Source organism: Saccoglossus kowalevskii, chromosome 7 (assembly GCF_978046115.1).
Source record: "Saccoglossus kowalevskii chromosome 7, keSacKowa6.1, whole genome shotgun sequence".
NCBI lineage: Eukaryota > Metazoa > Hemichordata > Enteropneusta > Harrimaniidae > Saccoglossus > Saccoglossus kowalevskii.
Genome location: NC_140647.1, coordinates 27,727,554 through 27,846,650, shown reverse-complemented (window position 1 = coordinate 27,846,650; position 119,097 = coordinate 27,727,554). Strand labels below are relative to the sequence as shown.

General features: G+C 34.7%; 7 protein-coding genes and 2 long non-coding RNA genes across 12 annotated transcripts; 4 read left to right on the top strand and 5 right to left on the bottom strand.

Annotated features, from left to right (window-relative positions):
- Window positions 1-6,128: 6,128 nt before the first annotated feature.
- LOC146740895 (uncharacterized) lies at window positions 6,129-8,186 on the top strand. Its single transcript, XR_014929920.1, has 2 exons — window positions 6,129-6,168; window positions 7,942-8,186. It is a non-coding gene; the product is annotated as an uncharacterized LOC146740895 (long non-coding RNA).
- On the bottom strand, window positions 6,767-7,808 carry LOC146740896 (uncharacterized). Its single transcript, XR_014929921.1, has 2 exons — window positions 7,409-7,808; window positions 6,767-6,861 (listed from the first exon to the last, which is right to left on the bottom strand). It is a non-coding gene; the product is annotated as an uncharacterized LOC146740896 (long non-coding RNA).
- Window positions 8,187-12,307: 4,121 nt separating the features above from the next.
- On the bottom strand, window positions 12,308-17,189 carry LOC102804670 (uncharacterized). The gene is made up of 4 exons (XM_006820370.3): window positions 17,046-17,189; window positions 14,771-14,999; window positions 13,834-13,983; window positions 12,308-13,136 (listed from the first exon to the last, which is right to left on the bottom strand). The coding sequence occupies exons 2-4, from the start codon at window positions 14,987-14,989 to the stop codon at window positions 12,672-12,674; spliced, it is 834 nt and encodes a 277-aa protein (XP_006820433.1). The 5' UTR covers window positions 14,990-14,999; window positions 17,046-17,189; the 3' UTR covers window positions 12,308-12,671.
- Window positions 17,190-17,268: 79 nt separating this feature from the next.
- Window positions 17,269-26,198, top strand: LOC146740894 (uncharacterized). Its single transcript, XM_085501420.1, has 4 exons — window positions 17,269-17,357; window positions 23,527-23,569; window positions 24,762-24,899; window positions 25,376-26,198. Exons 2-4 carry the CDS (start codon window positions 23,555-23,557, stop codon window positions 25,826-25,828), a joined length of 606 nt encoding a protein of 201 aa, XP_085357546.1. The 5' UTR covers window positions 17,269-17,357; window positions 23,527-23,554; the 3' UTR covers window positions 25,829-26,198.
- Window positions 26,199-26,340: 142 nt separating this feature from the next.
- On the bottom strand, window positions 26,341-36,785 carry LOC102809489 (uncharacterized). The gene is made up of 9 exons (XM_085501887.1): window positions 36,692-36,785; window positions 35,998-36,202; window positions 34,420-35,417; window positions 34,140-34,219; window positions 33,446-33,510; window positions 31,939-33,261; window positions 30,577-31,424; window positions 30,040-30,248; window positions 26,341-26,965 (listed from the first exon to the last, which is right to left on the bottom strand). Exons 2-9 carry the CDS (start codon window positions 36,185-36,187, stop codon window positions 26,896-26,898), a joined length of 3,783 nt encoding a protein of 1,260 aa, XP_085358013.1. The 5' UTR covers window positions 36,188-36,202; window positions 36,692-36,785; the 3' UTR covers window positions 26,341-26,895.
- A 3,350-nt stretch (window positions 36,786-40,135) lies between these two features.
- Window positions 40,136-56,424, bottom strand: LOC100372881 (MOB kinase activator 3B-like). 2 transcript variants are annotated; one of them, XR_014929919.1, is made up of 7 exons: window positions 56,364-56,424; window positions 46,307-46,457; window positions 45,639-45,866; window positions 44,856-44,971; window positions 44,582-44,668; window positions 43,859-44,034; window positions 40,136-43,826 (listed from the first exon to the last, which is right to left on the bottom strand). XR_014929919.1 is itself a non-coding variant. In XM_002736392.4 (6 exons), exons 1-6 carry the CDS (start codon window positions 56,397-56,399, stop codon window positions 44,005-44,007), a joined length of 648 nt encoding a protein of 215 aa, XP_002736438.3. In that variant the 5' UTR covers window positions 56,400-56,424; the 3' UTR covers window positions 40,136-44,004. The 2 variants fall into 2 exon arrangements, 1 of the variants encoding a protein (XP_002736438.3); XM_002736392.4 differs by having other exon boundaries at window positions 40,136-44,034.
- A 2,164-nt stretch (window positions 56,425-58,588) lies between these two features.
- Window positions 58,589-66,158, top strand: LOC102809268 (uncharacterized). Its single transcript, XM_006818561.3, has 6 exons — window positions 58,589-58,763; window positions 62,399-62,698; window positions 62,853-63,080; window positions 64,085-64,222; window positions 64,379-64,552; window positions 65,013-66,158. Exons 2-6 carry the CDS (start codon window positions 62,485-62,487, stop codon window positions 65,507-65,509), a joined length of 1,251 nt encoding a protein of 416 aa, XP_006818624.1. The 5' UTR covers window positions 58,589-58,763; window positions 62,399-62,484; the 3' UTR covers window positions 65,510-66,158.
- Window positions 66,159-70,050: 3,892 nt separating this feature from the next.
- On the top strand, window positions 70,051-90,649 carry LOC100372731 (uncharacterized). Of its 2 annotated transcripts, none has more exons than XM_002736391.3 (6): window positions 70,051-70,158; window positions 72,029-72,528; window positions 83,775-84,002; window positions 84,350-84,487; window positions 85,118-85,291; window positions 86,321-90,649. In XM_002736391.3, the coding sequence occupies exons 2-6, from the start codon at window positions 72,189-72,191 to the stop codon at window positions 86,821-86,823; spliced, it is 1,383 nt and encodes a 460-aa protein (XP_002736437.3). In that variant the 5' UTR covers window positions 70,051-70,158; window positions 72,029-72,188; the 3' UTR covers window positions 86,824-90,649. The 2 variants fall into 2 exon arrangements, with proteins under 2 accessions (XP_002736437.3, XP_085357545.1); XM_085501419.1 differs by lacking the exon at window positions 70,051-70,158 and adding an exon at window positions 71,253-71,386.
- A 4,508-nt stretch (window positions 90,650-95,157) lies between these two features.
- Window positions 95,158-108,053, bottom strand: LOC144355617 (uncharacterized). 2 transcript variants are annotated; one of them, XM_085501726.1, is made up of 3 exons: window positions 107,819-108,053; window positions 98,887-99,106; window positions 95,158-95,780 (listed from the first exon to the last, which is right to left on the bottom strand). In XM_085501726.1, the coding sequence occupies exons 2-3, from the start codon at window positions 99,076-99,078 to the stop codon at window positions 95,652-95,654; spliced, it is 321 nt and encodes a 106-aa protein (XP_085357852.1). In that variant the 5' UTR covers window positions 99,079-99,106; window positions 107,819-108,053; the 3' UTR covers window positions 95,158-95,651. The 2 variants fall into 2 exon arrangements, with proteins under 2 accessions (XP_085357852.1, XP_077866805.1); XM_078010679.2 differs by having other exon boundaries at window positions 95,158-95,783; window positions 107,819-108,051.
- Window positions 108,054-119,097: the final 11,044 nt, after the last annotated feature.

Sequence of the window (119,097 nt, the reverse complement as noted above, 5' to 3'; positions counted from 1 at the left end):
ATGATTTACGGGAGTTCGGACCAATTTCCCGTGTATTAATTTTACGATCTGTCACAGCGGCTTACAGTGATATATTTTGAGTTAGTTCTTTGTTTGATACATACCAATCAATGTGAACATTATACTAGTGTTTGGCAAAAGAAATAGAAAAAGAAAAACGTCTACATCTAAATGCTTGGTTCATGTTGAATCCGTAGGACTCGTACAGTTACGATCACACGGTAATCGCGGAACTTTCACACAGGCAATAGCACAAGAATGCATTTAATAAACCCGTAACGAAACGTAACTTAAATCAATTTACATACAAAACATATGTTTGGCGCTATTAACAATTATCAGTATCGGTCATCGGTACCATATATTCGGACACATTCAATGACCTAATACGTGAATGCAATTTTGACCCTTTATCATATTCGATGCGTAATATCACAAGATTCTTTCGTTTAAATTATATTTCTAACGAAGCAGTACCAGTTGCTGAATGCAAACCCTGTTCGGCATTTGTTTGAGCTGCTTTCGTTGTCATTATCTAATATAGAAAGACAAATTCACGGTTGACGAAAATTCAGGGCGATGTGTTCGTGTAAAATATAGCGCCCTCACTCAGTGGGGGGAAATAACGCACACATACAAGTTTAATTATGATTACATCGCGTTCTACCTTATCTTCATTTTGGGTCTCGTGGAGACCACAGTCTAATGATCAGAGCAAACATGACGGGCAGTGCCAGCAAGACGATCCACTCACGCAACTCTTACGGCTATTTTTCTGGATTCGGCTTTCTAGTACAAGATGGAAAGGGTTAAAACACGCCCGAGTATGGCACAGGTGTGACACTTCTAAAGACGGATTTAGCATTCCACCATGCACAACGAAACTAATTTGATGGACAGTACGAACTGCTCCATTCGGAGTTATCCTACAAGTCCCGTACCCTCTGCTTGTGGAACCACTCCAAACCCAACACCCATACTTGCCACAAACTATTCGTTTTTCCAAAATTTTGAGTTTTAGAGCAGATTTTTCGTTGGCTGAGAGATCGCTGATTGAGGTTGCCATATCTATTGCGCTCATACGCGAGTGCCCTACAAGAGTTTCAGTCTTGTAGTAGTAGCGGTGACAGTATTATGCAAATGCATGGGATTGACGTCTCAAATACTAGTGAAATTGTAGCAATAAGAGAGAAAGTCAATTATTCGATTTACGGAGATCATATTACAAAAACATCGAGTTACGAAAAATGACCACGCCCAAATATTCCATCACCACAGCAATAAGATAGCATTGCATTATCAGGGAGGGGGCAATTTGAAATTAAAACTGGGCGATTTGCACGAAACACCTTGTATATTGTTTGTTTATGAAAGCTTCCCTATTGTTATGTATATTAGTAAACACCACGGTTACATTGTTATACAAACAGGTTAACCAGTGTAACTGCAAATGTTTATTAGTTTGCATATGAGAAATGAACGATGAGAACTATAGTGCACCTGATATTGAGTGGTATAATCGAATGGAAAATGTTACCCGAGATAGAATGTTTCCGTTGGACAATTATGACCATAGGTGAAACCCGTATTTTTAGCATCAAAATAAGTTTGAAGGTTGCCCTCGTGTTTTATAACATTTTTCGTTTGAAAATTGTGGCATAGGTCTGCTTTCCAAATAAGAATTGCGTGCAAAATTGTTTACAAGACTCATTGAGGATTTCAAATGTATAAGAAATGGAATAAGTTTCTAAACCAAACACTATTACCCGACCCTCCTGCGTTTCCCAATTTGATTGCATATGCCCTCCCAAGTATATCTACCGTTATATCTAGAGTGGACGTTCACAAATTAATTGAGGGGTGAAAGTTAGTGTTAGGATTAGAGGTGGGTGCAAAAGGTACTCTTTCCTGAGAAATTCCTTAAAATATATCACATATCTATATGTTTTCTCAAGAATCGTGATCAGTCATCATGACCATCGTATAATGACCCACAATAATCTATATTACATACCACATAACACACCCTTTATTGCTTTAAGTATTGTTGGTTTTATCAATGTAACGCGATTCCATCTGTTCCCTTTGATATTTAATGAATAACGTTAAAAACATGTCGTTGCATGGACGTATTTAGCCAAGCAAATAGAAAACAGCGTCATATCAACCATATGTTGACGTGACCAATTATTTTGATAACAAATACACGGTCATGATCGGTCAACCGTAGGACACTTTCGTGGACATCAATGTTAGGAGATGGACTTCATTTTCGTATAAAAGTGATGACTTGCAAATTTCTACAGGATGAGTGAACGAGTGTGTATTGATATTTGTTTTACTGATTTTCAAAATGATCGTAAGTGCGTTATGCAATATTTGATCTTAATTTTTCCCGATCCATATACGACGGCAACGATTGGTCACGGAGTTTTAAGTCCTAGTCGAACTCTTCTGATATGAAGCCCTCGCCGATTTATATTACAGAAAATCTCTCGTAGTCTTACTTTATCCTATGCACGGAGTAGCTGGTGTTCAATTTGATCAAGTCTAAAAGTAGCCCAGGTCTAGTTGACTCACTGTTAGACTGATAACTTCGTCTGGGTAATATTATAATGGAAGCTAACTTTAGCAAATCGGAATTGTCACCACACACTCGACTCGACAAATTATAGTGATTCTTTTTTCATAAATTTGTTTTTTGGAGAAATTAAATAATGCATTTTTTTATCATTGCGTACCAAGGAATTGTTCTAAAAGAAGTGATTTTTATGACAAGTTTCTCATAATACATTACTGTAACACACACAAGAATGTTATTTCAAGGTACCATCTTTAAAATTATGTGTAGGCTCTACTATAACGCTTCGAGTTCGAGCCGAATTCAAAGTTCCACTACCAGCGGCGGCACGGGGAAGTGGGCGGCAGTCGCGCCCCCCAAAAATGCGCGACCACTTGCGCCTACTGACTACCGAGCATGTTGCAGCACATATACATATATTTATATAATCTTTAATTCGGTTCGGACCTCGTTACTATCATAACGGGTTATTACTCATTTTATAAAAGCTAATTGTCTGCGCACTGTTGTGTGTGTGTTTGCAAATATGTTGATTTGAAAAAATAATATTTGATCATTTACTAGTAAACTAACGGTCCTGTGGAGTGGCTAAATTGAAAGTAATTACGTGCTGGTGCACGGACGCGACAACTTTTGTCTCTTGTCGTACACACGTGTAGATGTTGTGCTAAAAATAGATCATCATCTAAGTGACGCAGACCAAAATAGAAATTTGCAACAGTGTTTAAATCGCGTTGAGAACGAACGCGAATGTATTAGACCATTTCAGAAATTATATGCCGTGGTTTCTGAAACCCAAGGTCATTCAATTATGTGTGCCATTCTGAATATAATCACGTGTGAAAGGTATACAACCATTATCCTTTCTAGAGCGGGTGACAAATTGAAGGCAAAATTATGTTTTAAATTGAATTTGCATTTATATATTTATTATGCGAAGAAAATAAAATGAACATATATACACATGAATAGTAGTAACATTACATTTTATTTTATTTATTTATTGAATACTCGTGTATATTTATCACCCACATTCTGATTTTTACGCAAATCGTTCCACCCAGTCAAATTCATGACAAGTGAGTCTTATTATTTCAAGATGGCTAGCAAAGGCAACGTACGCAAACTCATCAACGGAGTAAAAATAGGAATCAAGTGCCCATTTCTGAGCTTATTTGTAGAGGAGTATTTGTGCTTCACACGAGAACCTGGTGACATCATTACATCAAAGGAGCTGTGTTTTCATTATGAAAATTTTATATCATTAATGACAAAAAATGATCGCCAGACACAGTCAATGATTAGTGAGACTCGTTTTCATAAGGTATGTGCTTTTGTGTGGCCGGGTGAACGATGATTGAATTTGTCATATCACCACAATTTAAGGAAATACAGACGAGAAATATTTCACAATGACAAGTTTCTTTCTTTTGTCATTGTGTTTGGATTTGTTACATAAATATTGTAAACGTTATACAAATTCAGAAAACTATACATTGCTTACATCGGTTATACATGTGCAGGGAATATTGTGAAACGCTAGTGTAATCCGAGATCAGTCTTATATATTATTTGTGTTTTGTAAAGACACTACACACCAGATCAAAAGTAGACAATTGATTAAAACTAGTCAGCTATATAGAAATAAAATACATGCGTTGACATAACTACTAATGGAAAGATTACACAATAAAAAAATAGGCAAGGGGTCACCCTTCAAAACTTCCACTGGTATTTAAATGTTATAATTATATCATAAATTGTATCTCATTTGACATGTGGTATTTTACAGCAAATCAAGGTTACACTTGTCCATAATGGCATATCGCCAGTCGCCTCGGGTGGTAAGCGAGGTTATCGCGGGTTGAATATGCGGCAACATCGGCTAAGAACGGAACACTCCTCGATGTCTATTAAAGAAAAAACAGAACACTTTTTGAAACGAAAAAAATGGGATGAATATATACAGGTACAATGCGGAACGTAATTACAAAAAATAAGCAGAGTTATTAAGCAAAATATATTAAACATCCACATCTGTGGAAAGTTCACACCTTTATATTTAAATTTGACGAGTTCTCTCCTGATAATGAGGGAATATCTCAATCTAGAATAAAAGTCTTAGTATTTGTAATGGTTTAATGTTTTGTACATCCATAGTATAATGATTTAACATCTCACTATAATGAGATTATATATATCGTTATGGGGTACATGTTGCTATACTGAAATATAATTACTATGTCACATGTAGCTCATTTTAATCAATGCATAATCATTTGCAATTTCAAAATATGTTTGCATAGCATAATTGACGAATCCTTCCTTGCTCTGTATATTCCTGTACGAGTTTGTCCCGAAATTATTTAGCATTTCTTTTCACCCATGTTTTCATTAAAATGAGTTACACTTTCATAACAAAATACTCTGTTTATTATAGGAGTTTCTATCTCGAAATAGGAAATAAATGAGTAAATTAAACATGTTTTACGAATCAAATGCTATTATACATAGAGTGTTATCTCGTGGAAAACTGACAACGAGTTAATAATAATACATTATTTGTGTTAGAATATAGAGAGCTGCTAAGTTGTTCGAGTTACGGACATCGAAGTACGAGTATCGAATTACAAAAAAAGTTACATTTTGGAAACCACACCCACTTTTGTGAGACCTCGTCCAAACTGTAACTCGATTAACTAGTCAACAGAATTCCGAGTTAAAATACATTTTTAGTTGTTGAAGGTCCACATTTAGTAACTTGAACTTTAAGTAACAGTTAACCAAACATCGAGTTACAGGCAGCATGATTTTTTTTAACGTTTAACTATTAAGTATGTTGCCCGTAACGCGAAGTTTTGTTAACTGTTGATTGGCCATAGTTACAATTTGGGTGTGGTTTGGCAAAAAGGGGCGTGATTTATAAAATATGGGCGTGGTAATATTTGTAACTCAATGTTTTCGTAACTCGATGCTCGTAACTCTAACAATTCAGTATATAAAATAGATATTTTGTTGTTTAATGTATTATGACGATAAGATTTGGTACATGATCTTCCCAGGGGATCACTGGTAAAACTCACGAAAAAGCGAGGCACCCAAGTGTTCTAGAAATTATGCTTCATAACAGGGTCCCTTTTCGACATTCTCAGAAATCAAAAGGAATGATATCTTTGCTAGCTTTATATATTGTGTAATATGCGGCAATGATAGTTTAATTTAACAATTATTTGTAACTAGTATAGTGTACATGTAATAAAAGAGTGTTTGTATCTCGAAAATATATTTCGAGGGCCGATTTTTGAATTTGATTTTTACTAAAAGACCCCCAGAATAGTCTAGTGAAATCAAAACAAAAAACAATATTTCTTTACATTGAAATTAAGGTTGAAGTCGTTAACAGAGATTTTAGAGAAGCGGGAAAGTGCGCCTTTGCAAAACAAGATATAAAAGCAAATGAGATAATTGGGGTGTACGACGGAAAAATAATTGACAGAGCAGAGGCTGCACAACTAGAACGAGAGTATGCGGTAACAGGTGAACGTTGAACGTTGTGGCATGTATCACCTGGAATATTCGGGCATGGTGTGAGTATATAATCAGCCACAATATTTGCCATAATATTTTCTTAGTGTTAGTAGTTATATGTAACACTACTTTCATACAATTTAATGTAAAACTAATGAAATGAATTATGCACTTGCTGTCACACACTCGCTCTTATCAACTAGCTCACTCACACACACACACGCACAAACCTTACCACTAGCTCACTGATTTGTCAACCCAAAGATAGCTTCATTCGCTCACTTAATCAACACTAAATCTCTAGTTAATTCACTCAGTCATATGTACATTATATCAACTTACTCATTACACACTGGCATACTCAAGCACCCATTCGCTCACCAACAGATTGACTCACTGTTGTATATATAAACACATCCATCCAACCAACCAACCAACCACCCACCAATCCATTCACTGTCATACTCAAATGACACATCAATTAACCCTTTCACTCACCTTCACTCACTCACATTCACTCACTCACTCACCCTCACCCACTCCGCTTTACTCCCTCAGCCTCACCTTCACTCACTTACTCACCTTCACTCATCTTCATTCACTCACTCACTCATTCACACACCTTCACTCATCTTCACTCACTCACCCTCACCTTCATTCACTCACTCTCACCCACTCACCTTCACGCTCACCTTCATTCACCCATCCTCACCTTCATTCACCCATCCTCAGCCTCACCTTCACTCACTCACCTCACCCACTCACTCCATCTTCACTCACTCACCCTAACCATCACTCACCCTTACCTTCACTAACTTACCCTTACCTTCACTCACTCACTCCTTCACCCACTCACCCTCATCTTCATTCACTCACTCACTCACCTTCTCTAACTCACTCTCACCTTCACTCACTCACTCGCTCACCCTCACTCAATCACTCACTCTCACCTTCATTCACTCACCCTTACCTTCACTCCCCTTATCTTCACTCACTCTCATCCACACCTCCATTCACTCACCCTCGTCTTCACTCACTCACTCACCCTCAGTCTCACCTTCACTCACTCACCTTCACTAACCCTCATTCACTCACTCACCTTCACTCACCCTCATTCACTCACTCACCTTCACTCACTCACCTTCAGTCACACACTTTCACTCACTCACTCACTCACTCACTCACTCACTCACTCACTCACTCACTCACTCACTCACCCACCCTCACTCACTCACCCTTACCTTCACTCACACACTCACCCTCAGCTTCACTTCCATCAGCCTCACTTCACTCACTCACCCACTCCCACCTTCACTCACACACCTTCACTCACTCGCTCACCTTCACTCACCCTCTCCTTCACTCACACACCTTCACTCACTCACTCACTCACTCACCTTCACTCACTCACTCTCACTCACTCACTCACTCACTCACTCACCCTTACCTTCACTCACTCGCCTTCTCTAACTCACTCTCACCTTCAATCACCCACCCTCATCTTCACTCACTCGTCTTCTCTAACTCACTCTCACCTTCAATCACTCACCCTCGCCTTCAATCACTCACCCTCACCCACACACTTTCACTCACTCACCCTCACCTTTTCTCACTCGCCCTCTTCACTCCCTCACTCACCCACCCTCACCTTCATTCACTCACACTCACTCACTCACCCTCACCCTCACCTTCACTCACCCTCACCCACCCTCACTTTCATTCACTTACCCTCACTCGCCCTCATCTTCACTCACTCACCCACCCACCCTCACCTTCATTCACTCACTTACTCACTCACTCATGTTAATATCATCATGGCCATATATTTTCAGAATAAATCCACACAGTGAAAAGAAGATGTGGGAAACAAGTGGAATTACCTTTTTCCTGAACCATTCCAAAAAGCATTCCAACATTGTCACAAAACAACTGAAGATTAATGACAGGCTGTGTGTGGTTATTATTTCCAAATATTACATACCAGAAGGGGCAGAATTGTTATATAATTATGGTGATGAGAAAGCACCATTTTTTGCAAATTCACAAACTTTTCCAAATTAAAGTAATTTATGATCTATGTTCGAGTTGTGTTGTGTTGTGTTGTGTTGTGTTGTGAACATGTAAAATAACAATAAAATTCAATATTTCCTTGACAAGAAATTAAAACACAGTGAACATGCTAAAAACATCAAAACATTAAAATTAAATGTCAGTTAAATTAAATAGTTTTACAGCATTCAAAAGTCAGGAAATACACAATTGAGTATATGAAGTTTCACACGCAAGTGCCACATGACAGACTAATTGCTGAACATTTTCAAAATCGCTAAATTAATGAAATTTATTGTATATGCAAAATAAGGTTTATGTAAACGTAATGAAACTAATTTTCTTTTAAATTTACAACTATTCCCCATCCCAGTAATGAACTACTCGTAAATACCTTAAACTAAAAATGAATGGTGCATAGTACTACTGTAGATCATATTATTCAAGCTGTTAATTGAATAAATTAACACAAAAAGGTGCAAATTGGGCAAAAACAATGTACATATCACCAGTGGTATGTTGGTATCCATTGTCAGGTATATTTACTAATCTATTAACAATCAATTGACAAGTTTCAAACAAAACTATTTTTTTTAATTAACAATGTTGATTCATTTTAGTTTCAATAAACATTTTCAAATTATTGAAAAAACACTTCCCAAGATAGAATTTAAACACAGCTTCACATTTCAACTTATAATAAACATAGTCATGCACAGAGCATACAATTTCTAAGCACATGTCCTTGTAAGTGTATATGATCCACTGTGGACGCAATTCTTGTATTTTATTCATCAGCCAATGACGTCCTGGTTTGTGTCCTGATTCATTATAGAGTAATAATACATCATATTGGATACTGGCACTATACAAATGTACACCCTAAAGTACATTCCAGGGTTTTTGCGTTCCTGCGTTTTGCAAAAGAAAAACAATATATCAAGTACAGTTAGATTCATTTAGCTTTAGCCAGATATGAATTTTAAATATAAAACAAAAGTCAATGAAAATATAACATTGTTGCAAACACAATTAAAGTAAGAATTTCGAAGGTAAGTCATGCAATGATCAAATAAGATTGAGACATATTTTAATGTGCAGTTGGGGATTTCCAAATTACAAGGCCCCCATGAATTCAGACCCATTTTAACACGTAGCCAGGGTAGTGAAATTAAACGGTACGCACCGAAAAATACACAGGGTCAGAACCCTGACCAACATATTGAAATAAAGACCAAGATTGGTCGGTTATGTACGTACTTATCAAGAGTGAATTCAGACCCATTTTAAAACGTAGCCAGGGTAATGAAATTAAACGGTACCCACCGAAAAATACACAGGGTCAGAACCCTGACCAACATATTGAAATAAAGTCCAAGATTGGTCGGTTATGTACGTACTTATCCAGAGTGAATTCAGACCCATTTTAACACATAGCCAGGGTAATGAAATTAAACGGTACCCACCGAAAAATACACAGGGTCAGAACCCTGACCAACACATTGAATTAAAGTCCAAGATTGGTCGGTTATGTACGTACTTATCCAGAGTGAATTCAGACCCATTGTAACACGTAGCCAGGGTAGTGAAATTAAACGGTACCCACCGAAAAATACACAGGGTCAGAATCCTGACCAACATATTGAAATAAAGTCCAAGATTGGTCTGTTATGTTCATCCTTATCCAAAATGAATTCAGACCCATTTTAACACGTAGCCAGGGTAATGAACCAATGCATTGCCTGATATTAAATGTTAACTAACGTCTTAGAACATAATTATAAGCATTCAGTAATTTTAATGAAAAAAAAGGACATTTTTCTTAGTAATAGTGACACCTGTTGTTTAGTGTGATGGACCCCCACGGTTGGGTACAGGAGCATAGAAGTTTATAATTAAAATTGTTTACCATAAGAAACATGGAACCATCATACATGACCTTATAAACAGCCTTTTACTTCGTAGTGGGGTGGGTGGAGTAAAGCTGTGATTATTTTTATTACTTTCTGACCATCTAGCTTGCCATTTACCATGTCCATATAAACTAAAGCTCCAGCCAATATCAGATTTGACTACTTGTTTCAAGCTATGGCACTTGGAAATGAGTGTTGTGACATGTGGCAAATGTCCAACTGTCTTGGTTAATAAGATTGGCTAAATTTCAACTAGAAACAGGTAAACCAGTATACCTGTATGTACGAAGCCAGTTATTCAAGCCAAAGAAACTGCATCTAATTATATAAATACACATGGACAGAGAATATTTTCTTGGAGCACTAAATGTGACAATTGCCCTACTGTCTGTGATAAATATACCACACCAGCTACATAGTGCCCGACGAGGAGTTGGGTAGGTAGTGAAGAAAAACATTGACTGAAGCCTGGCAGAGGACTGAATTGTTGTCAACAGCAACAAACATACTGGGAAAGTCAAAGACAGTGAAAAAACAAACAAAAAAACACACAGGCATATAAATGCATTTGACAGGAAAATAGAAAAACTCTACCACAACAGCAATTAGAACAGCTTGCTGCATTATAAGTATCACTTCCCTGTCAAATTCGTGGTTCATGCTTATTTGAATCTGAACATAACAGGCCAATTCTATCACACCTTGCTAGGCTTGAACTTCCATCCAATCAGAGCATTCCAAATGAACATGATTCTTCACAATACTAAAGGGCGCTCTGACCAAAAAATTGCCATTATCTAAATAAAAAGAACTGAATGTCCACAGTTATGTCTGTAGGTGTACCTTACCTGCATGCAAAATGAAAGTCTAAGATTGGTCGGTTATGTACGTTCTTATCCAGAGTGAATTCAGACCCATTTTAACACGTAGCCAGGGTAGTGAAATTAAACGGTACCCACCGAAAAATACACAGGGTCAGAACCCTGACCAACACATTGAATTAAAGTCCAAGATTGGTCGGTATTTAAATATATACAAAAATACATAGACTTACAAGACTAATTTTTAATGCGTGGTTTTCGTGGTGAACTATATAGACAAAAAAGACAGATGCTGCGCATCCAGCAATCAAGTGGAAGTTGCGACAATGGAGACTCACCACAGACTTCAAAATGTTGTGTCGCTCCCCAGACATCGATGTTCGATCTTTCGACGGCGGCCAATGTTTATTAAAGGGTATTTGCTTGTTATGATGTGTTTTGGAGCCAATTTATTATTTCCCTCTCACGCACGTAACAAAACCATAAACTGTTATAAACTGATTCTTTTTTGAGTTTATAATGACAAAATAACCAGTATGCGCCGGAATATTTATTAAAGTTTGCTATGTTGCAACTAAAAATTTCACTAAGGCAACCCCAATCCAGATAGTCGGCAAAAAGCACACATTTAACACATACAAATAACAGGGGGAAACAGATTAATAAGATAAATACAGACATCGAAAAATTCCAACAAGTATGTCGCATACGACTTATTTACCACTTCCGTGTCACTGAGAATGTTCTAAAACCGTACTGTGTCTGGGTGGAATATTCTAGATTTTTTTAGAAACTGGTAATAGGTAATAGAAATCTATAGTAAATTCCTGACTCATGATGTATGCTGATGTAATGGTCTATTTATAGACAGTGTGGGTATATATAGGGGAGTTGTTCAACACTGAGATCAGATCGGAGATCTCGTTGAATTGTATTGGAGTTTAAGTACTAGTATCTAGTTATTGGAGTAGTAGAGTTTTACCAAGTTATTGTACTTGATGTTTGCAGAGTATAATAATATAATGTTGGCTCCGTGTTCGCATGTTATCATCGCCGCCAGGGAAGTCTTTCTGTTGCTGTTGCCATTTTGGTATTTGAACCATCACACCTGTACTATACAAATAACGGTAATATTACGTTGCAGTAATTTGCGCGTCGTTGGGCCACAGAAGGGCGCCCTAATAGAAATATAATTTCATTAAATAGATTCACTAAAAATCTGTTTGTTACAACTTCATGGTGTCTTTATGTAAACCATATTTGTTATACCAGTAAAGACACACATTTGGGAATATCAAAACGACATTTGACATACCAATTTCCGTTGTTGTTTCAAATTCCTAGTGGGGAATGTATATATGATGTATAATTTATCATAATATAATTTGATGCTAAGAAAGTTAAACAACAACATATGATATTCGAATTCCATGTATATTTTTTATATAATACAATATAAAATCAGAGTAAATAATTTACATGTAAGTTTCCCAGACACTAAACCATAGATACTTAGGAAAAGTTGAATATGGCTGATTATTATGCAAAATATGTCATTGGGAAAGCTAACCGCTAACTAATCAGGTTTGTGCATTGTGCTATATTAGATTCAAGCGGAACCGACATGCATACAGACAGGTTAACAATAATATGCGAGACCCAATCAGCCAGTGCGTTGTGTTTTAAAAAAGTTTGATTTCAAATCTGTAACATTTTGTTTCACAATTACTTTTTCTTTTCAGTCTGTTATATTAATGTCTTTTTAGATTTGTTATTGTATTACTCATCTTTAATCATTTTCCACTCTACATTTGTAATGAAACTCGCTGCAATTCCAGCTCCACCACCAATAACACACCCTGCTGCTGCTCCTGCTACTGCTCCTGCAGCTGCCCCCGCTACCACTCCTTCAATAACAACAACTGCCCCACCTCCAATAGCAACAGCTGTAAGGCTTCCGCTACCAGCAGCACAAGCAACAACAGCACCACTTGCCTTTATGGCAATTGCATAACCAAGAGGTCCAGCAGCTAGGCCACCTAGTATAGCACCTAAAGCAATTCCAACCCCAATGCCCCATTTTAATCCTGAGGACATGTTAGGACTATTTGCCATTCCCCTCACAACAGCAAATTTATTTTTTCCATCATTCCGTACCACTAGGTACATGTTTTCTTTCGTTCCACATCTGAAGACAATTTGCATGGTTTCACTTGCACAGACAATTTCTGCATCTGTTAATGCCTGAAAACAAATTAATAATGTATTACATATTAATATGCACTTGATAACAAGTCAATGTCAACATATTCCCTGTTGTTATTGAGGTGAATTAACATTTGAGGACCTTACGACTTTGAAATAATTCGGCAAAGACAAATCCGAGGAATAGTTAAAGACATTGTGTGTTTGCATATGGCAATAAATACAATTAACATACACAAGAACCTGTTCATGGCCTTAATTGTTTTGTGATTTGATTTTGACAACATTCATTGAATCCCCTGAATAAGAAAGACGAGAACTCGTAATATTTTTGAATGATATCACGGAACCAATTGATCTTCACTTGCAATCTACCATGAGTTGTATCAACATGTTATTAATGAAATGTTTAAAGTTTTTCAGGACAAACATGACCGACAGTCAATCAATCAAAGGTTGATATAACAAAAATAGCACCACGTGCTATTATGACCTGTCTCTGTGTTATGCCCGAGAAAAAAAGGAGAATACAAATTCTTACCACTTCACCACTGCAATGTCCAAAATACAATTTACTGTCGCATGATTGGTGAGAGTAAGTTGCACGAATTTGTATTTTATTCTAATAAAGCGGCATTCATAATAAAATACAACGATCAACTTTTATTGGTTTGAAAGGGAACGTAATGTACTTTTACTGTCATTATATTGTTTCGCCGTTTGAGAATATACTTACTTTTGATGGAATTTCCTTGGCTACACAAGTTACAGCTGCCTGCAACAATTTTCTATCTTCGGGATGTATATAACTTTGATAACATTGTATTATTCGCTGAATATCACTGACACTAATTGATTTATCGCAGTCTTTTTTCATATAAGATAACTGTAACAGTGGAACAAGATCATATAGAAATATTGTAACCACTTCGAAAATTAAAAAGACTGTCGGGTGGACTGTGTGCATCTGTATTATGAAGATGGTGTCTTGGGGGGGGGGTGCAAAGTGTCAGCACACAGATCACACATTAGAAACATTTGTATCGAGTTTCACAAAAGTTACTAAAGTATATAGACCACGATAAGCAAATTATCAACATGATGCTTATGAGTAACATGAACAAAATCAGTAACAGTAACTGTTTTTTGTAAAATAATTTTTCGTTTGGGGTAAGAGGTGTGCTCACAAGCCAAGATTTATTTTAACTGCAAAATAGATTCTTTTTTTTAGGAACATGACTAATAGTGACACCAACGCCTAATTACACAACGTTTGTACAAAATAATTTGTACAAAATAATTTCTATGTAAGCAATTTTTATACATATTATGTACACTCATCTATGGGACACGTGATTATATAATAAACCAAACAAGAATGACCAAAAGTACGATTTGAATCATGTTTAGATCGAACGACTGTGATTAGCATTAAATAATAATTGACCTTAATTGATATTTATTCGTATTAACTGTCATGAACCAATGAACAAATACATATTTTGGAACAGAAACCTTTATGAATCTGTACATGATAATATGTAATGTGTAATTTTAAATTTATTCAAAATGTTGTTTACATGAGTATCATATATTTAAAATGCCAATCATTATTCATAAAGGCGAACAGATGAGAATTACATTAACTTTGTTATATCAATGTATTAAGTTACCTCGACACGTCCTATTATATGTTTCAGTACAAGGGCATTACTGATGATTTTCCGTAAGGCTGCCATCATAACATCATTCCCTTTTGTCTCAATAACATTACGTAATTCAGTAACTGTGTAGCCATTGTCGAGTAGGTCATTCACAATCTCGTCGATGTTATATAAATTAAGTCCTTCCAGTAAACGTTTCCAGTCATTAATATAATTGGTACGATCCATTTAGGAAACTCTGATAAAAAAGGAAAGATTACGCTCAATTTTGGAATAGGCAAAATAATTTTAATGGAGCTAGATGCCCGGCGAGTGTTATTTCTCTGCAAAAGCAACAGTTGAATTGTCACAATAGATAATCAGTCAGACAATATCACAGTGCGACATTATCAAAAAGGAATCTCATGGACCATTAAGTCCTCATACCAATCAGACGAAACAAATGAAAATTGATGATGATTATATTGACTTCAATATTGATATTTTCATATAAACACATGCAAGTATTCAAGCATATTTAATACATCATGAGAAAACGTTTAGCTATACAAGACACGGATATTTGAGATTCACGTGAATTATTTGTATATACTATATTCACACTGTGTTTCATAAATGTCCATCCCCGTGCTTGAATCATTATTTTAAGTTATTTTGTATTAGGATCGAGCAAAAATCTCTGAATTTGTTAGGACAACATAGGTGGCGCCATAATTATTCTGATAGTGTTAACTATTTTATGTTTTATTCTAAAATATATAAGGGTTCTTTTTTTAAATTATGTCAATACATTTAAATTTACAGGTGGCTTTAACTATTAAAATTGACCCCTCCAAATACTGAGTAAATTACTGATTTGAGCTGACCGGGATTTTTTTGTTTTAAATACACACAAGAGCTTTCTAAAGATGGTACTTGTAAGTTTGTACTGGCTTTGGTACCATATGCAGTCCCAGTGTCCGTGTTACGTTCGTCGTCGACATATTGTTTGTATGCTAAAAAATTGTTGTTATTTTGTTTGCAGGTGACCTCATGTTACTTGCTGATTGGATAGATTATGGCATTGGCTCAGGTTGGAAGTGCAATTATATAAAACATATATTAATGTTATATGGCGTGATTTGGCTCGTTAGAGAAACCCTCATGTTTAGATTATTATTTCGACCCTTATTTCAACCGTGATGTAAGCACCTTGTATAAATTGTCCATAGAGGCCCCCTATTGTACACGTGTAATGGAAATTTCCACCACAATAAGTTATGTCCCGTGTGGCAGCATCAAAAAGCAGGTCAGAGTACAGGTCTTCAATTGTTTGATTACAAAACGCTTAAATCATGGTCTGAAAGATATTTCACGACCCATCGTACCTCACGTTTGTCATTGGTGACGTTACTTTCCCCGCAAGGCAGGTAATACCACCAATTTGAAATGAAGCTGAACGGAAATGATTTTAACACAAGCTTTAAAAAATGCAAGCCAGAAATAGCTGAGACCCATTCACCATTACTTTTACAAGCTTACATTATATACTTATTATATAAGGGAACCAATTTGACAAACACACATAAGAAGGCCAATCAAACCACTAGATAGTATTAGTAAACATAGTTTCACTGTAATTATTTAAATTGTATTATGAGATGATTTATTTGGCCTAACCCGAGCCGAAATGAATCACACCATAGTCCCTGTGAGATAACTATCAAAGCGAGCTCCTAACCAATCTCATTTAGATCAATTAAATTCTGTAAAATAATGTACTGTAAAATAAACAACGAATATTCATCACAAACTATGAAACAAACGTTGAATATTAACGCACAATGTAAAATACCATGTAAAAGTTTGACTGAATTCAGACAAAGCATGTAAACAAACTATTTGGTCCATGCAATATGATTTATGAAACCATGGTCTAATTTTTGTATCCATAAACAATACATATTTGGATCTAGATGTGATAAAATTCTACCCATAGCAACTTACCATCTAAGTTGTTGATTCCTAAATATGAATAGAATCAGCTAGTTCATTGCTGAGTAATTTTTATAAAAGTGCACGAAGACACAGCAATTCTTGCCTTTTCTGGAGCGACACATGCATAAGTGTTCAAAATAGAAATAACCTTACATAGTCCTGGTTTTACGCTTGATGTTTTCAGTATTCACATTGTATATTTTAAAATCAGCGTATGTTTACTAAAGCAGTAACCATTGGCTGGATGTCATAGAAGACATAAATGAACTGAAAAGTTGAACAAATTACTATTCACATTTTTACTCACCTAAATAACCAGACAACGTTTTTGATTGCTGCTTCGTGATCGCTCTGCAAGGTGGTCAGCGTGAATAGTATGCGCTCAGAACAACGCCTTATGTGAAACTCGGCATGAAAGTGAAAGAGCCAACTACCTATTAGTCTTCACTTCATAGTCATCACTTCGTAGAAATCTGCAGGACGTCACACTTCAGGAATTTAACCTTTCGCTTGTGACGTGCCCTATGTGACTCGAGAGAGAAATTAAATACAGTGGACATAGAAATCTTTACCTGTAAAGTAGAGCAAGTGCAAGTCTGACATTTAGTCAACTATATAGGTGAGTTCAGGTGTAATTACTTTAGTGGCTACTTTACACATTATAATGAAATATCGAGGGACGGACATGTTAAAGATATTGTTATGTACACCTTCTGTACTAGTGTAATATGCCGCGTAACGCGTTTGAAAATAAGGACTATATCAGCTAGAAACCGATTACGAATATACATATAAACCCATAAATCAGATGGTCAATGTCTGTGTTTCTTGTATTTTCGTACTAAAATTATAATCTTATTTATTGCTGGTAACCGTTCGTTTGCCTCACTATCTACGATATGGGCTCAGCTGCTCTAAACTCAATGTTATTGTCGTCATCAGCGGTCGCCCACCCGAGAAAATGTTGAAAGCGACGCCCCCTTCCCAATCAAGCTGAAACCCTTTGTGTCAGATTTCAGATCTCACCCCTTCATGCAAAAAAATTCGCGTCGCCGTCTATGGTCATAGTATCATTCATCTTTAAATAATCCGTGTATGTCCTCTTGCATTATACTGATAAATAGCTCACAACTGTGTTTTTTTAGCAATCAAATGTTTACAATACATGTTCGTACACATATTACTCCTCCCGTCATGAACACTAACAATACAAATAACAAATTGTGACGTAATAATATCTTTAATACCTGACATAAATCATGATACGAGCAAAAGTATGACCTCTAAGTCTGTGTTAACATTGGAAAGGTCTGTGTGTGTATTTTTCAGAAATGTGTATGTTAAAAGAATCAACATTCATACGTTTTTGAATTTTAGTGAGTTAATATGTATTCTTCTTATAGATTTAATACACATTTTTTAATAAACTGTGGGAGTTGACAGCTTCTTCAGGTGAAGTACAGAGCCACTAAATTTTGACTTATTCTGAGGATGTCTACCCGTTTGATTTAAATTATAGTTTAAAAACATTAAATTGATTGAGGGGAGATCTGTGTTGTCACAGATATATTTTGTAAAGACACTTAGCTCACTGCTAGGAGGATTTGCGTATTACCCCTTAGTTAGTCTTTGCAACCCTGTTTAATTAAGTGCTTAATTCAGTTCTCACTTGCACATGACACTTAGCGTCACATAAATTTCTTTTGTCTCCAGTGTTAGTTCTCATTCATTCAGTTTTTTTGTTACACTACAGTGCACAGTACATTATCGTAAATTACGCTCATTTCATTCTTTGTTCGAGAACACTACTTAATTAATTTACAATATCAGCTGGGCGTGGACGTGCAAAAAAATCTACTCAGCCCCGTGTCCAGCCTTACACTAGACCAATGACTAGAGCAGCAACTCGTAATTATGTGGATCAACTCGCTGCCGAAACAAGGAATGTGGGCATTTCAGAAACTACGATATCGCTACGGGACGCGTTGATTCCACAGCAAGTTGAGGACGTCCAAGTACCAACTACAAGCATTTCACGTGCGATGAATTCGCCAACCCAGGGTCAAGACTGATTTGTTACAAAGGCTATGTTTAAGGAGTTACAATCATCGATCGCCAACCTGACCTACATGGTTCAACTGCAAAACGCCCAGAGGTCAGAGGTCAACAATCAAGCCATGACGTCACACCATGACGTCAACTCCGTTGAACACATTCACGATGGCGGCTCCCAGGCTATCAACGCTTGTGCTACTTTTGAGAACAACTTGCTGCAATCGCGTGGGACTCCTTCTAAAAATTTGCCACACATTATCACAGGTAAGGACATAAATCTAGTATATCTCTTAGTACCAGGCTGCAGTCATACCGACGGTCAACGCCACATAGTCGTTGGCGATGAGGCATTTACTTTAAAACTCTTGCAAGATAATAGGATATCTCGTTTGCTTACCATTCAGGAATTCATTCTGGCATTTTCGGTATACAAAAATGTTATGTCCGATGTCTACCCAGAGCGACGATGGGAATTAGATGCATATGAACGTGACATAGTGGACATGTCAAAACGTTACAACGGACTGGCTTTTTACGGGTATCATCGTGTTTTTTTCTGCCAGAGCTGCAGCATTACTTCTTAATCACAACATTAAAGTCTCGTCGGGATACAACGCTATACTGTTCTATATTCTCTGGGCTCTATGCAAATACTTGCAGTAGTGTCGCTCATGCAACCTAAGTGTGATCTCAGCTTGCCTCAACCACCAGGAAGCCTAATTTATATACCCCTGGTAATACATCAGCCTCAGCATCCCATGACAGATCTCGCCGAAAACGTGTTTTCTACCAAGGAAAGGACATTTGCTTTAACTTTAATGCATCTTTCGGCTGCAAAAATAGCAATTGTGCCTTTTCTCATTTGTTCCATAATTGCTATTCTTCTGACCATAATTTGAGTCAAGGGAAATGCACTTAAGGGACTGCAAAGCAAAGCCTTCATACGAAAGCCCCCACTACAATTAACATTGATATTCTTAGTCAGCAGTTATCTATCCATACAGACTCAGCATTTGTGAACTACCTTATTTCAGGCTTACATGAAGGCTTCGAAACCTGGGATTAAAAACCCACCTTTATCTACCTTAATTTGCCGTAATTTGCTATCTGCTCGCAAACAACCAGAAGTTGCTACAGAAAAAAAAATTGCATCAGAAGTCAAAAAAGGATATTTGATTGGCTTCTTTTCTTCACCACCTTTTGCCAATTATCGTTGTAGCCCAATTGGTTTGGCAGAAACGTCGTGGACTTATCATCACCCCATGATAGCACAGATACTCCAGTATAAATGAACTAACAACAAGGAACAGTTTTCACTTTCATACGTGAACATTGATGATGCAATTTTAGCCATTCAGACCATTGGTAAGGGCGCATGGTTGTGCAAAACCGACATCACTGATGCCTTTAAGCTAATCCCAATCCATCCTTCTTTATGGCATTTGTATGGTATCCAGTGGGATAGTCAATTTTACTTCTTTTTTCGCCTGGTATTCGGGTCACACTCTAGTCCGATGATCTTTGAATCTTTGCTGATTGAACAATGGCTCTACTGTTCCGTCGCTTAAATATCCCTATCGCACCACATAAAACAGTGGGTCCAACCATGTGTTTGGAATATCTGGGAATTTAACTTGATACTCTTGCTATGGAGGCACGCCTACCAGAGGATAAACTTAATAGGATGCTTAATTTGGTTGCTTCATTCCTTGCCCGTAAATCTTGCACAAAGCAAAAATTACTAAGCTTCCTGGGACACCTGAATTTCGCATGCAGGGAGGTCATTCTAGGCCGGACATTTAATTCTTGCTTAATTGAAATTTCCAAGGGAGTGAAGAGTTTAAACTGCCATGTGACATAATCGCCAGAAAGTAAACAAGACCTGCTGATGTGGCACCAACTCCTGTATAATTGGAATGGTGTGTCAATGTTTCTTGAGGCTAAAATAACCCTAGCATCAGATATGCAGCTATTCACAGATGCCAGCGGCATAGAGCATGACGGCTATTTCTGCAGTCATTGGTTTAACGAACGCTTGCAGCACGGACTTACCCTTGGCTCTGATCCAGCACTGTCCATCGCATTTCAAGAACTTTACCCAACCGTAGTAGCATCAGTGTTATGGGGTCATTTATGGGGGCGCAAGCACAGTATGTTCAATTGCGACAACATGGCGACCGTTCACATTATCAATAAAGGCTGCTCTAAGTCACCTGTCATTATGAAGCTAATGTGACGACTAGTAATCATGGCAGCATCCCACAGTTTCATGTTTCAAGCTTAACATATCCCTGTAAAGCTTAACACATTTGCCGATTCTCTGACTCGTTTCTAGATACAACGTTTCCGGGAAGAGACTCCACTTACGTGCCTGATTCCCTCCGTAGTAATGTTCAGCTAAACCAAGCCCTGGTCAGCTTCCAAAGAGCGGCTCTCAGTGCACGTACAATTGGATCATATTCAACAGGAGTACGTACATGGTTACGTTTCACAGCGTTGTCAGAAATCCCAGGGCAGTCTCAGAAGACATCCTAATATACTTTGTGACGCACTGCGCTATGAACTTGCATCTTAAATACACCACTATTAAGGTATATCTATCAGGCATACGGAATTACAACATATTCGGTGGCTACCCTAATCCACTGCTTACACTACAAGGTCAGTCACTTCTTCGCCTTAATTACGTACTCTGGGGAATTCTACGTATCCAAGGAACTGAAACCCAACCTCGTTTGCCCATAAGTGTAGATATACAATTTATGCCTGGCTGATATCAGTATACCACATCATGCAGCCCACATAACTATTCATATCAAGGCGTCTAAAACAGATCAGTTCAGGAAAGGTTTTGACTTGCGTCTTTTTCCAACAGGCACCTTTTTTGTCCAGTTACAATGCTGCAGCATTTTTTATCTGTGCGACGTAAGATGTTCCCCCTTGCAACCGAACCACTGCTTCTGCTTCCGGAATGAACACCCCTTAATCGTCGTATCTTTACAGAGTTTCTTTCTACATTGCTCGTGAGGATTGGACTACAACCACATTTGTTTGCAGGACACTCTTCACAGGACAGTATTCAGAACTTTTCTATTGCATCATTTACAGCATCCGACATTTACAGCATTCTAGCCTTACTCATCGCCACCTGGTTCGCACTTGTTCATTCAACCTCAAAGCCTACTTCCCAAGCCGTGCATATTTCATATGTCCATTGAGCAGAAGTAACCTACCATATCCACCTGGCATGCACATGCACACATGTCTTCCAGGATCCTGCTCCCTAAGCTGCGTATATTTCATATGCCTCTTAGGCTGAACCATGCCATCATATACTTATTTCCATCTGAGTGCCCCCATTCAGTTTCTCAGTAGCCACTTTCCAGGCTACCTACTTGCTCGGTCACCTTCACGGTCAGACACACAACCTTGGTGGCAGAGTGACCTTCATCCTCTGGGCAGCATAGTGACTTTCAGCTACAAGGTAACTCCATGGCCTTGATGTTGGCCTCACTTGTGCCCTTGGCCCTGGTAAGCTAGACTGAAGGGAGCCCTTGCCCAATGTTTAGTTCTATTAGAAATAATAAATTTTTAGTTATTGTAGAGATAATTGTTTTTTGTTTATTATTGCATAATTAGTGCATAATTAGTAATGTGCTTTGCTATCAAATATAATTCAATGTATATCTTCAGTGTGCGGTATGTCGTGATACGAAGATGTTTGAAAATATAAGTTGATTGAGAGAAATGATGTGCTCAATAATTTCTAACATGGTAGACTCTCTACATTATGTCACCTGTGTGTAACACGCTGCTATTCAATATCACGGAAATTTGTTTTAAACGTTCCCCTGTATCATAAGAAGCATTATTATACATTAGTGGCCGTAACGCGATAACTTACATCGTGTCGTATTTTGCGGTATTTTATGGCATATTTTCATCCTATCATATATATATTTCCACATTCCCATAATGTATCCTTGGGAGGAAAAGATGTAGAATAATAAGGTTATTACGAGAATAATTCAAAGTATGCAATCAGACAGTACGCCGTCGCATCGACCTCTGCCTCTGAACAACCTCATAGTATAACACGTGGTAAACAGAAAACCACGAAAGCCCACTTTATGTATCAGATATAAGGGTGTTTACAATGCCCTTCAGAAGACCATTGAAATGAAACGTATATCAGCATTACATGTTGAAAAAAAACAGTTGTTCTGTTTGTGCTTGTAATTTGCCTGCATCAATACTATATTCACACTGTGTTTGATAATCGTTCATCTCCGTGCTTGAATCATAATTTTAAGTTATTTTGTATTAGAATAGAGAAAAAAGCTCTGAATTTATAGCAAAAACAAACTTTGTTTGCATATTAGGACAACATAGGTGGCGCCATAATTATTCTGATGGTGTTAATTATTTTATGTTTTATTCTAAAATATGTACGGGTTCTGTTTAGATAATTCTGTGAATACATTTAATTGGCCACGTGGCTTTAACTATTGAAATTGACCCCTCCAAATAATGGGTAAATTACTGATTTTAGCTGACAGGGAAAATACACACCAAGAGCTTTCTAAATATGATTAGTGCCCCGCAATGGTACTTTTAAGTTTGTACTGGCTTTGGAACCATATGCAATCCCAGTGTCCGTGTTTCTGGCTTTCGTCTTCGACATATTATTTGTATGTTAAAATGTTTTAAATTTACTATTATTTTGTTTTCAGGGGACCACATATTGTTGATTGAATAAATATGGCATTTGTTCAGGTTGGTAGTGCAGTTATTATAAAATATATTAAGTTAATGTTATTTGGCGTGATTTAGATGTTTAGATTACCATTTCCTCCCTATTTTGACCAAAATAAGTGTTGACGTATTGAGATATAATGCAACCTGTGATGTAAGCACCTGGTACAAATTGTGTTTGGAGGGGGTGTCCTATTGTACACGTGTAATGGAATATCCATCACGACAGGTTATTTCTCGTGTGACAGCATTAAAAGGATGGTTACTGGTTTCAAGTCAGGGTACAGTTTACAAGTCACAGGTCATCAATTCTTTGATTACAAAACACTTAAATTACTTTTACAAGCTTACATTATATACCTCACCATTAATATTTTATGATGATTCATATGTGCGTGAGATTAAAATTACGTTATAATTGCTTTTTCATTACTAAGTCTTTGGTCATATTGTTTCTTTTATTTCATTATTACTACGACATTGTATTATTATAATTAGGTGATTCTGTTGTTGTTATATCGTTTGACCATGTTTACATATTTTGTTTATATTATATCATAATTCAGATTATTCAACATTAATCTATCAATCTTTGGTGATTATTGTGACAAGTTTACTTTATTTGTCAATTGACAAGTGACAATTGTATATTCGTTTCATTTCAAATGCCGATGTCATTATTTATCAATTATTTGGTGATTATTTCATCGTTTTTTATTTACATTTACGTTTATTGTTACATTTATTTTATTGCTGCATCATTATTTCTCCGTTTGATATTATTTACATATTATCATGTTATTATTTCACCTTCTTTCAACATGTCAAACTTCATTTGTGTTTTTGGCACCTTTTACATCAACAAACCATTATCCATCAAAATACAAGATGTCATAAGATGCATATCATTCAGCCACGTGATACAGTGTTAATCTGAACAAAGATCGTGTCACGCTCTACCAGTGTAAATTTGATGACTTTTAAATCGTTTGATACCTAGTTAAAACAAACTAAATTATCAGGCATGAAATTCCCAGCAGTATTCTCTGAATTTAATTCGGTTAAAATAGTTAATTAACATGTTTAATAATATCACTGCTACTGGGTTTATTTGTATACAGTAAATTGTCAGTATTCATTATTAGGTTTTAAGTGTGTGTCTCTCATGATGTATGAACAATTAAAACTTAACTACTTTAATTATTTAAATTAGATTTATGAAGAAATACGGTGTGAACGTACTATTTCATATGGTGACGTCGACCGTGTTCGTCGTAGATATGAGCTGACCGTAGACCATGGCAAAATTTTAGACGAAGCTTTGAAAGTGGTGAAATATTCAAACATAAAGGTAACCGAGCACCTATTATCGCCATGGTAATCAAGTGTATATTCTAATTTCAATGTATAGCCAATGGATAAGTTTAACTGATTATTGATGCTACGCATTCAACTACACGCATGTTGTTTTTCAGTAAAGTATTTCCCTCCAGACAAATATTGAAATGCACCATGATGGAACACGAATTGAAAAACTGACTTATTTTTGCGAGATTTAAAATCGATTTAAGTTGCATTGGTACAGTTCGAAACCTCAACTCACCCTCCTTGTGTGGTTCATATATACAAATTATTACTAATCTATGTGAGATATAAAGGTTAATAAACAACATATCGCAGTATTTCAAAAACTCAAGAATACTCAAATGATGGATTTATTGTTTAACAAAGAGACAAATAAATGTTCTCCATTTAAAATTATTATTAAAAAAAGTTCACCACAAGTGTGTCCCTTAACTATTTTTTGTCTGTTTTGTGCTCATTTAGGTGTTGAAGAATGCCGAAATCCAATGTGTTGCTAAGAATATGCTGATCATGTTCTATTCTGGTAACAGACGTAACAAGTTTATCGCTTGGGTGGATTCCAGTGGGAAGCCAGTCCACAAATGTATCGCCTGTTCAGTATTTGATAGGATGAATGCTCGTCACGTTGTAATAGGAATGATCTTAGGCGCTCTGGTCGGCTTGTCTCTTGGAGTGTTTCAGAATACTCTACCAACTTACGTCCGTTACGATGATCTGCGGGATGCGTGCACCACTGTACAAAATCAGAATATGGGTTCCCAAGATGTCGAAGCTGCTATACGACACCTCCTTTCCATTATTGATCACCGAATAGCAAAACAAACGGTTGCACTGTTTGCTCGCTGTGCTTTCAATGCAGTCGGTGCCAGCGTTGTGGGTGGAATCGTGGGTGTTTTTATTTTCAAGTTTTTCTAGAATCAAGTCAGTGTTTGCGACATGATGATTTGATTTAATGTGATATATACAGTATGTATCGTCATACTGATTGATATAGGTACTTTAAACCATTAAACCAGATTTCTGCCCATGGAAGTTACTAATGTGTTTTATGTGTATCCAACATTAAATATGAATTCACATATATGAATGATGTAATTGTTACGTGTCTTTCAAAGAAAAACACTTTTCTGAACATTTCCTTATATCATGCATAATATTTTTTATTCCAAAAGTAAAATATGTTATGTTGTGATAATGTTGCTTGTAAGAATTGAGGTCGAACGATTTTTTCTGTGAATATAAGTATTATGTGATCTTCACTCAACAATACAATTTCCGATTGTAAGTTGTGAAGTTGTGATTCTTAATTATTATTTTCTGACACCACCGGATTTCTGTTCCCACAATCTTGAAAATTAGAACTTTGGCTCGAAGGGTATTTTTTTGTACATGTCGCCAATTTGGACTCACGATAAAATATCCATGAATTCCTTGAGGCTAGCTTTTAATATTCAAATGTATTCCCATATGCAAAGCAGGCAAAGTGATAGACATGTGGCAATTACAAACAATAAATACTACCAGCAGATTTGCTAAATATAAGTCAAATATTACGTATTGAATTGTAATGTGATTATTGTTAACAACCGTAATCCAAGAGTTGTCAGTCATATATTTTGTGTAGTATGTCAAAACCATTAAAATTGTATATTAGCGTCCTTCATATAGCTTCGATTGTAGAGTTATGACAAATATATGGTACGATTTGCGAGAAATAATTAATTCGTATGAATTCGTCCTTATACCGAATGACTACGCCCCACAGTAATTCCGAACATACGTAATTCTATTTGTATCTCCGAATGCAGGAAATTGAATCAGAACTGTGAACAGTAAACGACTAGGATTACTTAATGACCAGACATTTAAATCGAAATGTCAATACATCAACTGATTCGGTTAACGTTGTAACGATAAATATCTAAATTATGAGTAGTTTTAAATAAGTAGTTCATGATCTCCAATAAGTAGTCGGCTTTATCTCATTTAATTCCCTTTGAGGCGAGTTGTTGTCGTAAACGTTTTAAATAATCCGGGTCTGGATAACCATTTCTGAAAAATATAAATAGTATGCCATGAAATGAACGAGTCAATAAATTCTCATTTAAAAAATAAATATTTGATAAAATTGTAATTGTACAGGAAAATGTCCACCTCTACTAATAATATCAAGAGACAATATTTGAGACATACAGTGATAAGTATGGGCAACAATTGTGAATTGTAACGTTCTTCAACATGGGGATTCGTGTAACACACTCATATCTGAAATAATGTCTATTTATTGTTTTTACAATTTCCTCACTGAATATAAATTTAAATTTGTATTTAGGGAGGACCATTTGATATCCTGGGGGTCAGGAAGATTTTGTGAAAAAAAAACATGTCAATGCTTGAAAGAAAATCCTACATTATATGCATGTGAAAAAATCTGAAACTTTCAGACCCCATGATTCAGACCCCATGATTCTTTCCCTCAACAATTCCATCCACTATGTTGTTTAACAGTTTATTCACAATGAGTTTCTGCTGTATTTCTGTATAAGCATTCTCTAACAATGCATTTATTATCGATGGGGGTGGCGGATTGACGAATGTCTCACTGACTGAGGGCGGTATTGCATTAGCTAACTAAATACATAATAGATGTTTTATTCCGTGTTAAAATATTTCAGGTGCGATCCCGATAGAGATAAACACGGAAACAATATTGGAATACAAAACTGAATACAAAGAAAGCCTATGTCGATACAGCACTCAAATTTATCCGTAATTGAATTATTCACTTGTGTGATGGTGCTGTTTTGGGTTTTTTGATGAACCCTTCATCAGTCGGAATAGTACTTGACCGAATCGTTCGATTTATTTTGCTTTCAGAATGTTCGACGTTATTACTTTCATCATACAATTTAGTTAAAATGGAAAGTAGTTCTTCGTCGTGTGGTGTGTAGTTTTTCACGAGTTTGTCAGTATGTAGAGTAGAACTTGTAAGTTTATCTTTCACGTCAGTATTTCTACGAAATGTAATAAGGGGTAGATTTGGAAAAATGTTACTAAGTAACCGATCATTCCGAATTAAGTCCCAATTTTTTAATAGGGCTCTTTTGAGATTAGACCCTTGTATATAAGGGTTGAATCTAGTTGTGAATATATTTCTGATATCATTATCACATAATTTTTCAATAAATAGATTACGTTTATGTAAGAAATCGCTCACATTATTACATGTTCTAGGATACCGAATGGTTTCGCCTTTAATAAATCCTTTGAATACTGATGTAGGGTGACAAGAATTACGTTTCAAATATTGAAAGTTTCCGTTGTCTTGATGTGCGTTTTCACGTCTAATATATTCAGATCATGGAAGCGTTGTCCTTTATATAGGTTAAGGTACGTGACTTGTGTCATGGAGTATTCAAATGCGAGCCGGTATTTGTTATGAAGCATATTAGCTTCCTGAACAAATTTGTGTAATTCAGGTATGGTACCTTTGAATACCATGAAGATGTCATCTTGAAAACGATACCAAGTTTTAATATATCGAGCACCAAGTAGTAAAATTCGATTTTCCAGTAGGTGAAATGTAATGTCAGCAATCTCAGATGAAAATGGTGATCCCATGCTAACTCCACATGTTTGGGTATAATATTCATTATTAAACTCGAATGTGTTTCTTTTCAGAATTAGTTCAAGGAGTTTAATTATATATTTCAATCATTGTGATTGTAATTCGATTGCATTGCATTAGCGGTTACTCGGATCGCTTCTTCCTGAACAGTATTAGTATACATTGATGCGACATCCATGGTTACTAGAACGTTATTTTCAGATACTTGTATTTTGTCGATTTTGTTATTACATCTTTGATGTGTGTATGTTGTCGTTTAACGATTGGAATTAAAAAGTGGTCAATCAGTTCTGATTATTGGTCTACCGACGAATATATTGCCCTCTGGTTTGTGTACTTTAGGCAGTAAATACCACCGGGGCGTTCTAACTTTGTGTTCAATGGGTCTGTATATTTATACGTGTCGTAATCGATTAATTCCAGATTGTACATTTCTGTAACGAGCTCATGGACCAAATTAGTTGTAACTATGGTATCGTTACCACTAATTTTAGTATAGTATTGCTCGTTGTTTAGTTGACGAAGGCTTTCATATATATAGTCTGTTGTATTCATGATTGCAATGCCACGACCTTTGTCGATTTTTTCTTTACAATTGTGTTATCATGATGTAGTCTATTTATTGCTGCTCTTTCGGCAAAATTCATGTTTTGTTTGTGTTTATTGGTAGTAATTTTGGATATCTCAACTTTGATTGCCTCAATGTAATTTTCGAGGCTACTGTCTGGTGGGTTCCATGTTGATTTCATTTTGAAAAGATGTTGTTGAGATTGGTTATTTATCTAAATTTGGGACCAACTGAGCTTGTTCAGCCAACCGTTTTTTTTTTAGCCAGTTTCGCATTGTAATTTTATATTCGTTTGCATCTTGCAATGTGTTTCTTACGTAAGAAGTGTATATTGCAATTTCTGTTATTGATTGTATGGACAGAGTTCATAGTAATAATGGTAGTATACTTTTGGGAGGATGTGGTGGCCCTGAAAAGGGCCATTTGGTTTTTGTGCCAAAGCACTTGTTTATGTAGGGCTAGAAGTGCGTTTCCTGCCCTCTACAAGCCTGGTTTGGAAGATCGTGGTTTGGAAGAGAGAAGACATCCAGGAGGTGGACTGATAGCAAAACCGATTTATGATTAAAGCGGGCTATTATACAAGTCATCTACTTTACTAAAGCGGGGGAGTCGTCACCTACACATGCGTCAGATGACCATAGTGTGTCATTTACAAACAAGCATGAGCCTTTGCGTTTTTATCGTCGCTTGGAACTCAAATCCCGCTCGTGCGCAGGTGACGACCCTGCCGCTTTAAAATACTGAAAAATAAATAAAAACAACTGTTGAGTGCAAAAAAAATCAGAGACAATATCTGCTGAAAAAAAATCCATCTCAGATAGGGGAAAAAGTAGGCTTCATTTCAATCCTCGTTCTCCCCCCCCCCCTCTCCCCAGGATATCAAATGGGCCGCCCCTTATTACATTCATTAATTGCCATATTGATACCTACATTTCTGGACCACCGGTAACACTTGTTTTGTGATCAATATCTTTCCAATCAATAGTATCCAGTATCTCCCGTGGAGCGATTCCAAATAACAAACCTTTATCGAATGCTTTCTTCAGTAATTTTAATAATTGTGATCCTTCTTTATTGTTCGGCAGATAGGCTGTGAATAACTCGCCTTTATATTTCATTCCGGGATGGGGATGACCTTCCTAATAATAATAAAAATAAACTTGTGGCAAAATTAATATGCACCTGTACACACAGATGAAAGCCATATGCGTTGTAACAAGATGCCCAATATTTCAACCATGAGCAGATAAACGTGGCCATTTCTTAACATTAGAAAGCGCTGCCATCGAAATATAGACATAACGATTAATAGCAAAACACGAAGACGAGTATTGATAACATGTGTATTACATAATGCGGTGACACTCGATATACACGTTTACTCTGCCTCGGTTGTAACAACGAACCCTCCCAATCCCTAGCAAATCATACATTCAATGCTTAATTCAAGATGAATGGTCAACTTACCGCCTGTACGCCTTCGTTAAATGTATATTTGATAACAGTTGTTGTAAATTTATCATATTCTGGAATGTGAATAGTCTTATCTATGGATGACGTCATTTTCCCCTTGGGTTGTTTACCTTGAGTAGGTTTGTACTCCTTCTCACAAATCAGGCATTTCAGCTCACCGCGAACTTTTACCATGCATTCACGGCATAATTTATGTTTGCACGTTGGTAACTCAATAGGATCTTGAAATGGTTTTTTGCATCCTTTACATGTCTTACCGTCATCCTTTTCCTTTTCTTTTGATTTATCAACATCCTCGGTTTTCTTCCACGAGTGTCCCTTTGGCCGCCCACTTTTGTCTCGGTCGCTCTTACTTTCCTTATCACCACCATCCGCTTCCCCTGGAGCCTTTGAGCCTTTGTTTTCACCTTTGTCTTTTTCTTTCTCATCATCATCAGCAGCAGCATTTGCAGATTTATCTCCTTTTGTACTTTTATCAGAAGATGGTAGTTTACTTCCACCTGCTCGGTAGTTGTCCAGCATGTCCTTTCTCTCCTGTGAATCAATGTCAATGTTCTTAGATTGCAGTCGAATCCTCTTCCGGTCTCCATCTGTAGACCTCCTTGACAGTTGCTCTATTTGCTTGTCTATTTCCGCTCGCATGACTGGGTGGACACCTTTGTAAGAATGTACGCCAAGAGCAAATTGTTTGTTGAAAATATTCGTGAACTTATTTGCAAGTTCGGCATCATCTGACACAAGACGAATGTCTCTAACTGATGTTTTAGGGTTACGCTTCAAAAAGCTAACGACTGCAGTACATGCGATTTCTCCACCAAGTTGGCGTGGGAATCCTAACAGTCCTGTGGGAGACAATACATTGGAAAAAAATAGGAAAAACATACAAATAGACAAATAAATGAGTGAGCTGAGTTGAGTAAGCAGGTAACTAAGTGTAACTAAGTGTAAATAAATAAATAAATAAATAAATAAATAAATAAATAAATAAATAAGAGTAATTATGTAATCTTTTTGGAATCCACCATTAACCGTTATCTTTGTAGCTCTATCATTACCTAATATCATATTGTATTCATCACATTACAATGGCGGCGGCACAGAAGGCGGGAGCGGGCAGTTGCCCCTCAAATAAAATTTGGGGGGCGTCGCTCCTCCAATATCTTTGTATCAGCAAAATTTGCCCCTCAAAATGCATAAAATAGAGTTTTCGAGGCTCTAGATTTCAAAATGTTTAAGGAGAAATATGCCCCGGACCCCCTAGTAAGGTCACGCCCTAGTAAGATATCGCCCCTCCATGCAAAATGTTATGCTGCCACCTCTGCATTATGTTGATTTACATTTGATTAAATACCTTACCTGTACCAAGTGGAGGAATTGCTATGGAAATAGCAGCGTATTTGTGTGTAGTTTCCAGTATATTTCTATAGGTATCAGACAGGAAATTACTACTCCATTCAGGGTTAGCCTCAGACCAACGTGGGCAAACTGCGTGCAAGATCAGAGTCGTGGGTAATTTTCCTGCTGACGTGGCAGTAACATGTGATGTCCTCAATTGACCATGTCTCTTAGAATATGCGTCAATTTCCTTTCGTACATCGGGTCCAGCTTCTTTGACGATAGCCACAGCTATATCACAACTTGGTTTCATTTGTTCATTTACAGGACAAACTATAGCGTCCACTGTCTCATCTAGGATATTCCCGTCGTATATTCGAATTTGGATTTCCCGGCTGCCAAGAATATAGGATCGCCTGAAATTATCATCACCAGAATGCATTATCTTCCCTCTTAGTGTTTCCTCTCGTAACTCATGTATTGGGTCTTCCAGCTCAGGTGGAGGGGGTGATGTGTGTTCTGTTGCTACTTTGGCAACTGGTGCTTTCCTCGGGACTGGTTTGTTATGCTCATCGAAGGCTTTGATATGTGTTCCCCATCTGGCTGCAAAGAATTGTCTCGCATCGCGAGTTTCGTTTTTGCTAATTCCATGAAACGTGGCATAGCCTGGTTTACCCTTGTTCACCATGACACTTGGATATTTTTTCTCACAGTCCTGCTTTGAAAAAACAAATCCTCTGTCTGTCATATCCTCTGGTAGCTTAAGAACATCAATACTGTGTTTTGCTTTGATATCTCTGTATAGTTTCTTAAACGACGCAATAGCTCTCATCACGTTTTGTGTATCCCAAGTGTTTTGTTCATCAAGGAAACTGACGTGCGTGTTGCCTTTGAATACCACCTGCACGTCGTATTTAGCTTCTATCTCTTCCACACTGTCTTTCATACAACGATCGATGTAGTCTCGCAAAGTTTCATCCATTTTCAATGTGTTGCCGTGTGAAGACTGCTGGTATATGACATTATGAAGAGCATAGCTCTGTAACAGTAGATTACCATATCCAGGAGTTGGGGGTGTCGGTGGTATTGTTGGCCCAGAAGATATGGTTGAGCCGGAAATGGTGTCATCATCCAGAGTGTCACCATCAGAGGTTCTTTTCCCAACCAGAGATCGTTTAACTAGTTCCTCAGCACGACGAAGTTGACTCATTGTTCCACTGACTCTTAAGACACCATCATTCGACTTCTGAACCTTAATGCCTGATTTATAGAGAATTTCGTCTTCTTTGTTGTCCAAAACGCTGCTCAACCTTGGACTGAGGGTACCTTCCACATCCACAAAAACTTGCTAAATAAGGTGATTAATATTTAATTAATTATTAATATTGGTTACATCTGGGGTATTTAAAAATCTGAATCAGCTTCCAGACTGTTGACACAAATTTCACACACCTGTTAAGATGCCGTTGATATTATAGATTATTATGTATAATGATACATTTTTATTTCTATAATATTATCTTTTTACATGTGATGAGCTGATCGTCGTCAATAACATCTATTTCGGTTCTATCCGTGTTGTTCAATAACATGCTGAGTAATTGTTGTTGGGGAAAACTAAATTAATACTAGTTTAACTTAAATGTATAATTGTTTGAATGAGATACTGAGTCTTTTTCCGTAATTAATTAATGAATAAATAATAATAACATGAATTGTGGTAATAAGACCTTTTTAACTATAAGCTGATTGTCGGGTACCTTTATATGATTATATATATATATATATATATTGCAACCCAAGTTGCAGTTATGAACGCAATTTGAAAAGCTATTTGGTTATATGCAGTAGTATTATCATACATTAAGATTTATTTTAAAATTACTATTACTAAATGCAATTATATATTCGTTGAGTGTCACAACTAACAAACTGGACTGAAAGCACTAGTAAGCTATGTTGGCAGGTCAGTTTCTTCTGTTGGATCTTTAATTACTTTTGCAATTAAGTCTCTACCACATTGCATTATTATATATTTGCATTATTATAGGTTCTGTGCATGCAGGTATATACAGTTTTTTTTTCTGTTTTGGGGCACCCCTCTAAATACACCTATAAGTGTGCACACCATCGTAATAAATCCCATGTGCAACCATAACGTTGTGAGGAATACACCCATGCCAATAAAAATCTGGTAGTAATGAATGTGACATGGCCAGTGCTAGTAAAATCTTACCTGTGATGCTGTGGTAGTTGGTCGACTATCGAGGAATATGCTGGAATGGCGGCTCGATCTGCCAGACTTCCATTGTAATAAACATGAAAACAAAAAATATACACGAAGTATCATCATTACATTTATTCATAATGCATTTTACTTTAGTTGAAATATATAGTAAATTCATCCAACATAGTGGCGCTTTACATCAATATGATACAACAAAAAACTACCATTTTATATATAAATTCATGAAATAAATTATGAGACAGTTGGGAACTTACCTTGGCTGACGTGGTCTCGTCTTTAACAGAATGTATCGATTGTTTGGATACACTTCTGGGAGTACTTTTTTGAGATGCATGTTCTTGCTTGGTATCTGGTGTAGTAGTTTTTTGAGAATGTGGTGATTGAGATCGTGTAGGTGATGGTATTGGTTTCGATTCAAGCAAAGTAGTATGTGATGTATTTTTTTGAGAGTGTGGAGTTTGGGGATGTATTGGAGATGGCACGGGGTTTGATGCATGTAGCGTGGCTTTTGATGCATTTTCTTGAGGTTGTGGCTGTGTTGTCACAGTGGGTGGCCTAGATGCAGCTGATTTAGGTAAACTGGCATATGATGCTCTCTGTGCTTGAAGTGACTGAACTGATTTACTTGGTTGATTGTTCATAGATATCACATCTGGTTGAACATTGTATGGAATGGGTTGTTCTTGTAACAATGGTGTCCTTGGTAACAGTACTGATGATGTTGTACTTTTGGGTGGTGTTACAATTCTGCTAGGTGCTGGTGTATGAGCTGGTGTCCGTTCAATTTCTCTTGATCGGTGAATAGACTCTTGCTGTGGCGTTCTAGGATGGGATGTCCTTGGTGTTGATGGTAGCGTGTTGTCCCCCTGTCTTGACAAGGATGGTTGTGAATCGTACCCTTGTCTTGACGGTGACTGTTGAGGGGATGTTCTATTTTGTTGAAGTGAAAGCTTTGACTGCCGAATAGCTTGATCTATAAGCATCTGTGACTGATCTGTATAGGTAGGCGTCAAAGGTTTTTCCTCCTTGAAATTCTCAGGTGTTCTGGTTGGTGACATGGGTTGTTGTGTCTCATCTTGGCCATACTGAGAATGTCCTTCTATTTGTTCTTCTTCATGAGGAGGAGGGGGCGGCGGCGGGGAATAATCTTCGTATTGTTCTTCGGGTGGAGGAGGTGGTGGGGGATCATCCACTTCTTCATTTAGGTATGGTTGAACGTAATGAGCTTCAGTTTTACAAATTCTTTGCGCAACTAAAGAAAAAAACATATAACCGTCATGTCACAAGACTAATAAACATAGTAATATCCGGATTGTGGGTTTCAGTATCAGTACTTCATAATCTCTGCCGTCTCTTTTGTAATCGTAACGTTGCATTCCTCTGTCTCATCTTTTTGTGGGCGTTATACGATGACCATGTACGTCATGAACCAGCTTCGAACGAGGCTATAAAATGGTGACGTAATCGGACACAATATCACGTGTGCTAAAACCCGCAAATTTTGTTTGTCATTTCAGCTATAAGTTTATGGTAAACCATTGTTTCTTATATAGGCCTATATTTAAGTACGTGCATGGTAGTAACTATCAGCCCAAAATGATATTTGAATGTTGAGTGTTGTAAACACACGAACCATTATTTTTTACGAGTATCATTTTGGAAATGTGAAATAACTTACATCATCGTATTGCCTAAATAATGCAAGTAATGAAATAACTGGACAGAAAATACATAAGAAAAAGAAAGAAATAGATAAGTACAATAGAAACAGTTATTATTATAAATAACAAAATATTCATTCATTGAACTCCGGTAATCATGAAAATATTCACCTTCTAAATCCACAAATGTAACCTTGGCAGCTGAATGGTCTTCAGAGAAATGAACTGCTTCAACCTCTCCGCCACCTATCTCAGGGTTTTGAAAATGTTCTCGTAAACCCAGTTCCGTCATATCGTCTGTCAGATTCGGCACAACGATGGACCTTTCCCCAACTTCATCGTGTTCTACATCGCCTTCCATTGTTCGGTTTAAAAACTAGTGGATATCAAATACGTATAGATCTATAATATTGTGTTTTAGAGTACATGCTTTACGTATGGAAGTTACCTTCCAGTGTGTATGTGACACTGGGTACATGATTGCGAACGCATATCAATGCATTACGTCAATGCCAAGGTGTGCGTGCTCTTCGCGTGAAAAACAGATACCAAAACGCCTGGTCACTTTAATGTAGTTTTGTACGATGCACGAGCATTCTGTGCCGTCGATATAAATGTATCCACTCCGCCGACATATAATATATATTAAACTGGCAGTAAAATAAAATATTGACATTGTCTATTAAAAAATGACGTCGAAGCTAGTACGAGATATATCAAAACACTGCAATAATACACATAGCCTGTGAATACAGGGGTTAATGAAGCACGAAATGACGAGCCAGTTATACCGTTTCACTTGTGTATGGGTGTAGTTAGTTTTACACATTGGTACATGTGCGGCAAATTATTGAAATCAACTCACCAGCTACAGCGAACTTATCAAGACGGGCAAGGGAAAAAAAAGTAAAAAATGGTGTCTACTGCTTAGTTACTAGTAAACATACTCGAAATATGTACATTGCTATAGATGACACATGGTAGTAAAAGGTTTTACGCTACCTTTTAAACTGTTGTCATGACGACGTTACGCTATTGTTGCAAAGGCCGTTGGAGTGACACCAGAACAATAAGAAGATCACCATCAAACATGAATAGAATAGATTATGTTTTCCACACAATGCCGCATTATATCGCTGAGCAGTAAATCCAGTTTGTATGTATGTATGAAGACAATGCGGCCGACTCTTTGTGACAGAGGAGACTTTTGAATAGCGATATGCACGTAGAGATGATCCAATTAAAAATGGTGCGTCTGAAAGGGGCATGCGAAGAGGTACGATCATGTCACCGTTGTTTCTTACCAAACACACAAAACGTACATCAGTAAATATCTGACCTTTGACCGCTATTTAAACTGTCATTCCCTTAGCAATGTAACTTACGTCAAGTATTTGGAGATGTTTTCATGTATACAAGATGGTCATTTCTTTCACTCTTCCAACAATGGTAAGGAATATGTCCATTTCAACATTTTATGATTACTAAATCATATACAAATTAACAAAATTATGAAATACGCAATGCGCTGTAGTGTTGCATACCTGGCTATCGACAGTACATGTTTAGGTGAATGGGTGCAAACCAGAAAGCAACTCGATGCAGGTTTCAATTCTATATCATTTTATTGGACATATGCGCATGTATACTAGTACGCAGTCTCAATCGCTTCATATTTTAATTCAAATATTTTAGATTTCGCCATATAATCAAATTATATATAACCTTCTGTTTATTGGAAAACTAAAAGAGAGATTTATATAGGTAATTTATCTAATAATTTTACAATTTAAAATCCGGTAAGTGATTTTCGAGGTAATTGTTTTTCACCTTTTAGAAATAAAAAAAAAGAAAGAACAATATATTTTTAACTTAGTGCGAAATGTTTTTGAACTTAATGAAGTCACTCAGAATTAATTTATTGTTTCGCTTGAGGTCAAATCTACAATCAACTGCATCATAAGGCAAACAAAAATTATGTTTCAGTTCCAAAGCCCACGCTCACCAAGTGAAAAAATCACATGTCGTTGGTTGCGCCCTCTATTTCTTTAGGATCTTTTGTTTTCATTATTGTGATAATCATATTATTTGTATTCACCAATTTCCCGCAAACATGGCATAAAGATGGCATACAGCATATATATATATATATATATATATATATATATATATATATATATATATATATATATGCTTTCAATTTTCCCCCAAAAATGTGCATATTAGTATGTTCATTATTATAGTAAAAATTTGTTTTTTTTCCCCATTCTCATACATTATTACATGCACCAATTTCATTCTACTTCAACACATGGGTAACACAAAAATAATTACATAATATACAAATTATACCTTTTTTTTAAATCTGTGATTTTTTTTATAATTAGATCATTAAACCAACTTTAGGTCTAATTAACATTTTTGTTTAATTTTCACTAATTTCATTGTCACTTGTGTAATACGCACTGGAATACAATAAGTGGGTCTTTTAAAGGTGGAATTATTGAGTTTCATATAATGTGTACAAAAGTGTTATTCATTTTTAGGCTGAGATTTCGAGGGCAAACATTAGAATTGTGTGTATGTAGAGTTCATATTTGTTGATGAATGAGAAAGTTGATCATAAATCGCATGACAGTGTGCATTAGTCTATTATGTAAAATCATGAAGCTATTGTCCCATGGCACGATTCTTTTGTATTGCAGTGACGTATTTTGTCCTAATATTTTTCAAAAGTTGCTATTTTTAGAACAATTCCTTAGAAAACAATGTTAAAAGAATAATTTGATTTTTGATACAATTTGGGACAAGTACCCTATCATTAACAACATATTCTTTTCAGCATGTTACCAGGCTACATTTTCAGATATGGCATAGCATCTCTGTTATAGAAAGCCTTTGGTAAAAGCATTATAATGCTGTCAAAGTGTCCACCATCAATTAAAATGCAACTATAATGTTTTCAAAAATTAAGCTGGTGACCCCTACCTTTTTTTAGTTCAATACCCTTATATTGCCCGGAAGCACTATTTATTGAACAAGCCATGCATGGCACAGTCCCTGTTAGTTGTCAAATTTAAGATATATAGTTTTGTTAATCAGTTAAAGCATTTAAGAGATATGGCTTGAGAAGCCCAATCATTAAAACAAAATGGCCACCAGACAGCCATTTTGAATCCGATCTGAAAAATAAATGATGTGCATTAGAAACCTGTAATGTCTAATATATGTACCAAGTTTGAACGAAATCTATCCATAAATGCCAGAAATGCTTGATATTTGATGATTTTTTAGCACAAAAATGGCCACCATTCGGCCATTTTGAATAGGATAGTCAAACCAATATATCTGCCTATCTATGACATGATGTATAATGAATATTTAAAATTTGAACATAATCAGTGAAAACAAGTCAGACATATGGCACAAGAACCACATTCATTAAAACAAAATGGCCGCCAGTCGGCCATTTTAAATCTAAACTGAAAAACAAAATTATTTGCATCAAGGTCCCATAATGTCTAGTGTATATACCAAGTTTGAACAAAATCCATGTGTAAACAGCCGAGAAATGCTCGATTTTAATGATTTTTTAGCACAAAAATGGCCGCCATTCGGCCACCTTGAATCAGATCGTAAAACAAAATAATATGCATCAAGGTCCTATAATGTCTAAGTATATACAAGGTTTGAACAAATTCCATCTGTAAACAGTCGGGGAAATGCTTGATTTTAATGATTTTTTACCACAAAAATGGCCACCATTCGGCCATCTTGAACCAGATCGTGAAACAAATTGACATGCATATGTATAATATCATGTATGATGTATGTGTGAAGTTTGATTGTGATTGGTCCAGGCATTTCTAAGATACAGGCACAGATGCACGCACGGACACACAGAGGTCAAAACATAAGTCCCCGTTTTTGGACTGTGTCCGAAGGGGGACTAAAAATGAATAAACATTCGTAGTATTTGCATTCACGAACACATTAATCCAGATTCAGATTGTCATATTTTAAGTTCATTCAGGGTCAGACCAGCCTATTCTAACTTAATCCAAGGTATAAAACCATCATATTCTAACTAGGACATGCCATCTATTATTACTTCATCCAAATAAATGGCACTAGATTTAGGTAGGCAATGGCACAGTCAGCTGGAGCACACATGATAATAAAATAAATGCGATATTTACTATAAGGGGGCCACCCTCTTGAATGCGGCATAAAACTAAATAATCACGTGTGCACCAGCTGACTGTTGACAACGGTTTCCACTCTCAAACACATAAAAATACTGAACACAACTGATAAATAATATTTATTTGGATATATATATATACAGTGTTGACATACATATTGAGTTGATGGTACAAAAGTTCATGGATTTAATTTAAAAGAAAACCTCAATGAATGTAGTGGTATATTATCAATTTTTGTTATCGCACATTGAAATACTCAACCACATTTGACACATATCACGGCGTCTGTAAATGAGCTCACTTGTGTTGACTTCTGATACAGACAAAAAATGACACCTTTATTTCATGAATATTTGTTTGTTTAAGAACTAAATAAAAAAAACGAATAGTCACTGCCTGTTGTGAGACATTATTTCGGAAAATAGTAGAAATTGTCAGACAACCCATGATATACCAAGGTGTTGCTTTTAGCCAATCGCAATATAATTGACATATACTACTTTCATAATATAAAGTACAAATCAAATGCTTTTTTTAGCCAATCATTATGTCACATTTGGAAGTATAAAATAATACTGACCTTTTTTACCTGAAAAATTACATTGTTCTTTAAATTTCAAAAAATTCTTATCACAAAGACCTACTACATATACCTTGTGTGACAATGTCATTCAGTTCTGCTGCAATCCACGTACTCTTGCACAAAAAACTCATCAATATTGGCACAACGAAAAATACAAATGTGAAAAAAAGTGTTAATGAGTTCTATATTGAAATCTGATTTCATGGGTATATAACGAGTAAATACTTTGTGAGTAAAGCTATATAAGTATATGAAATAAACAAATCTGCATCAATACCATACATTTCATGGGAAAGGGTTTGTTGCTAAAAGTGATCATTAGATATTTTAATTAATATCAAGTAAATCACTAAGTCTCTTTTTAAATGTAAAAACAAATACCTGTCATCATGTAGTATTTGTTTGAATTTTCTGTAAGCAATGCATTTAATATGTTGGGGATTGTATTGAACATGACAGGCTTCAACGACTGTATCACTTGAAGCAGTCTCTCCCCTATGAAACTGTTTCTCGTCTTCTAACGTAAAATATTATGGATTTAATATTCCGTTCTACCTGGTTTTGAAGCGGCAGAAATGTGCAGGTGGTCTACGGGAACACAATCATTTGTCATATTCCTATCAGTAAGTGATAACAGAAATAACAGCCACCAACAGGTGTAGTGAAAAACGTCAATGCTTTTCAACGCATGCGGCCATGATGACAGCTACCCTTTAATACGTCGAGACACTGAGCAATAAGCTGCCAATGATTTGTGTGGTGTACAATGTGTTACAGATCAAAGTCCATTAAATAACACAGTCATACCTACACATGGAAATTGTTGAGTATATAGTAAACTCCTAACCCATGTAAAACATACAAAAAACTGCTACAAACCGATTACATATAGTTTGTGAACATGTTATCCAAATAAAAATGTACAGTAAAAAATATTCACTCAGGTTATGTGCTCTAAATGGCATTACTAAATGTTCCACTTAAAGAGCGCCATTCAACTCACGAGGTTACATACTCATTCATGTACAATGATGCTTTGTAATGAGGGAGTAGTGTACACAGTGCATAATGCACTATGACCTTAATCTTGATGTCAGTGATAGATTTCCTCAGCAATTGTCAATCTATCCCCCAAAAATGATCAAGGTCATATTATTGAGTAGTCATGAATGGTATAGTAATCTATACCATATTACTGTTACATTACACACAATAATACTATAACCATATACACTAAATAAAACTAAACAAATGGTCAACTCTAATCGTTTCTAACAACAACAAAAATTAAATGGTACTCCATAAAGATTAAAAACCAAACAGTATTTAAGTAGATATATAAATAGCCACTGCTGGAGGTAACCCTCATGTACCAATATATAATTATCACTAAACATCAGTAAAACAATCCAATAAGACAGAAAATCCTGAAAACATAAGTTAATTGTACACACAAAATTTACATATTCAAGATGGTATAAGAATATCTATTTAAAATATCTTTAAGATGATTAAGAATGCAGGCGTGTGAAAGCATAACATTAAGATTACTACAGCTAGAGTAGGAGAGCTTATTTGCTGCTACTGATCTGTAAAAATATAAGTGCTTAAAAATATCTTAAAAAAAGAACCAACTGGTAATATGAATTATGAATGAGTAAATGGTACCGTAAAATCTGTATTAGAAGCCGCATCCCTAATAGAAGTCGCACCCATTCTTTTTGAATAATTGAGAACCAAAAAATCATCATTTCTCATATGTGTAGATGCCGCGGCTTCTAATACAGATTTTACAGTAGTAGTACTTGTATACACTACTACTACTACTACTACTACTACAGTGATGGTTGTTTTTATATTTTGAGAATGCACAATATAAAAGCAATAAAATAGCTTAGCAGGAGCGACTGTAATATTCACATGAACGTAGACGAGTCTTAAATAAATGGTGTAGTGGACGTTGTCATGAACTGTGTTATCTGTAGATACATAAAGTTAAACAGCTGTAAACACTGTTAAAATTCTTTATAGGCACAATAATTGATTATGGTCAATTAACTAATCAATTTTCCTAGCAAACCAAACAAAAAGATTGTCTCACCATGCATTTTATATAACTATTATTGCAGTACAACAATTTTCCCATTTATTGATCCTATATTAGAAATAGTTTTGTTATCAGCATCAACTTCAGGATGATTGTGGCTAACATACTTTTGAAACTGGAATTTCCGGAAACTTTGTTTAATTTATAATCTTTTATAAAAACTTGAATAAGTATTGGAATTTTAATCAATCGTATTATGCCTGTCTTACAATTCAAAAATGGCTGCCAAATATCAAAGTCATTGTTTCCAATGAATCAAATTGTTATTTTTATATACTTTTTTGTCATTTATTTGATGAAACATTTACCTCTGGAAAATATCAGGAATTCATAGTACATTTAAAATTTCCACTTTTCTACTTCTTAGCTACATTTATCCTTAGAATGCAGTACACATGAACCAATCAGAACCACAGAGAGTAATCACAAGATTTAAATGGTCTTAGGGAAAAAAATGTAGATAAAGTACTGTAAATGCAATAATTATGCACAGAGGTTTAATTTTCTAATTGATAAGTAAAATCCGCTGAATCGAATCCTGTGAATATACAAACTTTAAAGATGAACGAATACATTATTTTTAAATATTGATACTGTATGTTGAAGACAAAAATGAATTATGATTTATAATAAACTAAAAATGCTTCTTTTGCATCACACAAAAGTATTCCTTCAATGAAAATGAAAAACATCAATATGCATACATGTATGCAATGATTGTAATAAAACAATTAATGTGCATGCGTACTAAAAAAAATTACATTGTTCCGCTGAATAAGGTTGTATGCTGCAAGAAGTGTTTTTGTTTTTAAATGTAATCATCAACATACAGTATCAAATAATTATACGCAAAATGTTCTTCTCTATATTGAATGTGATAAATTGCAAAGAATACTATTTTGAATTACAATTTGGCAATTTTTATCCCAAATAAAGTGGACAATTTAATAATATGTAATAGAAAATGAATAATTTTGCAAAAATCATAGATAACTCTTGCAAGTAAAGCTAAGAAAACTGGTTTCAGGGGTGAACAAAAACAAACAATATTTGACACTGTTTAAGTAGATGACCTAATCTAATTTGCATATTACAAATAGATGACCTAATCTAATCTGCATATTACAAATAGATGACCTAATCTAATTTGCATACTATGAGTAGCTAACATAAATGGGTTGCTGCATATAATATGGAAGGCATTTGCGATTTGCTACCGAGCTAGAACCAATAGCGAATTCTTGTTAAGGTGGTTTATACTTGCAACCAAAGTCAGCATTTTACTACTTACAAATTCTGCCTGTCATTTCTCTCTGTGAATTAAACAAAAAGGAAGATATTAGAATGATTCTTGTACAGGCGAAGACAGTGCTTTTATGTATGTTACAAAGCATCTTGAGAATTTGGCTGATTTGATAATTGATCTAACCACTGGGTTTTAAATTTACAAACATTCCAGTGAAACAATGAATTCCATTGTTATTCTACATGTTCACACGGATTTAATTGGGAACACACACAGGCTAGATTCTAAAGTAAACTCCATTTGAGGTTGGAGTTTTGTATCAATAGCTTCTCACAAGACAAACACAAATAATGAGAGTTTTCATAAAAAGCCTTGGAAGGGATTCTACTATTCATGAGAATGATGAAGTACATGTCCAACAACAATGCAAATAGCTTTTGTATTCACCCTATTCACAGTAGTACCACAGTACTCATGTGAATATCATGTGAATATAGTTATAATAAGTATACCAGTACCATATAAAACATTTGGTTTATGTGTACTTCTATCAGTGATAAATTGCTATTAAAGCAAGTGTGTTAGTTCTTCTTTTTACTGTCAATGTCACTTACCAGAGGTTCAAGTTCCCTCGGATCTACAAGTTTATACGCAGTTACAAAGTAATAAAAATGTTTATAACATGTGTTCACATGTGCTTCCTGTAAATAAAACAAATATTCAATCTTGTAAATTTAAGGTGAATATCCGGTGTAAAGGAGTATTTGTAAATTTATCATCAATATTTTTCAGTTTGAGAATCATTGCACATAACACACCAAGTCTTAGGGTATTTATACTGAATAGCAGTAAATGTATAAACTATAGAATGTGGAGAAAAATACTCACAGCTCCGATATCAACTACTTTATCAAAATGATGTATATAGACATGGACAAATACTCTGAATAGTCTTGTCAAAATCTTCTTGCAGACTGGAACAAAGTTTTTAGGGAATGGAACATCTGAAACAAGATAAATAAGGTTCAGTTACAATTCTTTTGTAGGTGATTTCAAAATATTGGAAAGCCACTTTCTTTCACATGCATTTAAATTTTATGTTTTTCAATTCATAAAAACGTCAAGATGAAAGTTATACTGCATCGTGATTTACACATGGACTGTAAAATTCATTCTGTGGTAAAGGTAATAAATTCAGTACACACAAACAGCTTTCCAATACCCTATTGTCTGACACTAAAAATAATTTTGATTTGAGAACAACAAATTATGTCACTTTTCACCCCAATGAATAAGAGTAATTTCAACTAATGAATTCTGAAAAAAATGAAAATCATTTAAAAACGAAGTGAAATTAAACATCAGTAAAACATATTGCTTATCATACAAAAAATATAGTATACATGTATGGATACGTTATAGTAACATATTCAATTGGGCAAAACAATATGATCAATTTTGTCATTTTTTATAATATTCCATGTTTGCCAAGGCAGTATTAGCCGAAACTATTTTAAACAACCATGCCGAAAGTTGGACAAGTTGCTCTTTGTTTTCAGTGTAAGGTATACCTTTAAAGATATGCAGTATTACTGCATGAATAATGTCTACATAACATGTAAGCCTAGGGTATTTAAATAAACACTGGATGTAGATGTATATGCCACTTACCAACATTGATGGGGAAAATATCTTCATTGTTGATATATTCTTCTACCCATTCCATGAGTAAGGAAATATATTTATTTGCTGGTACTTGTGTTGGCCTCTTGTATTTCACACCGTCACACCACATGTACTCATATTTGGGACCTCCCGACATAGTGGGACATGTGGTCGCATCACAGAATTCACATACTGTTCCATATATGAGATTTATGCGGTTAAAAAAATCAACAACTGAAAAAGAATTTTAAAATGAATTATTCTGAGAAATAGTCTTCATTCGCACATGAAAAATTAAACTTAAGTACTGGTAAATCATATTAAGTGTATACATTGCACTAGCATAATTCAATAATATTGTTATCGAATCATCACGATATAATCGGATGAAAAAGCATTATACATTTTGTACATGATACGTAGAAGTTTAATTATGAGTGAAATTGTTCATGTCGCTAGGAAACTATGGCCTCATGACTGCAAATACCAAACAAATAAACATCATAGTCAGCTTCTACATGTTCCTAAGAAACAAATGTATTCCCCAAACTAGAAACCTAAAATCCAATGTGTCCATGCAGCTACCATGTATCATTTTATTCATGCCTCAACATGGTCACTTTGCAAACTCAACTAATTTTGTCATGGGCAATAATGATATGCAAATAATTTACCATGTACGGCTATCCAATCATTATAGTCTTCTTCTGCTGGTAACTGGACAACGGATTTCAAATCTAACCCTGCGTTTAATGAAGCCTGTGCTTTTTTATGTAATTGATATCGCATAGTTCCAGGTTCAAATTTCTTCTTCGGACGAAATGTCTGAAACATAAAAAAAAAAAAATTCAAGAGACACATTGTTACATGTAACATACATTTTTTGTTTGTATCTGTACAATCAGGGGTCAATAGTGGTGATTGTGAGTTTGTCATAAAACAACCAAATATAAAAACTGAGAATATATACAGAAATCAAACTGTTATAGTCCATTGTTAAAGGTCAATTATTCAGATTTATTTTGTTGCAGGTGGAAAAAGTTGGCAGGATTTACAGGATTAAAAATAACATCAGTCATGTAGGCACCCCATTGGCTAGATACGTGTACTCCCTTCCATTGAATGTCTTGATGCAAGTCCTTAGACATGCTAAATGTGAAACAGGCTAGAGAGTGCAGACTAAATAAACAAACAAAATAAACACTGTTAATATATAATACATGTATGTGTTAAACAGCTCTACTAGTTATAATACATTGTACAATAATACATGTTCTACTGGTACATCAAAGGTTTTTATTTTTATTCACCCGATATATCATATTGCTGTTGATGGTTTCCTCTGATTTAAAACCAAAATACAAGTAGTGTTACATTGTACAATGTGCAGTACTAAATAATTATACAAACTTTTTTCAAGTTAAAATACACAAGTCATGGTGTATCGGATACATCAGTGATTTCAGATAAACCAGTTCAACATAATATACATGTACATGTATATTTTGCAGCATAAAAAGGGGCTGCCGGATTGAAATGTCAGTCTTGAATGTATATTGCTGACACATTTATTCAACAAATTTTTAGTTTAAGCTATAGTTTATAACTTATAAATTGAAACCAGGCAAAATACTTTCATGTGAAATTCTATGTAAACAGTAATTATTTTCCAAATATGAAAACAAAGTCATTGATGGATTAAATCAGGGTTTATTCAAGGTTCTGTGGTCAGAGAGACAGCAGTGACTGATGGCATGAGTTGAATTAATATTACCATAGTAACTGGAGCGTTAAGCCCACAGATGATGTATCTGTGTCAATCCATGTAAACAAACAGTACATGTAAGGTAGCCGGCTATCATTAAAATGTATCCCTGAATTTCCTGGACTTTTACCATATGGTTTTATATCATAATGTTGCTCACAAAATTCAGAAAAAATGTATGGTCATCAATTACTTTTCCTACAAAAAATTAGTCATCTGTGAAAATGTTTAAGCCATTGGGCCATCAGTTCCTATGGCAAAGGTGTATGCCAAAAGTGAAATTTCATATAGTGAAAAAAATAATATGTCGTTATAATGTCGTCCTGAATTATTGTGAATTTTGAATACTATTTATTTTTTATGAAATGTTTATGTTTTAACTTGAATTCTTATAGCAATTATAGTTCAACAATTTTGCATGTTTTCATACTGGGTTTCTATAACACTTTTAAAAACATGATAATATTTTGACCTTATTTAATAGGTTGAATACCCATGAACGAGCTTTAGTTGGTGCTTGACACAGTTTAATCCCAAACAGCTGAATTTAATCATGATTATTCTTTAACCTTGATACAGGTCATAGCTATGAGAACCTATCATCACTTTTCAACATATGTGTTTGAGTGTTAACATTAATTCTTTGGTTTGAGATGTAAACATAGCACAGACCACGTTAATAATTAATTCCCAGGTTGGTTAACCGCTGTCTACAGCATGTCACCATTTCAATTTTATGCATGCTGTCTCTGTAAACATATGGCGTGCATGCACGTAACAGCATCACAGGTGGAATGCATTCTGGGTAATTGTATGTCATCACGCAAGAAGACTTCTTAGCATACGTGCATTGACAAAAAATGACAGAAAGGAACTAAAAATTATTTAGATGCACAACAGGACATCAGCAATTTGCTGGTATTTTTTACAAAATGTCCTAATTTTGTTTAACCATTTAAGACAAAGGGCCTGAGTGTTCTTGAAAAATGTACTGCTTCACTCCAAAAATATGAAAAATAATTAGAATTGTCCCTAACGCTACATTGTAATTGAGATTTCGAAAACAAATTGTATGGTTCCTTATAACCAAATCTACCCTATTTTGACTGCCCAATCTTAAAAACAAAATACAATGGGCTTTGAGTGAGATTTTACAGAAATTCTAAACTTTGCAAAACTGGGTAATGTAAACAACTTTAAACATGATTTATGACACTCGTATCTGCAAAACAGTTTTTATACTTGTACATGTATGCACACAGTTATAACAAAGGAAAAGTCTTAACAAAATCTCTGCTTAACTACCGGTACATGTACCTGTACTCAATTTTTGATAAACATGTTACATTAATTTATATATTAACAGAAACCAAATAATATTTGAAACAAGATTATTAGACATGAATTTTCAATAATTAATAATTAATTAAACTACAGCATTATCAATACCAGCAAATTTGATGATGTCATTGCTTTAGTTCATTCGCAATAATGTATTCCTTTAATAGGATTTACAGAGGAAAATGCGATAAATGAATGGGAATATGTCTACAGAACACGGGTACAGAGAGGTGAATTTGTTCAGCTGTTTGTAGTGAGTAGTACATGTACATGCAAAACAAGATCAACGAAAGATAAACATGACTTCAGCGATGACTCCACAGTGAATGTCACATTCCAGGAAAACAGTTTGATTAAAAAAATTAAAGTATAGATGTTCTTGTGTGTATTTTATTCATACAGTCACATTAAAAAATGTTGACAGTTTTGTAATGTTGCTGCTTGTTTGGACTGTTGTATGTCTTCTGTTAGCATCACATGTGCTGACAGAGGTGTGTCTATGGTCAAAATAACTTGTACATTTTATGGTATTCAGCCAATGTGTCAATATGTAGATTTACTCAATGTTTGCAAATAAAGATCGTTATCAATCAAAATGCAGATATACATGTAGTTAGTATTTTTAACTCACAACTTCCTCTGGTAATATTATATAATAATAATGTCAGGTAATATACATGTACCTAGTGTAATCAATGGCACTGGAGAATACACAAATGTGTGGCAAACTTCAAGAAGAGAATGATCTTCCCAACATGTGCATAATTTGGTAAGACTTCATATACATAAGTGCATGCTCTACTATACGAGGAAATACGATACTCATACATGCAGTATTCCCCCCAGGTTTATTTTTAACAATTATGATAATTTACATAACAATTGAATTAGCATATTAAAGAATATGCAAAATTAAGTGTTAATTACCATATCTATTGTTATGATAACCAGAGACTAGGGTATGAATTCACATATACATCATATTTATGCCAATTGTAGTGAAGTTTCAGGTTAATTTTTATTATTAAATCATGGTTATCTTCATCATAATTATAAATTAACAAAATAAAATTACGTTTACAAATTCATTAAATCAACAGCTTTTTCGACAGTCGATAATTTAACACTGTGTCCATACGCCCAAATTATTGCGTGATTGAATATGGTTAATGTAATGCTTTAATTATTCACTGGGTTTTTATTTCACTAATTTCCCTGACAAGTAAAATCTGCTACCGGTAAATTAAATCTACGTGAACATGTAAAATAACAATTAAACAGATTGTTTCCTTGACAAATTCATGAAAATAAAAGAGTGAATATGCTCAAAATAGCGAAATTAATTTCGTACAACTACAAAGTCTGAACAACAAACTAGTAGCCAGAAAAAGGAAATAAAAACATTGCGGTTTAATGTTCAGTACAGACTTTGAGCCCATACACAAGGCAACGATTGAGATTTATTGAGAGCTATCAAATTATCGTTCGAAAAAAATACCTCCTTTGTGAGACGTGCTTTTGATACAAACCAAATATCGTGATCAACCCGGCAGGAAACTACCGCCATTTAGTCTTCCTTATCATCATTCGGTAAAAACAAAAAAAATTAGCATATTTACTGATTATATAATGAGTGCATAATTTGTTTAAAAATATCAAATGAGAATAAACATTGACTAAAATAGAAATCAACTGCTTTGTTTTATTTGAGAAAGATGGAAACCATTCAAAAGCGAATGTGAAACATTCCTGTCTGCTCGAGAAGACACTTGGAATAGTGTGCAAATACATTGTTTACAAATATTAGATCACATGCATAAAACAGAAAATTTATATCTTGACTAAAACTGACAAACTTCCTTGCTATTGCTGTCGAGTGTTTGCTTATTAGTAGGCCATAGATTAAGTGTAATCACTTAGAATCAAAACCGCTAGACGTGGGGGATTCAGCCTTCCGTTTCACTGCTCGTGGTGTCGCAACATCGGTAAAGATCAGTACTGGGTTGAACGGATGACCACCATATTTTGAATGATCATAAATAATTTTTGAACCCAATAGTAGTGAATCACTGTGATTATTACATATATCTCTTGCAATGTCTGGAACGCTACCGAAAAAGTCATTGGATTCACAGACCGACCAGTGAATACTAAATAATTGTCTAGGATCGATCGTTTCACAGGTATTGTTCTGTTTAGCCACCTCGCAGCCACGCCAATAAGTTTATCAGTACCGCTAAAACAGGCAATGTCTGGCGCTAATTACTTATTCATCCTTGCAAAACAATGGCCCACATAAGACAAAACCTTCATTGAAATGAATCAGAAACGACCCATCTTGAGGGAAACAGTATCAGGAAAAAAAAGCAGTATTGGACCTGATAGTGATACTCTTAAAAGACCTGGGGAGAGAACACTGCATACGTGTATGGTAACACTTTACTACATGGACTAATGAATTAATAGCATTACTATAATTGAGTATGTGATTGTTATCAGACATTTTTAATTAGTCTAGACCAGTCAGTACCTTAGAAATTGGCTGACCAACAAATACTGTGGAGTACTTTATTTTCGCTGGAATTAATTTTCGCTGAAAAGGCTTTTTGGGTGTTTTGTATGGAATTTATTTTCACTGATTTTGTATGCGATTAATGTGAAATGTAGAAAAAAAGTATATTCGCTGGATTTTATTTTCACGGAATCATCCCTTCAACGAAAATAGCGAAAATAAATTCCAAGCGAAAATAAAGTATTCTACAGTACTGCATTTCATAAACCACAACTATAAAATTACATGCATTTCAACAATATCATACTCATCCGATTTAGCACCGATTCCTCCACAGTGTTCTCCCTAGAAATTTTCCATAGAGTCACGGCTAATTTGCATAATAATTAGCCTATAATTTGCACAAATTAACATATTGTTTGTCATAAAAAAAAGAGAAATAAAACAAAACCAGTTTTCTCCTTTTTTTTCTATTTATTTTATGTACAATCTATCACTCTTTTGTATACAATAAAAGTGCACTGCATGTTTAGTATTGCAAATGTCTCACAGAAATACTGAGTTTTCTGTTTCTTTGCTTGGCCCATAAATCAGCAACTTCATAAAACCCTGCTCGATCCCGGTAAATTAAACATTGGGTTGATGATTCTCCGTGCTTGTCTTCCGTTTCTGTTTATTTACGGTTAGGTTCAACAACTATTACGAGTCACGATACTTGAGCTACTATGTTCAAGCATGGATGTACATCCATGGTTCGAGCAATAATAGTTTCTGGCTGAAATTATCCATCTTTATGGCATTTTTTATTAATCGATGTTGTCTGTTCAACACAATTGTGAACAAGTCAAGACAACGAAATTACGAATCATTGCCATTGTTATACCACGTAAAAATTGAGGCTTTTCCTCCAAGAAATAACACAAGTGATACGTTTTTTTATTAGAATTCTTACGTGGGTGAGCCATTTTGGATTACGATCACGAGGTCAAAATTATTTACATTAAAAAATATATATTTTTCACATTTTGATCTCAAAAAACAAATACAATATCAAAAATAGTATCCTGACAAAAAACAAAACCTAGAATAATAGTAAAATTACATTTCTAAAAATATAATGGAAATACGTTTCGTACACACTGGAAACATGTGGCTTTTGACCCCAAGTGTGACTATATCATTTGCATATGAATATACGTTTGGCAAAGAGCGTTTGACACCGGGGCTTACGGCTTTGTCTTTATAGAACTGCTTTGTTTTTTAAAATGATATCCAATGAAAAACAACAGGGGATTATCCTGGGAAATTGGCGTTAATACCATGCGTTTGTAGATTTAACTAGTTAGCCAGGAAACTTTACAGTCTATGAGAGACTTAAGAAATCAGATCATGGGATAAATAATAGCATCGTGGAGGAAAGGAAATGCATAGCACCGCGGGCAAATCCGATATCGACGCAGCCAGCGACACTGTTTTGGACTGGGAAGAACACTGCCCCACTTTTGAAAACCTGGTCTTTGACCTTGGTTTGACAATTTTCCCAAATACATGTACTGCTAAATGAATTTATATAATACAGCACGAATATTGACTGAAGTGAATATGTTTTGAATGCATAGATGGTAACTTTGCATAAACTATGCTTTGACGATGACTTGTTAACAACCATGAAATTCCAGATTCAGTTTACTTTACAAAAATTGCTAATTACCAGTCTTTTTTTAAAGAAATTATGCCATATTTTGTTACAAAAATCAATTTTTACAGATCAGACATCAACAGCAATAATACAATTTTGCAATTGCATAGATGGTTACCAGAATGCCTTCCGAAATTTATGGAGTTGGTAAACACAGCATTCTGATTGGTTATTAATTAAGAGACTTGACCAATCAGGTCAAAGGATGTTCTTGCGAATCAAATTGGGCAAGAAAATACCATTGCTTTGCATCAATAGTTTGCATACTATCGAACACATTCAACAATGAAGATAATGATGATGCTTTTGACTATTTTGTGACTGTGTTCATACGGATACTATTAATTTTAACATCGTGGATTCAGGTGCAAATGTGCATATTTTTAGTGACCATTTCTGTTTATTTATTGTAAAAGTATTTTGCAATTTTATTCTCCCCAAATAGACATAATAATTCTCTCAATCTGGCACATGATAAATTAAAAGGTCATTTTCATATTTTTGAAGGGTTGCTCAGCTAAGTGCCCACCCTCTAAAACACATGAATTTTTGAGCTGATTACCCTGGGTACTAAGTTGGATGAGTATGGTACATGATGTATAAGTTTCTAATGCTTCCCATACAACCAGTAAGTAATTAGATGAAGCACAGTGTTTATACAACTGGGATACATCTTGTGCAGTCATTGCACAATTAAAATGTGTGACGCATTGTAGCCATACATTGTGTATCTAACACGATACAGTACAGTGATTATAGCACCTTAGGACATATAGCATATAGTAACAATAATGCAAATAGCATTCTTTTTGCAGTGTTCTCCCCAGCATTCAATTTGTGTGCGGGGCCGCCAAGCTGCTTTCCCTGCCCGCCACTGTGGTCTCAAGCAGCTACGGTGATTAGTAAGACCGCCACAGTGCTTTTTTCATTGTTCATCCTGTGAACTGTATGTCGAAAAGAAAGAAAGAACTACGTAGCTATCAGGGATCTTGCCACACTTCCGACCAGGACTATTGTCCGATGTACCGACCGACACGCATCCTACCAGTCATGGATTATAATTTGTAAACAATAGACGCAGTCGCACAATGTGGTAGTGGCTTATAAACAATACAAGTTAATTTTGTAAATACTTTGACGATCGACGCAGTCTTTAGATTGAAAGCTAAAATTCTTTCAAAATCAATTCCACCCCGATATAACATAGGCAAAGCGGGGTTCACGATTAGTTTACGCTACTCGTAAAACGTGTTTATTGCGTGACTGGCTAAAATACATTTGAACTTTTATCATCGCGAATCGTAAAAACTCTTCTTTCAGGACTTCTTTTACCTTTTAAAAATTGCTTATCACCTATTTCGAAAACCATTAAGCAGTTTTTATCTGAAATCCATACCAACACATCGTGCTACGAAATTTGCTTTACTTCCGCAATGTAATTTTTATGATCACTACCATTCGGAAAACTCCGGGTTCTCCCGGCATTCTGATTGGTTAATGGCGTTTTTGACCCATCGGGTCAAAGGACACATGCCGGTCAACTAATACGTCACAATTATTGTGGCAGTCTGTGTTTTTCGCTGAAGCGATTGAGTGATCAAAAATAATCGCTCCCGATAAAACTAAATCAAATTTTACGTTTATTTCATATAAAAAAGAAGTAACATTTTTTGCATGGCATGACCATGGAGGTAAAAAGAGAAGGAGTCACAGCCAAAATAATCCTCCTAAACTTCTTTTGTTTTAACCAAGTTTAATCCTATAATTCCCTTTGTCTTATCGTCTTTTCACCCCAGGATCGTCGCCGACGCATCATTTCTCTCAAGCATTGCTGCGTACAGTACGCACTCCAAGGTCTTGTTTTACAGTGTCGCAGTAAAAGCCAAAGGACATAAAGCATGCGCAGATCTTTTATACGCAGAGGAATCGTGTTTGTGAGAACGGGAAAGTTGGAATTTTGAAAATCGGAGTATTTCTTGTTAAGTTTATGTAATTTTTCGTTTTTCAGCACATTTTCCGTTGTATTTTTGAATCGGTAATATTGGAATGTTTCAAAACCTTGCTAGTACTGTTTTTTAGTCCAAAACAAAGATCGTTTAATGTTCCTTGCAATGGTGCATGACATGGACCGCACCGCATTGTACCGGATACTGAAGTTTGAGATTCGAAATGACACTTTTTGAAGTTTATAATATATCCCGTGTATGTCCTACTTCCTATGGCAGTGCGTCAATTTTCTTTATACACCATGTACAAGAAAATCGCTGCATTTTTTTGTTTTCGTGCAATCATTTTGTTCACAGCATATGCACAAAAATTCTTCGTCTGTAATATGTTCTTCGATTTCGTTTACGTCTTCTGAATTTAAGGATATAGCAGTTTTAGCATCGTAGTCAAACTTGTGCGCGTTATCGATCGTGGCCATATTTGTTTATAAGAATTCAACTAGAATTGTCACGAAAATGCCGAGTGCTGCCGAAGGCGTCCGTAGTATGCTAATACATGGTAATCCTCACTGCGCTAAGAGGAAACTGTTCTCCTTGATCCGTTCGGCAAATAAACTCCCTGATCTATGTGCAAACAGCGGCGACCATCCTGGTACCTCTGATCTAAGCTTGGCTGTGACTCCTTCTCTTTTTACCTCCATGGCATGACTGAGTAAGAGGAATTATTGGTATAACCGGAGTATAACATGGCGAAGTTAAGTCACGTCGTAACTTTGATGATCGTTTGGAAGTTTTATTTGTTCGTTCATTACTGTAAATGTAAACATTGTAGAAGCTGATGGTACGAATAATGAACAATTTTTTGAAGGAGAATGTTTTTGTAGTAAATAAGATTATGGAAGTCAAGAACATATTCATGGCTGAAACGTTTCAAATGCGTTTCATTTAGCCTTTATAATTTATTTGTTTGTTTGTTTTTAATAGTCTGCAGCAGACTATTACTTCTAGAAATTACTTCTAAGAATCAGATCAATTGTGCAGAGCACAGGAAATGTATCATAATATTTCATAAGACAAGGAAGTTACCGAGTCTGTGCATGCATTGCCACGGTAGTGGTGGAAGAGAAGTAAGGGAACCACGGCGAAGAATGGAGGAATAACATTGAACTTAAGACATTTTAAAATCAGACGAGGCATAATTACTTAGTTCATAAATCTGCGAATTCACTTCAAGAGCTGGTTAGAACTATGTTTTTATATGACGATCGTTGTTGCATTGGTGGCCTAGATTAATCGGCCGCCTTGTTGATCAGGAAGTACGAGCGTCACTTGTCTTCATCCAGAACGAGATAAATTTGCAATTTTACGTCGTTTGTAGAAACTTAATAACCCCAATTACATACTAACCGACACCCAATTACAATAACAACGGTAATGGTGGGTAATAAAGGATAAAATGGCCATTTACCTTGTCCCGCTGAAAAAACTTGCCGAAACCCTCCATCTTGGTTACATTAACTGCGCATGATCCAAAATGCTAAAAATAAGTACGTGTTGACGACCACCTAGCTTAGTGGAAATTAATTCACTATCACCTGATCTGACCCACAAATGCGACTTTGTATTGCGAAACGGATTGATGTAATTCAGACGAAAATAATTGAATGGATATCACCGAGGTCGTATCGGCTGGAAAATAAATACATCAATTATATTATAATACAGCTGACACGAAGACCAAATATGGATTTAACATATATTAAAGCCTCAGGCATCAGAGGTACCTCTACCTTCTCTACAGGTACTTCCGCCGGACGTCAACTCGCGGATGTTTACGGCCCCGGAGACTTATAATATTGTGCGATCATTTGATTTTTTTGACTGGGTATATATATATATATATATGCTTAACTCTCCAATGTCATTACTAGCGGTTATAGCATATTTGCTAGGAAATGAGCATAGCACTTTTTAAATATTAGTAAACTATGAAATCGTTGTATTTCCGAGTCTGTTAGACTTCCCGAAAACTCCGATCATACTATAACGGAAATATATACTTGTAATAGTAGAAAGCCCGGAACATACTTGCTTGAACTTTACTGTCTCGCTTGAAACTGGGAATAGACAGACCGGTAGGCAGTTTGTAATTTGATAATGTCCCGGGATAATGCTCCGGGGAAAGTAATGTGATGTAATGTAATATGTCTAACATAACCACTGGCACTATGGTATATTTATATAAAAACGTAGTTTAAAAAAGCGGGGGAGTCGTCACCTGTGCATTCAGCAGACTGCCATAGCGTGTCGTTGTTTACAAACAAGCGTCTACCCATGAGCCTTTGCGTTTTTAGCGTGCGTTGTTATCGTCGCTTGTGACGATCCCTCCGCTTGAAATATATGAGCAATGCTGCATTAATAAATGCATACAAATACAAAACATATCACAATAGTACGTTTGTGTCATCATAACAAAATAATTCCAACATTGAGAGTTTTTAGAAATTGTTTAAGTGTACATGCGAACTATAAATAGGTGAAGATAGAAGTATTACTTAGTTATTGTAATTGCGAAAATTCGTAATAAAGTCACTAAACATATTTAAAAAGCAGTTGTTACATATTTATAGTAAAATAAAACTAGCCCCCCCCCTCCCACTAAATTTTTGTACATTATAATATTCTGAGAATAATTAGCACTTGAGTGAAGCAGTGGGTTTGAGTGGTCTTCATAAACTATTAAGGTAACAACGCCTTAAAATGTGATCCGTGATTCAGACGTTCTCTAAAAGTTACTAAACAACGTAATTTCCCACAAATTGTATGTTTCAGCTTGTTTTGGGAGTGATGAATTATGCACCGTCTTGAACTTGACCCTATGTATAAAACATGGAAGGACATGTTCTGCCTAATATAATCGAAATAATTTGAACGTGCACGCGAATTCTCCTTATCTACACTTATTTATTCTTATTCGTTATGAGGATCAATATTAAGAAACCCGTTGAACATCAATATGATACGCCAATTCAAAGATTTGTAATTGTATTAACACTGCCCCTCTATAGATTAGAAGGGCTGTGCTTTGATTAAATCACGCAAGTATGCCACTCAATTAAGGCATGACCTTTAATATGCATTAATATCCTGTTGTGAATTTAGAGGAGAACAGGCGCTACTCATAGACACGTATCCCATAATGCAATGCAGGAAGGGCGTCATTTCAAAGGTGTGCCCCTCTGCATACGCCCCTGGTGCCACCTCAACATGTATCTTGAACGGTGCATGTATGCACAGTCAGCTGGCGCACAAGTGGTAATAAAATAAATGCGATATTCACTATATGGGGACTATTTATTTAGTTTTATGCCGCATTCAAGATGGCGGCCCCCATATAGTAACTGTTAGAATCTTTGTTACACATACTGCAAAATCAATGTATGTCAAAAGTGTAGTAGTTCAAGAGTGACAAAGTTATTTATTTATTTATTTATTTATTTATTTATTTATTTATTTATTTATTTATTTATTTATTTATTTATTTATTTATTTATTTATTTATTTATTTATTTATTTATTTATTTATTTATTTATTTATGTTTTTGTAAAATCTTCTGGTCGGTGTTTATACCAGATCGCAACTAAGAGCACCGGAAGTTTGGCACAAGTGTATTCTTTGTACTGTAATCAGCTGATTGCAAAGATGGCCGACTCTGTCATGAAGACACATCTGTAACGTGTTGTGCATTTCAGAGTGATTAAGTTGGATTAACCCTGAATGTTTCCATCTCGAACATGTCAGTAGAGTAGTAGTCGGTTGTTTCTTCATTCACACGGCATCTCAGCCCAGTGACGACAAATACAGCAGGTATGTATGTTTGTCCCGGTCGCGCAAGGAACAGTATTCTAATAATTTGTCCGAATTGTCTGTTATATCACGGTTACTAAAAAAGTAACCGTGGTTATATTTAATAACCAAGGACTAAAATTGCCTCCCTGCCAGTTCATATTTGACTGTAAAAATCTTCAACTGGCAAATGGTTTTGCATTCACGCACAGCCCATCTGAGACGTGATTCAGGGTCGGGAATGACTTTGTAGCTCGCATTATTCTTCTTTTAGGGTCTATGGTTTAATTGATCGGAAGTATTTGTAATCTATTGGGATATAAAAGCACCACAACTTCCGACCGGGAGGTATTGTACATGTTGTATAAATTGCTGTGACGACTGACGGACTGCTTCACATACTGTTCAGCTGTTAGCAGCACTACGCACATTCAATATCCACAGCCACAGGAAGTGGTCGGACCACAGTCATTTTATAGTGGTCGTGGTTATTTCCCCACCTACGTTGTTTATATATTCACAGGTATAATCAACTGTGGTCTGACAAATCATCGGGTCAACCACAAACTAATCGTGTAAGCATATACTATATAAAGGTCACAACATGTGCATTTCAAACAATACCGCTGAGGGCAGTAACATCGACTGGAAATCAAATTTATAGCCCGAGTTCCGTTCGGAGTCCCACTGCATTGCGACGTGTAATGTTGTGCCCATAGGTTTAACGTACTTGTTATTTAACAAATGTAGCTAGTGTGATAGTCTATATGTAACTCGTTACATGGTCTAACTTTACAGCAGTGTGTTGGTCATTGTGACTTATTGCTGGCGCAAACACACAATCAGTAAACAACCATTTAGACATTAGAAAAATGTTTCTAATGTCTTAGATTTGACGAACTAATAGGATGGGCGAGGGGAGATATCTAAGACATAAATTCAGAGCTTACTATACAAAATATCGGACATGATACATGTACCTGTGACTGAACATCTTGAGTACGATTCATGGCCACAGCATCGGTTTTAAAAGAATCTCATTGAATCATTGAAAACTGAACACTGTTCGGGATTTTTTCACCAAAATGAACCAATGTAAATAATAATAATTATTCAACACAAAAACAAACTACATTGAGTTGTTCTATGGTCGTATAAACTAAACTAAACTAAACTAAAATTCAGTAAAGCTAAACAAAATAAACTAACATTTAGTAAAGTTGAACAAAGTAAAGAGAATGCTAAATAAAGCTAAATAATATTACGAACAAATATATAAAGAATCACAATATACTCGTACAGTACAGTACAACACAGTACACTAACTACTACAGCTAAGAAGTGAAAAATCACATTAAATTCATAAAATCTTGACTATGACGGAAAGAATAGTTTTAATTTTGGTGGAGCTGCTCATATCTCATTCGCATATATTTTTTGTATATAATATGTGTATTATTATTATTGATTACGAACTGTGAATATAACCTGTCTTTGAAATTGGTGAATGAAAGTTGGTATGGTTATTAGGTTATACCGAATAAAACAGACTCAATCGTGAAACAACTTCGATGTTTTGAATTCCAACGTTCGGCGAAACATGTATTATATAGCAAACAATGCATAACAAAATACATTTTACCATAACGTGACCAGTCACCCAGTAAACGATCATTCTGACTCGGTGGATAAGCAAGCGCAATCGATTTTTAAAACACACACGCGTAACCACGAACTTTGTGAAAAGGTTTACATAGACAGACGCATTTTTGTAAATTAACAAGCTTGTATGCATAATTGCTGAACACATCGACATTACATTTTGTAATCGTGTCAGTTGTTCATACTTATAATTGTATTTTATATCAAACAAAAATAAATACACCATGCTTGCAATGTACGCAACGAGTTATTATTAGATGAATTTAAATACGCCATGTAAATGCATGTAAATGCATAAAAATACGATGTGCTTGCAACGTACGTGCTATTGGTAAATAATTAAATCTAAATATATGTATATAACTGCAAGGACTCAATCGATAAGATATAACAGGCATGTGTGGTCGAAACTATTTCCGGGGTGGCGAATGGTGGCCAACTCCCGTATATTACATACATATTACAATATCTTATTGAAATTATATGTTGTTGGAAGCCACAGGAGTCTCTGAAATACCGATACCAAAATATCACCTCATACAAATAGTACATTTATAAACAAAATACAACAACCTAGGTATATCACGAGCACATCTGTTTTGCGTATCTTGGCGAGTGTACGTGGAAGTTCAAAATTTTTTTAAGGATTATAAAGCTTTGACATTATTTTGCCTGGCGTTGTACATAATAGGTGTCGCATTTTTTTGTAATTCAACTATTCTATTGTTTTACTAGAATAAAATGTGAAAAAAATTGTCTCTTCTAGTTCTCTTCTATTGATGTCTAATTTTACTTACCAAACATGAAAAAAATAAAAGCGATTAACGCAAGATACAATGTACCTACGTAACATATAACAAATCAATTGAACTGGTAGTTTTCAAGAAGTCGTCGGAATTAGCAGTTTTGACAATAGTGGCCCATAATATTCAAAACACATAGGCTGTTGGTTTTCAAAAAGAAGATGCAAATTGAATTGTTGAAGGACGAACAACAGATAATAAGTAATATGGGCTTCGTTGCTGTGTCATCTTTGATGACATCGGAGCTGACAATTATTAGTATTCAAGTCGCAAATACAAAACTTGTTATAAATAATGGTTATTTTGTCAATAAAGTATACAATTGTATATTTCCAGTAAGCTTAAGAGCTAGTAATATTTATTCTAATAACTTGTCAAAAGATCCCTCCCTTATCTTCTGTATCTACAGATTATGTATGTCATGCTCATATGCGTTTACGTTCGAAGTTAACACGATGTTCCCAAATACATTGTATTCTGACTTTTACAATGATATGTACGGAATATTATCTACACTTCATTTAATGCGGTGTGCAAGTGTCCTCGGCAAGCATTGTTCTTAGTAGAACACCAGCTACCCCTCTTGCAGACCCTCTCAATAAATAACTTAACCGATACAATGAGTTAGAGCTTTCATACAGAAATAGAAAATTAACTGAATCATACGATATCAGCAGTAGTGCGCCACCAGCGGTTGTTCCGGTACTATATATCGCCACGGTTACGCGGTATTACGCGTTGAAGATGGGGAAAAAATCATCACACTAGTTTTGTCCCAGCAGTTCTCGGAACTAAAAAACCGGAAAACACAAATTACGGCGAACAGGTTATTTTACAAATCTACAAAATAATAACTTATTTTATATGTGAGAAAAAAAGAACATTTGACATAAACGCGAAGCCATTGATAAGTAACAAGTGTAAAAGCACCTGTGCGAGCTAAATAGCTAATAACGATGACAATTAGTATTGGCTGGCAATTGCAAGAATATGATTGGCTGTTATGGTCACGAGGTATAGCAATGTACTACTAGTATACAAAAGTGTATAAACAAAACGGCGAATCATACCCCAACTTGCGCGCCTGTGTGCCAGCCTGTGAATAAGTTACGTTGTCATAACAGATGAGTATACCTGACTCCATATATATTGATTCGTTACTCACATTATTCTGACTTTTCGTAATTGCAGGAGATTTCTACAAATGAAAATATATTGCCTAAATTAAGATGTTCCAACAACGACACCGAAGCTTATAGCAAGCTTTTAGCGGGAATATGAATCCAGCACACCATCGTCAGAAATGTGTTCGTTGTATATGTAACAAGTGGACAATTCTAACTATACTTGCATTTTTGACATGGCTGTACCGTTTGATCGTTTATCTCTCCGCATCAAACCTACAATTAGTTTTGGTACCCATGGAATTGGCCAATGAAAAAAGAGCTTATTGCCTTGATGGATCAGCACCAGGATATTATTTCAGAAAAGGTATTTTACTGAGAAGAGTACTAGTATATAGTTGCATAGTATATTGTTATATTAAGTTCAATCAGTGATGACAAATTGGTTACAAAGGCACATATTTAGGTTTCGTAGTCCTACTTAATTTGCATATATCATTAAGTTAATTAACATTTTTCAGGTCACGACGAGGGTGAGAATTCGTGGATTTTATATCTACAAGGTGGTGGCTGGTGTTGGAATATATCGGATTGCTATGAAAGAACTAAGGGAAGGTATGGTTCTTCGAATGAAATGCAAGGAACACTTCCAGTTGGTGGGTTCCTGTCCAACAGTGCCAACTCTAATCCTGATTTCTACAATTGGAATGTTGCGTTTTTCGCATACTGCGACGGAGCATCATTTGCCGGTAAGGAATCGTGGACCAAGTGCTCAATATATTTATTAATGCTATTTGAGCTGTATTTTACATACCATGCATTTGCATGTTTTGAAAGAATTTATATAAAGAAAAACAATTGCTTCATCACCTTTCAATATTAGTGATAACAAATTTTCCCTGTCGATTGATGCCTGGTATAAAAGTTCCACGTAAAACATGCTCGATTTGAACAATGACTGATCTGTAAAATACCATTGTATTCGAGATATCAGAATTAGTTGACACAATTCCTTTCAATAATGGCATGTGTTCACAGAGGCTTCTTTTCTATCCCAGTAATGCAGTTGTTCAGAAGTACACAATAGACAATCTTTATCCTTTTAAGGTCAGCTGTATTTTTTGGTCAACAGATGTTGGTTGCAAATTTAGATGATTTAAAACATACACATTAATCTGTTAAGTGTCATAGTTTTTGCGAGTATCTTTCTAGAATTGTTTTTTGGTAAATCTTGACCAAATACCTGTAGATTGTAATCTTAATTATTGAAAAAAATATTTATATAATCATGCATATTTATAATGTGAAAAGTGACAAAAGCTGATCTGTGTTTCGTGGACACATTTATTCACTGTAACATCGTAATATGAATGTACTACGTTTATCAGGCAACATTTTTTTCAGTTGTTTCGATAGCAGATCGTGATAAACAGTATCAACTTGTAAAACTGGTTTGAACATATTTTCGAGTTTATTCTCTATTTTGTTGTATATTGCTGTCAGAAAATTAGACAGGGCTAAAAATAATCCTCTGACCAGATGAATAAAATAATCCGGGACATGATACTATACATTTTTGGAATCTATTATCAGTATACTGCACAGCTTGGCTACGATGGATTATGTCAAAGTGCTGATTAACATAGGCAAGAATAGGCTCCGAGTCTCTTAGTGTGGATGAAAATAAAGTACCACACAAAAGGCAGGTCAGGCACTAGTGAGAAAATAACTATTACCATTCCTTGTTGTATAGGTGATGTAAACGTTCCTTTGTCATATAAAGGAAATACAATATACTTTCGTGGTAAGAGAGTCTTGGACTTATTACTAGACTATCTTATGGATAAGGGTCTTAGCAGTGCTGATAGGGTTATATTGAGCGGAATGTCTGGTGAGTTTTTTTTTTTCCTCTAGATATTGAAGGCTATATTTTATTTTGTATAATTATACTTTTATATAATTATTAGATTTAATTATACTTCTCTAGATAATCAGAGTGGCGACCACAATGAATTGTGTTGACTGTATTTCCTTTCTTCCCATACAGCTGGAGGTCTTGCAGTATATATACATGCTGATTATATCCGAAATAAATTCCCACCACAAACTGCATTCCATGCTTTCCCAGATGCTGGTTACTTTCCCGATGTCAAAAATATCACAAATCACGATCATATTAAGGAGGCTTTTCAAAATGTCATCCGTCTACAAGGAATTGAAAGTAAGAATATAAACAAAATTTGAAACAAACATTTTGGTAAATTATATTATAAATCAATAATGACATATTTAGTTGAATATACCGATTAGTATAATACATCGCCATGCTCGATTTAATAAAGTATCTAAGCCAGATAGTTTGCAAACCGAAATGTGGTGTGGTCAACACAAGTTAATTCGCAGGGCTTGCAATGTGATAAGAGAAATTAACATTTCTTAGTTGTTAGTTAAGTATGATCAATATAAGTAATGGTAGCTTTCATGAGATAATGTTTAAAGGATTCTAACGGCATGTTTTCACATCTGTGATTGTTTCACAGATATTCTTTTTGACAAATGTTGTTCGCTCCGTTAAAATTAACGCGTTAGTTCTAACAAGGGGATGTCATATAATCGAAGCTAACTCAACTATTACGCATTTGGTAATATATTATATTTTAATCGTCTCTCGTTCATTACAGATAATTTGAATACAGCTTGTTTGGCAGACCAAGACATAAATAGCAAATGGAAGTGTTTCTTCCCCCAGTATACATATCCTTATGTTACGACACCCATGTTTGTACTCAACTCAGCCTACGATATCTGGTCTCTCTGGTATATCCTGAACGTTCGGTGCCATATATCTGCGTGCGACAAAGACAATTTACACCATCTAACGTCATACCATGATCAGTTTATGCAAATAGCTGAACCAATTTACAAGTCCACTAAAGCTGCTATTTATACCTCATCCTGCTTTAGCCACGTGCACACACTGCAAAATACAGAGTGGACAAAACATCTCGTGAATGGAACAACTCCTGTGGCGGCATTTGGTGATTGGTATTTTGGCCGTAAAACTGTACAGCAATCAAAGTACTGGGACTGTGCAACACCAGCCTGCAATCCTACATGTGATTGGACGCTGAACACATTTATGTACTTTGCTTCATCCAATAGTAAATACGACTTTTAGTGCACATCGTCTAATGTATCCCTTGGTGGATCTATGTTTTAAGTGAACAACATTCATTTTCTGCGAAATATAATGTGGAGGATATTGCCTATACTGTAACAATACTTTAGTGTGTGGTTGGGATAGTTTGTTCTCTAAGAATTATGCAAATAATAAAACACGAATTTTCGGCGGAGTGGTATAGGTATATAAATATATATGATAATGTTATATTTCATAGCCCGATCAGCCAATCAGATTCGCGCAGTTAGTGGTCAATATATAATGTGTATTGACTTCTCAGAAGTTAAAGATGTAGAATTAGGCTTATGCGCTCGGAAGACGTTGATCTAAAATGCTCGTTGATGTTTGTCGGAGTTTTCCGTCAGGGAATTACCTTTCATTTGTAAACAATACCTGCTCAACAAGATATTTTGCCATACTTTGGTCGAGTTATGTTCTATGTGAATACTTGTAATGATAGTCATCGAACAACACGACTTTATCGTGTACGTAACTTACACTAAAAACTTGAATTTCACACGTATTTCTGGATTAGTTAACGCCGTGTAACGACATATAGTTATTCTATTCGTCAGGGTACTTTTATTACTCGTTGTTTAATGTAAACACATGTTGGGTTTCATTAAATTGCTCATTTAACCAGAAATGTGTTATATTGGGTTTTATTTTGGTCCAGTGCTGTTTTGCAGTTTTTTGTCTGTGTGCGAGCACGTCATGTTTAAACGTGGCAGCTTCTGAAATGTCAAAGGGTCGCCCGTAGCAAGTTGATACCTACAATCGACATTTTGGAAGGTATTATGGAATATAAATACATACGAACCATTGGAAGAGTGATGAAACAGCTACTTGTGAATGGAGAAAATTCTGGATGTTGTCATTGGCGGGACAATGCAGTCTTTCAAAAAATGTTTTTTGTTTGTTTGTTTTTTGGTATAATAATACAATATTGACTCCAGCCTCGGTCGATATCATACAGATTTGTCGACCGAGGAGATGCCAAGATCATCAATGCTCATTTCGGGTCGACAAATCTGTATGATATCGACCGAGGCTGGAGTCAATATTTACACTTACAATTGAAATATGCATTATGTAATTATAAAAAATACATAGTTTTCTAAAACGAGCACTATGTATTCACAGAAAGACTACGTATACTTAGTAATATTCTTATTCAAATCGTTACAGCGTTCACTTTGAAGTGTATTCAATGTATTTTAATATAAGGCCAAAATAAAAACTTATGTTGTCCTCAGTCGGAAAATTGAAAAATTGGGTCGATCGGTCGCATTTTTTTAAACTCGTGAAAACTAAGGGCATTGTAAATAGCCATGGTATATGGGAATCAATCAAACGCATGCTAGATATTAAACACAAGAATCAAAGTGTTTCTTTCAGTCTTTTGTATTTAAATACAGATCAACCCGAAGTTCAAACTAATTTGTGCAGAACGTGACTAGTATTTGTTTGTAAATGACTGAAAGTCAGCGCGCATGCGTAAAGGCGTTCCATCAAAAGAATATTAACTGTACGCTACACGAACTGCGCATCTAGTCTACGATGAATCGCAATCCAAAATTATAGTCATTTATATACAGTGTCACAAACAGTAACATATTCTCATTCATTGCAAACTGATCTCATAGTCCGAGTTGCAAACAACGAAACAACCATAGAGGGCGATGTTACTAGAAACAATTAATATGACGCATTTGGTCGTCACAGGTATCTATCTACCGTGGTACTTATAAGTTTACTATTGAACATCAAAGTTTGATATTAGTGTGAACACTTGAAAAATTGAGAACATTAAACTGCTTAAATGGGCTTCCGTAAATATGACATTGATATTATCATGGATATAATGGAAAACTATTATTACATTTGATATTCAAGAAATTCGAAAACTTGCGTCACAAGATAAAATTTAGTTATTTATATTTTTTCAAATAAAATATTATTTTTCTGCAAATTATCACAAATATTCAACGAAAATATTTTGTATAACACAGGTATATTCGACTCAGAGGGCGCTATTTTGATGATATGCAAGTAATTGTGTCCATGAAAAGTAAGGTAAAACTGTACTACCTGTAATGTTAGTCGAGGTTGAAAATTGTAGAATAAAACACTAGAAACCTATAGGTCAAAACGATTTTTGGTTTAAATTTTGGTCTAAATTTGTGTTTTCCTGTAATGTGGTGTCTGTTTTTACATTCGGGCAATAAAATCTTTAGAATGCGTAAATTTATAAACGAATCCTGAACATTTATTGTTCATTTATACCGCATCTACAAATCACCGAAAAAGGTGAAGAGATCTGACGAGTGCCTATCGAGTAGTACTCTTTGATTTAATGAGTTTGCTCTATGATATTGAATTGCTTGCAATTGAATTAACTCGTGTGCACAACACAATATAAGCCTAGTGCGTATAAGATAATGGCATTAATTTAATTACCTCGTAAGACTTAAGTATACACTTGTTTCGAAACGCACACGTGGGAAATATGAATACTAGTTTGAGTGAATACAAATTTTAATGAGATGCTGAAAATGCCGAAATTTACATTTATATGTTAAACATAACGTTTCGATGTACGAAATTATTTGAGGTTTGAGTACAGTGTTGTCATCACTTGGCTACAAGCACTGGGTGTCCGTAGTCGGGACCGTAGGGTTTCATTTCAATCGCCAACATTTCACTGACTTTAAATCTTTAATATGAGTATGTGAGTCGATATACTATCTATCATTAAATCCTATGTAATATATTGTCCGACAAGTTTAGAAACATTTAATTTATTATATAATATTACACATATAATATGTATGTCCTTTCTACCAAATATATATATATATATATATATATATATATATATATATATATATATATATATATATATATATATATATATATATATATATATATATATATATATATATATATATATATATATATATATATATATATATATATATATATATATATATATATAGGTCTTTATTTGTACTATAAGGCCAGTGGGCCAAAATAAATAAATAATAGATAAATACAAATCTAAAGTTGGTCAATTACTATTTACGTTATTTACATCGCATCTTAGTCTTAAAGAATGAAATAAAAAAGCTGACAATTGTTTGAGTAGAGCTGCATTTACAAAGGTCAATAATTGGACTAATTGTTGCACTGATGAAGACAGAAAGTAATAATTGGGTAAATACTTAAATCTGAAGGTCGAAAAAATAAAATTTAAATATTCTGTTTAATAGATTGTATTTCCTTGCCACGATACGTATATCATCTTACACACGTAACATCTACCTGTAACGCTACAGACAGAGTTCCGAGAAAAGGAAATTTAAAGTCGGATATCATTTCTGGCGATTATTTGTCTATGAGTCCGGGATAAAGTAGACAGCATTGACGAACAACGAAATTTTGGGGTAAATATTTCTAGTAGCGCAGTGGGTCACGGTTACGTGAGCGGGTCAACTCTGGCAGCTGTTATAAATGATCTGGGGATTCAAAGCGGTGCTCACTGTGCTATTATTTGTTTACCCTGATCGAGTAAAAAAGTAACCGGGGTGAAATATAGCACGGGGCCAACGGATAGAGCGTGATGTGGACGGTAACATATTCCTCCAGCTAAAATATTCAGAAACCATTCCTATCACAGTAAGTTGCTCATGTGATGAGTAGAATATAAATATGCAATATTGGAATATAGTTATTAATGAATAAATGAATATTCTTTGAATGAATATGTTAAATGTGTATTTTTGGTATGTTTTACAATATACATTCATTTACATAATATTAAATTACATACATGCATAGCCCACCAGTCGTAGGTAGCCCGTAACCGTGTGTGCTCTTTGCAATATTTTGAGCGATGTGAAATGAAAATATCTCATCGTGAGCATATAGCGATAAACACCCCCAAATAAAACAAACAAACAAATAAATAAACAAACAAATAAACAAACAAACAAACAAACAAACAAACAAACAAACAAACAAACAAACAAACAAATAAATAAATAAATAAATAAATACAGTTACGGGAGTCACTTTATTTCACATGAGCGTATAATAGTACGTAATATCTGCCTTTATTTGCATAATTGAATTTTTGAGAATGACCATGGAAAAAAAGATCTTCTGACAAATTGTCATTATTTTTAAATGGTCATTGCTCCATATGTTTCATGTGGAAAACAGTTTAGACGTTTCTCTGAGCCAGACACCAACAAATTGTTGCTTGCGTGAGAACAGAGCAAGGAGCACCCCTAAGACATTGAATATTTAACGGTAGAATGTGAAGTAGATGTGTAATAAATACGGTAGTGTTTTTTATTGCAACCGACCTACACAGTCTTAAGGTAATGGAATAATTTAGATTAACTGTGTTCTGTAATGCTTTAACCCTGTGATCGGGCTACAATTAATCCCACAACAGGCTCATTTTTTGGAACAAACCCCCAGCGTATTCCCGGATTGTGTACATGAAAATGTTCAATACCCTAGAGGGCCCATATCGTAAAAGTGTTGATAGCGAGTGTTTGCGGAACAGCAGCGACACGTCTATAATAGCCGCACTCTGCGTTGGTTTTGGTATTCATACATAGCACCGACATAACAAGGTAAGTCTGTTGTATATTGTGGATGATAAGCATATGACTAAGTCACAATCATGAAATCAGTTCCACCATCGTTTTACAGTCCGCACCGTACGAGGTTGAATGCACAAGCCAGGTCACTGTACATACCCCATCATCTATGTCTATGTCCAGGTGATGGTCAGACCAGGTCGCCGTATGGATGGGCCAAACGTTTGGTTACAGTATATTATTTAAATGAATCAAGTCAATACATTTTTTTGATACCTTGATTGATAGTTATATTGCATTACACAGGTACATAGTTGTATATTAACATCAAGTTGATGTAGTACCATATCATGGAAACTCTGACTGGGGTGCTATTATGCTCCAATGTCACAATGACTTACACGAGTACTTCGTTCAATACATGTTTTTTCTAGCAGAGTATTTCAAATGGTAGGGCTGATTTGTGTTTATTCTGAAAATAAAATATATAAAAGTAAGACCAATATTTCATGATCGCTCATTTTATTTTCAGTGGAATATACAGCATATCAACCAGACTGTTGTTAGTATATGGGTTTCATAAAAACAACTGCCCGAACCCCACTTTCTATTTTATAACTCCCGTTTTATTTCAAATTTTTGTTAAAATAATGTGTTTTGAAATAATGGATATTTTGGGCTCCAATTATATTTGCAGCTCTCTTTATTGGTATTTTTATTAACATAAGGAAGCAATGAAATTAGGAATAACATTAAATTAATTAGAAAAACAAAATCTCCTAGCTGTCTGCCTCTCTTGTTGTCTAGTGTAATATGCTCTTAGTATGTCTATGATGAAACAAAGAAACAGTTTTAAAGACACCCCACGCACTCAGATGCTATAGGGGACTCGTTATATTATCCAACAAGTTTGCGAAACAAAAAAGATATTAATCGCTTTTTATAATAGAATGTATGAATTGAGTCATTTCATTTTTGATCACACCCAATAATGATAGATAACATCAGCACAAGCTGTTGTTCACCATGGTTCATTTGCATATCAATCTATTTCTGTTTGCATGTCATCCACTATACATGCTGGTAGAAGCATAGACAAAAAAAAGAGTAGGGTATGTTGTTTTGAATACTGTGGTGTCGTGTTATCAAGGATTATGCTAGGATTGAAAAGCGAGTCTTGGTCTAAAAGATATTTGAAGCATTGAAAATTCATTCTGTGTTGTCACAGTGGGCACCACAATTTAGCTTTTACTCAAATTTTGTGAGTTTGGAACAGAATTTTGTAGTAATTATTAATATAATACTTGAATTGTTGCTATGCTATGTTAAAGGGCGGCAGTCGTCGTGCCGCGTCCTGTTCGATATGGGACTCATAGCGACGTATACATCGCGTGTAAAATACATGGTTTATTTACATGAAATTCACGCCCGTGCGACGACCACGCTTTAATGAAAAATTACTGTAAACAGTTTTCTCCACTAGAAGGGTTCACTATTTGAAATTTGAGAGCTTAAATTTGAGAACATAATTTTGTGAAAATCATCCTCAGTGTTAAATATTCACTGCTGCAATATGTCATAATTTTTTTTCCTAACTCACTAAAATCGAATTTTGTTTTATATCACATAATATAAAAATAGTATACCTGTGGAAATGAGAGAGCCAGTATTCATTTTAAATTTCAGATTATATATTCATTTGTATTTTTGAAAAATTAGCAATTCGCTCGAGTGACAGTATGTAAGCAATTTGTTCTGTTTCTCAATTCATCTTTATTGATTTCACTATTGATTCATGTTTTGATTCTATTTCTATAACCTTTCGTGGCATTAAACTGAAGAACATATCGTTTGCAGTTAGCACTTCATTATTGATGTATCTCTTCTTCTTTTCTTTCTCTAGAACACATGAAATAATATATACACAGTAATATATATAATGTCAATTATGGTATCCATGGAAACCTAGTGCCTCTAGCAAGATTTTTTTTTCTCAGTACTGAAGACGGAATTCATCGATAACTCTCTATTCATCGTCACTTCGGTTCTCTGACTGCAATCACATGCAGATGGTCAGTCTAGGTTTTATCATGCCGGAAAAGCTTCGCGGTTTAACAGACGGTTACGTTAAAGTTGGAGACAAGATGAATGGAGGTCACCTCAAGAGGAAGAAAAAGTTCAAGTTTTATCAGCGTAAAATTTCCAACTATGTATGTACTAAGTGGATGTTTATTGTGGTGTTGCTGCTGATATGGTTAGTTTGGTTGATTTGGTATTTGTCTGTGAGAAGCAAACCTCATCCTCAAAGTTATGGTGAGCTGGTTTTGATACCAACAGAATTAGCCAATGAGAAGGGAGCTTATTGCCTTGATGGTACTCCACCCGGATATTACTTCAGGAAAGGTAAGAACTGTCACTTGCACTGAGAAATATTTTTTCATCTTGAATCAAGTGTCTTTGAAAGGAAATGCATGAATTGTATCGAATTCACTTAATTTCATTGAGAAAGTTGGGCTTCTCACTGATAAAACACAAATTGAACTTAGAACGAATACTGCACTATCTTAACCTGACTTTGTATGATATTTAGAAGTATATTTATATTAATGTTTAAGGCAATTAAAAATGGCAAATATTTTGGAAATAAAAAACAAAATCATTCACATAACCATGATATTATTAATTAATCATTTTCTTATGTATTTCTGAGACTAAACTGGAATGTGTTTATGAGTCGTCAATTTAAGAATTTGATTGAATGAGTTTCACTACATGCACCTGAATAAGGCTAGACAAAATATACTGCTCCGTCTGGACTCAATGCTTTAATGGCAGTTGTGAATGGGGGAAAATTGCCTAACAATGTCATAGCATGTAGACAGCAATTAGTGGTACATTGTGGAAGGTTCCCTTTTTATCGACAGATATGTCATTAGTATTATTTAGTTTACTGTCAGCTGTTTCTAAAGTGGAACTTGTGATAATGTGATGAGAAATTATCGATCAAGTGGGGGAATTGATCTCCTCCATGTATTTCTGGTGAATATGTTTGATCATTTTTGGTTAAAACACTTATGTGCAAGTGTAGTTTTGATTCATATATGTATGGAAATGGGATGGATGGTTTCCTCCCAGATTAGTTCATTTTTATTTCATTTTTTATGTTTGTTATTTTTTTTATGATCTACCGTACTTGTTCAGGTAAGCGCCCACGGTCTTGAACATGGAAAATTGCCAAAACATAGTGGTAGGTAGACATCCCCTGCCAAAAAAAACGAAAATTTGTGAAAAACTGTGGCAGGGAATAGAATGGCAAATGAAAACATGCAACGAAAACAAATGAACAATATGCAACATTAGAAGTATAACAAAAATAATTGATTGCTCATAATGGGACAAATAAACCAGAAAAATCAACAGTAAGGAATCATTTGATAAGAATTTCCCTGTCGCAAACACGCCCAATACCCGTGAACTCATCGGCGTGACATTGTATCAAAATGGGGGGGGGGGGTGTTTGCCCAGGCTTGGGTGTTTAGCCGGACAACTATGGTATATTTAGTGTGTGCTGTCAAGGTTGACAGCATTGATAAACATTATTCAAGATAGAATGCTATATACAAGTTTTTCATTGTGCGCATATGGCTGTAGCGATATTTTGTATTTAAATCTGTCTACAATTTTTTGTTTTAGTATTAGTCAACAGTAGGTGAATTTTTTTGCTTTACTGTCAATCTGTTGGTAAATGGTAAAATAGTATGCATAAAATGCCTTTTTAGATGCGGTTTCCGTAGGCTACAATGAAAACACATTTGCTTGATAAAAACCTTGTCAATATATTGTCAATTGTGTAATACTTCATATCAAAAAGTTCTTTTTTTCACCATATCATATGTCATTGAGAACAATTTTAAGATATATATCCGTTCCATAGGAAACAATGATAAATGCCCAAGGAACAGACAAAACATGCTATTTTCACTCCGTTTTGTTCACCGATTTTCCCTGAACCGATTACAGTGATTTTTCAACCTGAATTCCATGAAATATATCAAATATGTAGAAATGAAGAATATGATAATATTTTTATTTTTGTTTAGCATTTTATCTTAAATTGTGCTCCTAATCATATTCAGTCATTTTGAGGCTGAAATGCTATTATGCATTGAAGTTACCGTTTTATTTTGTTTCCATTTTGTATTACATTATGGGATGAGGTCATACAGGGTGGGATACATACAGGGTGGGACACATAGTGTTCAAATAAGCAGCTTACAATATTTTATATCATGATATTTTATTTTACAACCAGACATATTTTGCTTTCATTGAAGTGCAACTTTGACTAGAGGTTTATGTGCATCCAAAATATTTAATTTAATTTTTTTTTAAATTCACTCGTCAGACTGTGAAATTTAATCATTAATTATTTATTATTATCAGTTAAATTAATTTAATATAATTAACATAAGTACTTATTTATGTATCGTTGCTCTTTTTACGCATTTTCTTGTAATTGTTGATTAAAAAAAAAGTTATTTGAAATACATAATTTAAGTAAATTATGTTTAAAATCGAAAAAGTTGAATAATAGGTTTTAATAGAAGTTTTGTAGTCATCACATAATGATTACTCCGCATGTTTCGTAACACTTTTTTGATTTCTTCCAATCTGCAAGTTAGATTGCCTAGATACCGCTGCTTGAAGATCGGTGGGCATGTGCAGTGCAGCACAGATAGATAAAATACAACCAAACATATGATTATATCTGGAATTTGTTGGTATCGACCTTTCCTAATTTCACTAGATCAGATTGTTTTCATACATGTAGTTCTTGTCTGGTGAAGTTGCAGAGTTATATGGATATTGGTCAACAGGCTGCTTGATTAATAATGCCACAATGAAGAAAAAAAATTTGATAAAAAATGTTGCAGACAGAATTAGTCAAAACAGTATTCTGAAAAAGATATAATATTACTATGACTAACTAAATATATAAGTGGGGACGGACACTTTTCATCAATTCATTGCTCCCAGCTACACCCAGCTGTACAGATGCATGAAGTAATTACTGATCACATATATACGAAAATATGCAAATAAAAAATGCCACACCCTCTATGTAAAATTTAATTTAGCCCAATTTTAATCTGGATGAATTTGAGTTTAGAGTTGTTTGTATTAATCGTAATTAGTTCGTAACAGTCGTTGATTTAAGGTTTGATGCAATATGTAAATTTCTGTTCATTGCGAGATCTCATATCATGAACCAAATGTCTGTCAACAAAATTGAATGATTTGATTTTGCACTTGAATTTCTTTTTTATAGCTCAATGTTGAAACGTGGTTTTTACGAAGGGGAATATGGAATTCAGATAAATCAATCAACTTCATCAAAAGTGACCATCATCAAAAATGTATAGCAGTTTATTAGACATGAAAATACTCCAAAACTACTTTTGCGTTTGTCAAATCCCACGCATTGTTTTGACGCAACTACAGTGCTATGACCTTTGTTCTGTTTTACGTTTGATTTTATGCATAATTTGTGGTCTTGTAGTGAAAGGTAAATGGTGTATTGCATATAATTATACAAATAAGGGTTTTGTGAAATTTTATACTTAAAAATAATTCATATATACTTCAAATAAAAATAAAATATTTGCAATTAATTATTGAGTACTGGTAATTTTGACTCAAATTTGTTTAAATAAAGAGGCATTTGTGGATAACTTTGAGTATGTGTAAAATATTCTGTTTATTATTTTGACTCAAGAGGAACAAGAGAATATAATATATCTATATTATATTATATTATATATATATCATAGAATAAACTAAAAAAATTTTTTTCGCACAGCATTATCTGTTTAATGAAAAAATGTTTGCAAATAAACACATTTACGTCACAAAAACAGTTTTTTTGTTTTGTTTTACAATGAAACATGCCATATTGATTTATCATGATTTATTTCAAACAAAACTATTTACAGCCGTTCTGAGAATTATTCGGACAGTCAGTTAGCAATATATGTTGGAACTTTGCAAAACACTTGGGTCTTTTCCAATCTAGACTTGATGGCGCCGTTGTATTGGCACGCCCACAATTGGAATCATTCCATTATCTTGCAAGATGCGGGTAAAACGCTGTTTTCAAAACGACACGCGTTGGTTAACATATACTCGACAGGTTATATGTTGTATATGCATTCAAAGTGTTATTTTAAATTGTTATACCCATCTGAGTCCACCTGACATAGCGTAATTTACAAAACAACTCCCGAGTGTTGAGTAACCCAAGGTATTAATGAACTCGTCGTTAGCGGGAAGGCTCAAAGTAAAGTTTCTTAGCGGGACGCGCTGCAGTTTCGCGACAGTTTTGGGCCAAACTAAAAGTTGTTTTTACATTACTGGTGCTGTGAGTATGTCAGGAATACACAGACGGAAAACTCGATTATAATGGTTTGATGGATTTTGTCAAATCAAAAGTCTGCGCCTCTTTGATCGAATCACTTTTTCAATTGCAGTTTGAAAATAACGGGGTATAACGACCGTTATTATGTCTAGTCCATTTTTGTAACAGGTACAACTGACTAAAATGAGCGAGGAGTTGACATTTTTTGACAGATTTAAGCAACATCCAACTTGTGATTTTCAAAATTACTGAAAATAATTACAATATAATTATAAAAAATAAAGAATGGTTGCTGTGAACGCACGCTAGATAATACTTACAATTCACCAAGCAGACAACCCCTATGAAATAGTAATCCCAAACCACGCGCCCGTCACTCAAGTGGCGCCGACAAGTCTAGATTGGGCAAAGACCAAAGTGTTTTGCAAAGTTGCAAGTCATTTTGCTAACTGACTGTCCGAATAATTCTCAGAACGGCTGTAAGCATATTCAATTTGTATCCACATTGCCGCATTAATTAAAATGACATGCGTAAACATATGGTGCAGTGTTTATATATTTGTACAGTTTTGTGTACATTGTAAGTATGTGAAATTCAAAATGTTCTATACATAGCTTTTTTTAGTAATATTTATTGATCAACATAATTCTTTGGCATTTTACTTCTCAGAGCATGATTGACAAAAGTAGGATGGTAAACAGTGTTGTGTTGGTGGTGGTTGTTGTAGTTAATCTTACCATTTTAGACCCCAACTGGACACAGTTGATACACAACAGTATGCATATGCCCTAAATTTGTTTTTCTGTTCAGATACAAAATGGCCAACTGGTGGCCATTTTGGTTGTTGAAAATACTTACTTTTGTTCATTTTTGTTTGTATCTAAAGAAAACAATTACTAATTTGTTCATACTTAATACAGAGGCTCTGTACTACTTCACAAAAAATGCAAGTTGATTTTGTCAGAAGTCTCTGTGATATGGCTGACCATAATGTTGGACGAAATGAAACGTTTTTTTAGCTCCGCTGTCGACTTTGTCGAGCGGAGCTTATCATATGAGTGATTGTCCGTCGTCGTCGTCGTCCGTCGTCGTCGTCCGTGTCAATGTTTTACTTTTTCGACTTCTTCTTGAAAACTACAAGCCTAAATGCTTTGATACTTGGTGTATATGTACCTTGGGTAGACCTCTCTTAGGTTTGTTCATTTCATGTTGATATCTTTAATTCTCTAATTTTGGTGAATATTTTTGTAATTTTTGGTAAAAACTGATATTTTCGACTTCTTGTTAAAAACCGCAAGTCCAATTGCTTTGATATTACATCTATAGGTACTACATGTGGACCTCTCTCAGATTTGTTCATTTCGTGATGATATCTTCAATTCTCTAATTTTGGTGAATATTTTTGTCATTTTTGGTAAAAACTGATATTTTCGACTTCTTGTTAAAAACCGCAAGTGCAATTGCTTTGATATTACATATATAGGTACTACATGTGGACCTCTCTCAGATTTGTTCATTTTGTAATGATATCTTTAATTCTTTAATTTTGTTGATTATTTTTGTCATTTTTGGTAAAAACTGATATTTTCGACTTCTTGTTAAAAACCGCAAGTCCAATTGCTTTGATACTACATATATAGGTACTACATGTGGACCTCTCTCAGATTTGTTCATTTCGTGATGATATCTTCAATTCTCTAATTTTGGTGAATATTTTTGTCATTTTTGGTAAAAACTGATGTTTTCGACTTCTTGTTAAAAACCGCAAGTGCAATTGCTTTGATATTACATATATAGGTACTACATGTGGACCTCTCTCAGATTTGTTTATTTCGTGATGATATCTTCAATTCTCTAATTTTGGTGAATATTTTTGTCATTTTTGGTAAAAAGTGATATTTTTGACTTCTTGTTAAAAACCGCAAGTCCGATTGCTTTGATATTACATATATAGGTACTACATGTGGACCTCTCTCAGATTTGTTCATTTTGTGATGATATCTTCAATTCTCTAATTTTGGTGAATATTTTTGTCATTTTTGGTAAAAACTGATATTTTCGACTTCTTGTTGAAAACTGTAAGTCCGATTGCTTTGATATTACATATATAGGTACTACATGTGGACCTCTCTCAGATTTGTTCGTTTTGTGATGATATCTTCAATTCTCTAATTAATTTATTTTGGTGAATATTTTTGTAATTTTTGGTAAAAAGTGATATTTTCGACTTCTTGTTAAAAACTGTAAGTCCGATTGCTTTGATACTATTCATATTGTTCATTTTCTAATGATGTCTTCAGTTCTTTAATTGAAATGTGCATTGCTAACAGCGGAGCTATCTCAGCCGATAGGCTGCTTGTTTTGTTTTTCTGAACTATGCTTTACCAGTAATCTCAAATTCACAATGTCAATCCAATTATGTTCAAACTTGTTTCACAGGCATTTGGGTTCTAGCATACCAACAACAGTTGATTTGTGTCACAATGCAATCCAAGATCTAAACCAATCTGGCAGCCATGGGCCATATTGCAATTCCAAATCGTAGTGTATCGGGAGTTAGTTATGGCCGAATCAAACACAACTCCACCAATCATAAAGTGGTCTGCTTTTGGCAATCTGACATAACTATTCTACATTATTTTGAAGCCTGTTCTGGTTATTTTCATCCAAAATAGGGACAAGCTATTGTTATGGAAATTTAGCCTTGTAATTAGATATACTGAACTTCTGTATGGAAACGTGCACTGCAGTACACATTTATCATTGTCAGTGTTTTTTTTATAGCTTCTTTTTTTTTTTTTATTTTAGAAAACTAGAAAGCTGTTTAGTGTTATAGTTATAATGCAAGGATTGTAAGTTATTGGACTTATTATGGACTGCCATGTAACTGGGGTTGATTTTACAATGTATATATATAGTGCATTACGGTACTTATACTGCCTTCTCGCAATGTTACCTTACTTGTAGGTTTCTCATCCAGCCATGACATGTACAAAGTAGTACAAATATATTTCTTTAAAAGATGGTCATGGTTTCACCATTCAAAAATTATTCACAAATTTAAAATTGGCAATTTTGTTCACGGTTTTGATACCTGTGCAACACACAAACTGGTCATTCAAAACAAATTTAAATCCTGAGTGCCTACTCATCTTTTTTGGGGCGTACATTTTGGTACTGACATGTTGATGATGATATTACAATGTTGCCTTTAATTGTAAAATCCCTCAAGCTACTGTGTCCTACTGACATGGATAAGAGAAATATCTAATGTTGAACAGTATGTCCTCTAACAAAACAGTGTGTTCTCTAGTGAAAATGGATATTCATAAAAAAAAATTTATTGTATTCGGTTGTAGAAAGCTTCTGAAGGCGCAAAGTAAACTGTTGCGACATCTGAGTTTATATGCCATGAATTCCATTTTTAATGATAAATTCTGTAACTATAGTATCAACGTAGGTGTTGAATCGTTGGCATGCCAGGGAATATTAATTGAAGCACAATTGACTGATTCACAAACAAATCTTAGCGTTTGTGTCAGTTTACCGTTCAGAAATAGCATGTCACTGTTGTATCCCCTGAAGTGTTTGTAAGTGTTGATATTATATACACATACATGTGTTGTATAAGTCGCACTTTTGCGCTCACATGAGTAATACAGGTGTGTCTATAGTCATAATAAATTATATTTTACTTATGTTTGGGATTATCAAGGTGACTCATCTTTCTATCATAATGGCTTATGGCAATTTAATACGTTATCCTGGCGTCATACAGTCCCAGTTGTACACTAGCAACTGTTTATAATTCTAATAATTCATACCTGCAGCTGTTTTGAGAATGATACAAATTAGTAGACACATTTCCATTTTTTTTTTAGAATACCTGTATTGAAAAGGCCATTAGCAACATAATGTTCTGTAAAAAATATGTGTAATATTCTCTATCTTAGTTACAACGGTTTTTGAATGAACGGTGTTGCTATGGTGATTTTATTGCTCATTGATTCTCATATAATGTATATTTGATTCATGTATTGGTAATAAAAATTGTGTGACTGATAATATTCGTGTATATATATATAAGCGAGTTTTCATGGATGTAGTATGAGAACATGATACACTGAAACCATGCTGTGTCCCACATTTCATGCGGGATTTAGACAGTGAAATTAATAGTAATCTGTAATTGTATGTATGAAAAAAATCATAATTAAATTAGGAATTTAAATCTTTGAGTGTTCCTGCATTTCTAAGTATTGAAATTGTACATCCTCTATTGCAATTCACCAATCAGTCATTATCACAAGTTATAAATATGTTTTTCTGGTCACAGGTTGTGACTGTTTATTTTATTCCAATTGTTAACAGTTGGTATAGTGCTTTTGCTGCAGATACCATGCATGGCTTATTTCTCAGACTTTGTCCAAGCACCTGCAGACCCCATGTCGCATACATATATTTAGTGCATGAATCACAGCCATGTGGCTTTGCATGCAGACCCGCCCCATTGGATCTGTGACAACCTTTCCCCAGGGCACAGATCAAAAAGATTTTAACTCTCTACCTGCTGATCCTAAGTTTTGTGCAAAACCACTGCATCACCATGGATTGGTTATTAATCTTTATTATTCTGAGAAATATAAGCAAATTTTGCAGGGCTTCAACTTTGAAATGCAAAAAAATTATTGAAATTGTTTGAAATATTTGACTATTTATAAGGGCTGCAAGGCATTCAAGTGGGGATTTTAACCATTGCTTTTATTTTTTCTGTAAATTTAAGCCTTTATATTGCTTAATAGATTTGCAATAATATAAAAGGCACTGTCTGAATCAGTGACTTATTGGATAATTTTCCTTGTGACTTTTATGCATTTTCTACAGCTGCATGCAGTAACAATCTGCAATATTTGTGTGTTTTTTTGTTCATTTCCTTGGTAACATGCTTTGAAATATCAGTATAGTTGTATACCTATATAATCAATGTATGAAAACTACATGTAATTTCATATATTAATGTAAACTCAATGAACCATGTGTAGGGTAGTTTCCATGTAAACTTACATAGAAGCGGGGGATACTATTATTATGTTTTGTGTACAGACTACTGTAAAAACCATAAAATAGCAATAAATCATAACTTGAAACTGTTAATACTAAGATTGACTTATTTAATTGCACTGGTGTACCAGATGTCCTATATGTCTATTTCCCTATAATTGAGCGAATTAGTTACTGTATTTATTCTATTACAAGCATATGTGGCTTTATCTCGTGTACCGTGACTGTTCAATGTGATACAGTCCATTGGATACTTTTATTATTATCCCACCCCTGATATCTGATGATAGGCGATGCACTCAATTCAAAATTATGAGGTCATCTTCAAATATAACAAAACATGTCTCATTTGACAACTTTGTAATATTTTGTTTAAATATTTACATTCTGTTATGTATGGTTACTTTATGTATGGTCATTAAGCACATACACCACCAGCAGTTTCCTCGTTTCATCACATAATCTTGAGAAGATTAGGACAAAAAAATTTAGTAAAAATTGACTCAAATTTTGTCTGCTCCAAATATAGGGTGCATTTCCAGAAATATTGAAGAATATAAAAAAAAAGTGTAGACAAATTTAGATGAAAAAGTCTGGAGGTGAAAAGGTTGAAATGCGTATACTGATTTTGTCATGTCTACTTCGTCAAACTGTCATATTATGTAAAAATATGCTGATAGAATTGCTTTTGAAGTTAGTAATTAAAAATGATATGAATGATTCTGTAAAACAAGAATTATATTGAATTATATTTTGTCTGATTCAGCAGAATTACCTAGACATGGCTATAAATTGTTTAATAAACTTTATTCTAATATGCAAATGAATGCCAAACCCGCTAGGAATAATTTGACGTGCTCTCAGAATTATGAGTTCAATGTATACGAAATAGGTACATGGGATAAAGGGAATCTCCAATTTGTGACTGTGATATCGAACTTGAGGAGGAACACAATGAAAATGACTACACTCATTTAAATTAAATCTGATATCACATGTTCACTCATAGTAGGGCAGTGGTCATCGCAATGTGTCATGTTTCGGTACTGGTTCCATGTGATGTATACAATATGCATTTATTAGAAGTACATTGTTAAATGGTCTGGTGCATAATGACCATTTTCCTTCAATGTCATCCCATATTCCGAGTCTAAAAATGAAGACTGTCTATTGTAATTTCATTCGTGTATGTGCATCTGTCCGCAGCAATGTCTTTATTTCTAACTTAGCACAGAGACAATTATGTATGTCCTGCATGTGCACACCAATTTTGTTTTTGTCCTAATATATTATGTCTAGCAGTCATGTCAAACCTAAATTGGCCTAAGCCAATCAAACATTGTAGCATGATATTCTATATTAATATTTTTATATGTGATTCAAAATGACCAACTGCATGGTCACCATTTTATTTTTATCACCGGTTTTTGTTAGTGATCATATCAAATTTTAAGACTGATAACCTTTTTGGAAATAAAATTGTTTAATCCTATTGTATGAACTATATGTACACAAGTTCTCAGAGATGACTGGGAAAATTGCAGTCAAACTTTACAATACATACTAGTTTGTGTTATTATTTTTTGAGATACCAGATGCAGGATAGTCAGCTGGTGCTTTTTTTTGCTATCAAAGTTGTTGTTCCAAACTTCTTGACTTTAATCTTTGTGATTTCAAATGATTTCAAATGTCAGAAGTACTAAGTTTATTGATGAGGACATGCAGTTGAGTAGTTTGACCTAAGCTGGTGTTGTTAAAATCTTCTCAAAAAGAAACCTTAGCTTCTAATGTACCTTTATTAGAGGTGTGCTTCTAATAATGCAAATAGAGTATGTGTCGGTGACGGTATATACTCATTGTCTTGTGGTGTACACAGATATTACCGTTGTTATAGCAGTACACTGTAGCCTCGTTATTACGAACTCTTTGGGAGACATACAATTAGTTTGTTATAGTGAAATGTTCACTATATTGAAGCACATAATACTTTGGGTGTGTTGTAAGTGAGCAAGAGACATGCTATGTGTTCATTATATCAGGAAATTCATTATAAAGGTGTTCATTATATTGAGGTTACAGTGTATATAGAAATATATTACATATAAAAACTGACATGCATGTATGAAGTCTTTGACATTTTATAATCAAATACATATTTTTTTGTATTTTCAGGTCAAGGAGATGGTGAAAACTCTTGGATTGTCTACTTGCAGGGTGGTGGCTGGTGTTGGAATGTATCAGACTGCTATGCCAGAAGCAACACAGAATTGGGCTCCTCAGCCTACTTTAATTTAACCTACCCATTTGAAGGTTTTCTGTCCAGTTGTGCTAAGTCTAATCCTGATTTCCACAATTGGAATGTGGCTTATCTTGCATACTGTGATGGCGCATCTTTTGCTGGTAAGTCCTACAACTGAAGGCAAAACAGTCAGGGGAGGGTAAACTCCTTAGTTCATGTTATAAGTAACATTTTTACAAAAACTGAAGTACGATATAATAGGTTGTGTAAGTCATATTGTGAATCTGTTTTATGACTGATGTTTTCTTAAAAAGTTTGCTGTTACAATTACATCTATAATAGGAGCTCAGTTGAACCCAAAATTTCCAGTAGTTCAACTGTAGGAGACACTGCTGTGGTTTGAGGATTGTCGTTTTATGTAAGCACGCATAGGCACTACTAACAAAGCAAAAGTAGTATTACTTTAATATGCAAACCATTGTTAAATTGATTGTAAATTTCCATATAGGTAATCAGCCTGTTCCTACTAAGTATGACGGAAATGAAATTTTCTTCCGCGGGAAGAGAGTATTAGACTTATTACTGGACTATCTTATGGATCAAGGTCTGCGCAGTGCTGATAGGGTTATATTGAGTGGGGTGTCTGGTAAGTTTCAAATTATTAATACATTCAGGCCTTCAAAGGTTTAACGAATTTGTTGGAATACTAGAAATAAGTGCTATTATTATATATCTGATATCAAAAACAGTAGAATTTATTCGTTAGTAAAGTGCTGTATGCTGTATGTAAGTGTTACAGATGTGCGTTCCTTATTTGGAAATTGAGTGTTGTGTTCACGTCACATTTGTACCCTTTTCTTTGTTTACTTCAGATGCAGAAGAGTTATTACCGTGTGATGGAAATATAATATCATCACTGAACGCAAACATTTGCTCAATGCAAAACATTCTTCGTTGTCATGTTGGGCTGCTGACTCTCAGATTCATAATAATTAGGTTATCATGAGAATACCGCAAAATATGCACTCAGGCAGTACAGGATCACATTGACTTCCACTTCACGTTCGTCAATACGATTATCGTACTGCTTTCAGGCATACTTTGTGGAATACTCGTAATCATGCTGATTAATTGTGTATCTGGTATATAAAAGACATTCTCAACCGCTTGTTATTGTATGACGATGCATCTAAGGAGCCATTAGTTATACGATGCACCAAGTGTAAATAGTACCACAGAGTAAATACCGGTAGTACTTTTCTTTTTTCCCATACAGCTGGAGGTCTTGCAGTATATATACATGCTGATTATATCCGAAGTAAATTCCCACCACAAACAGCATTTCATGCGTTCCCGGATGCGGGTTACTTTCCCAACATAAGAAATGCCACAAACTTTGAACATATCAAGATATCATTCCAAAGAGTGTACAATTTGCAGAGAGTCCAAGGTAATATTATTGTATTTGCATCCCTTTTCAATTTTCAGCACTACAAAACATTGCGATTGATTGTATTTGCATCCTTTTTCAATTTGCAGCACTACAAAACATTGATTGTCAAAAATGTATCTCTCTTATTAATTTTCTGAAGAAAGGTGCATACTATAATCAAACTGTTTTGTGAATTTGTGATGAAAATAGGGAACTGGTGGTGAAAAGGTTTATAGTGATAGTGATTTTCAAAGAATTTCAGCAGCATATATCATGACCCCATATGTTCTATTTGATCATTATTAAACAAACAGGTGACCCCTCTGTGATCATAAAATTGCAGCTAAATTTAGAATAATGCATAGTTTCTACCAGTATCACAGCCTGCATTTTTTGAATACATGACAGTATCTATCTACATTGGAACACATATTTACAGACAGACAGACTCGCATTCTATGAATGTATTTGTCTGAGTGCATTCCCCATATCACGCCTGGTCCAGCTTGCCTAACTTTCATCAATCAAAACAAAACGTGTCATTCTAAATTACTTGTGTTTGAGGTCACACTGTGGTAAAAGAGCTCAGGTGCTCCCGCCACACGACCTCGGGTCGCGAAAGCGGTATCCAGTCCATAAACAATATTATCATATCCTCACTACACCTGTTCATCTGAGTTCTATGTGTGTTATTCAAACAGTGTTCTGGCCAATAGCATGGCAGTAGTTCGTCTCAAAACTATAAGAAACAATATGTTCTTAATACTGCGATAATGAGTCTTCATTTAATATCGATTGGTAGGTCAAAAAACACGTACTGTGAAAAATTGATAAAAAACAGAACTGTGACAACCACTGACATTGTCGAACTAGCAATGGTATTTGTTCAATTTTCGAAAGGTGATTAGAAGTACAGATGAACTGAAAATTTACTTTTAGAAATATGACTTTTTTGACCATAGACACACACCTGCCCTGCTTTCTTATTATGTTAGGCATATACATAAATATATGATGCTCTAATAATTCTATTATTAATAATTACAGATAGTTTGAATGCCGCTTGTTTAGCAGACCAAGACAGGAACAGCAAATGGAAGTGTTTCTTTCCCCAGTATACATATCCATATGTTACAACACCCATTTTTGTACTCAACTCTGCATACGACTACTGGTCACTCTGGTTTATTATGAATGTACGCTGTTATATATCTGACTGTGACGCAAAAGGTATATTCTACTACAAACACTTCCATGATCAAGCCTTTGAGATTACCCAGCTGATCTACAAGTCTAGTAAAGACGGTATCTACGTGACTTCCTGTTATGCCCATTCTCAAGCTGTTTTTGACCATGAATGGACTGGGTATGTAGTTAATGGAACAACCCCTGCGGCGGCATTTGGTGATTGGTATTTTGGCCGTAAAACTGTACAGCAATCAAAGTACTGGGACTGTGCAACACCAGCCTGCAATCCTACGTGTGACTGGAGTTTGGAATACTATAAGAGTGTTACTGGACGTCTTGGCCGATTTGACTTCTTTATTTAAAGACTGCTTTTTTTTTCATTAATGCTCATGTTTTGCAGGTACTCATATATACTGAGTAGAACTGATATATTTTATTTTAAAATACATACTTTCATTGTAACTATTACTTGGGGGCGTAGACATATTTCAATCAATAACATTTATCAAGGATGAATGCCTACATTGTTTAAATGGGAACCATGTGCATGTCATTACAAGTTGTATTAATTCCACTCGATTCTAGTGACAATGTTTACAAAATATTCAGCTACAGTGTGGGTCTAATATTTTCAAAATTTGTGCACGGTAATTGAAAGAATTTGTTACCCCCTTCAGTATTAACCCACCCTCTCCCCTCCCAGCCCACCCCTAAATGAAGAAAGTATGTTTGTCAATATTCTGTGTTTTTTTTAAATTAAGTTTAAGATCAAAAGACTATTTATTCCCACTAATATTTTATGTTATACAGTTGGTTCTTTGCCATGTTATGCGTCAGCTCTTGTATGTATATATGCCAATTATACATTTGTTTAGTTCAGCTGATTGGCTACCGAACCCTAACATCAAACAGTCAGAGAGCAGCTTCTTTCAACATATCAAATTCTGCCTCGTCTGTATGCTTCAACTCAGCTGCCGCTATACACGGATCTTTTGGCTCACATAGTTTGAGGAATGTCTTCTCTGCATATCATGTCTTCAAAGAAGTATGCATATTGTTATAGCTGCAACTGCCAGTGTGTACGGTATATGATTGTGTTTACTGCGTTTGATTTGATTTAAATCCTTCCAGACAGTGCAACAGGATTTCTGTGGGACACTTTGTATGTTTAAATGATATTTATTCAGTCCTAAGCTGCCATGGTCTGGGACTCGTAAATTTGTTATGAGGTGAATCCAGACAAATGTTTTGAATGCTTCAAGATAATGTATTCATACAGACAGTATTTTGTTAAAAGTATTGGCATTATGTGAATATATGTATGTCTTTGGCTGATATGTGTGTGTATGTGTCCATTGGGGTGAGGTGGCAGAGATGAAAAGTGTTAAATGTATTGCTTATAAATCAATAATTCCACACTGGAGTGAGTTTATTATTAGTTCAAATAAATTATGCCGTAGCAATTAACTGAGTGCAATTATATACACATGTACATATCGTGAACAGCAAAGTAAAGCTTTTATATCACAAACTCATTTTCTTTATTTTGATTATTCCATCAGTTTTTGTGGTGTTTATATTTATATACCATTAGTTTCTGATTACTCATAAATTAATAAAATTGCTTTTATCTAGATGATATATATATATATATATATTTGAATATAGGGCTTGTATCGGTCAGTTACAATTTCGGCTCATTACCAGATACGAATTTAAGAATTAAATTTTGTCTGCATTTTTATTGGTTTTAAAGGCACATGTATACCAAGGTGAGGGAGAAGTTTTTTTGTTATTTTTAAAGCAAAATTTTAAATTTATAATTTTGTGTTCACCGAATTCCATGGAAAGTTGTTTTCGGGAAATGAGATACACCATCTGGGAATAGTGTTCAAATTTCTGTTTGTTATATACATCTGTTATCACAGATGCCATATATCATGGCGTCGTTGGTTATTTTTTCAAAGATTTGTGTGGTTTTTATTTTAGTATTTTTGATTTTTCTATTTTTGAACAACTTTGAGGTTTTTATCGGATAAGATAGAGACACTTATTTGAGGAGAATTTACTGATATGACAATTAAAAAAAAAAAATTCTGTTCTTTTCAATGATTTGAATAGTTTTGATTATCAAAAAAAATTTCATTCCCACAATTCAGTGTTTCCGATATCATAATTAAAAAATAGTACCTACCTACCTACCTAAAAAATTGTACTACTTTCTTAAATTTCTTTTATTTTTCTACATCCCTATTTTTGCTATGTTTTAATCACATTACTGTAAAAGCATTAATTTTCGCTGGTATTTAAATTCTCTATCAAATTCACATATCTACTATAGTTTATCTGATGTATTTATGATACAAAAAACATTGAATTGTTCCCTGATTTGTAGTATTTTAAAGTATCAACTTGATCACTAATAATCTGTTCCCAGTATCATAGTTTTGGATAACATTCAGAATTGACATAAAGATGCATTGTTTTTCACTGGTATGTAATTTCATTATTTTGAGCATATTCACTGAGTTTTAAAGCAGTAGGAATATCACCTCCATGCTGCAAATGGTCATAGCACGTCATTGTTTATAAATGAGCATTTTTGTTTTAGTGGGCATTATTGCCACTTATGACTCAATTTCTATGTGTGCACAGGTGACAACTCTTTCGCTCTAACATCACAGTTAAATAAGGCAATTTCTTTGTTTTAAAAGTGAAACAATGAATTGTTAATTTCATGTCTATGTGGATTTAATTGAGCTAAAAAAAAGAGTGAAAATAGCAAAATTAAAACCCAGTGAATAATTAATAAGTGTATAGTATATTTTTAATTTGATATATTGACAATTGTTAACATCATTATTTTTTATAGGTTATTTTTGAGATTCTGTTTTTGCACACTGTCTCTTCTGTGAGTAAGGTTTTGTGTTTATTAAAATCTTTTTGTTAAGTTTAATTACATATCAACATGAAAATTACATTTACCACACTACTTCACTTGAGAGTCAGGATGATTATAATAATAATACATTTCCAAGTTTTGTAGTGACTCCTGTAGTCACTGTAAACCCAAATAGATCATTTTGCAGATTCAGGTGTGCTTTATTTTGTGTGATAAGGTGGTTTAGACCAATTCAAATTTTGCACTTCTGAGCAAGTTATCGCACATGTGTGCAATGCATTGTGGGAGAGAACTAATTGTCTATAATTATCTGTCTCACTTAAAATAAATGTTAATTTTCAAATATTGAGATTCATATCACAAACGAAAAATGTAAACATATTTTGGACTTTCACACAAAGTGACTGAAAATTATCGAGATAAACATGATTTAATGATGTGTTACAACAAAACTCTGAAAATAATCTATTGAAATGCGATCACACACAAAATCACACAAAAAGCGAATATGTGGTTTTTGTGTAATTTCTGTAATCCCCCCCCCCAATTTGAAACAACCAAGTTGTGAATTAACAAATTGCTGTACAAATACAGAATTGGATTCTGTTCTATATAGTTGTGTTGAAAATTTACGTGGCACAATGAACACTTGCTGTTACTTGAGCCAGATGTGGTTTAATTATTCAATATATATCTTAAAAATTGGAGTGTGCAATTTTGTTTATGTACTTCATAATTTAAATTATACTGTTGTGAACTTTTAAAAATTATTGCTTTATTATATCTTTAAAAGTGTCTTCCATTTGAAAATATTAAAAATACATTAAATAAAATATTGTGAATTTCATTTATGTTTAGTGTAAGTAACAGTGGGATGTTACGAGGGCCTTGTTCTTTGCCTGATTTCATCTAATTGGATTGTTTCAACTAAACTAGAGAGGGCGCTGTATATTTCTAAAAGAATTGTTTCTGTCACTTCTCAGCATTACTCACTTACTTAAAGCGCGGTGGTCGTCGTGCAGCGCGTGTTCGAATTTCATGTAAATAAACAATGCATTTTACACGCGTTGTATACATCGTTATGAGTCCCATATCGAACAGGACGCGGCACAACGACTGCCACCCTTTAATTATTACCAAATGCTGAATGTTGGACTTGATTGCAAGACTGGGCAATATTGTGTATGCTTATGATTTGCAGATGCATGCAGTCAACGCGTACAAAATGTTAACCTCTACCAAATACTTTGAAATAAAATAATATCCTGTATTTCGGTGAAAACGTATTCACTTCATGTGTCTCTTCTTTTTCTTTCCGCAATCGAGGCGATTACATCATTACCATTGCTACCACTTTACTCAACTCTTGCCGACATGCTTTTTGTACAACTCGTCAGGTTCTATCTTTCGGCGTCAGCCACATACTTTTCCAATTCATCAGCGCCCTGGGTAAACATGTTCTTCTATGCTTTTGATAAAAAGCCATTAATCGAAACATCTTGCTAGATTGAATAGTTAACAAGGACAACGATTACCAAATATAAGTTACTATATATCAGCGCCCTGGGTAGCCTCTCTGATTCTATACGTCTTTTTTCCCAGCAGAAGATACGCAGGTGGCTGTTGAGTTCTCTCAATGGTGACCGAATCGTATACTAGTACTCGTAGGAACCATCGCACAACCAGGTTCTTTCTGGGGCACTGGCTGTTGAGGGCATTTAGCTATAGCTTGCGTTCATCCGTGCGGGTGGTACTAGCCCACGTCTCTGCTCCTTATCGTAGTGTGATGATTTTCACACCATTGTAGATGCGAAGTTTGGCCTTAAGACTACAAGTATATTTGCCAACTAGTTATCAAAGAGATGTATGCCCGGGGGGGGGGGGTCACTCAATATTAAAACCTTACACCATGTGCGTTCTTGCATCACATTGGCAAACCATACCCCCTATTGCGGACGAAATGTAAATTCAGTACCCCCTAGAGCAGACATATTGTAGAAAAAACACCCTCTATTTCAGACATTTATTGAGAACATCCTACCTCCTGCGAGGATTCTCTGCCGTGTCTGCACTCAAGTGGAGTGTGATCAACTCAAACAAGTTACTGTGTATGCAACTCCTGTGGGTGTCATTCGTTGTTTGATGAAGAAAGATGAGAACTATATTGACATGATTGTGAATATGATCATTTATTTGATAGTTTAATACACAGTGCACACAACTTTGCCAGGATTCTTATTCCATCAGATACCATTATGCAATTTTATGTTCAGATCCGAGTGACTTTGGCATGAATACAGGGCAAAAAACCCAGAAAAAAACAGGATCTGAATGCGAATGAGGACGAGGCGTGAAAGAAGTGTGGATGACTCGGGATGACTTTCTGTATGCGGTTTATTGTAATCGACGAAACGAAACGAAACGGGATAACACACACAATAAAAATTAAACTGTAATCAGTGAAAATAGGTTTTATACGCACAATATTTACAAAATATTTTCCGAAAATAACATTTAATACGCATATGGCTCGTTTCGCTAATTATAGATAATCGAAAATCTGTAATCAGCGAAACAAGGGTCTGACACGTACAATATTCACAACTGTCGGACGAAACTTGACCAGTATATTCACCTTTCAGTAGTGTATATAACGACATAAAACATTTGCCGAAAATAACGGGATTTTAATTAGTAAATGGTTCGTTTCGCTAATTATAGATAATTGTTTTATGAAGTTTTATACACGACTGAAAGGTAAAAATACTGCTCATTCCAAGTTTCGTCTGATAGTTGTGATTATTGTACCTGTAGGACCCTTGTTTCGCCGCGTGATTTCCGATTATCTTTAATTAGCGAAACCAGCCATGGCGAAACTAATCGTTTACTAATTAAAATCCCGTTGTTTTCGGCAAATGTTTTTGAGTGTTAAATACACGACTGAACGGTAAATATATTGATAGAATTGTGAAAAGGTTTCTTATTGATGCCATGGATTATAGAAGAGATTATGTAAATTACATTTATTTCCTGTATTTACTTTAAGTTCAAAAGTTTCTTTTTTTTTTGTATTTTCTTTAAGTTTTAAAAAGTTTCATATTTTTTACTTCCTTTAAGTTTTAAATTGTCTGTTTCTTTTTTCATTTATATAGTATGTGCTTTTTCCAAAAAAATTATTGCAGCTCCTAATTACTAATTAATGAGCCCCTGATGTAAAAGGGTAGCAAAAAATAAATAAATAAAAATACTGGTCAAGTTTCGTCTCCGGCGGTGGTTTATTACTTAAATATTATTTTCAGCAAATATTTTGTAAATATTGTGCGTATAAAACCCATTTTCACTGAATACAGTTTAATTTTTATTATGTGTTATTCCATTTCGTTTCGTTTCGTTCCGTTTCGTTTCTTCGATTACAATAAGCCTACTCCGTATGCTCGTGTTGGAAGTGGCAGGAAAGTCTCGGTGGGAACGTTCAGGTGGACGTTTGCGGTCTGGTCGGGGCTATGGGTCCGCCAATTCGGGGCCAAGGGCGGTGTATAGGAGTGGTTGTTGCAAAATGGAGCCTACAACGGGCGCATCAACCCTGTGAGTTTATTTCTGTGGGCCTATTGCAGACATTATTAATTAAAAGGGGGCCTATGTGCTTCCCGCGCGGGTCCGCTTTAGAAGGTGAAAAACACCCCGCTTTGTCGCTAAATTTGGAACGCATATGGGGTATTAACATCATATAGAGTGACCCCCCCGGATGTATGTGACTAGTATTTGTGGATACAAGTTAAGGTGTAAGTATTGTTGTACATTCAACACATACGCCGGGTTTCATTGATATGAACCATTCCATTTTATCCCAAGTAAACCAGTGAAATAATTTTCCAAAGTAAGTGTTTATTTCGAAGATGAAACGAATGTTTGGGCAACAATACAAATGGAGATTCTGGCAGTTGTATTTAAATGCGAAAAATATCACCGCCGTGTCGATCCTCCTAGTTCACAACACACCTGCTACGTTGATTCGCGTTCAACCAGGATTTTCCATGCGACAACGCATTTTGGATTTTCATATACAGGTACCCTTCAACGGGTTATAGAAATACTCATTTGTGTTTTTGATGAGGATGCTGGTGTTCTGGACGAGATCGGCAATATATGCTTGGCTGCTGCTGATGTGTTATCATGGATATCTGCGGTTTCAATCTTGCGAAATTTGTTGAGCCCAGGCTGAATCAATGAATATGCGATTGATTTTCTATTAACCGTTACACAGTCCCCGAGTTTGACGCATATGAACCTTGCGTTAGTTACGCTGGGTGCAACAAATACATTCCTTCATCTTTTCAAATATTTATAAATTCAAATTCCAGTTAAATCAATCCAGGCCATTAAAGAGCACGGTGCACAACGACGTCATTCGTATAACGTTTCAATGTTATTCAATCGGCCAATGGGACACCTCTTGTTTCAAATTGAATTGTGAAATTTATAAATGATTTATGTATAACAATGAGAGGAATGCATTTGTTGCGCCGAGAGTACATATGAATACTAACGTTCGAGTAAAAATTTACCAAACTCCGGGGGCAATACATATTATAAAACTTGCCTAATGTGGACGTGCCCCTGAAATGGGTCTCGTTTTTTGGATTTGAGGTATAAGCACAGTCTCACTATAAAAACAGGAGAGAGAAACAAAAAGGTAAATTTTCTCTACAAGGAAACAAAACTGCCTAAGAGTAAAGTAACAATCACTGTCCCGTCCCCGTTTTCTAGGGTATGTGGTTATTTTGTATTAAAGTGGAGGAGTCGTCACCTGCGCATGCGTCAGATGATCATAGCGTATCATACTTTTTAAACAAGCGTCTACCCATGAGCCTTTGCGTTTTAGCGTGTGTTGTTATCGTTGCTTGAGACTCATTTCCCGCGCGTGCGCAGGTGACGGTCCTCCCGCTTTAACATGTCAAGTTCCAATAAGGGATGCACTGATGAGTTTCTCGACGATTGAAACATTTACATGAAGGCATTGAGTTGCTAAGATACACATAGGGTCGTGCCCCTGAAATGGGTCTCGTGTTTTGGGTTTTAAGTATAAGTATCTGTCTTATTATTGGTCAAGATAGGTATAAATATCGGTAATATTTTTTTCCGATTTGGTATAAATAACCTGAACATTGTGTTAAAAATATGCTCTTGTGTAAGTGACAGAGGCGTTTCTATGGTCAAAATACATATTTTTAAAAATCAATATACAATGCAACTGTTGGCTTACATGTGCTTCTATTGGAGATGCTCGTCTAATAGAGCAAATACGGTAACTGTTTTATTTGGAATAAACAGTGATGACAGAAATGGTACTTTGGTATAAATATGGGTATAGATTTTGCCACTATCCAGGTATAAAAATGGTCGCACTTTTGAGCACTCAGGGACACCTCCCTACCCAACTATGTATCAACTGGCCCGGGCAAATCTGCCGTAGGCGTGTTCGAATTTTAAGTCAAGAGTTAACACGTTTAACGATTGTCTTTAATGATGTCATGTCATGTCATGTTAGGTTTCGTCAGTCTTCGGGTTATGTCGGGTTTCATCGTGGTTTGAAATATTCATCAGTTAACAGTTCATTATCCAAAGAGCTGCTCGACAATCTGATGTAGCATATCTCGCTATCTATTCTGGATTATTTTCTTTTTATCCTAATACTGAACCAATGCTATTCTGTCTGAAATACAAATTGTATTTTTTGTATCTCATATAATGTTAATATTTCCCGCATGATTGTAGACAATAATGATACTATGAGTATTGCTAGGAATGTTTAATATTGTACACACTGACACATAGTCACTATACCAACGAGGTTACAAGTATACTAAGAAATTGTGTATAGCGCCCTCTGCCGACTGCACGCAAGGCACACCAGGTTATATGCCGTCGGCAGAGGGGGCACGTCATTCAACTGTAAAACTTAAGCGTACACATCATAAAAAGATTGACTACACAAATCCATTTCTCGAAATATAACTCGAACTTGTGTTCTTAATAAATAACACGTATGTATGTAAATGCCTAAATGAATGCAAACGACCATTTGCCCACGTGAAAATATATCCGACAAGCACATCGAGATTATTCTGGGCGTTCTTTTTGATTCGATATGAAAAACACTCATGCGTCGGGTAGCTATATCTTTCGGCACTTTCGTTTGATATTAACCAACACGTAGGAACTAAAGCATATAGCAAATATTATATAAAAAAACAGCTATAACGAGAAAATATCCGATTTAGTTCTTTTTCATCCCGATTTGTTTTTCATCATAATATAAAGTGGAATGAGTTTTTCCAGCGTTGCAATATTTGTCCGTGCATCTACTGTCCGTTTAAAAGCCAGTTGTTCTTGTGGAGGTGGATTGTCCGTAACAGCCTGCTGAGAAAAAAACACAAAAGTAATGAGTATACGCAAAGTATTAGGATTATGTTATTATCGTTTGTCATTTATTGTTGACAGTGTGTTTCAGTGTCGCGTAGATACTGAGATAAGTATGGTATTTATGAAGATGCGATATCAGATCAATAACACGACGCCTCTGTGGTCCGATAAATACATAACCTTAGTATCATTAATAATACAGTGTCGCCGCCGAGTATTGCATGTGTATCATTAAACCCAAGAATCATTCACGACACCCTGTGTGATCATGTGCGTGCGTAACGTAAAACGTTCCTGTTCGTTCGCAAACTTCGGGGGCGGGCGAGCGAATGGGCCTGTCAATGTTTCGTATTGTTATAATTTGGAGTAATTGACTTTATGTGCAAAAAACGAGGACGAGTTCTAGCAAACCACCCCTTAATACACCAATACTATAATGCTATAATTTCATGTATTTCAAGTAAATACTGGGTACATATTATAACAAAAAATGAAATATCCCAAATAATCATTACCCAGACAGAAATTACAAGTACATATCGTCGCATTGACATTTCCTAAATTCGACTGAACACCCAAATGTTCTTAGTAAACTGGCTTAATTAAATTAATTAAAAGATTTTTTTACAATCCACAATAAGTTGTTCACCGTGCGTCAGTGGTCATATCAGATTTATATGAGCATGTTCCAATAGAATAACATTCATCATTACCCTGTTACTATAATACACACACCCTGGTTATTTCGTAGTTATAAATTGTTCTCTTTTCAAAATTTAGTCACCTCCGTGTGGATACCCCATGGGACTCAAGAGACGAGTCTCTTCAAATCAATACTGTGATAATTATAGTGAGAGCTATTAAGCGAGACAAAATTGCACAGGCCGTTAAACGATCCAGGATTCCCATTGGAGTCATTATAACCCCATGGCAATTTGCAACAGGATGCAGAGGCGTCAAAATTAGAAATGTCCATTGACGGTCGTGTTTGTACTGTTACGACAGGTTGTAGCCTTCCATGCAGCGAGGTATAGAATACAACACAGTGACGTCACTAACGGAGGTACATCAGAGGCAGAAAACACCTTTTATCGGTGATAACATTTTTAAAGTTATTTAATGAACCCGAAGATGAATGCGCTGATCCTGAATTTTTCGAAATATCAGGTTTCTCTTTAATTTCCTTATTTGACTTTAAGTCCAGGAAGACAAAGCACTAATCATATTAAACGCACTATTAATGCCAAAATCCCCCGTCCCATATGCTCCAATAACATATGCGACTCAAAGTGATCGCAGTGGCCCGTTCATATCAAAATTACAATCTAGAAAAATAATCTGTGTTTTGGGGCGGCGGATTAGCGTCGAAGAAGGAAAAGAAGATAATTACAACCTTGTGAGAAAAAAAAACACTCACAATTTGTCGATCTACTTCCCCGAGTCTAAATCAATACAGACGGTCACACATGTCCAAATTATCACACACTTAATAAACATATTGTTTAATTATACTAAACGTTATCAAAGTAATTTAAATTTATTAAATATTGATAAAAGAAAAGAAAAGAAAAACCATCTATAAGTACCGTACAAATTGTATTCATCAAAAGTGCATTGTGTAAATGCCGTATTATGTTGCATTTTAAACCTTAATACATTTAAGTAGACGTAGGGCGTTCAAGTATAATACAATTCATTGTAAGTACGTTTAATTTTCAAGATTAGAGTAAATCGCTAAATACCTTTAATCGGGTATTTACAGTTAATTAGTCGACAACTGGTAATGCGCCGATCTTTTTATCTTTTCTTTTCTTAACGTTTAGGAGAAATCATGTAGATATTAGTACTACCGTGTCTTAAATATGCGCGTATGATTTTAATTGTGTTGCTATAACACCGACTAAATACATGTTCTTCTATTATACATGTCATTGACTTAACTAGGATTGGAAGAAAATATTACAATCAACTCGTCGACTGGTAACGTTGTTCCCACCAAACAACATTCCTTGCTGTGTGTATGAATCAATATCGAGTAGTTATATTTGTAGTTATATTTGCTTATACGCACAGATATTGTCTTAGAAATTAGTCGCAATTAGGTCCAAATTTATCAACGAAACACATTACCTCATATATCAGAAATCCGTTACTTGAAGATTGTTTGTTGTTTCAATCTCGCTGTTTTTGACTGTTGAATTTGTCATTCTAAACTCTGAATAATACCCAATTTATTTAACATATATAAATGTCACGGAGCGAAAAAAGAAAAATCGATGATAATTTGTACGTGAACCAACATTGTTAGTCAAATTGTAGTTCAACTTAACCCGGTTTTATTCATGCATTCAAAGTTAAAAAGGTTAGTCATTTCTTACTGAATGCACCTAAATCATTAAAGATATTTTTGAACAGAGAGAAATAAAAATCAATCAATAAAAGCGACATAGTATCATTCACAACTATTTGTAGTGTTGTGTTGCTATGGAACCTTGTGATGACATCCATTGACTGAATAATACTGTTGATTTGATTTGCAACGCTCGATACGCACGAGACAATTCTTTGGAATCGAAATTAACTAATTTTACGTTAGATTAAATAACGCCAAATTGAAAAAAAACATTATCAAAAAGTACTACTCCGCTACCTGTACGTTTATATTTTATCTCACATTTAGTGTTTGTCTCTATACTATGGAATTATGGAATGACAACCCAAGTAATCTGATTGGTCCATGGAAGCAAGTGAAACTGCCGACATCACGATTTGACAATTTTGTGTTATTACACAAAGAATTATTTTATTTTGAATATTTTAATTAATGAAATCAACATATGTACGTGTTATAAAAGACCCATTTCTACCCCCCACTTGCCTGGACACGGTATGTTTGTTTCACTCATGACTAGTTGTAATTTCCTGCGAATTGTGCATAGGTACTGAATGAACTCGTGAATTAGTAATCATCGATGTATCACCGATACCGTGAATATATATAAACATATCCCGTTAATACGTGTCCATGAATGGCAATCACTATGTCTATAATACACAAATGTTATACTATCTTATATTGATATCACGTGATATGTCTCACCTGTAAACTCTGTAAAATTGCCATGCTAGCTAACTGCTGATCATCTTTTCTCTCATCCGTGAAACTATTTAGAAGTTGTTGCATTTCATCTTCATCGTGTGGGACATACCGCGCATGCGTCGTTGTGATTCCACATAGCCAGATGCAACTCAGAAGACAAACTACGCACTTTAATGACGTAACAGATTTCATTTCCTATATATGATTGTTTTTTAATATTCTGTAATAAAATAAGAATGGGTAAAAACACATGAATGGGATGGTATTGCTTGTGTTTTGGGGGTTACCTTGGATGGTGTTTTTTTTGTAGTGGCTGTATCGGTGCTTTAAAGTTGCGATTCTTGTGTTGATGCTGGGGATGGTAGTATTGGTGTAGGAGTGGGTTGGCGTTAGCAGTGATGTGATATAAGAACACAAAGATGGGGTTGTCAGATAGAGCGATGTTGCTGATGTTGTGGTTGAAACGGGGTAGCGTTGCTAAGTTTGAGGTTGATACACGAGGGTGGGAGGATTTAGAAGTCAATCTGAATATGCATTAAATTATTCACACTAAAACTTTGAAACTGCTTACTTATTTTTATTAAGTCCCCAAATTACATCATTAGTGACAACGTCATAAATAGAATATACGTTCAATATAGCAGTATTATTACCTAATTGGTCCCTAAAATTGGGGATTTAATGAGAGGTGTCGATTGAGTAATAATAATGATAGAATTATATTCGAATATTATCGCAATAAGTAATAATTTCATTCGTACGTCAATAGTAGGGGTTCTATTAATAGATTTGCTAGGTGTAATTCTTTCCTGTTTAGACTTTCGCGGATTCTATCAAAATGTATGAGATGATTTACGCTGTGTTCATTGATAAAAATAAGTCTTAACTCGCGTGAATTCGCTACAAGACAATGATCCCAGCGTCACTCAAACGTACGGACATGCGCAGTATTGTAACCTCTCAGAAAGTATGGTCTGAATTGTCGAAAATATATGAAACATCGAACTACCAACGTACCATCTGCTGAACAACGTTCAGCAACGACGTGTTGCACTGAACACGTTTTCACTATCAAAGATGTATTATTTATTCATAACCCGTCCTAATATACGCGAGTGAAATTAGATTCTGGTGACAAATAGAACAGTTCGTGGCCGTTGAACTGAGGTGAACAAAAACAAAATCACGCGTTTTTAATGATATGAAATATTGAGTTTTAATAAAAATGAACTATTTCCCTGAAAAAGTTCAACCGGTTTATATCGCATTTGAAATGCGGTATGGCTACAGACTAGAGACGCCGTATAACTCATTCAAACAGTCACGCATCCTTGAAGACGTATCGGTGTGTGACAAAACACCATCGCGCGCAACGCGCTTGTTGTAAATACCCCCGATTTATTGAAGCAACGAAACAAGCTGGAATGCCACTCAACGCAGACCAGCATACGTGATTGTTTACGTATTTAATTTTAAACCGCACGCATTAATGTTTTTTTTTTCTTTTTTCATTGTAGTCATAAAATGAATAACAACATAATTACAGGACACATCTCGCACAAAGCACAGGGACACTGGCAGAATTTATAACTTTTATCACATTCCTGATTGGTAATTCTAGACATATAGGTATAATTCATTACAAATAGTCGTATAATCTGAGTGTGATTGGATGGACGCGCACACACACAACACGTGCAATGAAAACCAAATTAAAAATTGTGTCATTATAGGATGTTGAATTGAATTTAAGGGCAGACGGTTTCAAATCGAAAACAGCGCGTAGTTGAGGTATCATATTAATCAAGTGTTCAACAACAATCAGAGTAATTGCGTCCACGTCTGTTCCCTTATATATACATATATATCAGATTCGATCAAATGTTGAAAGGATAGATTAATCTTTTACATTTAGCATAGAAATTGACTTTCTTGATCTAGATGAACAGCAAGATCAATTCCCGATAATACACGTGTTTTCGCCAGGAACAAGTTACAAGGATGAGACATTATAATCATTAGCAATATTTGATTGCATAGATAGTTGTTAATTTGAAACGAGTCAATGCATTGTTATCCGCTGGCTTAAACAGTTGACAATGTTATAAATGTACCTTCGTCCTTATAAGGTAAATGTTTTTGTTCAAAATTTGGACTAAGCTGTAAATTACATTAAACTCTTAGTCACACAAAGTGTGTGTTTTATCGCGGTTTATATTATTCATTCTTCCGAACAGGTAAGCTGACAGGATTGTACGTACCACGCATGTCGTAACATACTAATTGCAAAGACTATTTATATCACGTATCCCATCACATCATATATGTTACATAATATCGATGTGTCACATATATTACATCTCACATGTTACATCATATCGATGTGTCACATATATTACATCCCACACGTTACATCATATCTATGTGTCACATATATTACACCGACATGTTACATCATATCGATGTGTCACATATATTACATCCCACATGTTACATCATATCGATGTGTCACATATATTACATCCCACACGTTACATCATATATATGTGTCACATATATTACACCAACATGTTACATCATATCGATGTGTCACATATATTACATCCCACACGTTACATCATATCGATGTGTCACATATATTACATCTCACATGTTACATCATATCGATGTGTCACATATATTACATCCCACACGTTACATCATATCTATGTGTCACATATATTACACCGACATGTTACATCATATCGATGTGTCACATATATTACATCCTACACGTTACATCATATCTATGTGTCACATATATTACACCGACATGTTACATCATATCGATGTGTCACATATATTACACCGACATGTTACATCATATTGATGTGTCACATATATTACATCCCACATGTTACATCATATCGGTGTGTCACATATATTACATCCCACACGTTACATCATATCGATGTGTCACATATATTACACCGACATGTTACATCATATCGATGTGTCACATATATTACATCTCACACGTTACATCATATCGATGTGTCACATATATTACATCCCACACGTTACATCATATCTATGTGTCACATATATTACACCGACATGTTACATCATATCGATGTGTCACATATATTACATCCCACATGTTACATTATATGAATATGTCACATATATTACACCCACATGTTACATTATATGGATATGTCAAATATATTACAACCCACATGTTACATTATATCGATGTGTCACATATATTACATCCCACACGTTACATCATATCGATGTGTCACATATATTACATCCCACATGTTTCATCATATCGATGTGTCACATATATTACATCTCACATATTACAATATATAGATATGTCACATATATTACATCCCACATATTACATTATATAGATATGTCACATATATTACATCCCACATGTTACATCATATCGATGTGTCACATATATTACATCTCACATGTTGCACTATATCGATATGTCACATATATTACATCCCACACGTTACATCATATCGATGTGTCACATATATTACATCCCACATGTTACATTATATCGATGTGTCACGTATATTACATCCCACATGTTACATTATATAGATATGTCACATATATTACACCCACGTGTTACATCATATCGATGTGTCACATATATCACATCCCACATATTGCATTATATAGATATGTCACATATATTACATCTCACATGTTGCACTATATAGATATGTCACATATATAGTACATCCCACATATTACATTATATGGATATGTCACATATATTACATCCCACATATTACATTATATAGATATGTCACATATATTACATCCCACATATTACATTATATGGATATGTCACATATATTACATCTCACATGTTGCACTATATAGATATGTCACATATATTACATCCCACATATTACATTATATGGATATGTCACATATATTACATCCCACATATTACATTATATAGATATGTCACATATATTACATCCCACATATTACATTATATCGATATGTCACATATATTACATCCCACATGTTTCATCATATCGATTTGTCACATATATTACATCTCACATATTACATTATAAGGATATGTCACATATATTACATCCCACATATTACATTATATAGATATGTCACACATATTACATCCCACATATTACATTATATAGATATGTCACGTATATTACATCCCACATATTACAATATATGGATGTGTCACATATATTACATCCCACATATTACATTATATCGATATGTCAGATATATTACATCCCACATGTTACATTATATCGATATGTCACATATATTACATCCCACATATTACATTATATAGATATGTCACACATATTACATCCCACATATTACATTATATAGATATGTCACGTATATTACATCCCACATATTACATTATATGGATGTGTCACATATATTACATCCCACATATTACATTATATCGATATGTCAGATATATTACATCCCACATGTTACATTATATCGATATGTCACATATATTACATCCCACATATTACATTATATAGATATGTCACGCATATTACATCCCACATATTACATTATATAGATATGTCACGTATATTACATCCCACATGTTACATTATATGGATATGTCACATATATTACATCCCATATGTTACATTATATCGATATGTCACATATATTACATCCCACATATTACATTATATAGATATGTCACGTATATTACATCCCACATGTTACATTATATGGATATGTCACATATATTACATCCCACATATTACATTATATGGATATGTCACATATATTACATCCCATATGTTACATTATATCGATATGTCACATATATTACATCCCACATATTACATTATATAGATATGTCACGTATATTACATCCCACATGTTACATTATATGGATATGTCACGTATATTACATCCCACATATTACATTATATGGATATGTCACATATATTACATCCCATATGTTACATTATATGGATATGTCACATATATTACATCCCACATATTACATTATATAGATATGTCACGTATATTACATCCCACATGTTACATTATATGGATATGTCACATATATTACATCCCACATATTACATTATATGGATATGTCACATATATTACATCCCATATGTTACATTATATCGATATGTCACATATATTACATCCCACATATTACATTATATAGATATGTCACGTATATTACATCCCACATGTTACATTATATGGATATGTCACGTATATTACATCCCACATATTACATTATATGGATATGTCACATATATTACATCCCATATGTTACATTATATAGATATGTCACGTATATTACATCCCACATATTACATTATATCGATATGTCACATATATTACATCCCATATGTTACATTATATCGATATGTCACATATATTACATCCCACATATTACATTATATAGATATGTCACGTATATTGCATCCCACATGTTACATTATATCGATATGTCACATATATTACATCCCACCTATTACATTATATGTATATGTCACGTATATTACATCCTACATATTACATTATATAGATATGTCACATATATTACATCCCACATATTACATTATATAGATATGTCATATATATTACATCCCACATGTTACATTATATGGATATGTCACATATATTACATCCCACCTATTACATTATATGGATATGTCACGTATATTACATCCCACATATTACATTATATAGATATGTCACGTATATTACATCCCACATATTACATTATATCGATATGTCACATATATTACATCCCACCTATTACATTATATAGATATGTCGCGTATATTACATCCCACATATTACATTATATAGATATGTCACATATATTACATTCCACATATTACATTATATAGATATGTCACGTATATTGCATCCCACATGTTTCATAATATCGATGTGTCACATATATTACATCCCACATATTACATTATATGGATACGTCACATATATTACATCCCACATATTACATTCATCGATATGTCACATATATTACATCCCACATATTACATTATATAGATATGTCACATATATTACATCCCACACGTTGCATCATATCGATGTGTCACATATATTACATCTCACATGTTGCACTATATCGATATGTCACATATATTACATCCCACACGTTACATCATATCGATGTGTCACATATATTACATCCCACATGTTACATTATATCGATGTGTCACGTATATTACATCCCACATGTTACATTATATAGATATGTCACATATATTACACCCACGTGTTACATCATATCGATGTGTCACATATATCACATCCCACATATTGCATTATATAGATATGTCACATATATTACATCTCACATGTTGCACTATATAGATATGTCACATATATAGTACATCCCACATATTACATTATATGGATATGTCACATATATTACATCCCACATATTACATTATATAGATATGTCACATATATTACATCCCACATATTACATTATATGGATATGTCACATATATTACATCTCACATGTTGCACTATATAGATATGTCACATATATTACATCCCACATATTACATTATATGGATATGTCACATATATTACATCCCACATATTACATTATATAGATATGTCACATATATTACATCCCACATATTACATTATTTCGATATGTCACATATATTACATCCCACATGTTTCATCATATCGATTTGTCACATATATTACATCTCACATATTACATTATAAGGATATGTCACATATATTACATCCCACATATTACATTATGTAGATATGTCACACATATTACATCCCACATATTACATTATATAGATATGTCACGTATATTACATCCCACATATTACAATATATGGATGTGTCACATATATTACATCCCACATATTACATTATATCGATATGTCAGATATATTACATCCCACATGTTACATTATATCGATATGTCACATATATTACATCCCACATATTACATTATATAGATATGTCACACATATTACATCCCACATATTACATTATATAGATATGTCACGTATATTACATCCCACATATTACATTATATGGATGTGTCACATATATTACATCCCACATATTACATTATATCGATATGTCAGATATATTACATCCCACATGTTACATTATATCGATATGTCACATATATTACATCCCACATGTTTCATCACATCGATATGTCACATATATTACATACCACACGTTACATTATATCGATGTACCACATATATTCTATAGATCATGCTGCTCGAATGTGGACATATCACGAGTATCCGGTCCCTTGACAGAAGAAACATTGTATGCGATAATGAGTTCAATGTGTATTAACGGATTTATAATTTTGAAAAATATAAACACGCTTATCTGTCATTTCAAACTTTTGTTTTGCCCTTTGTAATACATGTGTTAGTGTATTGAAATTATACATCAACATCGGGTTAAGCAATAATCACAGCTCAATGCTACACTGTACTAGAGTTGTGACTGGTTAAGTTGTATATTGATATATTAATCATGTCATTAGATAGTTGTACAGTGGAGTTTCAAGTTCTGTCATGGGATATTAATCATTTATCATGAAATAATACATCTATTTTCAAGGGAAAATGCAGTTAAATTGCTTGGTTTCAAATTTATATTGAGATATATTAATAATTTGTTACGCAATTATATTCTTATGTTTCGATTAATTTGAAGTTCTAATAAATATTTTAACCCTGATATTAGACATTTGTCAGGAGGCATTGAGATGTCATTAGGAAATAAATGCTTTATTGCACATGCTTACTGCAAATGTTCTCAATTCGTGGCTTTCGATTTAAAACAATAGCAGGTTAGCAATACGAAGGCGTGGAAATATTGGCAAAAATAAGGTATTAAAGTTCACCAGTCTCGTCAAATATTACAAACTTAACTTTTCAACTGCTATTCAGGAATATAGACTCACATACGCGAAACACTTTCTAGTTGCCGTATATATTGCAAACTAAAATGAAGCATGCAGTTTATTGTATTTTTTATCGATTTGCACTTAACATCGAACTCAATCAAATTCATGGTAAAGATTGGAAAAACAAGTTTATTTTTAAATATTCCCAAAGTGCGTACTGTCTTCGCTAAATAATAGCACAATCGCACTATTACCTCTAATTAAATCGCTCACGCCTGTTGATGACGTTGGTCTCTACTATTACTTTCAAATGCTTAAATGTCACAGAAAGTATTAATTTTCACCCAACGTAAATATCGATTGCGTGGCTGTCTATTATATCGATTTTGTTTTCACTTCAATGTAGAACGCATCCACTCTCCCATACAAATGGCGCTGATGGTATCACGATAGAATGTCCGTGCACATGGCCTTAGTGGTGCTGCGCTAGGTAAAATAGTCGCCAAGCCGTTTCAAAATGATATTTCCAGGGTCTACTTAAGTATGCTACATAAAAATGTAATCTCAAATCTCGGAATTGAAAAGAATTATTATTTTTTTCAGAATCGCTGACTTTATATTATATTTAATCATATAGGATATTGCGACTAAGACTAATCACCTTGCAATCCGTTCTTAGAACACGAATAGCCGCTCAAGATAAAAAAAATTCTCACGAAGAAGTCTTCAATCCGTCAAACTGTCCCGTGCAATGTTCGTATAAAATTGATTTGAACGCTGCTGGGGGAGGTCTTCCCAGGCAAATTTTTCATAGAGTGTACGTATATTTATTTATGCATTTTCATTTACATTTTCAACGTATACCAAACTAAAAGACAATTCGAAGGAATGTAATTTACAATTCCTGCAATGATATTTCATATTGGTAACGTTTACTCAATACTCAAATAAAAAAAAACGAAATTGTAACAATAATCGTAATATAACAAATAATTGAATATTTACCAATATAAAAACAGCTTGCTTTCTGCAGAGAGTGAACGCCGAGTCCAAGCGGTGTTGCAATCTACGTAATATGCGGGACGGTAGTACAGGATTGTGCACTTGCGAGTTCGTCAATGAAGCAGCAGACAGCGATGGACACCCCTTTATGCTCTTATATCCAATCTACAAAGCGAGTTGGCGCCGTTTATATATCCCGATAAGACTCTAATGGGATATTTCAAATCACGATATGCTAATTATGCTTATAATTCTCTGTTATGGCAACGGTAGTTGACATATGTATCTTAGCAACTACGAAACAAGCAAAACCCCACCTCAAAAATAACGTTTCACAGTATCAGTTTATAACGCAACGAAAAAGTTAGCGTGAGTGGGCGGTACGACAGTATTCTTGGCAATATAACAATGTCACGATTTGATTTAGATAATCTCCATTTAATAAGTAAGTCTGATTTGCATACTCGATACTTTTAAGACGTGACCGTAAATGGATAAGAAAATTGGTTTTGCAAAGATGGCTTATAGTGTGTTTTCAATCTTAGATTCCCTCGATTACTAGTGTCAAGTAACAGTCTTAACGATAGTAATTTTCTGTATACCGATCATATAACTAAAACGAAATGTCTTGTTATGACCTCTAACCTCCAAGTCAACTGATTTCATTGGCTGAAATACAATTTTAGCCACGGTGATATCATGTTTGCAATTCTACACTATATAATATAATGAATTTCATTCATGGAATGTGGGAAATAGAACATTTCCTGGAATCACATTTAGTGCAAGTTCGAAGGCCTCAAACTACAAATATCTTCAGTCCGCGGAGAACGTTGGTTAATGTAAGAAATACGTCAATGACATCGATACAGGGGATACTTGACATCAAAATAGCAATTACGTTTCCTATAGATTAATAACCGTTTATAGATTGATGAATGTCGTTCAATATCGAATCACATGATATACGTAATATGTCATCTGCTAGAGACCAACTTTTTTATTATTAGGTCGCGGTTAGAATCACCCGCATGACATTAGATGATAACAGAACATACTACTTATGCGGCTCAACGTGCAAAGCCTGTTACAAATCTGGAATGAGAGCAAGTTTCAGTCGCTGCGACAAAGATACGGCGATATTTCTCACATGCGCCAGGGAATGAGCAGCACGAGGTACCGCCGGAGTCTCTGCGTTCCGATTCGACAGCAAGTCATTCTCCATACTATGAACACCGCGCGGCTGCCAAGTAGTCGGAAAGTACTCTCTTTTTTCGCTACCCAACGAACACGCTATGCCATACATCAGATTTAAATATTAAAATATTCAATTTAGATATACGATATTAATTAATACAAGGAAAACTATATTTATTTAAATATAAAGCCTACAGGCACATGGCTGTACACTTTATAGTGATATATGACTTCGTTATATATTCATTACCTATTGCATCATAGTCGGGATTCCATCAGTTTTATTAATATTCCTTATTGTTAATGTTTTAACCCATAAACAGACAATTTTAAAATAAATGATCGTTTTTTTTTGTTCGTAGTTGGTTGGATAATGACGTGTCTCTATATTTAGTTTGATGCATAGTATTTAAACATTCATCTAACAGCAGGTGGATACAATGCTATCACGCTTTTCGCGTAACTACCCTAGTGTCAATGTTTTGGATAATTTGTACATACTTTTATTCAGTATAGTGAATGGTTTTAATTTGATAGATTGCTCGTTGCCCACTAGTTGTTGTTGCATAATAAATTGTTGTTACGGTAACTTGAAATACATCAGCCTCTAAGTGGCATTCCTACACTGTTAGGGAAACGTAGCTCCGTTGAACCCATGACATGTATTACGGCATTCATGTTCATATCTTTCAAACTCACGAAAATGTATGTGTGAGAGAGAATGACTCGCACCATCTCCGCGGATAACCGACATTTGTTTATAACCATCGTATGAAAAGATGACGTTCATACGCGACACATCGTGTCATTATACAATATCAAATGTAATGAACTTGGCAGCTAGTACCTACGTAACATATCGTGAACTTGACAACAAGGTAAAAATATATCAATTGAGTTTCATCAATATTATGTGAGTATAGTACCCAGTAGGTGTACTTCAATTTTATCGCCATACTTGCGAATCGTCACAGTCACTCGCCAAGTCAACAAAGATAATTCATGTGTATTCTAACTGATGGTTTTGATTAGATTTCTCCAAGAGTGTGATTGATAGGAGATACAACATTAACAGTGCAGTAGTCCCCCGAGCAAGTTTGCGCCGTAAAGGGAAGATTAAGAGACTCCATATTACAAGAATGAGCTCATAATAGTAGATATTGTTTTACGCGTTTCTTTGGGAACCATATTACTACATGAATTAAAAATATAACATTTAATTACGCACATGAATAGCAATTTTTGAGCATATCAATAATTTAAACCAATGTCGGTAAGTTGATTTATAAATTCCAAAGTAAACAGCGCGTCCATATTTAATAATATTGATTTCCGAATACTTAAACCGCAGATAATGCACGAACAATTATTGGTGCATACGTTTCTATTGTTATTTTTAATGGCTTAAATAAATCACGTGATTGGTCTACTTAGGCAAATTGATTTTAAAATAAAATAGTAAACATTTGTCTGAAAAATTAGCGTATTTTAAATCTGACCTTTAACGCTTTTTTTATTTCGATTTTCGAACTACCTTTTCATACTCATGCTATTTGTGTTGGGCTTGTTTAGACTTGGAGCAAATAGACGTCTTGTTTACTTCCCAATTTGCGACCTTTTGGCAGCACTTACGCATTACTACACCTCATTCACCGTTGTTCATTATAACCTTGTTTTTTACAAGACTGACAGGACAAGCATCAAATTAATTTCTTCTTACGTAGTGGAATTGCAAACCTACCTAACTGTCTCGTTTATAACATCTAATCGTCTAGCCAGTAGTAAACTTGTTGTTTGTTGGCAGTTCCGATTAGAAACCATGCATGTGGACACTAATTAGTCTGAAAATATAGAAACTCGTAATAATTAGGAGTCTCAGAGTATTTTATATTGATATGTTTGCATTTGACATTTCGCGCTAATAAGAAATACAAAAAGCCACACCCCGTCGTATAAAAATTGAGGATTTTTTTTATAAATAACAATGCAAATTGGAATTCCAAGGATTCGTATCGCTACATCAGAAACCTTATATTTTGGAAAGGGAGATCGATTCCCACATCTATCGTTTTTGCGTGTTAGTGGGCTTAATTCCGTTTCCGGGAGCTGAGATTTATAGTGCTTGCGTCACTTCTCAATTTTATTTCACGATGACGCAACATTATCAACCGATTGAAAACAAGACTTTTTACTATCAACAACAATATCAATAACAACACAATTACCGATCATCTCCCACAATGCATTGTAATATCGTCGAAGAGGCCAAGTGTGAAATTGCTATAAATCACATAAAAATCCGATTTTACGGTTTGATCATTCTTCTCAATGCAGCATCAAAGTGTGTTAATAGAGTTATAGAAGCAAATACGCATGTAGCTATCATACTCGCGAAGTCTGTCACGAATATTAGTAAAAATAGTCTTTCTTAAACATTTGTCAAATTCAATTAAAGACTTGAGAATCACAGATGGAGATTGGACTGAAGATTACTTGACTATGACAATTATAAAGTATTACCCACTAACTCTATAAAACTCTTCTGGTTTCAAGAATATAAGATTTTTATTCAAGGTTATTTTTTAGCAATTTTCTTTATTTAAGGATTTCCCATGTTGAGTTTCTAGGGAGAACCAATATATCAGTTCTATTTGAACATTTTGACAGGATTTGTATTCATGTGTATATTGGTGAACAGGTGTGGCGTGTATATACATCCAATCAAAAGAACATTGTCATTCAATGTTATATTGCCAATATCCCTGTCGCCATGGGAATCCGGAGAAGGTTTTTTCTACTGTGAATTCAAAGGTATTTGTTGGAAGAAAAAGGAAGAAATGTAACGATTTTTCCTTCCACTCTGACTCGCGTAATGATGCACGTTCTGTGATTGACTAAATCGACAGTAGATTATACAAGTGTGTGTATGGGGTAATTCGTCATATGTCGATATAGTATACGATCTTGGCTTCCCTGGTTACCCGGAATTAATTAAACATATCACTAAAGACATATTTCATAGACAATACTGTGCACAATACTGTGCTATGAGCATACAATATAAACAAATCACTACCCCGTATCCGTACGTACGTCGCACCCACTAACAATTTAATTCAAATGCAGCAAATAGAACCTGCTTAATAGGAATATATGGAATATGCAATTTCCACTTTCACAGTAGACTACAAAATATAACTCAAGTTGTCCAATGTTCGTATGCATAATGCATACTGTCTCTAAATCAACCATGTATAATTTCAGTTGTTTTGTGCGTGTACATGTCACACCTTTCGGGCGGAAATCACCATTCATTCAGTTCGACACACAGACAGTCCATTATACTCCTACGTGAATTCGAAGTGTAAAGGGAACGTGATTATGCGCTGACATAACCAAATACAAAAAATGTTCGAACCTACTCAAATACATTTCACTAGGCATACGCGGGAGGAAACTCTCGTCCTAATGCTGCCACGTGGCAGACGTGATAGATTGAATTTAGGTGATAAAGTACACTATAATCTAACAATACATCTAATTACACAATTCATTAACATAGCGAACGAGTTTCTTATAATGGAAGTTCCAATGATCGTTATTTCTACGAGGTGTTAGAAAATCAATATGACAAATTGACAACTGTCATGCGACGTTCTCCAGAATTGCACAATTAACATTTTTTTTTAAGTGGATTGAGCTTTACAGCAAAAAGTAGGTTTTAAGTCAGAATATTTGTTTTCAGAACTTCCTGTCCATATGAAAGTGCTTTTTTTCTAGTCTGTTGTAATTGATTCATATATCTGTACGTTGCAGACGAGTGTTCTCCGGGAATAAACGGAGGGTTCAGGAAGCAGTTCTTTATAGCGTCTAATTCAATTTTGCGTGAATCATAGGCTCTAACGTCCACGTAATTATTGGCGACATTGCTATTCAGATCTAATCACCTCCTCTTTTGTTAAGAACAAGCAGCGCGTCAACAGACTGATGGAACAGTTTTGATGATTGTAGTCTGTAAATAAGAATGTCGTACACTTTTTACCCGCGAAAAAGTGTCGGCTTTATCAAAATTTACATTTCCTGAGTCTCAATAAAAGCATGTGTCAAATTTAAATGGCAGAGTATGCTCTGATGTTTCGTACGGTTACATATGTGTTCGAAGGTCACCGATGTTTGTTATGGCACTGCATGTTGGGTAATGCTTAGTGAGGAATGTGCAAGATGGAATCTTCTATATTTATTACAAGATTTGAACTACTAACTAACTAATGTACTTCTACTATGTTCAACTGTCATTGATTATCTTACGAACTACTCCAGAGTTCACGACTGTCACGATAAAACTAAAATTCAAGCCATTTATCTATCTATACATGCAGATTTGAAGTCCTCTGAAAAATTGTATTTGTAGAATTGTGTGTATCGCAAACTAAAATTAAAATAAGTATATTTTAAACTTGTTTTTAAAAATATCCAGTTACACACTGTAATTAAACCCACACCATAATTTCCACCTTACCATATCCCCCATGAGACCATTAACATACACTAAAAATAATAGCAGAAAATATATTTTGCAATTTATTTTACATGTAAATACTGACAATGTGCAAGCAAAATACTGACAATGTGCAAACATTGGTGATAAAAACCAATTGCTTTCACTATGTTTTTTTTTTTCCTGGGGGGGGGGGGGGTTCCTAGGTTTTTTTTCCTAGGGGTTTTTTTCCTAAGGGTTTTTTTCCGGACCCGAAAAATCATGCACTCCATGATGCCATCTTGGTTACCTTAATCAGAAATCCCCTTGTCAGCTAGCATGCATCTTTAGCGAAGCCGCAAACTACACTATACGGACGTTCTCGGCGACTTCTGGTACTAAGTACTCTATGAACGAGGTATTTCCAGAGGTCAGGGTTTATTTCACCGAAGATCGCGAAAAACTGCGTCATACAAAGTATTTTTTAGAGGTTTGAGGAAAGGTAAATTTAGACTGAACCCGCCCAATGGCGGTCGATATGTTTATATAACTGTTTGAATATCTCATCGGCTTTACGTAATCCATTGTGCCTCTCCCTCAGTGGAAATGATAACACGACGCCATGACAGTTTTCACGCAAGGTTTTGACTTCGCAGACGATTTTAATATTTTTATTTTATTTTTTATCTGACGATAGAACATCAGCAGGCGTGGGTGTATGATGGATTTTGGCATGTCGTCGTGATGCAATAGCCATTTTTGTGGAAGATTAACGTCACTTTCATAAAACGGGCATTATCTCCGTTCGTGTTTTCTGGTTGGTCAGGGAGATTGAAAATTAATTAGTCCCCACAGTTTTTGTCAGTTTGTCTTGAAATTTTCGCACTATTTTGACGACGTCTCTACGAACAAAAGGACGTCTGGGCTTATTTTTAAAGCTTTGCATTCTCGGACAATGACATTCGAAGTGTGAGATTGTGACGGGATTGACTATACGGCATACATCCTGCTTGACAACTTTGTAATATGAAAACAAAACATAAACTAGAAATAAACAAGGATTGTGAGAGCTATGTAGATTTGAACTTCCCTGGTAAACTGAAAACACAAGTGGAGATAATGACAACCCAGTAAGAAGTTTGCTAATGCTCATAATTACAATGGCTGTAACAGTTCCAAATTTAAACCTATTATCGTTTTGTAAAACGTGAAATATAGTGCATAATATGGAGATACTGTCATTACTTTTTTTCACCATGTTTTTTTGGATTATTTTTGTACAGTCTTGCTAAATCTTGCTAAGCATTCAAAAGGGAGAATGGTTGTACCTGTTTTCTATATTTTAAAATAGTCCACTATGTTCCATTATTCACAATGCTGTGAAATGTTAACAGTCTCTAGCCAAGACTGTTTGGATAATAAAAAGCAAACAAAAACAAAAAAATCACTCCCAAGTGCCCACAAACATGCATCTATACCTTAAAATACACTTTTCTAATGCATCTAAAATGTCGAGAGCATGCCACATTGCCAACAGTTTCTCTAATCGCGACAAACGTGTTTTGAAAAATCTATTTTAAATATTTAAAATTTTATTTTATGAGCTAGAGATGTATTTCTGTTTGGCAAGTACTGTATTGTTTTGTCAAGCAACTACACAGGGTAAGTGTTTTATAGTTTTTATAGTTTTGTACACCTTGTAAGAGCCTGTAACTGTGTCGATCCCATTTCGAATTAGCTAGTTTAAGCTCCTTATGTCGACCGGAAATGGACCTTTTTTACTGCATCACATTTAACGCCAAATTTGAGCTAGTTTATATCAGTTAAGGTAGAGATGCAGGTTTGTGGGCACTTGGGAGTGATCTTTTTTTTTGCTTTTTATTATCCAAACAGTCTTGGCTATAGACTGTTAAAATTTTGTAGAATTGTGAATAGTGGAACATACTAAAAAAAAACGATTTTAAAAGATAGATAACTGGTTCAAACATTATCTATTTCGAATGCTTAGCAAGATTTAGCAAGGCTGTACATAAATAATAAAAAGGAAACATGGTGAAAAAAAGGAAATTACGGGATCTCCATATTATGCACTATATTTAAGATTTAACAAAATGATAATACATTTAAATTTGGAACTGTTGCAGCCATTTTAATTATGAGCATTGCCAAACTTCTTACTGAGTGAATTGTTATGCAAATTATCAATTATCTCAGCTTCTTTTTAGTGCACATCCCAGAACTTTAAAAAAATAGCTCCTAAATACTTTTACCTTTTGTTTAGAAATTATCACAAATGATTGACAATGTGTTTATCTTCAAAACGCCGTTGGGGCATTGTTTTTGGTTGAACAGTGTTACAACAATCGTACAGACAATTAGCCTGGATGTTAATTTATGTTTAAACTTGGAGTAGTGAAATTTGAGCTGCTGCCCTGCAAAATTGACAACTGGTAGACAGTTTTCAAGACAGCACTTTCTTCATAGTAAACAGATGTACCCATAAACCAATTTTGCCAGGAAACAGAAGCATGATTTAGAAGCTATTTTTTTTTAAATCACTTTTGACCATAAAAGCATATTTTGTGCATATTACAAACTACAGTGTCCATAAACAATAAAATAAGCTTTCCGAAAATATATAGTTTTGTGTACAAGGGACGTCATCTTGGTTTCCTAATTAACTAATTAATACCTGCCAGGTAAACTACATCTATCTTAAGAGGTATAAGCTAGTTTACATTGCATTATATCTGTTAAGAGGTATAAGTTAGTTTACATTGCATTTACGATGATCTGAAACGTCACACTTCTAGGTACAATTTTTCCGATTATTATAATGTAACACACTGTCGTGAAAATGTGATATGTATTTAACCAAAACAGAACTTAAATAATCGGGCACAATAAGTTACATGTATTAAACAAGTATGTATTCAGGCATATATATAACATCTATAGAAATACAAGAGATAATTTTTCAGCAGCTGATCATCAAAACAATTATTATAATTCTCATCTTTTTCTATCCTAATTTTGGTGACTCGAAATCACAAGGTGCGTCATTCATCACCGTGTAAAAATCAGTGTTTTTGTTAGCTTTATGTAAAATATTATGCCAATTTTGTTTTGGCATTTATTGTAGTGAATCGATTTATGCTAGAGCCACACTACGATATCAAATTACCAAAGCTAACGAGGGCGTAGCCTTACTCGTTTTCAACATTATAGTTTTGTCCAAGGTTTCACATAACTTGGTCACAATTTACGCATTTAATGTCGCAGAACATATGATGATTGTCCGCCCTGTTATTAAAGTGCATGTAATGAATTGAACATTTATATAATGACAACATTACATTTTGGCATACATACACAAAAAATCGCCCTCAAAAACATAATTTGGGGCTAACAAGCAATATCCATCCATCTTACATTACATGAGGACGAGGAAAAGAAATACTGAATTCAAACAGCTAATAAAAAGTTATGCCATGTGTTTCGCCGTCATTGTAAGCAAGCGCCCTCAGAGACTGAATGTATATCCGCTCATCAGTTTTCAGGGTCACCTAAAGCGTTGGACAAAGTCTTGAGCTGAAACACGCTATGGGATTTCAAAACCAGCCACAGCATCATACAGTTTACTGTTGACAACGGTAAATTAGATTACAATCGCTGAATTTGCATCACGTAGATACTTCATTATGCCATGAGGGGCGACATCTGTGGCACGTAGCACGAATCACTTTTAAACATTTGTACGTCTAGTGTTAAATGCACCTAACTCCGTAAACTCCTAAATCAGTTTATACTGCTATAATAATCTAAAACATAAATAAATTACTCGTGTGCAACACGTAATTTGTTATATTAATAAAAATACACATAATATAAATAAGTAATTACATTTCGTGTATACAACACGTAATTCGTCCCTTATAATTACGACCCAGACGCCCCGTATAACATTTGTTAAGTGGTCTAATACTTACCCTAACATATGTGTACATTGAGATGTTAGTTACACTATTGGCCTGTCTGTTTTAAGGCGCTTTTAATACATAGTAGTAGCGATAGATTATATAAGCTTTCCAGTCGGTGGAAGGGAAAGGATACGAATATGATTAAGACCAGATTAATCTCTTATCGGTATTGAATCTTTTAGAGTAGGCTGGATCGGGAAGTGTTTTTATGTTCATGATTTTGTTCCTTCCTATTGTTTTATTCTATCTATATTTATGTATCTTTTAAGTGTTCAGGTCTATATATGCAGCGTTGGTAATCAGATTTAAGTTTGTCTGATTAACGTCCTGCTACGTATTCATTACTTTCACAAATTGTACCAATTATATATTGGCCCCAATATAAAATGTCTATTCTGAGTGTGGAATGTGGTAATGTCATGTTTTTCACTTGTCTCACTGCCACAACACACATATGTGTATATATATATATTGTACACTTTATTACTGAATGCATTATGTTTAGAAATCGCATTGTGTAATATGTAATATTAGTTGCTAATACGTCATCGAATACGTAATTGATTGGCTTCGATTGAGTAGTATTTGCATATGTGAAGACATATTTATACAGTATATATCTGATATTTTATATGTAGATATGACTTCATGAGATTGTGTTTGAGTAATATTCTTAGTAAAATCAACTCGGGTTCACTTTCTAACGTCATTTATGCCAAGAGTGTTCACACCATAATGTTGGGGCAACATTTTGCAAATGTGTAAAATTTTGTCCCAACATTATGGTGTCCACAAGGAAAAGTAAATTAAGTATGGGTAAAGTAACAACACGGATATGAAAGGCTAACCAATTGCAACATTTTTTGTTATAATTTATTAATGAATCTATATGATAACTCCATGTATTTCAGATTATTGACGAAAATATTATTATAATAATTTCGTTACAAAACGCAAGTCAATGGGAAATATATAAATATGATTTAAGGTCATTGACATTGGTGTGATGGGCCTTCATTAAGTGTAATGACCAGCAAGTGTAATATGTAACTAATATGGAATCTCTGTATGGGTTGGTGTTCAAGGGAAATGTACCAAGAGACAATGTGATTCATCAGCAAATATTACAAATTAATATTTTTATTTTTAAGAGATTCTCATAATGAACATCAGATTAACTAAAAATTGAACAATACTTTCAGTAGCGAACGAACAACAATACTAATAATATTCAGCTTCGTTTTGAAACAATGTAAACATTGATATATTTTCAGGTTTTGTGGTGTGCTATAATAAACTGGCAACATGCATTATCAGCAACATTAACCGAAAAATCACCATGACTACACACGTTGTATATGAACGTCATTTATACACACTTTCTTATATGGACATATCACATGTGATACATTTGTAGGCAGGTTTGTTGTGGTTATGACAAAATATATCATGTGCAGATAATTGCAACTAGCAACTTAGCCATTAGTCGTGCAACATAGACGGTTACTTTGAAGTGCATATTTGAAATAGGAAAATATTCTATATTTTTTTATTAATAATTGGTATTTTGGTGAATTACATTTCGTCATCTATTCTATTCTATTCTATTCTATTCTATTCTATTCTAT

Excerpts from the sequence above, each read along its gene's own strand:
- LOC102804670 (XM_006820370.3), bottom strand. The coding sequence starts at position 14,989 with ATGGATCGTACCAATTATATTAATGACTGGAAACGTTTACTGGAAGGA. Across the intron at positions 13,984-14,770 it reads ATATAATAGGACGTGTCGAG|TTATCTTATATGAAAAAAGA; the intron begins GTAACTTAATAC and ends CCACTGTTACAG. Across the intron at positions 13,137-13,833 it reads CCAAGGAAATTCCATCAAAA|GCATTAACAGATGCAGAAAT; the intron begins GTAAGTATATTC and ends ATTTGTTTTCAG.
- LOC146740894 (XM_085501420.1), top strand. Across the intron at positions 24,900-25,375 it reads TGAAATATTCAAACATAAAG|GTGTTGAAGAATGCCGAAAT; the intron begins GTAACCGAGCAC and ends GTGCTCATTTAG.
- LOC102809489 (XM_085501887.1), bottom strand. The coding sequence starts at position 36,187 with ATGGAAGGCGATGTAGAACACGATGAAGTTGGGGAAAGGTCCATCGTT. Across the intron at positions 33,262-33,445 it reads CGACGATCAGCTCATCACAT|TTTTTGTGGATGTGGAAGGT; the intron begins GTAAAAAGATAA and ends TTATTTAGCAAG. Across the intron at positions 31,425-31,938 it reads AATTCCTCCACTTGGTACAG|GACTGTTAGGATTCCCACGC; the intron begins GTAAGGTATTTA and ends TGTCTCCCACAG.
- LOC100372881 (XM_002736392.4), bottom strand. The coding sequence starts at position 56,399 with ATGGAGGGTTTCGGCAAGTTTTTTCAGCGGGACAAG. Across the intron at positions 46,458-56,363 it reads AGTTTTTTCAGCGGGACAAG|ACATTTCGTCCGAAGAAGAA; the intron begins GTAAATGGCCAT and ends TTTATGTTTCAG. Across the intron at positions 45,867-46,306 it reads TGATTGGATAGCCGTACATG|TTGTTGATTTTTTTAACCGC; the intron begins GTAAATTATTTG and ends ATTCTTTTTCAG.
- LOC102809268 (XM_006818561.3), top strand. The coding sequence starts at position 62,485 with ATGAATCCAGCACACCATCGTCAGAAATGTGTTCGTTGTATATGTAAC. Across the intron at positions 63,081-64,084 it reads CGACGGAGCATCATTTGCCG|GTGATGTAAACGTTCCTTTG; the intron begins GTAAGGAATCGT and ends CTTGTTGTATAG. Across the intron at positions 64,223-64,378 it reads TATATTGAGCGGAATGTCTG|CTGGAGGTCTTGCAGTATAT; the intron begins GTGAGTTTTTTT and ends CTTCCCATACAG.
- LOC100372731 (XM_002736391.3), top strand. The coding sequence starts at position 72,189 with ATGCAGATGGTCAGTCTAGGTTTTATCATGCCGGAAAAGCTTCGCGGT. Across the intron at positions 72,529-83,774 it reads CGGATATTACTTCAGGAAAG|GTCAAGGAGATGGTGAAAAC; the intron begins GTAAGAACTGTC and ends TTGTATTTTCAG. Across the intron at positions 85,292-86,320 it reads CAATTTGCAGAGAGTCCAAG|ATAGTTTGAATGCCGCTTGT; the intron begins GTAATATTATTG and ends TAATAATTACAG.
- LOC144355617 (XM_078010679.2), bottom strand. The coding sequence starts at position 99,078 with ATGAAATCTGTTACGTCATTAAAGTGCGTAGTTTGTCTTCTGAGTTGC. Across the intron at positions 95,784-98,886 it reads CAATTTTACAGAGTTTACAG|CAGGCTGTTACGGACAATCC; the intron begins GTGAGACATATC and ends TTTTTTTCTCAG.